General features: G+C 50.6%; 1 protein-coding gene across 2 annotated transcripts; it reads left to right on the top strand.

The window, feature by feature from the left end:
* The first annotated feature begins 47,758 nt into the window (after window positions 1-47,758).
* On the top strand, window positions 47,759-125,863 carry EPHB2 (EPH receptor B2). Of its 2 annotated transcripts, none has more exons than XM_032201462.1 (15): window positions 47,759-47,821; window positions 51,830-52,514; window positions 88,006-88,161; window positions 88,787-89,122; window positions 106,689-106,813; window positions 111,602-111,764; window positions 112,436-112,544; window positions 112,771-112,835; window positions 115,114-115,236; window positions 115,632-115,879; window positions 116,893-117,108; window positions 118,690-118,839; window positions 121,854-122,047; window positions 122,718-122,873; window positions 125,517-125,863. In XM_032201462.1, exons 1-15 carry the CDS (start codon window positions 47,765-47,767, stop codon window positions 125,623-125,625), a joined length of 2,892 nt encoding a protein of 963 aa, XP_032057353.1. In that variant the 5' UTR covers window positions 47,759-47,764; the 3' UTR covers window positions 125,626-125,863. The 2 variants fall into 2 exon arrangements, with proteins under 2 accessions (XP_032057353.1, XP_032057352.1); XM_032201461.1 differs by having other exon boundaries at window positions 112,768-112,835.
* Window positions 125,864-141,656: the final 15,793 nt, after the last annotated feature.

Genomic DNA, 141,656 nt, shown 5'->3' with positions numbered 1-141,656 from the left:
GCCTGCTGAGTAATGTATTCAACACAGAGCCAGCCCAACACACCCCAAGTTTGGAGGACTCTGCTATCACTCTGCCTCCAGGGGATGGAGCAGCCTCCTGCCCCTGCCCCTGCTTCTGCTCCTTTGCTCCAGCACCCTGCACTCGCTGTCCTCTTGAAGCCCACAGCCTGGCACCTATGCAGCAGCTCTGGCTCTTGGTACCCACAGCTCTCCAGACAAAATGCAAAGTACCTCAAGAAAGCAAAAAAGCAAAGAGCTTTTTTAATTAAAACCAAATTAAAGACCTATCTGATAGCAGCCTGGAGATGAGTAATGGGATGCAGCAGCCTTTGTCTCATGAGCTGAGCTCGGAGCAAATGGGGCCAGCAGCCAGGCAGCGGGGACGTGCTGGAAGTCCCCATCCACCCGCTGGTGCCTCCTGGTGCCAGGGAACGTCTGCTGCTGATCAGCCTGGAGGCTGGGGTCATCTGGTGCAAACCTGCTGCATCCACAGCTTCTCCAGGGCCCAGGAAGGGTTTTAATCACAGAAAGGAGACAAATTGGGGCTATATGAACCCTGAGAGACTTGTATTGAGGACTTCCCAACTCTTCGTTTCCATGGGCTTCCCGGTGTGTTATATATACCCGGATCCCTGTTTCAAGAACTTGCCCCATCTCCACTTGAATCCCTTTGAATTTCTTGTGTCCACAGCATCCTCTGCAAAGCAGTTCCACAGTTCATCTCCCACCCAGGTGGAGAGTTACCTCCCTCTGAGCACCAGCCTTTTCTAATCTGACCCTGAGCCTCGTACAGGTTTCATTTGGCAACCTTGGCTTCTTTACACGAAGACAGAGAGCAGCCAGCTTGTTGCTGTGCGTGTGAGGTTGTCGTTGTTGTCCCTATGTGCATTGTTTATCCTTTGTCACCTCTCTATTTGTCCCTGTTCCTGTCACTTTGGGCCTGTTGAAAAGTATGGGTCCCAGTCCAGACCCTGCAGGACTTCCCCACTTGCATCCCCTACTGCTTGCTCCAACTCCCTGCTGCTCTCTCTTAACCAGTTAAAAAGACAAGGAGCTTTCGTTGTACTGCTTGGTTGCTTATTTTCCTTAAAAATACCTTTGGCAAGAGACTTAATGGAAAGACTTTGGGAACTCCAGCAGCTGACCTGCACACCAATCTGCATGTGCTTGGCCTCTGTAAACCACTCCAAGGGGCTGTGAAGCAGGACTCCCCTTTGCAGAAGCCCTGTAGTGTTTCCCCTAGCAGTTAGCTCTTAACCAAGCATCTTTACCTCTGTCCATTATTACAACCCCTGTCTTGTACAAGCTTCAGGCTGCAATTCTCTAGTTCTTTGTGCTTTCCCAGGACTTCTCACAAAGGCTGGCATCATGCTAGCCACCACAGCATCCCTCAAGACACCTGTTCCTCACACTTTCCTTGGGTGAAGCAGGGGTCAGCATCCCCTTGTGCTCACAACAGGCCCCTGAGGGCACATTCAAGCAGCAGAAGTTTCTCAGAGACCAGCCAGGATACTGATGCCAACTGGCCAAGGGGGTCTCAGCAGTTCCAGGCCCAGTGTCGAAAAAAAGCAACGTGCCTCCTCCATCAGCAACGTTGAAGGGCTCAGTGAGAGGATGGAGAGCGTGCCATGGCCCTCCTGAGCATCGCAGCCCACCGGGTGTGTGGCAGGGACCCATGCAGCAGCCTCTTGACCAGCTCTGCTCCATCCCAGTGGAGCCGTGGCAGCGTGTCAAGGGGAGGGGAGTCCCCCGAGTGCTATTTTGCTGGTGGATCCCTCGTGTCGCCAGGGCAGCAGCCCAAAGAGCAGATGGATGGGCTGTTCCAGGGGCAGCCGTGCTCCATCCGTCTTTGCTAATTGGGCAGCGTTTCCTCTTGCTCCTTGCCAGATCCATCTCCTGTTGGCGGACAAACGCAGAGCAGGTATCTGTTTCTGCACCGGGGCCAGTGCTTCTTGAGTCTGCCGGGATGCCTCCTCTCACTCTGCCCTGAATGGACCCTGAAATTTCTGAATTTTCAATGTGAGCCCCTGCCTCTCCTTCCTTGAGGATGTGCTCTGCCTCCCCACCGCATCCACTGTGCTGGCCCAACACGAACATTGCGCTGCTCTCCTGTGCTGTGAGCTTCGCCTCACCTTCATCTCCCAGGGCCAGAGCTGTCCCCGAGCAGGAGTGGATTAACTCATCACTAGAGCTTATTCCTCTGATGAGTCTTACAAGAAAAAAAAAAAAAAAAAAAGAGTAAGCAAGTTAAGTGTTAGAATGAAAAGCGTGCACATAAATTTGCCAGGGAATAGGGGCACCCAGCAGCTCTCTCGCTTGCAGGACTTGCTCCAGCTCCGTCACATTTCAGCCAAAACCTTACGGAGTGGATATTCCTGCAGCCAAAGAGAAAATGTGAAATGCCTGTTATACAACATGCGGCGCTGCTCCTCCTCGTGCCTGACCTTTTGTCTGCAGACCTTGGAGGGCTTTTGTCTGCACACCACACCGCTTGTTCCATGCTGCTGCCTCACCGTTAGCTTGCTCCTCCTTGGAAAGACCCAGGCAACCCGTTTCTTTTCCATCTTCCTGCTGTGAAAGATGTGGCTGCCTCCTTCAGGTCTGTGCTTTTATAGTAAGCACCTCTTAGGAGAAAAGAGCCATTTCACAACACGCCGGTGTCTTTGATCCTATATGTGCTTTTTCGTCAACCTACGATGTCTCAGGGCACCGGAGAATTTTGCTCATGAGAGCCTTGAGCATAACACATAATATTGCATTTTTTTTTTCCATAGTGTTCGTAAGCATTTGCAAAACTCCTATTTTTAACACCGACAATGACAAAAAACAGGTAGTTTTCTCCCCAGTTTCCTATTAAATGCCATTTCAGCATTTTCAATTTCAAGGATGCCACCCTGTAATTTTATAGTATTAAACAGAGACCCGAGTTTGACTTTCCAGCTTTTCTAGTTTCCTTCAAACAACTCCAAAACTATTTTCCAGAAGAATTCTGGATTGTGGTTGCCCTGCCACAGAATAGCATGGGTTACATCCTTTACTTTTACAAATCTCTAAAAATTACAGCAATTAAATGTTGCGTCCTTTTATGTCATTTCCTCTGCCAATATGCAAGGCCTGGCAGTTTTGTTATCAGAGATTAACTACTGGGCAGTTTTGTTCACTAACATAGCTCTTTCTGGTTAACTGTAAAATAATCAAGGGTTGAAAAGAAAATATTTTCCAGAATACAAAAACTACCTTCTGCCAATCATGACTCATGGTTGTAAAATCTTCTGGATTAGATTTACATACATAACATTATATTCTGGTGATGGCTCCACCCGTTCTTTGCTGTGTATCTCAATCCCTTTTTTATTTATGTATTTTTAAAAACTTAAAGTAATAACTTATAATCTTGATCACTGAATTTCTCTACATTCTGGGAAATTAGGGGTTCCTTGTTAATTCTATGCTTTTATTTAATTTGGCCTTCTTCTATCTAAGTTTTTTTCTTCCTACCTCTGTAAAATCCTACTCATTTATGATGCCCACTTTTCCAAGAAGACTCGACATATTTGTAACCCTAAAGGAGCTTTATTCTTCCAAAAGTTTCTTTTAACTCTGCAGCCAGTTAACATGCAACCACAATCAGATCATTTCTACAATATCTAACCTGAGCTTTGCCTGCCCATGTTTGTCTCTGGCTGTCATAATTTGGTGTCAAATTAGCTGTTGAACAAAATATCCAATTTTTCTGCCCAATTCTAGATTTCTAAATCTGTTTTAAATGCTTCAAAAGTGCCTCTTCTCTTTAATTTGTTCCCATGGATACCATTCAAAAGTTACATTCATTTTCGGAGTGCAATGCTCTTCAAATCTTTAGAGCAATCTACCAGTTGACTTTTGCTTCCTAATTTAGCTGAAGGCTCTGAAAATCTAAGACTTCAGATATTGCAACGGCAACAAAAATAAAGCTACCTTTCACTCCTCGCTCCTCTCTGCAGCCACACTTGTCTCCCTGTAGAGATAAAATCCTTGCCTGAAGCTTTTCTAGGGCTCTGCAGCATTCCTGGGGGTCCTGGCACAGGGTGATGTTTGCATGACCCGTGCCATCCACTTGCCTTCCTCCTTGCTGCTTCTCTGTCTCAGCCCCGCTCCTGGCTCCAGGTAGCATCAAAGTGCACGGCAGGCAGGAATCTTTCATTTACCAGCGGAGGAGCTCAGAAATGCTGGAGGAAAGAGCTGGAGGGGAGAGGGAGCTGCTGCTCCCTCCGTTAGGACCCTGTAACAAGCTGAACGGGTCGAGCAAGGAAGGCTCCGAGTGTCACATTTCAGCACGAGCCACCCAGGGCCAGGTATCTATCTGCACAAAGCGTAAGGGGATGCAAAAAAGCCTTATCTTGATGCAGCTCTGCAGAGAGAAACCTCCCTCCCCACAGCCCCAGCGGGGCGGGGGTGGCTGCGCTTGGCAGCCTGGCCACCTCCTTTGGTTTGGCGGCCGTAGCCTGGTAAATCTGGGGAAAAATGTGGCCTGCTCTGGGGGAAGAATGGAGAAGGAAGGGGGTCTGAGCACCCTGAATAATGCCCCTTTCCCATATGGATTGGGAAGTGGGGATCTTCCTCCCAGAGGTGCTGGGTAGCCCTGGGGCAACCCTATTGCTCCCCGACCTCCTCCCCAGGGACTCCGCGTGGTTCTCCAGCAGCTTTTAGGGCACTGGGGCGAGGAGAAAAGGCAGGGAAGGACAGAGAAGGGGCTCTGCTCAGGGTCTTGTGTCAGGCTACAGCCACGTCCCGCTGTGGGGTCTCTTGCTGGTCACACGCCCTTGACTGAGGCTAGGAAAAAATGCTATTGGGAACAGTTCCTGCATCCCTGCTGAGCTGGGGAACATTAAGTAGGTGATAATAAGTGGCCCCTGAGCAGGAGGGCCTGCTCTCCTTTGGATAGTGCTGCCCAAGACAATTTATCATTCAGACAAAGTATTCGGGGAAAAAGGGTTAAACACTGCCCAGCCTCCCCAACCAGCAGTGACTTGGGTTATCTGCAGCATGGCTGCAGGGCTACATGGTGCCTGTACATGTTCGGGGATCAAGAGTTAAGTGTTTAAATGATAAGTGATATCTTAAAAACATAAGTTTAGCAACGAGTCTTTGCCGACAATACTACACTATTAGTTAATAGGCAGAATTAACTTACTGGCCTGGGGCCAAGCCCGTCACAGCCAGAGCCAGAACAGCTGAAGCTGCTTTTCACTTGGGTTTTGCTTTTATGGGATTTGCTGCTGCAGGGAGACTCCAATTTCTGTAAAAATATGCTAGTGTTTTCCTCCTCCCAACCTGCCCCTGGAAGCTCAAGGCTCCACAGAGCCCGAGGGACTCAGCCGGGAGCTGGAAAGCTTTCCTTACACATGCAGGGACATGAGCAAGGGTGCTGATTTCCCGCAGGGCGCCTTGCCACAGGCCCCGACCAGCCGCCTGCCTGCGCTCCGTGGGTCCTCACAGGCAGATTTACTGCTCCAAGTGCCACCAGGGGACTCGTTCCCCATCCTCGCCACCCAAATGAACATCTCTCTTCCTCTTTTGGGGGCCTGCGCGCGATTAAGTAGCTCTGGGAGAAAGGGTTTCCCTGGGCTGTGAGAGGAAGCTTCTCCTGGGTCCTCGTGGTGGCCAGGACTCCTTGGTAGGTGCCACCTCTGGCTCTGGCACGGCCCCACTGAGCTTAGAGCCCACGCACGACAGCTCCACAACACCCACTGCACAGAGCAAGGAGCAGGTTTGCTCCCACCAAGCTGGCAGAGCAGAGGTGGATCCCTCCCTCCCGTAGCAGCCACATCAGTCACTGCAGCCACGAGGCCCTGCACAGTGCCCCGAAGAGCCCGCAGGACCTGCGATCGCCCTACCAGCAGGACACAGAGGGCTTCGCCTGCCCCATCACCTCCCACAGCATCTCCCTCAGCTCCTGTCGGTCTCCTGCTGCTGCGCCTCTTTAACCTCGCAGGGAGAGACACCAAGCCACTTCCTCCAGGTGTGATGAGCCAAGGGCTTCATGTGCAAATACAACCTGTTCTTCCTGCACCAGGAGCTGCGGTGAGTCACCATCAAACCCGTTTTAATGTCCTCTAGATGCCATCTCTTATGGCTCTGCCTGGGAACCAGCGCGCAGTCGAAGCTGTCCCATTTCTGTCACCCCAGCGCTGCTGCTTTCCCAGACCAGGCTTCACCTAGCGCTCCTTGCAGCGGGGTTTAAGGATCCCTGGGCGGTGCTGCACAGGCATTAGTGCCCCCTGTTCTGTGTCCTTCATTTATGGAGGCCGCCGAAATGGACTTGGGGTGGAATGAGAGGAAAGGACACTGGGGGAGGTCTGGTGTCCATCCCCATGGGGTGGCATTTCACGGCACTTGCGAGACCACTGGGAGCTGCTGGCTTGCTCGTGGGTTGCAGGACAGAGGGTGGAGGCTGGTGGCACCCCTTGTGCAGACTGCAAACTCCTGAGAGGCCTTGAGAGGCCATTCCTTGAACGCCACAGGGATATGACAGTCACTGAAGGCCCTTCCTGGGAGCAGACAGAAGCCATGAGACGGGACCAGAGCTCAGCAGTTTGTGACTGACTCTGAAGAGCATTTTCAGGGGACTAAAGAGACTCCAAAGAGTACATGTGAGCTTCAAAGTCACTGCAGTAGTCAGACAATAAATCTGTTTGCTCCAAAATCCAGTCTCTAGGAGTCTAAGGGGATGCTCAGAGAAGGAGCTGAAGAAGACAGAAGGTCTCCAGAAGACAGAAGGCTCCTCTGGGACAAAATCCCCACCACCCCTGACAGCGCAGGCCTGGAGAGCTGTAAGAAAATCCTGAGGGTCTCGGACTCCAGGCTTGTGGGATCAACTCCGGAGATCTGTGGTGGATCCTCAGGGACATACCTGAGGGCATCGCACTGCGCAACAGCCCTGGGACCAGGAGAGGTTGAGGGTATGGTCTGAAGAGTTTGGAAATGAACAGACCATTTCCTACCCGACAGGAAATGTTGGGTGCTCCGGAGCCACGGGGAGCGAGGGGTGCACCACAGAGCCTGGGAGCAGACAACACGTGAGGAAACCCGGACAAGTCCCTGAGTCCACAGAATCCTCAGAAGGCTGCTGCATTGAGCTTGGTGCCAACCTCCAGCTGTAGGATCTCCCAAAGGGGACTGCCCTTGGTCATGCTGAGTTAGGGGAGGTCATCTGGCTGACGCACATGCCTTTGGCTGCCACCACCAGGGAGCCTTGACCTTCTCCAAACACAGCTGCAGCTGGCAGGAAACGAGTTACCTGGAACCGGTCAGGGAATTCAAGAGGTTCCAGCTTAGACATTTTGGTGGCTTTGACTCACGAGGTCCCTAATGGGCAGATTCGGCTTCCAGGCACATGGGGAAGTTGAGGATGTCGCGTGTCGCGACGGAGACACGGAGCTGGGCCTCAGCTCACAGGTTTAAGGAAAATCTCACTTGCCCCAACCCTCTACGAGGGCTTGTGACCAGCTCCCAACCCCCCCAGCCTCGAAATGGGGGAATCCCTGCTCACGCCCCAGCGGGGTCGCTGACCCCTGAGGGTCTCCGGGTCAAAGCCAGGCTGAGCCAGCCGGTAACGAGGCGCTGCTTTGGGGCCGGCTCCGTTTCCACGTCCCTCCAGACGCTTTCCTTTGGCTGCCCGGGGGTGCAGGGGCCCGGCCCCACGGCGTGGGGGGGGGGGCTCGGGGCGGGGATGCCTCCCCCGGCAGCACCTCGGCGGAGCCCCGTGCGGCGCCCAGAGCGGAGCAGAGCGCATCTGTGCGGAGGGGGGGACGGACGGACAGACAGACCTCGCCCCCCCACCCCCCTTTCCACTTTCTCAAGCGCTCGGTCAACCCCGCCGGGAAGATTTGGGCTGAAATCACGGCTTTCTCTGCATGATCGACAGCTCCGGGACAAACCATCGGCGGCCGGGGGGGAGCCTCCTCCCTCCTCCTCCGCTCCTCCACCATCTCCCGCACCTCCTCCGCTCCCCGCCGCCCCCATCCCCGCCGCCCCCTCCCCAAAATCTCCGCCGCCCGCCGCCCGCCGCCCCCCGCCGGCTGCGCGGAGCCCGGGGCCGGGGCGGGGGGCGCTGGGGGGCTCTCCCCGGAGAACGCCGGCGGTGGGCTCGGCCCGGCCGCGACGGCGGGGGCCGGCGGTGCGCTCCGTGCCCGCGGCCGTGCCCGCGCCGGCGGCGGCCCCAGCGAGGGGCTCGGCTCGGAGCTGGGCTCGGAGCTCCGCCGCCGCCGCCGCTCCCCGGCTTCCATGGAGCGCCGGCAGCGCCGCGTCTGATGCCCGGCCCGGCGCGCACCATGGGGCCGCTGTGGCTCTGCTGCCTGCCCCTCGCCTTGCTGCCCCTGCTCGCCGCCGTGGAAGGTAAAGGCGTGTGTGTGTCTGTGTCTGGTATATCGCGAGCTCCCCTCGCCCCTTTATTTCATTTTTTTTTTATTTTTTTTTTTTTAATTATTTTTTTTTAATATTTTTTTTCGGGAGGTGGCACTTCGCCCTCCCTCCCCCCTCTCTCTCTTCTCTTCTCTTCTCTCCCGCCGCACCCCTTCCGTGCCGCCGGAGGGGAGGCGAAGTTTCGGGGAAGTGCTGCCCCAGGTGGAGGTGCCGCATCCGGAGCCCTTCGGTTTTGGGGTGGGTGGTGGGGTGTGGGGGCTACCCGGACCCTCCCGGTGGCTGCGTGGCTTTCTCCTGCCCCTTTTCTCCGCCGTCCCTTGTTGCCCAGGTTTGGGCATCCCTCGCCGGCACCTCCCCGGGTGCTCGCTGGGCACGGCGGAGCCTCTCCCCCCAGGGATGCCCGGCTGGCAGCTCCGCCGCACCGTGCCCGCTGCCGGGGCGCACACAGCCAGGCCTTGCCGGCATCCCGGAGCTGGGAGCCAGCTCCCCGCAGGCGTGCGCGGCTTTCCCGGCCTCCCCAAGAGGAGCCGGGCTCCCCACCGACTTCCCCAATTTCCCCCGTGCCGAGACAAAGCAGAGGCAGGCGGCAGGTGCGGGCAGAGTGCGGGGTGGGTGCGTGGAGAAGGCGCCGGTCATGAGCTCCCATCTCCCCAAAGGGGGGTTTTGGGGGTCCTGTGCCCGAGCCCATCTCAGCAGCGCCTTGGGTACACCCCAGGAAGGACCACGCCAGGCTGGGGGTGAGCTCCAGACGCCGGGCTGAAGGCTGGGCAGGCCCAACGCGTGGCTGCCCTGCATGGGAGAGCTGCGGGGAAGCCAGCGAGGGGGCTGCGGAGGACCCCCGAGGTTCGCCGGGTGCTCGCTGCTGGCCCTGGGCGTGGAGGCGCCGGGCGGTGGGAGCTGCGCGGCCGGTGTTTGTCTGGAACATGGATGAGGCACCATTTATTAAGTTGGAGTTTTGGGAGATGACTCATGGGTTGGCCAGCTATACGTCGTGATATTTACAATATGGGAGCTTGGCATAAATAGGACTATTTACGTTGCATTGGAGAGCGCTAGCCAGCTCTGCTATTCAAATGAGCCTTGTATGGTTTTAATTATGGGGGGGGGTTGGTGGTGGTGGTGGTGATGAGCATGTTTGTGGGAACATATGTGTCCACATGGGATGCATGGCCTGATCAGCCGGCAGCATTGCCACTTACCACGGCGTTTGCTCAGCCAGCCGGGCCCGGGAGGGATCGGCCACGCCAAGGTGGTGCCGCTGACTATGGACAGGGAGGGATGCGGGTGGCCGTGCAGGGATGGGGTGACACGACGGGGTGATGCCGGGCGGTGTGGGGCTCATTCCTGGCCCTGGGGCTGCTGTGTGCTTGCTTGAAGACGTGAGGAGCACGGGTGGCCTTCCCACCGCCGTGGCAGGAGCTGGGTGCACGAATGCTGGTTCCAAGGGATGGGCAGTAGGCACCTGGGGCAAGGGGACAGTGAGCGCTGGGGGGAGGTTGAGCCCACCCTGGAGATGATCGCTGTGAGATGTGTTCCTGCAGAGGTGGGGATGCTCTGGAGAGAGGGCTGCTTCTGCGCTGGGCTCCAGCAGCCATCCCCATCCAGGGCTGAACGCCTCATCTAAGGTTTGGGGGGTTCCCCTCAGTGCCCTTGCTGTTACCTTTGTCCACGTTGTGTGTATTCTAGGGTTGTGGTTGCTTGCAGCACTGGTGTGGGCAACCAGCTACCATGTCCTGGCCTTTTTCACCTTGCAAAGCCTTCCGGAGAGCTGATGAGGCAAAAGAGCATGGGATGCAGCCCCCGTGGTGCACCTCTGCTCCTTCCTTCCCTCTGGGAGCTGCTGTTTCAGGCAGTGGCTCATCCCGATGTTCCGTGCCATGCATGGGCATGGTGTCTATCTGCATTTCCTGATGCTCTGGGCCCTGTTGGTGCATGCAGACTGACCCGATGGTGCCCGATGACCAAGGAGATGGTGGCTGGACCCTGCTGGGCACCTCCGCAGTGGCGATGCCCCCTGCGTGGCTGTCACTGGCTCTGGCACATTCCCCAGTGTGTCCAGGGCCAAAATGGGGAGAGCAGGGCACATTCAGGGAAAAATGAGTTCTGGTTATTTGCCCAGGGATCCTGCCTCCTGAGTCCTGTTTTCAGCTCTGCTACAGAGCTTTTCTGTAATGCCGGTAATTTCACTTGTCTCCTCTGTGCCTCAGTTTTCCTAATTACAAGGCGTAAAATAATACAAGCGTCTCTCCCAAGGGAGCTGCGATGTTTTGTTAATGAACATGACAAAGTGCTTTGGGATCCGTGGTTGAAAGTGCACTGAGAATACAGTCTTAGTCAGTGTGTGTGTGTGTGTGGTGTTTATTTATCTACATGCTTTATATTTCTCTGTACACTATATATTCACTTGCATTTAACAAACCTTAATTAGAAACAAAGCCGATAGGGAAGGAAATATAAACAGGAGTGTGCATGAAAATTGGAAGTTGATTACTCACTGGCCAGCAGAATGCATGTCTCAGGCTTAGGAGGAAAGGCTGTTTGGTTAAAGAAGGCTCTGTTAAAAGGAAATGTGAAAAGAACGTAAAACATAAATCAATATGGAAAACAGGGAGGTGGATGACAATGTACATAAAGCAGAGGTTAAGAATTGCATACAGTTGTTAAGGCAATTGCAAGGTAACGTATCTGTGGCTGAGAAAGTTCAGGCTTATAAAAGGAAAGCTTTTTTTTTGTGTGTGTGTGTGTGTTTTTAAAGAAAGTCAAGAACAAAGGAGTCCTGGAAGGGTCTGGATCCCACACCAGTTGGTAACAGTACTGCTATCACTAACGGCTTCTCTTTGTATTCCTGCTCACATATGCTGCTTGCATGGTGTGGCATATCTGGAGTAGTGATACTTCCAAGGTATTTGGGGGGGGGGAGCCGAGGATGGGAGTTACGGATTTCAAAATCAACAGCCTGGCTAACTCACATGCAAGAGAAAAAAAATGAAGGCACTCTTCACCCCTTTGGAGTTAACTTTTCATAAACCTTGCAGCGCTGGCAAGTTTCCCGAGGGCTGGAGGAAAGCCAACTGTGTACCAAAAAATGTGAAAGGAGAAACGAGATGGTCCTAATATCTACGAGGGCACAGCTAACCTGGGAGCTGCACAGAGGCCCCGGCAGCTGGGCCCACAGCAGGTTGGACCCATGCGGGCTCTGCAGGATGGGCAGCGGCAGAGTCTGGAGCGGGCGAGGGGACTTTCTGCTGCTGCTGCTGCACCCCGTAGGGCTGCTGAGCATCCTCCCGCTCCTCTGCAGGGCTGTCGCTGCTACAAGCCTGGTATCAAGCAGCAGGAGGCTGGTGCAGGAGGGCTGTATCCTCTCCTGGAGGCATACTTGGGGTGCACCGTGGCCAAGGGGCTGGGGAGAGCTGCACCTACACCCAGCTGCACGCTCCTGCGCCCGTCCTTTGAGCAAGCTGGAGATGGGACCTGCTTGTTTGTGTTTAATTTAATAACGTGTTGTAATGTACATAACATGCATTATGTATTTATTGCATTGCATACATGTGCATAATACACGGCATGTTGTGTTTTATGTATGCGGTGGAATAAGGTGTTAAAATATGGTCCTCTCTTGCACCCGCGTGGCCCAGGGGTGACTTGGTCGTGACCTGCTGCCGAGCACTCCTACCGCCTCCCCCAGGCCCAGAGGCGGTGCAGGGAGATGCCAATTAACGCAGCACTCAGCCTGTGCTTCAATCTATCTGGTGCTGTCTCTTCTTCTGCTTCCCGGTCTCAGTCAAGAAAGGCTTTGCCCACCTCTCCATGGCTACGGGCTGTGCCGGGGAAGTTGCTATGCCCCAGTGCCCCAGGGTAGGGACATCTGCCCGGGCTGTGATGTGACCGCAGGAGCTGTGCCATGGTCCCGGTGATCCCACCTTCTTTTGGCTGCACTGGGGCAACCTGGAGCAGCAGGTCCTGCCGTTCAAATGTGGGACCTGCTAGGCACACACATGCGCCTCTCCCCAGGTGGGAAGCCCATGAGGAAAACCTGGGAGCTGTCACAGAACTGATCCAGATGACCTGTTCAAACATGTGCTGTAAATGCTGTCCTGAGACTGGGCTGATACCAAATGTTTGAAAAGTTGGGCTGGGGTGCAGAGCAGAGACCTTGGTTTTGGGTCAGTCCTCTGCTGTGGCACAAACCCCTCATGCTGCCTCCCTCTGGTTCAATTTCCTGGGTTAATTTTTGACGAGATTTACTTCTTGGGCACAACTGCCCTGCCCGTTGTTGGGGCAGCTAGGGCGAGAACTTCTTTTGGAGACCAAATAATTTGGTGCCCAATTTACTATCCACGTAGTTGTAGCTGCAGTCTCAGCACCTAGCACATCTGCTCCTCTGCTTCTTGCAAGTGGGAACATTTGCTCCCAGTCCCTGCTGTATTTCTAGATTCTCTGGCTGATACAAACCCAGGGAGTTGGTGCTGTAGGGAGATGCCATGGGGACAGTGCACCATCAGCTCCTGGGGACACCCCAGGGAGGGACCTGGGGGGCAAAGGGGATAAGGCTGTGCCTTGGAGAAGCGTCCGAGGGGTGTCGGTGCTGCCACACCGCGGCTTCCCCCCCGAGCTGGGAGCAGAGGTCTGCTTCGCTGATGTGCAGACGGGCAAAGGATCTGTCTGCACTAGTCGGTGGGCGGTTGCCGTTTGTGTACACATACCTGAACTGGCTGAAAAGAGGGGTGGGCACCAGCATAGCTGGGAAACCTGCCTGAGAAGCTGGGTAAATACTTGATGCTGAGATACATCCCGGGCTCTCTGGTGAGTGAGGCTAAGCTCGAGTGCTTTTGTGCAAGTGCAGCCAGAGCAGTGATAGATGAGAGGCTGAGTCCGCTGCTCCTGCCCTAACATGTGGCCGGCTGTGCTGCATGCGTGTCTGAATGGGACCGTGGAGGTGGGACATGTGCATGCACCTGTCTGGGAGTGGGTACGTGGTTCCCTTCTTGGAGAAAGTTGATTTTTACCAAGAAAGACCCAGTGAGGTCCCATCCACTGGTTCCTGGTTTGCCGAGACACGAGAGCAAAGCACGACTGCCCGTTCCCTGTGTGAAAAACCCAGCGTGAAGGAAAGGGGGTAGGTAGGAGGGAGATCCTCGAAGGCAAAAGTTCAGCAGTTAGATAAGGGGGTAAAGATGGGGCCTCCCGTGATAACAGGCTGGCGAGCGCCCAGCGGCATGTGCAGGCGGGACCAGCAGCATCCCAGTGCTGTGCTGGGGGGGGTCAGCGGGGAGGGCCGAGCCTCCTGGCACTCAGAGCAGGGAGCTGCAGGGATGCGGCCTTTCTGGAGCCGGGAGGCAGCAGAGCCCCTGCCACAAGTGTGTGAGAAAGGAGGGGTGCCCCAGCGGCTTGCAGAGATACGTCAGGGGTATTTTATATTGATACCGTGGGTCTTGGAAATGTGCCGGACAGGAGGTTTGTGCCAAGGTGTAGGCACCTGGCACCCGAGCTGAGCAGCGTGAAGGTGAACGAGTAAGCTAGTATCATGCTGTGCCACGAGCCCCTCTCTGGATTTCCGTGCTCGAAGATGAAGGGAGCAGCATTAGATCTCTGTTACCCATCTGACCTGAGTTGTGGCACTGATTGCCAAACGTTAAGGGAGGTTAAACAGGCTGCAAGGGCAGAAAACACAGCTATAATTGCAGATGGTACTTGCCTCGGTGTAAACTGGGTAAATGTCACAAAGGGGCGTTATTCAGAAATTACAGTTTTAGTGACTGTGAATAATTGCAGCTCTTCAGAGAGCCCATGAGAGGAGGATCTCTTGATTTAGTCCCGAGCAGCACTCACGGTGCCGTGCAAGGCATGAGGCCGGCTCCATGGGAGCAGCTGTACTGTAGCTCGGTTCAGTCTCCAGGTGGGAAGGAAAAAGGGCTCGTGAGCTCCAAAAGTTTGTGAAGCTTTATCAGTTGGTCCCATAAATTATGTTCTTTTCACTTCAAGCCTGCACATCCATAAAATCACCAGCACTTGAAAATGCTATACAGTAACATTTTAAGTCAAGCAAGGGGAACGACATAAAAATGAAGCTAGCTGAGGGAAGCAGCTGAACTTGAAAAATACTTGCATGTCGTGTGGGAAACTCAGAATGTGCATGGCTGTTTAAAGTATGGGTTGAAAAAGACAAAAAATAGCCATCTTGATTAAACATCAGATTGAAGGAGGTCACCAGTGGTAAAAAGATGTTCTTTAGAAAACGGAAATGATGTCTAAAAGAGGAAAATAGGAAAAAAAAATTATAAACTATGACACTGTGAATGTAAACCCATATATGGCAGGCTGAGAGGAGTTTGAAGAATAGTTTGTGAAAAGAAATGAACCCTGCACCAAATAAAACAAACAAACAAAAAACACACACAGAATCAGGAAATCAGAGAGTGCAAGGTTAAAAATAATCAGAAAGGAACACCTTGGGGAGATGAAGTCAGATTTAAATGTGTCTCCCCCAGAACGGCCATGGTCGGGGGCTCTTGTGGAGGAACTGAGACTGCCCTGCAGTGAAGTGTTAGCTTAGGAGGTCACTTTTTATACAGTAAATCAGGAAAATAGATATTGGGGCTGGAGCAAATGGGACACACGTGCTTTAAGAAGAGCTTCCTGGGTGATCTCAGCAACTCCATGCTAGTAATTTTAGAGGAATTCTTACGGTTTAAAATCTGCTCAAAGGAGGGGAAACAGCCATTTTTCCCAATGGATGGGATTCGGCATGAAGCTTGTGCTGTGCAACATATCTATAAATGCGCAAGAAAGGGGTGGGAACTCTTAAGTTTGGAGATTATACAAAATTATTCAGGATGATAAAAACAACAGTTGTCTTTAAAATATTGTAAAAGGATCTCATGACACTGGATAACCAGACTATAAAATAGCAGATTAAACGTAGTCAGTGATGAATGAAAAGGGATTCACATGGAAAAAAATTACCCTAAACCCATGCATGCACAGTGGCAGTCTTTAAATTACTTATTAGCATTTTACGAAAGAGATCTTAAAGTCATTGTGGATGGCTCTTTGAAAGCATCAACTCAGAACTGGGAAAGGCTGGGAAAGGAGGACGAAGATGGTTGTGCAGGAGAGGTAGATGAACCCAGGGGAGGGTCTTTGTGAAAGATGCAGCTTGTGGAGAAGGAGAGGTGTGCCAGACGCAGGAGGTGTGAGGAAGGTGGTGATGAAGCGGTGACGATTCTTTATGTCATTTTTTTTTTTTTCACTTGGCCTTGTGTTCTCAAGGGACGGGTTTAAAATGAACAGAACCAAACGGGTTTAAAACAAGAGGCAGTGCAGGGTGGGGGCAGAAGATCAGTATGAAGCCCACCACTGTGTGTCCCGAGTCCAAAAGGATATTGGGAAGCCCTGAGTGCTCGCCTGCAGAAAGCATCCTCCTCCCTGAGCATCTATCTGCTGATTCCCTGCTGGAGGTGGCAGGGAAACCGGGAGGCCCTTTGGCTCAGCCTCGTGTGATAGATGTGGTGGCCAGGGAGAGGGCAGGGCCGGGCAAGGCTCCTTGTCCCCGCTCTGCTGGGGGATGCCTGTGCACAGCAAGGCCCTGTTGCTCTCCGCTCTCAGCTTGGCTCTCAGGACTGCCTGCAGCCACCGAAGGCTTCACGTCGCTCCGTTTTGGCCGTTGCTCTGACTGTAATCGTGGACTCTTGTGGCCCTCCGTGTCTTCAAGCCTTATGCAGGGCTTGTCCCTGCTCTTTGGATCTCACTCTCTTTTCTGGGGAGCCTGGATGGGGCTTTGGCAGATTTGTGTCGGGTTTTTCCAGATTAACCTGGCACCGAGGCACTGGGGGGGGGGTTCCCTTGGGTGCCAGGCTTTGGATGCCCTGCTCGGCACCGAGTGCCACCTGCCAGTCCCGAGACCAGCCCAGGGTGTGCCACCAAAGCCGTTAATTCCAGTAGAGCACCTGGGCAAGGCCAAGGTCCTCCGGGCGAGCAGCCGTTAGCGCTCACCTTTGCCCAGCTCGGCGTTTCAGAGGGTGAAGACGCCTGGGGATGCTCACACCCTACCAGGGCCGTTGGGGCCGTGAGGGTGGGAGGCGTTAAGCCCTGCCTGGGGCCTGCTGGGGAGCACAGGCTGGGTTTAGGCCAGCTGCAGGAGAAGGGGGGGAAGCCCGGTGGTGGCGGGGCCGGGCTCCCTGCTGCAGGAGGAGCCAGGCCGCAATAGGGTTGCTCCCATCCTCAGAGCCCCTCTGTGGGGGCCATGCTCGTGGGAGCCCCCCCGGCAGGGTCAGGGCTTGGCCCCAGGGGTGACGAGGGCGGCCGGGCGTGTGAACGTGCCCGAGGTGGAGGGGATGCCTCGAGCCACGCGGGCTCGTGCTCCCAAGGCCAGACAAAGGGAACAATGGGCTCAGCGGCCGGGCTCCTGGGCCCGCTGCTTGTGGCTGGCTGCCGAGGCTGTGGGGTTGGGAGGGGAGGGGGCAGCTGGCGGGTAGGCTGCGAATGGCTTGGCCTCCCTCTGCTCCCACACAGGCTTTGAGGGTCACAGGGCACCCGGCCTTCAGGAGAAACCGTGTCCCAGGGGACCTTCACGGTTATCCCACACTGAGTGGCTTTGCTGCCTGCATCCAGCCCAAAATGAGCCCATGCGAGGTGCCACCCCAGCTACAGGTGGCTGCCGTGAGACAGGAGGCTTTGCAGCAATAACCCAGGACTGATCACAGCTTGGACAGGATGGGAATTCACCTCTCGGGCTGCACAGCCTTGCTGTGGCTTGCAGGGACCCCTGCTCTGATGCTGCTGCATGCAGTGAGACAAAGGAAGAGCCGGGGGGAAAAAGGGGTGAGGAGGCTGGAGCAGGGGCTGGACTCTTTGGATCACTTGTCCAGAACCTCTGTGAGTTTGAACAACTTCAGCAGAGGGATGCAGGAGGGAGAAGACATCTCCATTCTCCACAGCACTGATGATGCATGGCGGTTATAGGAGGCCTGCTGTGGATGCGAAGCCTCACATGTATCATCATGTGGCAGTGCGTGTTCTTCTTAGCCCAGAGTCTCCTGGGGCAAGGGAAGACTGATTGTAGCACTCTGCCATGAAGCTGGGTGGTCTTTGGTCTGTAGAGAAGATCCTGCTTTTGTGTATCTGCCCCCCCTCTGCCTTTTTGAGCCTCTTAGGAGGCCACTCATTTGCACAGGGTGGCCACAGAACTGATCTCTTTAGGCTTTGGCTTGCTCGCTGAGACTAGTGTTGAGTGTGATGTCTCTGAGGACAAACCAGGCAGGAATGCCTCAGATTTCAGATGCCTCCAGATTTGTGGTTTGTTTTGTCTAAGATGCATGCATCCAGGCCCATATCTACCTGGATCTACTCTTACCTGCTCCCTCCAGGTGTGGGCCAGTGGCTGGTGCTCCTAGGAAGGAGATGGCAGCATCCTTCACTGCTCTTGGCTCCCATGACTCTGTAGCTCACCCTCCCTGTGTATGGATAAGGTGCTGCCTCTGGGAATTTAGCTTCAAGCCTTTATCACACAAGATGCAGCTCGTTCTTGCAAGCTCAGCTTTTGGGGTAACAGAGCTTGTACACGCTGCAGCAGCTTTTTTGGGGTATGCTAGTGAAAAGTCCCTGGTGTTTGTGTCCAGTGTTTGAGTCCTGTGGTGGGCTGTGTTGGGTGAGGGTGATGTGAATCACCAGTCTGACCGAGACAGATGTCTCGATCCAAGAGACATGCCTGAGGATCACACAACACCCCATATCTGCTGTCTATTCTGAGAATGGATCCAAAGAAGTTGTTTATGGTCTTGAATATGAGCTAGGAGTGCTCTCGATTGACAAATGCTGGTTTGCATTTTGGTGCACAGAGCAGCAAGCATGGTAGAAAGTCACAGCCTCCCCCAGGCCAGGATTGGGCCACCTACACGAGGTGGTTGCAGTGGAGGGGTGCTTGAAGCAGGAGGCATGAAGGAGGCATGTGCCCCGGTGCACACGTGAGAGGTTTGTGCGGTGGTGTGAGCCTGCAAGTGGGCTGGCCGGCCTTCCTGGCCTGTGCACACCACATGGCTGGGTGTGAGATAGGCTGGGACACGTGAGGGGTCACATCTCGCTGTGTAGAGGTTATAGTCGCGTTTTATGATTTGCTTTGCTTGTAATCCTGTTTCCAGGCTCCACAACTGTAACTCGGAAACCTTTACCGTGAGCCTCACTTAATAAATCTTTGCCTTGTTTTGCTTTTAAGCCTATCTGGTATCAGGGGACAAAGCAAGCAGGAGAAATGCGTGAACTGGGGGCAGTGCGGATGAAATAAAACAAGGTGTACGAGCTGGCTGGAGCACGCTGCCTGCAGAGAGAGGGGGCTGGCCAGGCTGCAGAGAGTTAATTGTGGTATGCCAGCTTTGGGGAAAGCATTTCCTGCGGCGTGTCTCTCCTGCAGGATCCTGCTGTCTCCGAGGTTGCTTGTGGAGCGCCCTGTGAGCTGTGCGCAGAATGCAGGTGGCTGAGCACTACTTTTGTGCCTGTTTCCAGCCTTTGTATGCACGGCCCAGCCTGCGAGCTGCAGGCGTGCACACCAAGATAGCACCTGCATGCTGAGTGTGGGCAGACACATGGCTTGCTCAGCTCCAGGAGGAAAAGCAAGCTGGTGATTTTTTTGATTTTTATTTTTTCTTGTGGAAGGGGAGCAGAGAGTGGCAAGTAGTCCCTCTGGGAGTGGGGCTGGCCTCGGGGTGCGTGCTCCTGGCACGACATGGTGCTATGGCAGCAAGGGGCAGCTCAGGGCAGGCGGAGCAGAGCAGCCCCACCACCAGTCCAAGGGGCATTTTGCAGCCAGGCTGAGCAGTGTGGCAGGACAGGCGAAGCTTGGAGTTGCCCCATCCTTGCAGACATTCGGACAAAGCCTCACTCCTCTTCCCTAACTCATGGTGTGCTTAGATAGCCCCAGTGTAACTGGGACCCTCCCGGGCTTTTCCTGTCCTTGGCACATGTTAGCACTGCTTTGGAGGCTTGGAAAGGATAAACACAAAAGTGTGCTTGATGCCGCGTGGAAATCCCTTGACAGCAGACACATAGCAGAGCAGCAGGGCCACTGGTGTGGGTTGCAGGAGCAGGCTGTGCCAGCTGCTCTGAAGGGGAAGGGGAGCCCAGCACCTCTACGACTTGCTGTGCCTGTCTGCTCTACCCTCAGAGAACCTCAGAGAGTCCTGCACCGCGTCCTCGGACAGACGCAGAGCAGCCGGGAGCAGGGTGGGCACAGGGAAGGCGCTAATTAGGACGTTGGCAGCATTAGTAGGGGTTAGTGTCTGGCTAGTGGGAAGTGCTGACTGGGCAGTGCAGGGTCTGCTCTGTGTCGCTCTCGGCGTCAATCTCCAGGCAGCAGCAGCTAGCAAGTCTGCGGGTGGGACAAGGCCAGCTCGTGTGTGTGATGGAGCCGTGCAGGGGCAGCTGGGTGACAGTGATGTGGCACTGGTGGCCAGATCTGCTCTGAGCATCCCCTTTTCTCCTCCTCCTGGCTCCTCACCGTTCTTTTACCAAGGCTGTAGAAGAGATGGAGAGCAGCAGAGGGGAGTGCCTCCCTGGCAGAGAAGTTGCTAACGATGCTTTTTTTTTTTTTTTCTTTTTCTTTCTTTTTTTTTTTGGTCTGATGTCAAAGTCTGTGCCTTCAGATTGAATAGCTGCCATGAGATTTTGCTGTGACTGACACCTGTTCTGGCTGGAGAGCGACAGCTTTTGATAAACACAGATCCTCTGGAAACGCTGAATTTGCTGGCAGCTGCTCCCATTTGTCGTCTGGGTCTCTGTGCCTGGGTCTGGCTGATGCAGCCTTTGCGCCGTGCCGGGAGGTTGCCGATGCTCCTTCTTGCGTGGCTGGGAAGGTTTTGTGGGCTCTCCTGGTTTAAGCTGTGGCCAGGTGCAAGTAAAGCTTTGCTGGGGAGGGAGTCCAAGGTGGTTCCTTCCACCTGGCTGAGCACTGGGGCTGAGCAAGTGGCTGTCTCCATCCTGGTGGGATGCGGCTCATGGGTGCCGGGTGTGTGCACAGGGGGCAAATGGGCATGGGCCAAAAGATTCTCCTTCCAGCTCGTCCCCACTGTTTGCTTTCATCACTCAGCATTGCAGAAGCCCATCCCTGTGTAGCTGTGGGGCTGAGCGTGGTGGGAAGGAGAAGGAAAGCTGTTTTGGGCTTGGCCCCGTGGTGCTGCTTTGCTGCTCCCTGCTGCTTTGGGTCTCTGTGGCACTGTCTGAATAAGAGGCAGGGGCGTGTGGGTGGCTTCACATTTTGGACTGCACGCCTGGAAAGCAAGGGGTGTATGGGGGATGCTGCCAGGGGCTGCAAGAGGTTTGGGAGAGGTGCTTTTGAGGAATAACTGGCGACAAAGAGGGACCGGCAGAGCCTGTGCTCCCCTGTGGTGTGCCAGGAGGGGTGGCGGGGACTGCCCGTATCGTGTGGTGCCAGAGGAAGTGAAGCAGGTCACCCTCCAGTAGAAGCCTTGCCCTGTAATTTGGCTGGCCTAAATATGACCTGAGCTCCTGTCTGTGGGTGCTGAGCCCTTGGAAAGCTGACCTGGCATTTCACCATGTGTTTGGGAGGTCCTCGGTGTGTGGGCTATGCAAGGAAAAAAAATTAAAAAAAAAATAAAAAAAATGGGATTTACTTGGCGGCTTGGGTCTCCTGCCGATGTCAGCCCTGGGTGTGTCCTCCATGGGCCCTGTACTGCTGGGTGGCTGGGGGTGCTGAGAGGGGCTGGGCACTGCTGTGGGTCTCCTGGGCCAGCAGGGATCACGGAGCCTGGCCTGTCCCCATCCCGTCCCCCAGCAGTGTCCCTGCTCCCCGGTCCCCTCCCTTGTGCTCTCCTGGGTGTCTGGGTGGTGCCCCGTCTCCCTTGGCCACATCTGGCTTTGGGTGTGCAGCCCCAGATGTCTGAGGGTTCTCCCTCCTGCTGCTGCCTTTCCCCTCCTGTCTTTCCCCATCAGAGGACGCCTCCGCCTCCTCCACCAGCGCGTCTGACAGCACCCAGCTGCAGGCTCCTGCCAGGGCTGTGTCCTCCCCAGCACTGCGTGGGGCTTCGCAGCTGACGGGTTGTCCCTTGTCATCTCTCATCCTCGTCCAGGACGCACTGGATGGATTTCCATCAGAGCTCCCGTCTCCCCGCACGCTGCATAGCTGGGGGTCCAGCCCGAGTGCATTGCTGGAGGGAGAAACCACGCAGATGCTAATGGCATCAGGTGATAGCATCGGAGAGCACTCCCCAGCCTCCTCCCTTTGGCTATAGGAATGTGCTGCAGGCTTGCGCCGGGCTAAAATAAAACTGCTGGCAAAGTCCCATCCCACATAAAGAGACCGGCTGTACGCTGAAGGACGCGTTCCTCTTTCGGCTGCTACGGGTGGGGATGTTCGAGGCAGGGTTTCTGAGGTGACCGTGTCTTTCATTTGGCTATGGTCATGCAGGAAAAGGGTTGGAAATCAGCGTGATGGTAGTGTTTAGTGCTTGGTGTGGTCTGGAGTTGTAAGTCTGAACGCCCACCTTCCACGGCCAGGGGTCAGCGGGAGATTCGGGAGCCCACCTGGTGAGCAGCGGGTGGTCCTGAGGGAGATGCCACATCATGCAAGGGAGCCGTAGCTGGGTATCATGAGGGCAACCAAACCGACGTATGAGTCAATACAGCAAAAAAAAAAGAAGTCTTTGTTCTCTTCCTTATCTATAACAATAAAACAAAACAAACATTGTGTTCAAATCGCCTAAAGACGCTGGTGCAGTGCCTGCTGGATCTTGTAGGTTCCATCTACCAGCCGCGCTGCGTTAGACCCCCCCTTGTCTGATGTCAAGCAGTCCTGCTCCCCATAACCCACAGGAGCGTGGAAAGCTCAGACCATGCACAATACATGATGGCAGAGGGGAGTGAGGTGAGGGGTCTGCCTTGGATTCCTACCCCTTTTCGTCTTTCCTTCTAAGCTGAGCTTAGCACAGAAGCAGAGCTTAGCACAGAAATGTTTCTGCATCGCTCACTGGTGCCCTGTGCTGAGCCTGGGCACGCTGCTGAATGGGAGGTGCCTGCTTCTCCAGTCTCTCCCCTCTGATTTTTATTTCCTTCTCAGGTGGCCAGATCAGAGCATCTTGGGGTTGGTTTGTCCCTGCTCTGGCAGAGGCACTGGGTGGCACCCGTGGGTGCCAGGACCCTGCCTGTCCCTGATGCTGTCCCTGCCTGTGCGGGACAGCAGGGACACAGCTCAGATCATCTCACCTTCGTGTGAGATTGGCCCAAAAGGCAGCTTTCTAACCTCTGAAAACATTTTGCTGTTGGATTTAGGTGGTGTCTTAGGAGGGTGACAGAGGGCCCTTTGCTGGACCTGGGGCTGCTTCTGGGAGAGGACACTGGGACACTTCTGAGTGCCTGTTTTATGCAAGAGCAGCTGCATCTCCTGTATCCAGCCTCTGGGACCCAAAAGGAGTCCTTGGGGGTGCTCATCCATTGACTCTGGACTGCAGCAGGGATAACTGTCTGCTTGAGATCAGCATGGTCACTGCCATGTAGCTTTTATTTTGGTCTCTGAGGATAGGGAAGCCTGCTGGAGGTGCGAGTGGCGATGGCCTGCGGCAGGGTTTGCAGGAGCAGCCGTGTCACTGATACGGCAGCAGGGCCCAGCGGGCTTTAATGCTTGGAATAGTTTTGCTGCTTGCATTTGCAGGGCTCCGACAGGGATGAGACTTGCTGGTCTCCATGGTTTTATGTGCCATGGGACTGTGCCAACAGTTTAATCACAGCTGAACCCTCATAGAGCAGCATAAAAAATGTTGTAGTTGGGATTAGGTTACCCATCCTTCCTATAAAAGACTCTATAAACAGTCCATCAAGCCCAAGAATTCCTCTGTTGGCTGTGAGGTCCTTTGCTCTTAATGGGTCTGGCATTTGCTTTGACTAAGTCTTTTGGCGGGGGGGAGGAGGCACGGCTTTCAAGCAGCCCCCAAAGCACGGCTTTTCTGCTTGCATTAGTGGGGGAACCCAACTGGGCTGCCTTGGCAGAGGCGGTGTTGGATGTCAGTAGGTCTGGCTGAGGAGGCAGGGGGTAAGAGGCAGTGGTGACAAGCCCAGAAGGCACTGACAGCAGCAGCTGCTCTCTCCCTATTGCTACGGGATTTTTTTCGGGATGGATTTGCCATTTGCTGGGGCACTGGGGAGTGCTGCCTATCCTTGGGGTGGGCGAGGGCCTGAGAATTTCCTTTTCACATTTTCCAGAACACCTCCAACCTGTCTTGTCCCTGCTGTAGTTTGAGCGAGTTCCCCACAGCTCCCGAAAACCCTAAAATTCAGGCTGGACACCGAGCGGTCTCTTTTTAGCTGTAGGTGCCCTGCCACTATCACCTCCACACGTGACGCCTGCCGTTGAAGAGCCCCCAGGTTAACAGCACCTCTGAGACTTTCTTGGTGCACTGGGCACTCCTGTTCACCACTTCCAGAGCCACGGGAAGGTGATGGATGAATGCACGTGGTGCCAAGGCTGGTTCCTGTCCCAGCTGCAGCATCCCCTTTCTAAAACCATGCTCATACTCCTCCTCTCAGAGCAATGGAAAGGAAGAGAGAAATCCTGGGCATCTCCTGAGTACAGCTGACAAACAGGCTGGGTTGTCAGCTGTGGTCTGCTCTTTGTCCACTTTTCCAGGTAGATGAACAGGGGGAGCCCCAGAGATAAACCCCAGGTGTTAAAGAAGACAGTGCTCGTTTGCACACCCGGATTTAGGGCTAATCCCTCACACTCCCAAGGAGGGCCCTGGCTGTGTCGGCAGGTCCTGTTGCGGACACCTGCCTGCTTGGACGAAGACCGAGGCCGTCCTGTTGTTTCATGCCCAGCGAACGTCTGTCGGGTGGGAACAGCTTCTGTCCCGCTGTGCCAGAGCTGGGCAGGGGGTGGAGGCATGCAGGGAGGCGCTGAGCTCCCGGGTTCCCCCAGTTCACTGTCACGGAGTCACTTGGGCCATCTGGAGCTTTTCCTGGCTGGTGCCTGCATCTGCTGACCCACACCAGCAGCCCCGTCAGGGCTGTTTGCTGGAGGAGCCCAGGCTTTCCAAGGCCTTTTCCAACATAGTTTGAGTTATCATCAAGGATTGTTCCCCCGGCCCTGCCCCAACTTTCCTTAGAGGATGGTTTGATCACTAGAACAGTAATGGGTTTTCTACAGTAAGCTGTTAGCAAGAGCCTCTCGCACAGTATCCTGCGGAGAGCAATTCAGCTCACCTGGCTAGGATGGCAATTGTAGATCTTTTGGCTTGTCTTCAGAGGCCCATCTCTCTCTGTCGTTACTATCTGTAGAAAATTAACGACTACATTAAAGTCGAAGCATTATTTTTCCATATGGCTAATGCCAGGCGAGGTGAATCCCCCAGCCTTCACCTGAGGATGCTCTGCGGGTCTGGGAGACCATTAGATATTCCAGCGTCTGTTTCCTTCATCCCTCTCCAGCAAGCTGAGCGTAAGGCAAAAAGCAACCTGGGGCCGGCTCCTGCCGAGCCCACTGAGGTCTGTGGGGGCTGGCAGCGCTGGGAATTGTTACTTGAAACCTGCCTGCTAATCAGCTCTTAATCCCTTTAGCGTGTTTTCGGCGATACGGAGCAGTGCTGCTTTGTACACCCGGGCAACAGCTCGCCTGTGGCTGGCAGCGCTGGCTCTGCCTCGCTGTGCTGCCGTCACGCCTTCTGGCTTCAGCAGCCTCCTGCATGGGCACGGTTACTCTCACCAATCAAACTTGTAATCTCAGTGAAGAATGAAATCAGATTTGTTTGACAAGACGTGTTTCCCGTAGAAGTATGTTGACTGGTGCTAATTATGCTCCTGTTCTTTAATTCTTTATGATTTGAATTGCATCAGCATTTTCATTATTTTCCCAGAAGTGATTTCAGGCTAAGCGAGACCTTGAATGCCTACAGTTTTACTGCATTATAATCATAGTGCATCTACTAAACTTGATCCTTCTTGTGCACCGAGATGCTTCTGTACTATTGTCTTTAAGGACTTAGCAGCTTTCCTTAACTCTTCTTCTCCTGGGCATCCTCTCATAGAGTCTTACTTGCTGATTCTTGAAGCCTGTTGAGTCTTTGCCTGTGAAGGGATACTGTTTGATTTTTTATTTTTATTTTTAATATTTTTATAAGTTCTCCCTCTCCTGGTTCCAGACCCTGAACTATTATGAGCTCAGTCAGAAGTTGTCTCCTGCCTTGTGTTCCCCACTGACTGGTGGGGCTCACGGTCGGCACCATCTTATCCTCACCCTCCTGTTGCAAGTGGCCAAGATCTTTCAGAAGTCTGTTCCTGCCTTCCAGAGTGCTTCTGGGCTCATCTCTCCTCCCTTTGGCAGAGGAGACAGGGATGCTGTCTGGAAGCATGGGACTGGAATTTGCTGTGTAGGTTTGCTCCACTGTCCAGTTATTCATGCTAGTACTAGAGCCAGTCTTTGGAGCTTTCTTGTGGTTTTATTTCAGTTTGATGTTCATGGCTGGTCCCAGAATTTGATTTTTCAACCTCTTGTGGAGGTGTCTTACAGGAATTTCACGTGGCCATGGTTCCTTGGGCTTGTTTATGAAAGTGTCAGATCGGAAATGCCCAGAAACGAAAATAAACGATGGCAGTGGCTTCTCATAGCTGCACAGGGCACCTTGTCCATGTAGAAATGAGCTGAGTTGCTTGATCACCATGTGGTCTTGATGCATTTAGTCAGGTTGTGGCCAAAGGCTTAGTTATTTTCTAGGTGCTTGCAAATGGTGTGTGTGATTTTTAAGAGAATTACAGTCAAAGAGTCCCTAGGTCATTACTTATGTATGAGCTAAGGAATCCTTCTGCTAACAGGAGGCAGCAGTCCTGTCCTCCAGGGCCCCATGGAAATAAAATCCTACTTTCCTAATAAACACACGGACTGTGGTCATCTTTTACAAACCTTTAGAAAGAACTACAGCAGGGGAAGATCTGATTTCATGTAGAGCAAAACCAAACCAAAGCAAAGCAAAACACCCTGAAGGTGGTGCAGCACTGAAGGGTGGCAGAATCTCCATCCATGGGCATTTTCAATACCCATCCAGACAAGGCTCTGAGTAACCTTGTCTGCCATGGAAATTAGCCCAGCTGAGAGTAGAAAAATGAACTAAACATTCCCCAAACAACTTTTCTTCTCTGTTTCTACAAATTCTGAAATTTTTACTTGGCATTTTGCCTTTGTGCTTACAAAAACAACACATCTTTTTCTTCATTCAGCCATGCCAGATACAGGTTTTTCAGGGGTTTTCCTTAGGAACTTGTTTCATTTCATTCCAGTCACAATAAAATAAGGGTTGCCTGATAATTCTTCTTCCGTTTTTTGTATGTCGCCTTTGTATGTGCGGTTTTCACCGGAGTTTTGTTACTTTTAGGTTGGTTCTGGTTGAAGTTGCTTTCTTCATGGATTGTCAAACAGCAGCCTTAAAAATAGAAAAGGTAGTATAAGCTCTCTTTGAAAACCCCTCTGATTTTCATTTGTGCTTTTTTTGTTCCTGCTACTGGTTGACTCTGCCTGGAAATATTCTCAGATCTGGTAAATTAGTACATTCAGAGCATCTGGCCAATTTTGGGTTTGGCCTGTCCTCCCTTTCCCCAGTGCAGGCTGCGATCACCAGCGCTGGGGCAATTACTTGCTTCCAGTCCAGCGATTCAGATCTCTTTCTGTGTCATTAGGAGGTACAAAATTGTAGACCTCGGGGTCTTTAATGGACTTTGTGCATTAAAATTATGTAACAAGCCTGTCCTCACCGATCGCAGGGCACGCTATGGTGTAATGATGACAGATATTGACAGGTACTGAAGGCAGCAGAGTTTCAAGGCAGTGTGAGAAGCAGAAACCTGATGGTGAGAGCTGGGTTGCTGGGTCTGTGTCCATCACACGTTGGCTTTCCATCATGTGTTGTTGCTCCATTTAAAACCCTGAGCATGTTTGTGATTTATACTGGTGCGATGTTGGCTCAGCTGAACCAGTGCAAATTGAGATGTCTTCTCTGCCATCCTTTTCTGGATTAACTGCCCTGTGATGAATTTGCAGTGTAGACCAGTCCTGGTCCTAGCTCTGTCTGATTGGCACGTATACTGGTTTCATACTGGTGGCTGGCTAAACTCTCTCACTACCCCTCCTCAAAGGAACAAGAGGAGAAAATATGATAAAAAGGGCTCCTGAGTTGAGATAAGAACAGAGATCACTCTCCAATTACTGTCATGGGGAAAACAGACTCAGCACAGGCAGTTTAATACAATTTATTGTCTATTGATAACAGACCAGAGCAGTAAGAACTAAAAGCAAATAAAAACACCCTATTTCCCTTTGTTCTCCCTTGGTGTTGTGCATGCAGGGGTTAGGCATCCTCTAGGTATGCAAGTGTCTCAAATGAACAAGAGGCGGGAGTTTCAGTGCAGAGATTGTTTGGCAGCTGGTGTTTTGGGGTCAGGTCTTTATGTTTCATCTGTGCCAGCCTTAGGCTTGATGAGGTTGCCACATCTCAGCTCAGAGTCATCTATGTCTCCTGAGAGCCCCCCTCTCCCCAGGGCATCTGCGAGCATGGAGAGGAGAGTCTGAGACTCCCCCAGCTTCAGGAAAGGCAAAGGATTAGGAGAAGTGAATGGGATGCTTTGGGACTGAAAAAAGACCACTGGTGGCTGGACTCGAGAAGACATGCAGTGGTAACCTCTACTTTGTGACCAAGAGGTAACCTTTGTTACCCTATTTTGCTGATGGGGAAGGAAGGACCATCAGCAAAAAACAGCCAAAACCAGCTTTCAGACGAGGAGTCCTGCCTAGATATTTGGTGGTGTCTCACCAGGGAGAGTCTGTTGGTTTTGGGCTGTGAGAGTTCAGTTGTCTTGATGTACTGCTGCTGGTTAAGGAAAATGAGTAACTTTGGCATCTGCTGAAAGGTGGGCGAGCCTCTGAATTTGCAAGACAGATGCCAAGGCACAGAGACTCACACTCATAGCCGTGAGCCTGTTGTTAGGCTAGGAGACCCTGTGTTATTCATGCCTCGCTGACTTTGTGCATCTACTGGATTTTTGCTTTCACAACACAATAAAGAGAAAGCAATTTTTTTTTTCCCCCACTAAGTTGTAATACTAAACAGATGGCCACTGTGGAGTAGGCAGAAAGGATTGTGTTGTCAGTGGGATGGGGTGGCTCCTACATCCTTGGATGGTTAAAGTGGAGATAGGTCTTGATGACATAGGAGAGTGTTTCCCAGACCATATTTCCAGCCAAAAATTCAAAATTGTACATTGTAGCTCAGCTTGTCAGAAAAAAAAGGAGATTGGGGTGGCATACTGGGCTCTGGATGAGACAGTGGCGTGCATCATTATGTGGGGAGACATTGTACTGGGGAAGTGATTGGAAATTACATTTGCTTACCTTCTAGGAGACCGAAGTTTTTCAATGCCATCAGTAAAACAGGGCATTTCTGACTTTGATCAGCGTAGGAAATGTTTTCCAGCTGCAGTGAACCCAGTTCCTGAGGGTTTCAGTTTATTTTTTTCCAGTTTTCTGACTGGGGACCCCTGCCCCATTCAAAACAGCGATCAGGATGCCTGTGGATTTGCCCAGTCAAGTCCTGAAAACCTCTAGTGCTGAAGATCTGCCACCTCTTTGGTGGCCTGCCTCAGGTCTGTACTGCCCTCCTGAGGAAGCGATATCCTAAATAATCCTTTAATATGCAACCTGCACCTCCCAAGTCACAATTTATATTTTGAAAAGATCTCTCAGGGGTCAAAGATGCTCCTGCTGGTGTCACCTGCTGTTCTCATTTTACGGGATGACATTAATCACTGTTCTCACTTTATGATATCATATACCTTCAGTGTAGCAGGGGATCTGTGAAAACTGTGTTTTCCCTTCTTTCCTTTCTCCCTGTTCTTCAGTAAACCGGATCTGTCCAGGAACAGACAGGTTTGTGGTTTAAACCATGTCTTTGTATGTTCTTCTGTTACTCTGCCCCACATGATGATGGTACATAAAGTGTATTGACCAATGGATTTGGCCATGATCTTCAGGGCCCTGGGGACCCTGTGCTGGGTGTCTGAGAAATGAAGCTCCTAGGAGGTGGGAGAGGAGCTAGCCCATGAGTAACTGTCTGTAAGGCATGGTACAACACTCCTGCTGTGCACGAACTATAAAAGTCTTCAGACATCTATGAGACTTTGTAGGAGTGGTGCTGAACTAAATACCAACTGTGTTTCAGAGTTTCTCTTTCCTTTTAGGAATAATTTGCAATCATACCAGAGCTTCAAAAAGCATCTGAGTCAGATATGGGTGAATTATTTGCAGACAGCAGAGCTGTTTTCTCCTGCACAGCAACAGCTTGAATAGTCTGGAGAGGGAGGTTTTGCTTCTTGCAAGTGGAGGATGCAGCACCATGCTCCAGAAAAGGGCTGCTGGCTGTCTTGGTGAGACACCCAGATGTGCCCAAGCCCTACCCGAGCAAGCACAGCTGGACCTGAAGGGTCCTGAAGAAATGCTCCCCCCATCCCTGTTCCCACCTAGCACGCTGGCCCCTTCCCATCAGCCACAGTGGCTTTTTAATAGCCGTTTCCCTGTGAAATCGGAAGGATTGCTGGCTGTGAAATACAAACGGTATGTACTAAATGCTGTGTAATGGATTCCTCTTGAATCATTTCGTGCCTGCGTGTTTCTAATAAAAGGTTTCGGGAGCGGGGTGGTTTTGCTGGCTGCCAACAAGGCTGAGCAGTGAGGAGGCTGGGTCCTGCTGTAGGGGCAGCAAGTGGACGACCCAGCCCCTGGATGAGCACTGGATGTCTGCAAGCCAGCCAGCTCTGAAATGCTGTGGGGGCGATGCCCTTTGATGGGGGCCGTCAGTACTCTGCTTTGCTAGGGAAAGAGTGCTCTTTGAGGGAAAAGGGCAGCAACAGGACTTGCTTTTCATTATTGTGGCACACAAAGCTACCCATGAGGACGTACCCCATCTCCTTTTGCTCAGGCTGGCAGTAACAATGCAGAGATCATGGGGATGTGCGGCACGGTCCTTTAGTGTGGAGGAAAGTACGTGGGCAGCACACGGTGCTTTCAAACTGAGGGGCAGATGAGTCACCCTAAGAGTTTTTACAGAGGTAAATGGGGTTTTCAAGCCATTTATGTGTAATTCAGCATCATTATGTGTATGGGGGGAGGTTCCCATGGTATTACAGCAAAAAAAGGATTTTATAGGCCTTAGTGCAGCATTTGCTGAAGGGGCTTAAAGCTGGCTGGTCAGAGGAAAATACCATAAGTGGGTCATCAGCACTTTTTGGGCAGCACTTCTAATGAGATCCCTGTCTGCAGCAAGTACCAATGTTGCAAGAGTAGTAAAGATTGGAGAGGATAGATTAGTTACACCCAAGGCAGTTTGGTGCGTCATGGGAACAGAAATGTGTCTGAATCCATCCGAGCCCCACTGTGTGCCTGGGAGCAGAAAGTACAGCCCTTGTCTGTGGGGTAGAAGATGCTAACTGGGATGTCTCAGGCTCTGGAAGGACTTCTGAAAAGTGTTTTCTTGGTCTGAAAGAGCTGATCAGATACTTGCTTGATAATGCAGGACATATCAGGGAGTGCTTTCTTTGTGAAATGGAGGCTAGACCTGGGTCTGTTTCTGGTATTTGTGTTCAAAGGAGAATCCAAATGAAAACAAAACAAAACAAAATACCTGCAGTCATGACTCAAGGACTCAAGGTGTGGAAAGCCTGCCCATCATTTGCTTTATCCATCAGATTCAGGAGTGTCTTCTGCCTTGTCTGCTGGTCCCGGCCTGGAGGAACGGTTGTTAATAGTGAAGGTCTGCGTAATTTAGCAGGGCAGGACTCTGTGGCTTGGAAGCTGGACTAATTCAGATGAGTAGAGGAGCATGTTTTTAATAACGTGCCTAATTAACTGTGCAGCAGTTCACCCAGGGATGTAGTCGATTCGCTATTGCTGGTAATCTGTAGATCAAAGGTGACTGATTTCTCATAAACAGTCTTTGACCCCCATGGCTCTTCCCTCTGGCTAATACCTCTCTGTCTCCAGTGTCCTCAGGCATGTGCTGGGCCGGATGGCCATGCAGACAGCCTGACCAGTCCTTTTTCTGTCTTTGAAATGTGTAAGCCTATGTTCAGGGGCAGCAAAAGCCCCTTCCTTTTGTTAAAGCTCCTCTGGAACTGTTCAATGGAGGTGTGTGCTGCGTTGCCTCTGCTCACCCCAGCCTGTTGGGTGCTGCACGGAGGGGAGTGGGGCCACAGGGAGCAAACATTTCCCTGATAATATGTACCCTACAGCAGATTCAGTCTGCAGGGATTCGGTAATAAAAACAAAGATGGCTGGACGCAAACCTAGAGAGCTGCTAACAGCCTTCGGTCAGGGTTACCCTGCCGTGTGACAGCTCAGAAGGCCAAGGGGGGACATCTCCTGTGTGCCGTGGCCTTGTTCCTTCATGGGAAGAGCTCCCTGATAGCCCAAAGGGAGCCCACAGGACACAGTGTGGTGCTGTCCGTGGCTGTGGATTTCCAGATGGGGCCCAAAATGAGCTCCTGCACTGCCTGCGGTTCTGTGCCTTGCTGCCCTCGTTCCCCTCAGCGGATGCCCACAGCCAGGCTCTGTGCAGGGCCTCCAGCAGTGCCTGGGTGCCTGAGGCGGGTGGCACAGGTCTCTGGCCACATCCACAGCCCCGTCACGAAGCAGGCCGGGGACGGCTTTCCGAGCGGGGAACCTTTTAAAAACACTATCGGGTGCTTCTTCCTGAAAGGCTCATCCTTGTCTAGATAAATGCGGGGAAGTCCTTCGGCCCACGCTGGGCAGTGTTGGACCAGATGTTCGTGCTTCACCCAGCTGACCTCTGGATCGATGGAGCCGGGAACTCTTCTTTGTTTGCCTGCCGCCACGCTTGGACGCCTGCTGCCATGTCTGTGACGGCTGGCTTGGCCTCAGACAGCCACCGGCCCGCAGGGCTGGCTTGGGGGCCCTTCTGCCCCCAGGGATTGGGATTTTTAGTGTGTGGCAGGGTGTTCCTCGCTCAGCCCTCCCCAAAAAAGGAGTCGAAGCATTAATTGCGGGCATTCGGTGTTGTGTTTTCCAGGGCCGGATGTTCCCTTGCTGTATGCAGAGCAGAAACAGCATTTCTTTTAGGGGGACAGCCAAAGCAGGAGCTGCCCCCATGCATTACGTGTCTGTTTGCAAGGACTGTGCCATTCCTGTAGTGAGCACAGCCGTGCTGTGCTCCCCAGCATGTCACTGAGCGCTCTGCCCTGTCCCTGGTGCCATCTCAGAGAAGCTGAAGGTGCCACGTGTTTGGTGGTGGCTGAGTGGTGTAGGTGCTCTGCTGTCACCCGCTCCTTGCAGTGTAAAACCTGGCTGTCCCTGAGGCCTTTGCTGAGCTGGGCACACTGGGCAGCTCATTTCACAAGGTAGGGATTGTTTCAGCACTGAGCAATTGGAGGGCTTTTTCACGTGAGTAACCCCATCAAGCAAATTTGTGATATTTGAAGAAAGAAAAGTTATCAGAGGGAATCCCAGAACTGTAGGGGTTGGAAGGGACCTCCAGGGATCATCAGGTCCAGCCCCCCTGCCAAAGCAGGTTCCCTAGAGCAGGTTGCCCAGGTCCAGATGGGACTTGAATATCTCCAGAGAAGGAGACCCCACAGCCTCCCTGGGCAGCCTGTCCCAGTGCTCCGTCACCCTCACCGTGAAGAAATTATTTTGTATGTTGGTGCGGAACTGCCTGGGCTCCATTTTGTGGCCGTTGCCCCTTGTCCTGTCCTCACAGCCCACTGAAAAGAGGTTGTCCAAATCCCTCTGTCTCCCACATTTCAGGTATTTATAAATAATAAAACACCAGGTTTAAGGACAGCTTTACCAAGTTCTTCAAATCCATGTACCGTGAGCCAGAACTGCATCAAGAGTTAATTATTTTCTCTGAGAGGAGTAAACAAAAGGTCAGCCAACAGATTTTTATTCATCTATAAATCTCCGGCAGTGTGAGCAGATAGAGGGGGTGAGCAGCCCTGTGCATCCGCCAACGTCCATGCAGCAGCCCCGGGGCCTCTGCTCTCCAGGCAGGATACATCAGGAAATGACAGAGGAGCATTGTGTCCTTCCCTGGTGGGAGGCAAGGGAAGGTATTCCCTTGTGAATCAAGGTATTTTTCTCTCGAATGAGACATTTTTCACTCCAGAGCTGGCCACTTCTCTTAGCTCCTGGCTCCTGTGTGCACTGGGGTTTGCTCACACACAAGAGCACAGGTACTGGTGTGAGCTGCAGCTGCCCACACATGCACAGGTCTCCTTGTGTATGTGCACGTGTGAGCTTGTGTCTGCATGTGTGAGTGTGTGCTGCACTGGGTGCTGGGCCCTGGGCATGCTCCTGCAGAGCTGGCACCATCTTACCCCAATTGCTGCCCTCCAGGACACAGGGACAGATCCTGGGCCACTTGTCTCACACGTTGATTTCCCACTGGGAGGGCAGCGTCCGGGCTGCAGATGTTGATGATGAACAGCCAGGTACGTGCCATGACAAGAAGGAGCTTACTGGAGCAGGCAGCATCTGGCTGTGGATGCAAGGGAGATCTGGAGAAGGGTTTCCAGCAGGGTGGGAAGAGCAGAGAGCCCTGTGAGGCTGCCCACGGTGGCAGGCTGACCGTGGGTGCTGTGCTGCCCTGCAGCTCTGCTGTGCTGGGGATAGCAGGAGCCTGGCAGTCACCTGAGCTTGAAGACCTGCAGCCAGGGCTCTCTGCTCCGTGGGAGGATGTCAGGAGCTCTGCTGCAGCTTGCTGCCCCTTTCCCTCTTGCTGGCAGCTCTGCCTCTCTCACTCCATGTCCTGCATGGGGGGAGAAAACCGAGCTACCTGATCCCTCTAGGTGATGAGGGGATAGAGGGAGCTGCAAAGCCCCGGCTGGTGCTCCAAAGCACTGCCAGGGAATGACTCAAGGTGAGATGGGCCTGAGATGGGTGAGATGCGGTGGCTCAGCAGCCTCCAGGCTCCCCATGGCACTGGTAGCTGGAGGTAGCTGGGAGCAGCCTCCCTGGTGTGCAGCAGCATGCTGAGGCACGCCGGGGTCCCAGGTGCTCCCGAGGAGATGCTCTGGCCATGCACAGAGCTATGTGTGCGAGCTCACGCTCTGTCTCACAGGCAAGTCTGGTCTTGAGGGTATCTGAGGCTGCTTTGGGCCCAGACTGCACATGTGCCCACTGAAACATGCTGTGTGTTGTAACTTCCCTGCATGTCCCAGTCCAGCCCAATCTCCTCCACTGTCAGCGAGGGGATGGCAGCAAGACCTGGTAGGTTGCGGTGGTTGCAGCTCCTGAAAGGGCTTTGCAGGTGGGTGAGGCGATGGGGATGACAGAGGAATGAGTACAGTGTTGGGAAGAGGGAAAAGAGCAGAGTCCTCTTCATGTTGTGCTCTTGTGGGTCTGGTGCATCCCTCAGCAGGAGATGGGACTCAGGCCCTCCAGGGATCCCTTCCCATCACACTTGTGGGATTCAAGGATCATCTGCAGTGCAACAGCAAGGGGAGGATGAACTTGCTGCTCCCTCATGTGTCTTCCTGCTGCAGACATTGATTTATAAAGTCTGCTTTGTGCTGAGTTCGGGGAATTCAGGGGATGGTGCATTCTCTGCACAACACTTTTCGCCTGATTTCCCGTGTCAAGGCTGAGGAGGCTGTCAGGTAACGCCTCGGTCACTCTGTACACTAAATTTCGGAATTGTGTTGCTTTTAGGAGGCTCAGGCAGCAAGTGGTAAGCTCTGCGAGTCTGTGTGTTTTGGCTGGAAAGTGCCACGGGTACGGCCCTGAGAACACTGCTTCCTCACTTCATTGTCATGTGGAGGTCCAGAGGTGTCGATCAGTGTCAGGCTAAAACCAACCTCTAAATTCTCCAGGCACTGCTGCTCCCACCATACCGTCCGTCCTGCTGCTCTCCTGGCCCCTCAACGTTTTTTTCTGTGCTGTGCCTCCCTCAAGCGTGATCACCCAGTGAGCTCAGGTGTTTTAAGGGGCCAAGGTGCTCGATGCTCACTGATTTTCTCTGAACCAGCCCTCTCCTGGGGCAAGTGGTGGGGAGGGCTCCCTGCTTCCAGCCGTAGGAGAGGAGCAATATCTCATCCTGGTGCAGGAGCTCTGGGGGAGCTGAGCAGTGCTGCGAGGTGTGTGTGTGAGGAAGGGGAGTGAAACAGAGATCTTCCCTGCTGGAGATCCTGGGGCTGCACTTCTGGGATGAAGCAGTGTGTGCTGCTTCAGAGGCACAGCTCCAGGATGTCTCGGGCACAGCTCCGGGATGTCTGTCCTTCAGGGATGTTTGTCCTTCCCCACCCCAACTCCTGCCCATGGGGTGGTCCATGTGGCTTGTGCTGTCCCATCCTGCTGTATACAGTGGCTGCACACTGGCTGTGTCCTGCTCAGTGCACTGTGAGTTTCCAGGCTGGATTTGACACTTAGGTAATGCTTGTGAATACCTGTGCCGATAACTCTTTTTTTTCTTTTATCCTCAAAGCTTTTTGGGGACAGGGGTCCCATTGCTGCACCCACTTTACAAGGCATCTGAGACATAGAACAAGTGGAGAGCACCGGGCTGAGCTGCTGGGCTCCTTCTTTTTGGTCTGCAGAGCTCTCAGCCCCCCCGTCCTCTCCCTCCCTGATGCTTGCCGTATTGTCCTACTTCCCGGCTGCTCAGCTGATGCCTCGGGCGTCTCTCTGGCGTGCTGCTGCGAGGCCGCTTTGGTTTGACTCGTCTCATGCCAGGTCCCTGTATTACTTTACAGACCTCACCCCTGCAGGTCTCCCTGGCTCAGCTCAGCAAAGCCCTTGTGGCCCCGGTCTCGTGTTGGGGCTGAGGTTGGACCAACAGCCCAGGCTTCCTTTCAATAAGCCCCGTGGGATGCTATGACAATTTTCCCAGATCTTGGACTGCTCTGTCCCTGCTTGATGCCTGGCTTCGTTATAGCAAAAGATGTCAAAGGAGAGAGGAGTGCTCTCGGTGCTGGGGGCCGTCCTCTCCCCACAGGTCTGCAGGGGATGTGCTGATGACACGAGGGGCTCCTTGAGAGCAAACATTTGCCCTGTGCACCGTGGCGCTGCCAAGAACCTCCTCCAAACTTGCTAACACAGCCCTGACACCATCACTCCTGGTTGGGGCAGGGTCACAGCGACCTTGGAGCAGCATTTAGGGCAGCAGGGAAATCCCACAGCACAGGAGCTGGGTCCCCCGCTGCCCCCCCGGGCACAGGCAGTGGGGTGTGCCAGGAGCTGGTGCCTTTCCTGCAGGAGTTCACACTCGGGTGTCTCTGTGAACTTCCTTCTCCGTAGCTCTGATATCGTTTGCTTTTGATGTATTTGAAAATTCCCCTTTCTCTCCTTTACCTTCGCCGACAGTGTATTTTTCACTGATACGTTAACTTCCTCTAGCAACCGTCTGCATTTTATAGCTGCTAATTTACTGCTGCCAACTTCCCCCTTTTTTATTTATACAATATGTTTATTTTTACTGCATTTTTTTCTTTTATTCAAAGCCAAGACAATTTTTAACTAAGGACGCCTTCTTTTATAATTGCAGATTTACGAGATTTTGGCCAAGCCTTCTTAAGCTAGCTGTAATTACTCTTCATTGTTTATGTTTACGTTTTCTCCCTAATCAATTTTTGCTAATAATCCCTTTCAACTTTTGGAAATTGCCCCTTTTCCACCTCCAAGTGTGTTTCTTATTGGTGGGTGCAAAAATCTGTTCCCGCATATGTGTGATCAGATTCTGTTTGCCTGTACCTAGGCAACTGCTCATCTTTGGTTCATTGATCTGCTCGTCTTCAGCTGTCAAAATGAGGTCTGCGTTGTGATTGCCCACATTGATTGTGGGTTTTCTGTGTGTTGGAAAGGAGCCTCTTTAAGCGGTAGTCTCCAGGAAGGGGAGGGAAGCCTTGTGGGACGTGAGCACAGCCCCTGGTGCCAGGAGGCTGCTTGGAGCAGCCCAGGCAGAGGCCAGCGCCTGGGGGCAGCGGGGACCCAAGCAGGACAGAGAGAGGCCGAGGAGGAGGATGGAGGAGGAGGACGGAGGCACTGGATGGGGCTAGCAAGGACCTGAGGGTGAGCTCCTGGGTGTCATCTATGCTGTCCCTGTGATTCAGACATGCTGGACTGAATCAACGTGCTCTTTTCCTGGGCAGGTAGAAGACGATGCTCTGCCCGCTCATCCACAGGTGCTGCTGCTGGCCGAGAGCATCCAGGGAGCACTGTGCTCAGAGAGAAGTGGCTCAGAGAGAGAAAAGGAGTGCTGGTGAAGCGAGGACGAGGCTTTTCTAGGAACGGTGTCCATGCTCCCCATCCCGTTTGCTCTGCTGTCTCCTGCCCGTGCAGGACCAGCACCAGCCTCGTGCCATCCGCTGGCGGGGTGGCCCCTTGGTTCAACGCGCTGACAAGGGAGGTTAGACGAGTGTGTAATGAATTACCCGTGCATGAAAGAGGAATCCCTCTCCGTGGTGAGGTATTGAAGATAGAGTTTTCCCCGCGGAGGAAACATTTGCAGCTCACTAAAAATACCCACTGTTAACAGCTGCCGTCTCCATCGCAGCTTTATCTGTGGTGTGGGGCCTGCGGAGATGCGGGGTTCACATTTCTGGTGTGGCTGTGCGCTAGCCCCCAGGGACACCAGGGGGGCTGCAGAGAGATGCTGCCTTATTCTCTAGCCTCAGGACCCGCTAGAAGGAGCTCAGACGGAGCGCTGTGCCAACCCCTTGCCAAGGATTTTGGAAGCTCCTGCGTCTGTCCTGGGGAGAGGCTCCCCGTGGTTTGGGAGCCCAGCCCGGAGGCCCCTGCTGTCGCAGCCAGCTGGGGGGCACGGCGCACCCCTCTGCAGCTTGGCACAGACGAGCCTGCAGCTGGCCATGTGGTTCCTCTTAAGCTGTTCCCACTTGGGGCTGCCAACCAGAAGCAAATTTACAGCCTGTCAGTAAAAACAGTGAAAAGCAGGAATGCTTGGCTGGCAGGTAGGCGCACGGCGCCAAACATGCGTCGGAGAGCATCCCCGCTCAGCTGCATGCCCTGTGCTTCGGCTGGCTGGGGCTGGGAAAAGGCCCGGGACCCCCTCACCACCCAGGCTTTTGGGCTCTGTGCGGATGGCCCTGGCAGTGCGGGAGGAGCGGGAGCGCCCGCAGGTGCCAGTTTTTGGGTGCTCAGGCACAAGTCAGGTGCCTTTGGGTGTTCCTTCTTTGCTGGGGGGCTCTCCAGCCCTGCTATCCGTGCTGCTGTCCCGGGCAGAAGCAAGAAGAGGTGCATGTGTTGTGGGCATTGCACTGCAGCTCTGCTGGACCCCTTGCTCCTAGCTGCTGCTGCCAGGATGTGGGGAGCATGACAGGTTTCTCCTTTCCAGGCTGTTGGGAGCAGCTCCTCGCTGCAACTGGGCTCATCCTGCCCGCTGTAGGTGGCTGGTGGGGGTCCGTGGGTGCTAAGAGCCAGCTGGACCCCTCAGACAGGGGCTGGCTGTGCTGTGATGGGACCACCAACGCATCCCCACCAGCTCCGGGCAGCAGCACTGCAAGGAGAGGATTGCTGTGGGCACCCCCTGACATCATTTGGCAGGATCTGGTTGGGAAAGAAGCTAACCAGGTTAATGTGCTGGCACTGCCAGGCTTGCTGGGACACACCAGGGTCCAGGCTTGGTCTTCAGCTCTCACTCACTGGGTCCTGGTCTCCTTTCCCCACTTTCCTTGCCCCCGGCGTGCCTGTGCTCAGTGTGGCCCTGCCTTTACAAGCCAGGCACGGGGCTGTGCAGCTGCGTGTCACTGTGTGCTGCTGGGGCTCTTGCTGGAGCTTTGGCTGTCTTTGGAGATGATATCTTTTCTCCTGTAAATGTTATTACCCTGTATATGTTCGGGTGGGGGGGAGGAGGGGTGACCATCTGTGTTTTCCAATAAAAGCAAATTAAAATTGAAGCCCATTAAGGACAGCTCAATCGGGATGCTGAGCAGGGCTCCGCAGCCTGCTGGGAAGGAGCTGCTTCCAGCCTGCACCACCTTTTGTCATCCTGGGTGGGTGACAAAACCTCGTTTAGTGCCAGGGGTGCTGGGAGGTGGGATGGGGATCACCGCACGCACCTGAGCCATGCGCTCCCCCCGCTCTGGGTAGGGCGGTCGGGGCACAGCCCCACGGGGACGAGGAGCCAGAGCTATCCAAAACCCACGCCCCGTGCTCATGCTGCTCCTCCTGGTCCTGTCAACACTCGTTGAATCAGATGATGAACGAGGTTGGTGAGGAAAAGGGATGGATGTTGTGCAAAGGCCCAGCATGTGCTGCGTAGCTGGTGATACCACTCAGCCTCTGGGCTTTTTGCTTCATCCCAGATGTCCTAAGGTCCCCTCACCCCTGTGCCCAGGCACAAATGCTTGCCTGGGACGGAGGATCCTGTGGGGCCTGGGAGTCAAGGAGCAACCTGGGCAACCTGCTGCAGGGAACCTGCATTGGCAGGGGGGCTGGACCTGATGATCTCTCGAGGTCCCTTCCAACCCCACAGTTCTGTGATTCTGTGATGATGGTGGGAGCAGGTTATGATCTTGTAAAGCTTCCTCTAGGGCCGAGCTGCAGGAGCAGCTCATGGGCACCAGGCCTCCAGCCCCAGGGCTCTGTGGCTGCTGGTGAGGAAGAGGAGCCCAGCGCTGCTGTGGGGACATGGCCAGGCTGTGAGACCCCCAGAGGGGTCTCAGTGTCTGCTGGATCCATCTTGGCAGGGTGGATAAGGCTGGGTGCGGGTAAGGATGAGGCTTTTTTAACCCCTGGGCCTCCCTCCCGCAAGGTGTCCCGCAGACAATGGGGTTTGTGTGACTGCAGAGACTGAGTCATTAGTGCTGACAGTAGCAATGGCTGTTAAATGTCTGCATCTGTGTCTTCTCTGTGTGGCTACTGCATTCCCGGGAGCAGCAGGAGGGCCCCTGCTCGCTGGCATTTAGCATCTGCATTGTCTCTGCTCGGCAGCCTGCCCTCGGCTGAACTCAGACCACCTACAAACCCCGGCTCCTCTCGGGGCAGGCGCTGCCAGCCGGGGCTGCATTCCCTGGTGCTGCTGGGGCAGCTTTCTGGGGTCCCCCGGTGGGGTTATCGGGTTTCTGCTGACCTCTGGGGCAGCCAAAGTCGGGAAACGGAGTGGCCGGGACGCATGTGCAGTGAAAGCCCGGGGCAGCGACAGCCAGGCCTAGCGTAATCCCTTCTCTCAGCCAGCCTAAACTGCATCTTCAGCAGAGTCCCAAGCCTGGAAGATCACAAAATCGGAATTCTTTGTGGAGCCCCAGCCCCTCTCAGTCCTCCTAGGGGCTGGGGCTGGGCTGTTTCCCTCCTGTAAGGTGGATGGGGCAGGCAGTGCGCTCTGCCTGGCAGCGTTACTGCGTGTGGACGGGCTGATGGTCGGCTGGGTGGCTAGAAAGGAAGACACGTGCCTGGGAGACTTGCAAGACCTAGAGCTGGGTTTGACCCCTCTTTGTGCTGGTTTTAAGTATCCCGGCAGTGCCTGTGATGGCTGATGGCTCCCAAACCAGGAGAAGCAGGGCTGAGCTCACAGGCCCTGCTGCCATCCCTGAAGGAGCCCCTTGCAGGCACTCTTCAGCCTCTTGCGTGGGGCTGAAGAGCTGGCTGCGTTCATGCTTCGATGCTGGGGAAGGAGCACAAATGATCATCGAGCAGGACAGGAGGCAGGGTCCTCGTCCCTTGCACCTCCCTGCCCGCTCCTCCCCGGGGTGACATCCAACCTAGGGGGGTCCCAGAGCTGGTCCCAGTTTGCTTTGGATGCCTGAGGCTCGAGCTCCAGTTCTCCATTAGAGCTGGGTTTTTTGTCCTCCCTCCAGTACCAGAGGGACGCAGAGGGAGCTTGCTGTGGGGCTCCTGGGTTGCGGTGTGACCTTTCCCTTGCCAGAGCTATGTAATTTCTCTGGGGTTGGGCCTCCCCCTTCTTGCCTTGTTCGCCCCCAGGAGATCAGATGTGCTCTGGAGGGTGAAGATGCTGGACGTTGCCCCTGTTTGTAGGTCTCTCAATCTGTCTGGACCCTATTTTCCAGGCCAAGGGGTTGAACAACCAGGTACCTGTCTCCACCTGGTTTCTCACCGTGCTGGGCCTGCCGGCACAGACCGCTCCTGCAGCACGGGGTGGCCTTGGGGGCTTGGGGCTTTGGGCAGGATGCGGGCAGTTCCCATCCCAGCCCAGTCGTTGCTTCTCCTCACTCCCTATCAATCACTCTCCCTCTTGGAGTTTAAGTGGATCCCTGAGTGAAGTATCCAAAATATCCTGTAGCCGCCGGCTCACAATGCAGCGTGCTGTTACCGCGCCAGCGGGTCGGCCGGGGGGGGATTGGGTTTCAGTTTGTTCCGCTGGCCACCGGCCAGGCAAAGCAAAACTCAGTGCTGCAGGGAAAGGCCACTGGGTTTGCTCAGCCCCTCTTAGCTCTTGCTGGCAAAAATATTATAATAAGGCTCCAGTAAAGCACGGGAGGCAGAGAGGAGCCTTTCAACTGCTGGAAGGATAAATAGATCTGCAGCGAGGGCTCTGTGGGGCGGGGGACAGACGGGTTTCTCATTAACTGCCCCTCCTGCGTGGGGATGTGGTGGCTGCACCTGAGGCCGGGCTGGAAACGCCGTTCCACGAGCACGTGTGCCCGTGCAGAGCCGTTGGATGTTTTGCTGGGCTCCAGTACGGAGTCTCGCTCAGCGCCAGGGTCTTCCCTCCCTTCAGTGTCACTCCAGCGTGGATTAATCTGATGAGGTGCATTTGCTGGGCTTCCAGGCCCTCCTCTGGTAATGATGCACAGCCTAACCTGTGTCTGCCTTGGCTGACTCGGGGTGACTTTGCTCCATCATTGAGGTCTGGGTAACTTCTTGCCTGCACATCCAGCCTTGGCCACAATCATTTTAATTCTGGGTCAGCCTAGGAGCTTGTACCTTGCGTTAGTAATGTTGTACCGGGGTTAAAACACTGGCAAGTGCCCTACTCTGAGAGAGGAGCTGACATGCGAAGTGAAAGGTGAAGGGAAAAAGCTGTGGGTGGAAAAATGAGGGTGGAGGCCTCAGCTATCTGTGGGGCTATTTATTTGTCCAGCTGTTTCTTTATCTGGATGAGTTTGGAGCCTGCAAACGTCAAGGATTTGCCAGGACTTCTGAGAAACCCAGGTCCAGATGTTCTAAATTGGTCTGAATTGGCAAAACTCCATGGAAGTTATTTTTCCGGACATGGAGAAGTGTGTCTGCAGAGCGCACAGATCCCCTGCTAATCCCTTGCCCCTCCAGCCTCTCTGCCACTGTCTCCTGGTCCTGTCACTCTCCATCCCCAGCCCTGGGCATCCCGTGGTGAAGGGCCCGACCCCAACCAGCACCCACCGTGATCCTTGTCCTCTCCTCCCAGCTCCCAGGTCTCGGTCCTGACCTTCCCAGATGGACCGAGCTGGTGCAGCCGAGACCCCCACACTCGTTTCACCTGTGGCTGAGCAGCAAGGAGGTGAGGCAGGAACGTAGGAGCCCCTCTCCCAGGTGATTGCTGTGAGCGTGGGGGCCGTGGCGTGGTGGCAGTGATAAATTTCTGCATGCCAAGGGCTCGAGCTGGGATCCAGCGTGGGGCAGAGGCCGCAGACCCCGACGTGCTCCTGTAGCAAGCTGCAGTGCCTCCCCTGGTAGGCCGTGACAGCAACGGGCCCCGGCGCTGGCAGAAAGTTGCTTATTGAAAGCATCTTCAAAGTGAAAAGGACAGGCACTTATCTCCTAACCGTCCCGCAGGGAGCAGTGCGGTTTCTGGTGGGAAGCAGGCCAGAGTTGCGTCTGCTAGTTTCGAGCAGCTGCAGGTTTATTTATAATGCTGTGGGTAGCATGTGAATCTGCAGATAAACACGCGGGAGGGAATAACACAAACAACAATATTGAGAAAATACTGCTCCGACAAGAGCATTTCACGGCGCTGCAGCTATCGCCAGCCACCAGAGATGGGCCAGACACCCACCCGTGCTGATCCTGGGGGGGTTTGCTCTGCATCGACACTGTTGTTGGTGCTGGGTCGCTCTGTGTAGGGTGCTGGGGGTCCCGGAGTGCCTGGACCTGCTGCGGCATCTTCCTGCAAGCAGCCCCCAGCTCTTGGTGTCATCCGAGCTGCCAAACCAGGAGGATGGTGTTGGGGAAGTGTCAGCGGCGGCAGCAAGCAAAGCTGCTAAATCTGCTAGCCGAAGCAGGCAACTTCCCCCCTCCATGCTTTGCAGGGCACTAGGGGTTGTTTTTGGGGCTGCCCATCCAGAAATTGGTCCGTCCATGTAGTCTGCAGGATGCTGGTGCAGGAGCTGGTCCTGCTGGGTGGCTGGAGCAGGGTGTGGGCATAGGGACAGCCTTTGGGACCAGAAGAGCTGCTGGGTTGCCTTGCCAACACACCGTGGGTCACAACGGGTGCCAGGGGCTGAGCACGCTGTGGGCTGAGCCCCGCTGGGACTGCTGCGTGTGGAGGACTTGCTTCTGGAGGATGGTAGGCTCCTGCTCTTTGGGGTGTATCACACCTTGTAGGAGTCTTTCACCTGCAGCAGGCCTGTGCACAGCTGACATCTTGGGACCTGAAGGTGAGTCACTGATCCGCTCAGAGATGTCTGTGCTGCCAGCATGAGCATCTCCCAGGTTATCACACCTTGATGGGCCAGGAGGAACCACGGTGGCCTCCTGCCCAGCTCCTGCTCCTGCAGCACGTGCTTGCCCAGATTCTGCCTCACCCGGGATGGGGAAGGACCCAAATGGTACTAGGACTGCATCTCTTGATGATTGGTTTTCAGAGGTGAATGCCTTCTCTGCTAGAACAGAATATTGTTTTCCATCTGCTTTACTGGGCTCAGCTCCCAGGCAAAGCGGTAGCTGCAATTTCCCTCATGGGCTAAGGAGCTCTGCGTGCTGCTGCTTTCTTCCAGTGTAGATCCTTACAGACCACAGTCACCTTCCAAACTCCTCTTTGATGATCTCCCACAGACCTGCAATGGCAGAATCCCACCTAGCTGAAGGAGAAGTAAGCCCTGGCAGCACCACAGCCTTTTTCTTGAGCAGCTGAGCTGGACAGCAAGGCCTCATCTCTCCATGTTAAGCCTTCCTGGTTTATTGATCGTTAGCTCACACTCAGTGCCAGCGTTTTCGGGATGAGATGACAGAGCACGGCTTGGCTGCATCTTCCCAGGGCCTTTGACCCCCCAGAGCAGTTTCTTGCCATGGAGATTTGAAGTGCTCTGAGTCTGGGAGAGAGGCAGAGAGAAGCCACTGCAGATGGGGAACACACTGGGTTATTGGACACTGCTCCTGATTTAGTTGGCTGGAGAAAAAAACTAATGTGCCTAGAAATAAGCAGCTTCTGAAGGATGAGACAGTGAGCTTCCATGGAGGATTGTACAGCCTCTCCGAGCTCAGGTGGGGAGTGTGAGGAGCTTTTGTCCAGGTATACAGGTGAGATAACTTGGTGGCAGGCCATCGGTAGTGTGTTTTGAGGTCAGCCAGCAATGGGTGGTGGATCTAGCCCACCACCACCCTTGAAATCCAGCCTGGCTTCACATGCACGCTTGCTGTCAGTGCAGCTAATGAGGTTTGCTCGAATTTGTGGGGACCAGTTATTTGTAATTTTATGGAATTCAGGCAACTACTGCCAAATGCTGACGTGTCAACTGATCCCATAATGCTTTCTGGACATTAGCCAGGGAGACAATTTGCTGGAAGAGATGTGTAAAAAGGGGCACAAAGAGATGTTACAGCTGTGTGCAGTGGGGACTACGGTCCTGGGGTCCACCCTAAATGAAGGTTGATAAAGAGAAGCCTCAAAGAAAAGGAGCTGTGTTAGAGTGAGAGAATAAGGGCGCTCGGTTAATCTAGTTATCTTCAGGAAGGCTGAGAGATGATTCATTTGGCACTGGTAAGCAGCACAGGAGGGAAAGGAGGTTTTGGGTAACAGAGTCTTTGTGAAAGTAAAAGGAAATCTAATAACTGGCAGCGTAAGTTCAGACTAGAAGTAATGGAAGATAGATTGTTTTAGGAGAAGATAATTGACCTTTGGAAAAACCTGCTTGAAACCTGCAGTTTTCTACTCCGTGTTAGCTTGTGTTGGACGTGGTGCTTAGGGACGTGGTTTGGGGGTGACGTTGGTGGTAGAGGGATGGTTGGACCAGATAATCTTGGAGATCTTTTCCAACCTTAATGATTTATGAAGATGAATGTCCTTGGGCCAGCTTGGGCAGATGCATGTCCCAGAGGAGATGGGAAACTCTTCGGCTGTGGGTTAGGGGCAAGGGTGAGGGCTTTGGACAATGCTCTGCATTAATGTGCTGGGCACATTTCCACCGCACCAAGTTTTCATAAAAGAAAAGGCTTTTAAAAATGCCAAATATTTCAGAATATTGTTTTTATTTGGGGAATTGCTTTTACTGTTTTAGAGCGTATCTTCTCTTACATGAGTCACTGCTATTAATATATTTACTACGCATCATTGTCATTGATAGTTACAATAAATTAACAAATACGGTTTTTTATTTTTATTTTTTTAAGTAATGCAGATTCTAGCTAGCACTGAGTGAAAAATGCTGTTTTCCTTCTAGATCAAAGTGCCACTGGTGTTTTAATGAAAAAGCCAGATACTTTGATAAAATAAACACTATTATTAAACTATGTAAACAAATACCCAGTTTAAAAAGAAATTTCATAAATCTGAATGACAACATTTCTATGCTAGCTATTTTCCAGAACTTTTCTGAGTGGGAAAAGGACTATTTTTGCTTTCCACTTTTGGAATAAAACCAAATTTTGAAATGCTGGTTTCCTGTGAACTGGAAACCGCTGGCTCTAACCAGGAGTAACGAACAACCCACAGCCTGAAAATGATTTACTGCTAGAAGTAGGTGCAAGTAGCATATCTATGCTGAGGCACTTTTTAGCTCACTTATGGGAAAAGAGAACTTACATGGACTGCTCAGCAGGCTGAATAACAACCATTTTGCCATTTCTGCATCCAGCTTTGTCTGTTCAGATGATGGATTTGCACAAGGTCGGTCTTTTCTTCCTTTGTGTTCAGTGAAAGTGGAAAAGGTGGAGATGCTTGGTGGGAATCTGTGGCAGGATGCTTGTGGTTTTTGGTGGCCAGGAGCAGCAGCAGGACACGGTTGCAGCCAGAAACTCTCCAGCCCTCCTTCTGCTGGGGAACAGGCACCATCTTTTGGGTCTGTAGGCTGGTGACTGGAGATCCCTACTAATAGGGGCTGTCCCGTTGGAGCGCTCTCAGCGAGCAGGCTGTGGCTGGGCGGGTGTACACCTGGCACATAAAGGGCTTTTTCTTGAGAGCCAGAGAACCCTAAAACTTCAGCGTTTCCTTGCCTGCTCCACAGTAATTGGGAGAGCAGGGGAAGGGAAGCTGCAGGCTGTATTTCATGTTTGTGTCTTGATTGTGCATGCAGTGGATGCTTTCCAGCATCCGTGCAAATGTAGTTGGCATCCCGAGCGCGTGCACTCAAATCAAGAGCTGGTTCATGTTCTCCATGCAGAGCAGAGAGAGATGGTTTCTTCCGTGGCCATCACCTGGGGCTTAGCCACAGAAGCACTGGCTGGCCTCTGTCTTGTACAGTCTCTCCTGCAAGCTTTACGCTTTCCCCTGGCTGGGGAACATTCCCACACTTTACCCAAAGTATTGGCAGGGCATAACCCAAGCATCCCTTCTCTTGCCATCAGCCTGGTGTAATTATGCCAGCCAATAGCTAATTAGGATGAAAAAACCATCAGTGCAGGAGATACGACAAGTTTTAGGAAGGACGAGGAGCGTTGTCCAGAAAGTTCTCTGCCTGCGTGGCTTAGGAAGCCACCCTCTGCCTCTGTTCAGTGCTGATCAGCTGTAGCAGCATCTGCCTTACTTCTGCCCAAATTGCCTGGAAAAATGGCTTTAATATTGGTTTAATTTTTATGTATGGCAAGTCCTTGAAATGCTGTTCCTTCCTGTCGGCTACTGCAAGGCCAAGGATTCTGCCTGCCATGCACAGTGCTGAGAAAAAACATCTCACTTTTGCAAATGGGAATGAAAGGGGATGGAAAGAACCTGTCCGGGCCAGGGCTCCTCCTCAGCCACCACTGCAGAGCTGCTCCCAGGCTGTGATTTTGGATTTTGAGGAGGAAACTCCAGCTGGACACTGCAGGGAATGAGGGAGCCAGGTCCCTGCAGAGCAGGGAGGCACAGTGCTCCGGTCCCTGCTGCCTGCTCGCTGCCTGCACCTACCTGAGCACAGGCAGAGGGGGAAAAGCAATGAAAGGGCTGGAGCAGGGGGGTGGAGGGAGGGTGAGGAGCAAGCCCTGGAAGACCTCCTTTCCTCCTCCTGCCCCTTCACCATCCTCAAGCCCCAGACCAACACTGACTCCTTGTTTTTCCTTCCTCCTGCAGAGACGCTGATGGACTCCACAACGGCCACAGCAGAGCTGGGCTGGACGGTGCATCCTCCCTCGGGGGTAAGTCATCCTCCTGCTGTACGGGAGCTGCGCGCCAGGGCTGTGGTCTCTGGGCTGCAGGTGGGGTTGCTCAGTGAAAGGCACCTGCTGAAGTGCTTTGGCACTTATAAAAAAGTATAAAAAATATAAAAGAGTATAAAAACATGAAGACAATTTTAGTTTCTTGTAGCTTTCTTTCTACTTCCCCAGACTATCCCATGTTCAAGAAGGGCAGTTCTCACCTTACAGCATCAGGCTCACGTGATGTTGGAGGACTTACACTCGCTGTGAAGCTGCCCTGTAGTCAGTTAAAGAGGAGGGAGAAGGAGGAATGAAACGCGAAGGCCACCATCATTTGTCCCCAGAATCTCACGTGTTATCTTATTGCTCATCACCTGCTGCAGGACAGGATCAGGGCATTGGCCTGAGAGGTTGCACACTTAGCAATATGGCCCTGGGGTAACATGGACCCAGACAAGGCTGTTAAGAACACCCGGCAACTCACGGCAGGACCTTTGCTAGCTTGGTGTTGATTCTCTCCACTTTACTGTCACCAGGAGTCCCCTGGGCCCCATCCCAAGGCCACCCAGGACAAGCTCCTTCAAACCAGAGCTTGGCCAAGACTACATGTCTTTGGAAGAGGCCCCGGCCACCTCTGTCTCTCAGAGGGTTTGTGTGGGGCACTGAGATGCTTGGAGCATCCCTCCCCTCTCTGCCTGCAGTGGCTGGGAGCAGCTTGGGGCCATGGTGCCCGACACCCCCTGGCTGGGGTGAAGGTGAGGCTGGCAAGGGACCCTCGCAGTACCCCGAGCCAAGCTGTGCCCCCTCATGCAGCATTGTGCTCACCCTTGGGTCTGGCAGCTGAAGCCGAATTCCCTTCCCCACGCATGCTGAAGGCTCAGCACCCAGCCCCGGCCAGGGCCAGATGAAGACATTCCTTTGGGCCTCACCCCGGGGCTGACAGTCCTCTCCCGGAGCCAGCTTGGCAGAAGAAAAGAAACGGATGAGAAAAGCCTCTGTGGAGGAGATTAAACCCTGCGAGAGCGGCCTCCTCGGTCTGCCTGGCCGACCTGCGGTGCCGGGGCGTGGGGGGCTTTCGGCACCGGTCCCCCATCACCATGATAAAGCCCCGCACCCGCCTGCCAGCCCGACCGCCCCACCAGCTCCAGCCCGGCCGCCGAGGGGGGATGACGGGCACACAATGGGCAGGAGCAGAGGTCAAGTCTTTTTCTCTCCTCGCCCAGCCTTTCTTGTTTGCGGTTTTTCCATATGTAAAGCACGCCTTGCTTCCAGCTCGCCAGCCCCGCGGTAATGAGGCCTGGGCCTGCTGGAAGCCGTCTCTCCGTATTATTGTGCTGCCTTCTTCTTTTGAGTTCCCGGCATGTTAATTAGAGAGCGAGGAGAAAGGGAGAAGCTTCTAATTAAGCGATGAGGGGCTGATGCACAGGGGTGACTTTCTCTCCCAGCTGGGAGAAGGGAGCTCGGGAACGGGGCGTTGCGGGATCGGCTCGGCCAGCGGTGCCAGCGGCCCCACACAGCCCCTGCTCGCCGTGCTGGGCACCTTGAGCTGGCCCTGGGCATCCTGCTCGGTTCCTCATCCCTTCTGGGAGCCTCTTAGGAAGAAGGCTTTCGGGAAGCCCAGCACGGTGCTGGTGCTGCTGGTGGGGTCGCCTCCTGTCCCCACAGATGATGCAGCTTCATTAAGATCGGGTGCAACCGGGGTCACCTGGAAGAAGCCCCTGATTGCTGCTCTGTTTAGTATTTTATTTCTGATTATTAGTAGGCTAAAAGTAGGGTTTTATTATTATTATTATTATTATTAGTTTTTTTTCCCTTGCTGTGGAGCTCCTGTGCTGCTCGTAGCTCTCCCTTTGCCCTGCCTCCACCATCCACCGTGAGCCTCAGGCTGCAGAGACTCCTTCCACCACCTGCTCCTCCTGCCTCCCGTGCTGAGCTCTTCAGGCTGTGTCCTGAGCCCTCCCTGGGGCCATGCAGGAAGGGATGAGGGGCAGGTCAGGTGCTGGGCATCCCTGTGCCCAGGTACTGTCATCCCTGGTGGCTGACGTGCTGGTTTGGAGTGGTCCAGGCAAGGGAGAGCCAAGTCAGAGGCAGGGCAGGGGAAGTAATTGCTTTCTTATGTCTTGCCCTTGGTCCTTTCACCCCAGCAGTGCCCTAAAAAGCAGAGAGAGCCTGCATTTTTCCGCTAGCATGCCAAATTTGTTTCTGGAAAACAAAGCAAAGGCTCCCCCTGCATTTTGAGAGGATGCTCTCCTCCCCTCCCTCCCCACAACGGGAGCAGATTTGCAGCCATGGCCAATCAGCAATGGTTGGAGCTGTTTAGGGATCTTCCCTGACAGCCTTCTGTTCAGCTGTTAGCCTTGATGTGCAAAAAGCAATCTGTCTCTCATCTCGGGAGCCTCTCTCTGCAGTCCTGAGTGCCCTTGTGAAGCTGTTTGCTGGCCACAGGGCGGGGATATGGGGACGGCTCTGCTCCCGCAGGGCTTTTACTGCAGCCCTTGGTCCTGGCACAGATGCTGGATCCGAGCACCAGGAGCATCGACTGTGTGCTGCTGTCCTGCCCTGGGTGCTGCAGTGCTGCCAGGGCAGGGCTGTGCCATGCACGGTGAATTTCGGTGGGAAACAGCTCGGTTTCCACCTGAGCAGGTTTACGGACAAGTTCACAGAGAGCTGCTCCAGCTGGCTGGGGTTGTGTCACTCTAGCTGGACCCCAATCCCTATGGTGGTTGGGCCCTTGCTCACCCTTGCTGCCATGGAGCCTTGCCAAACCCGAGACAGAAAGGGATTTTCCTCCTCCCTTCTCCTTCCCTGGGTCACCTCTCTGGTGCAATCTGCCCAGGGCGTTCAGCAGCACGGTTTGGTGGGGTCCTCAGTGACAGGAATCCTGCTGGATCCCAGCGGGTAAATCCCATCTCTGACCCGCTCTGAAGTGTCTCCCCATCCTACAAAGGATGGAGACAGCAACAAGCCCTGAAGGACTGGACAAAAGGGCAGAGACCTGGACATGGCCAGCCAGGAGTGGGTGCAGGTAAGGGTGGTGGTGTAGCTGCCCTGAGCAGAGCTGGTTGCTGCTGTTAGTCAGCTGGGATGAGCTGGGATGACCTTCCCATGGGGAAACCCAAGATTATTTGCAGGGAAAATACACTGACTGTGAGCTGTGTTGCTGGGAAGGATGCTACTGCAGGGCCACAAGCCGTGGGACATGCCACAGGCTCACCTTTAAGACAGAGAGCACTCCGGCTTGGGGCTGACCCCTGTGTCACACCAAAAAAAGTTGGTCCTTGTAGGATGAGGGCCACCAGAGGGATCGAGGCCAGCACGTCCCCCGTTCTGGATACGTGGCGAGGTCAGGCAGGCTCCCGTAAACCTTCCCACTGGCTGCTGGCCAGTCTCTTCCTGCACATCCTGAACCGTGGGCTTGGTCGAGGAGGCAGGGTGGGATCCCACGGATGGTGAAGCGCTGGAGGGGGCCCTGAGCTGCCCTTTCCATCCCCAGTCCCTGGGGGGGATGCTGAGGGGTTTTGCCAGCCCGCTGGCTGCCTGCACCTTGCGCCGTGCTCCAGCTGCAGCCTGGAGGAGGTTTTGCAGTCACGTTGTGAACTCCTGAGAAAGCAGAGTCTGTCTGCCACGTTTGTAACCGTAGCGGCACCGGGGGGAATACATCTGCTAAAGGCATCGTGTTACTTTGCTGGGAGGCTCTGCAGTTGTGAGGCCTCTGCAGCGCCGCGCAGCCGCTCGGGGGGAGCCCCTGCTAAAGCCATTACCGCTGCCGGCGCGCTGCGTGGCCCCACCATGCCCCGACGCACCCAGGCCACGTGTGGGGACGTTTTACCCAAAATGGTTGGGATTGGGATTGACACTGGCATGGGCACGGTGTGGCACAGCTCGTATGGGGCCAGTGTGCCCGCTCAGCGTGCGAGGGGACTGGGAAGAGGCAAAGCAGGCGGGAGCCCCATTTAATGCCGTGTCTTTCGGTTCCGTGCAGCCCGCTGACTTTCTTTCTGTCCGCAGTGGGAAGAGGTGAGTGGATACGACGAGAACATGAACACAATCCGCACCTACCAGGTGTGCAACGTCTTTGAGTCCAGCCAGAACAACTGGCTCCGGACCAAGTACATCCGGAGGCGAGGAGCACACCGCATCCACGTGGAGATGAAATTTTCCGTCCGGGACTGCAGCAGCATCCCTAACGTCCCAGGCTCCTGTAAGGAGACTTTTAATCTCTACTACTACGAATCAGACTTTGACTCTGCCACCAAGACTTTTCCCAACTGGATGGAAAACCCTTGGATGAAGGTAGATACAATTGCTGCCGACGAGAGCTTCTCGCAGGTGGACTTAGGTGGGCGGGTGATGAAGATCAACACCGAGGTGCGCAGCTTTGGGCCCGTCTCCAAAAATGGTTTCTACCTGGCCTTCCAGGACTATGGAGGCTGCATGTCTTTGATCGCAGTCCGCGTCTTCTACCGCAAGTGTCCCCGTGTGATCCAGAACGGGGCTGTCTTCCAAGAAACTCTTTCAGGAGCTGAGAGCACCTCCCTGGTGGCGGCTCGGGGCACGTGCATCACCAACGCGGAGGAGGTGGATGTGCCCATCAAGCTGTACTGCAACGGGGACGGCGAGTGGCTGGTGCCCATCGGCCGCTGCATGTGCAGGGCAGGCTACGAGTCGGTGGAAAACGGGACCGTCTGCAGAGGTAACTGCTTCTGTTCTTGCTTCAGGTGCTCATTTTGCTGCCGCGGTGGGCTCTGCTGATGTTGGTGCTTGGGATTTGCAGCCACGGTCTGCAGGGAGTGGGACTCATCCATCCCTTGCAGAGGCTCTGCCTTACCTCTGGGTCCTCTGAGCCTCCGAGTCCAGGGGTGCCATCAAGTCCCTGGTGCCTTTCGTGCTCCCCAGGCCTTGGAGAGGTGTGTGTTCAGCTATGGTGCATGTGCCACTGAGCTGTGCCTCTGGTCTGCAGCCGCCAAAATTCTGGGGCTAGAATGGAAGAGGGAGCAAGAGGAGGTGTTGAGGGTCTGGAGAAGAGGGAGATTCCTCCCTGGTTGCACAGAAACAGGTACGGGGCCTTGCAGGAGGAACTGCTTGAGTTTCAGTTTATATCCTGTGGCTCGGTGTGGACTGAAATGCTCCTGGGGTAAGGGGAGCAGGGCTCCAGGCATCCAAACATCGCGCAGTGTGAAGGACCCAGCTGCCTGCAGCATTCTGCTGGGGAGGTGCATACGGCCTAGGACTGGATGTGTTCATGGGATGCTGGTGGCCAGGCTCGCCTCTGCAGGCTGAACATCGCCAAACCTGGCCCCCGAGCTCCCTCTGTAGCCAGAAGATTCCTGCCTGAAGGTCAATGTCCAAGCAGATTTGGGGAGCATCTGCTTCTCCCGTGGGGCTCAGATGCATCCCACAGTGCAGAGAGCCCCAGGCAGGTGCGATGGGGCTGCTCAGGGCTGGGTGGGAGAGGAAACACCCCGCACAGTCCCAGCCACTCAATCCTGCTGGCAGCTGATCTGTCCTATCTCAGTGATTATCTCTGTAGGGGTAGGGATTGGGGTGATCCTTTCCCCACTTTCTCCACCGCCTTTTCTGCACCTCCTGGGAAGGGGTGCAGGACATCCACCGTGTCCTTCGAAGTGGAGGGCTCTGCTTTGATGGAAATTGGGTCATGGGCACCGAGGATGGGTGAGGAGAAAGTAGCCAAAATGATGTGCTTAGCAGTGTGCTGGGTGGGTGTGCTCCGAGCTGCTGGAGTTAGGAAGACGGGGAAGTGGGAGAGCTGCAGAAAAGGAGCAAGAAAGCAAAGCAGAGCAAACCGTGGCGTTTGGCAAACCGATTCTTTCTTCCCTGTCCCAGCCAAACATCAAAATCCCATTACAGTTTTGATAGCATCGGCACACTGAGCAGAGCTGGAATTTCTCTGAGATCAATTATAGATACGTCAGCAGGCGGTGCAGAGCCTCAGGTGCTGTGCAGGGAAGGAGCTGCTTCCCCTCCCTGCTTGCTGCAGGAAGGGACGGGTTGCAGCTCCAAGCAAGCACGGGGAAGGTGCTGATAGTGGGGAGATGGCCACGCCAGAGAAGGGGGAGAGTCTCTGGCAGCATTTGGCTGGGCCTGCAGGCTGAATAGTCACCGGTCCCTCTGCCATAGGACTAAAGGTGGAGTCTGGGGAGGGCGTGAGGAGAAATTCAAAAATCTGGAAGTGATTTAGCAGTAGTTACTTGTTGAGGCCAAAGGTTCAGAAGTGAAGCCCTTCACGGACATCTTCATTTTGCTACGTGGCTTCTCCTAGGAATGCTCACCTGGAGGATAGAGCACCTCCACTGCTGGCCTGCTCGTGTCAAGCTACAGGTCCTGACGTGCTGGGGCATCCTTTAATTTCCTTGCTTTAAACCCCTGTCACGGGGGCACTGAGCAGCTATTCCCACCAAGCTAAGAGGAGATCAGGTGCCCTCCAGCTGTAGCAGGGACGGTGCTGGGGACGGGGAGCAGTGCTGCAATGCAATGTGAAAAGGGAGCCTCGATAATCCCAGCCTCAGGGGGAGGCTGGATGCTTTGCTGTGCCCAAGGGAAGCACTCACAGCAACAAAAGAAAGCCAAAATGATTCACGTGAGCTTTTCCATCTCAGCCCTTTTTTATTATCATTATTTTTTGCCCAAGCAGCCCCAGCCCTGCGCAACGCTTTGCTCCGATGCAGTTTCAGTTTCTGAGCTTGTGCTGCTCCTTCAAAGCAGCTCCCCAGCCGTGGAGCCAGCCCAGCCACGGGGCTGTCCCTCTGAAGGCAGCAGGGTGCCCGGCTCCTCCGTCGCAGCGTCCCCTTCTGCAGCTTGGTGCAGCAGCTGGGGGCCGAGCTGGAGGGAGCGAGCAGGAGAAAAGCCGGGTTCTCTGCTTTGTCTGTGCAGCAGCAGCAGGATTTTGGGAGGTCCGGTACCTCGGCAGCTGTTTCTCCAGCCGGTGCTGGCGTGCGCGTGGCCCCACGCTCCCCACTGTCATTAATCACCTGGTGGCCGGCAGCCTGCCCTCGCCGTGGGGCAGCTGCCTGTGGGGCTGCGAGCGGGGCTGGAGGGGGCCCTGGGGGTCCTGTGGGATCGGAGCATTTCCTACAATTCCCCCACCAGCCCCAGACAGAAAAGCTGGGGTGAGCGGGGGGCAGGAGCGGAGCCGTCCCACAGAAGTGGTGGGACACAGCCATAGCATTCCTGTCTTCTTCCAGATCCTGGTGAGGCAGTGAGCAGACTGGGGAGGGGGCTGATGACCCCAGCTGGGTCAATAGGGCTGTCCTGCCCTGCTCCATGGGGTGAGGACCCACGGGGCTGCAGCCCTGTGACCCTGCCCTGCTCCCATCACATCCCGGTGCCAGCACCCACAGTGTGAGCCGTCTGGCTCGGGGGGAGCCCGCTGATACATGTGGCCGGCAGGTTTCCTCGTGTTTTCAGGGGCGGGAGGGAATCTGGGCCCTTTTCCAGCAGCAAAACAAAAGCAAATCCGAGCTGGCTTTCGGCGCGAAGTGCTCTCACACGGCTCGGTAGCCCGAGCGGGACGTGGCAAGGAGCCTTGGGGATGAAGCCCACTCGTGCTGCCTTTGGGTCTTGGTGGAAAAGGGCGCCCCGAGCAGCGGGCAGCCTGTCCCCGTGCAGCTGCAAGGGGCTGGAAGGAGCTGCTCATTTTCTCCGCCGGGCTTTTCATCCGGCCAACGCAGCGCAAGCCGGCTCACAGCAGCAGCAGCAGCAGCAGCAGCGGCGTACACGAGGGATATTTATGGGGGAAGTTCATGCATCTAACAGCTTAAGCTCCTTTAAGCTCGCAGCCCCAGCACAAAAGGATTTGGGGGCAGTTAACAATTCGGCGTGGTTAAGAGATTTTCATTTCGCTGGGCCTTGCTCGCCGATCCCGCAGGGCCCTGCCGGGGCTGCCTGGCCCTGCCGAGCATCGCCCCAGCTCCGTCCCACGGTGTGGGGCTTGTGCATGCTCCTGCCCTCACCACCCCCATGCCCATCCCTGCATGTTCAGCCCCATCCTCCTGCCTCCCTGCTTCACCTTCCCCTGCTCTCCGCCTGCCTTTTTTTTCCTCCATCTCCCTGTTCTTTGTCTGGCGGCCTCCCCCCTCCTCCCCCGCCTGTCCCTCCCAAGCAGCATATTAAGCGCATTTCTGTCTCTGCCTCCCTTATTCATTGGCTCTGCTCTGCAACAGAGGAGGCAGAGCCATTGTGCTCCCTGCTCTCTCTCCTCGGGCTGGACGGCAGCTGAACGCTCCCCGTGACGGTCTCTGCCTGCTCAGGGATGGCAGCCACAGGCTGGTCCTGGCCCTTGAGCCCTGCTGCCATCTCCAGCCTCTCTTCTCCTCCAGCTTCCACTTTCACGTGCCCGGTGAAGTGGGCAGCCTCTTCTTTGTTGCATTTGTGTAGTATTGAGTGTGGGGAGCCCGAGCCTTGCCGTGGTGACGGGGTGGTTTTGGCCTGCAGGAGCTGGAGGTGGTGCTCTCATGTTGTGAGGCGCACGGCATCGCCCCTTAGGGCCACGGGCATTGCCCAGGAGAGGAGCTCAGGGCAATAGTGAGGTGGGGAGACTGGTGACGTGCTGAGGAGAGGAGAAACCTGGTCACTTAGGTGGTCTGTAGAAGATCCAGGTTGCCATCTGCCTTCTCCAGCTCAAGGTTGAGCAGCGGGCTTGGTCCCGCCGTGCTGCGTTGGGTTTTGGTGTGGGGCCAGGCCTGTGCTGATGGTTTGGAGTAGAGTGCTCGGAGGGGCAGCGTCTTCCTGACGTGCCGAGGAAGGGTATGTTCTTGCTGTCTTGTGATCACGTCCCATATGTACGTGATGTTTTGAAGATATGGGGCTATTTATGGCTCCGTGCCTGTTTTGGTTCTGGGCCTCAACTGATAATGCTGGACCCAGCCAATAAATTGCAAGGCCCTAGGGGTAATTAAGTTCTTACAGGAAGCATTCCTGGTTGAGCTAGAGCAGATACAGCCAATTGTGATGTAAATGTTTCCAGAGAAGGAGAATTACCCGTTAAATGCTTCCAGTGGTTGTTCCTGCTTCCCCCCCTTTACCCATCCCTCCCCCCTTACCAGTGCCCCCCAGTCCTGACTGTGCCTGGCCCCAGGACCCCAGGTCACACATTCCCACAACTCTGCCTCCATCCCTCTAAGAGCAATCCTCCACCCCCGAATGCCAGAGAGGATGGCACCTCCCTCCCTGCAATTTCCCTGTCCCTATTACCCCAGGTTTGCTTTAACCCTCGTGGCAATGACTCTGCAGTGGGGTGTTCTGGCAGGATCCTCGTCCGTCGTGGCAGGACCCCCAGCAGAGGAGCGGGGTGCCCTCGGTACTGAAATGCACACTGCTTGCTTGTGCCCAGCTCACCGAGGCACACGTGCATCAGTAACCCACCACCTTCACTACTTACCGCACCGCAACTCCCATGTCATCGGCTAACTTTATTAGGAACACTTTGGGCTTTCTCCTGGGTCATTGATAAAAATGCTAAATAGCCCAGAGCCACGAATCAAATCTGCTGGCTCTAGTAGAAACAGACCTGCTCTCCGCGCATTCCCTGCTTAGATCTCAGACCGTAGCAGTATCAGCTAGCCAAGTTTTAATGCATTGAATATGTCCCACGGTGTCTGCAGACCCTCTAATTTCTGAATCAAAATATCGCATGTTGCCGAGGGAAACGCTCTTCAGAAGTTTGGGTGCGTTGTGCTAACGCTGTTACCTCTCCAACCAATCTTGTAATTGCATCAAAAAACATACAAGGCTAATTTGCCTTAATCTGTTTCCCATATATGTTCATAGATTGGCACTGCTCTCGCTACCTTCCTTTAATCCTTCACCGACCAAATCCCCCAGCTGGCACATCCTTATTTGACTGGTCCTGATGTTGCGGTGGCAGTCCTAAAATAGCCACGAGTGCCTCATTTAACAAATGGCTTTTTCCTACCTCTCTGAAGCATTGCACTATTTCACGGCATGTGGAAAGTGAACATTAGCTGTCAACTGGTTCATCAGCCAACTCTTTAAAAACTCTTAGGTAGATGCTATCCTGACACACTGATTTAACAATGTTTAACTTTAGTAGCTGCTATTTAACATCTTGAGTTACTGCTGGAATGGAAAGTATTTCACCATCATCCTATAAGATGATTACATCACCTGGCTTCTTCACAAGTACAAAACAGGAATTTGTCTGCCTTCTCTACAGGGCTGTTGACAATTTAAATGCTCCCAGCCTGCAGTGGCTCCATGTCATTGTGGATGCTGCTCTTTGGGCTTCTCCCTCTCCTCCCTTTCAGTCTGGGGAGCAGGAACCCAGCCCCTTCCACCTCTTTGATTCCTCTCCCTCCTTCTTGCTGACCCCCCCCATGTTGTGAATCCAATTAGGGCTGTGGTGGGGCTCGCAGCTGCTCTGCATTAAATACACCGAGCCTGTTTGGTGCACCGTGGAGCCAGATGAGATGCCAGCCTGTTCTCTGTAAATTCCTGGCTTGTGTTTAGGTTTCTGGAGGTTGGAGCAGAACAAGAGGGTGTGAGATGAGGGGGCTGAGGCTTTTTTTTTTTCCCTGGTGGTCCCAAACTCCAGGAAATGCTGACCTGGCAGGGAGGAGCACAGGTGGCCCAGGACAGGGGAAAGACAATGCTGCTGAAGGAAGCAGGTAGGCAACTCACTTGGAATAGGAAAAGCTGCTTCTGAGGGACTAGATTTCACCAGCCAGCAGCACGTAAAGGAAGTCTGAGGGAAGAAGAGGTGGGCTGAGACCTTCCACAAGAGGTCTTACTGCTCAGGGAAGGGGAACAGACTCGGTTTTCCAGCATATGAGCGTGAGCTTTGAAGGTCGGGATTGTTTCAGAGCACTCCTAGCCCTGTTGTGAAGAGGTATGAAAAGCCCCACGCTGAGCCCCAGGACCAGAAGGTTGGCTGCAGAGGCTGGAGCCCCGGCGTAACACGGGGGCTTCCGTGGCGCTCACATCTGTGCAGATAACAAAACTCCCCCCGATTTATTTTTACACATGAAGCAGCGTTTTGGATCTAATACCACATTCCTCTTCTTGCTACACCCATGTGAGCTGGGAATAGCTGTGCTCACTCCTCTGGAAGGACCCAGGGGGAGAGCCTGATTTCTTCCTGCTTTCCCTCTCTCACCCTCATAGACCTCAGATTTTTATTTTATTTCATTTTATTATTTTTTTTTTTCTGGGAATAGTGGTAAACATTAATAGGAACTGGAATAAACAGCTGGGATCCCAGCCCAGGCCTCCAGGATTTTAACTCATTACTAGCATAAAGTGAAGGTGTTTTTACTGGTAGCCATTAGGTTTTAGTTTGGATCGAGGTGCTGAGAGATGTGGGAGGCAAGGAGGGCGTTTTCCTGAATTTAGAAGAGTGCTGATTCTTCATTGTATGTAATCTGAGGAAAACTGGAAAAAAATGCTGCTTTTAAGGATGGTGTTCTTCATTTGAAAATTTTCTGAGTTGGGCCGAAACCAAGGGATTATTTTGAACGTTTAATTTTGGGAAATGCCTTCAGACATTCTCCCTGGAGAGAGCTGCCAATTTAAAGTCAGTGCGATGTCAGATGATCATTCTATAAGATCACGGTTATTTTATTTAATTTTAGCAATGCAAGGTAAAAAACTTACAGAAAATTTAATCTAGAAGCCATGATTAGCTTAATTAGCTCCAGGGAAACACTTTATTGTTCCCCATATGCCTTAGAAACATAGTATATCACTGGAAAGTATGCATAAAAGTCCCCATAAAGGTTAGGAAATGGAATCAAAGCGTTTCACAGCTAACACGATGGCTGTGTTTTTGTAGAACAAACAACATGTAATTAGTTTGGGCCAAAGTACACATTTTTGCACGCTGTACTTTCGGAAGGAGACCTGAGGCACGGTGACACCGACCAGCAATATGCAGACCTTGTTTGAGCGGGGGTGTGATTTCAGCACCGTGGGGAGAAGGGGCGCAAAGGACACGGTGCAAATGCCCTCATTTTTCGACATGTAAGGAATGAGTGTCAAAGAAAAGAAGAAGGAAAAAAAAAAAAAAAAAAAGGCAAGCAAAAAAACACTATAATGTTTGAAAGGTGTTATAAAGTGAACGAACAGGGAGGAAGGGCTGCAGGACCTGGCCACCAGGTGCTGTGGGGCAGGAGCCCAGAGTGCTGCCATGTGCTCTGGGTGAGCTGTGACTGCACTGCAAGCACATTTGTGAGCAGAAGAGTCTCTGAACCAGCACCTCAGACCGCTTCCATGCTGGAAAGCATCAGCAGAAGTCCTTCCCCAAGCACAGGGAAGCTGCAGTGCCTGCATGGCTTGGGTACTTTTCAAATCCCAGCTTTGTTCCCAATGGTGCCCACAAGAGTATGTGGCGCTGCAGGTCAGCACCCCACAGGCTTTAGCATTGTTCTGTAAGGAGTTTGTGTTTAGGATGCTGTGGAAGATCCCGCATTAAGCAGTGGGAGTCATGGGTCAAACACTCTTCACCCCATTCTGTTTTTCCTGACATCCTGATCTCGGCCATCAGGACTGCACGGGGGCTGGCAGAGTGCTTGTGTCTGCCCCCAGAAATGGGGAAACTGCCCTTAGTATGCAAAAAGAAAAGGTAATTTATAGTCTTACAACTGGAAAAGGAGGAAAGGGTATTGTGTGAGCAGGAAACTGTAAGGCACAAGGTCTTTGAAAGCAGGGTGTGAAGGAGAGAGAACCCTACAGAGACCAGGAGCTGCCAGCTCAGTGCACTGTCCTCCTGCATCCAGAGAGCTTGTCCTTAGAAAGGTACCCGACGTGGGGCCCTGGTGAACACCACATGTTCTGCAGGTAGGTGACTCCTGCAAAACCTTTCCATATCTCCGAAACGAGGTCTTCAAAGACAGAGAGCTCTTCCTTGATTTGGTGGGTTGAAACGACACCTGCCAAGCTTCAGGTTACCATCATCCTGGGGTCCTTGGCAGTAAATTGGATTTTTGGACTTTGGAGAGTTTACGTCTAATTTACCTTGAAGGTAAACTGGCGTGTTAGCTCTGCCCCTGGTGTCAAAAAGCCCATGCTCATGGCTCCAACAGGCCAACAGAGCTCTGACCCTTGCAGCCTTTGCAGAGCAGAAAGCAGCTCTGAAGTTTTGTTTGCACCAAGTCAGTGCAACGAAATTTGTGCACTGCAGGGAGCCGTGGGGCTGCCGGGCAGTGAGGGATGCCCTCACGCTGCACCAGGCCCTACCAGCTGCAGGTGTCCGGGGCTTTATTCAGAAGCACGTGATCCTGTGTCCAAGCACACCTCATTTTTCTGACAGCTGGAATAAATTTTCAGATGACTGCAGTGCTTCGTCCAGGGCCAGAGGTGCAGGGCTGGGGAAGAACACGAGGTGTGCGATACAACCGATGCTGTGAGATGCAACCGATGCTGTGGTCGGAGACAGATTGCTGGTGATTAATTAATGGTGCTGGGGGGTGGCTGGCATCCCCTGGCTGCAGTCACATCCAGCAGAGCCCACTCACCCCTCCAAGGGGTTCTGCAGAGGCAGCCAGGGGTCGGTGGGGAGGAGGTGGGCCTGGAGGGAGCATGCAGGGCAAATCCAGAATGCCCTTTGAGGCAGGGTCTGGTTCTTCATTAGATGGGCACTGATGGTTTTCAGGGATGACAAGCTCACGCTTGCAAAGTCTTTTTTTTTTTTCACTTCGAGGCTATTGTCACATTCAGAGCTCATGGAGACCCTGTGGTCAAGAAGACAGTTTTCAAGTCTGAAACCAAAGCTAGCAATTTCTTTTCAAAACATTGTGATCCCAGAAGCACCGTGGTTGTTACACCCGCAGCTGTGACAGGAGACAGGAGTAGTGAAAATATATGGACACATGATAAAGGCTTTATTCATCTCAAACTATCAAAATGCCCAAACCCTCAAGATTATTGAGAATTAAAGTGCAGCCTGAAGTGGAGCCCATAAAATAGAGTAACATGGATGCTTTTCTCCCAATGGCAGTTCTTCCAATCTGGATGGCATTTCAAAAGACCGTAGTGACTTCTGAAGAGGCTGTAGCAACAGATAATATTCGTCAAACAGCAAACAGCACCATCTATTAAATGCACTATATCTGCCTTTTTATGGCATCATCTCTCCAGGAGGCTTTCTGCAGAGACATGGAAATGGTCTGTGCAGCAACGCAGGCTTTTAGACACCAGCCAGTGGTTTCCATCACGCTGTTCCACCTCTCTCCCGGTCCTCATGGGAGAAAATTGTGTCTTTTCTGTCCTGAACTGTGCAGAGCTCACAGATTCAGGCTGTGGGCACGTGCAGTGGCCCAAAGTACCCACAGAATGAGCCACAGAATGAGCTTTCCTCTGTCCCCTTCTCTCTTCTCCTTTCCTTGTCCCTCCAGTCTTGAGCACAAGTGACCATTCTCCAGACACGTATCACTGGGACCATGATCAAGAGCATTGCTTGGGCACATAACCTGCCTGTTTCTTCTAGTGCTGAAGCGTGCTGTCTTCCAAATGGCTCAGGAGCCTCCGGCACAGAGTTTGGTTTGCAGGGAGGTGCGATGAGGGAGGAGGTTACGCCTCAGGCTGAGCAGCCAGAGAGATGCTGGAGCTGCTCTCTTCTGCCAGCCATCACCTGGAGGATTCCTGGAGCAGAAGGCACGAAGGTTTCCTGTAGGGAAAGCACTAAAGCTTTAGGCCCTTCCTGGTAATACTTTGTGGGGCAAGTAAAATTAATTCTGACCCTGTTGGTGTGTGTGTGCATCCCTAGTTAACAAGCCAGAAGCAGAAGATGTGGGGAAAACAGGAACAAGAGAAACACTTGGGGAACGGCTCACACCCGGATAAGCTTCTCGTTCACCTTTACCTGCTGTGCACCCCAATTATGGACTAAAAAATGCCTTCATTTACCACTGCATCACCTTTGCAGAGCTACCTGCAGTCCACAGCACGCCCTTCATGGTGCGTGGTGCCTCACCACCCTTCCTCTTGTTCAGAGGAGGTGACTGATGCCCTTGCTGTAATTTTCAGTCACCTTCACCAGCACAGTGGTTATGCCATTACTGTCGCCTCTGTCAGCTCAGACGTTGAGCCGTGCAGTAATGTTAGTGTTTTACTCTCAATTTACACCCTGGGAGTGGACCTGTGGCATTGACTGAGGAATAAGAGATGCGGTGGCTGTTGTAACAAAAATGTCTCTGGACTTTCTCAAACATGATCTTCCATCTGTGGCTATGTGAATCCCAGCCTTCGGGCCTGCAAAAGGTCTGGAAGTGGCACTGGAAGTGGCAGGGCAGGCCACTTTGCCCTCTCTTATTCCTTACAACGTTTCTTCTCATTTCTAAAGAGGATTAGGAGGCTGGAAGAGGAACTTTGTCATGCCACTGCTTAATCACGTTGCCACCATGAGTATGGTTAATTTGCAAATAGAGTGAGAAACCTAAGTGTATGTATCTACAGGATAGCCTATAATTAGAAATGGTCTTTTTTTTTTTTTTTTTGCTTCTGGAAAGGTTTCTGCTGTCTGGCTCAGATGGAACCGATCCCAGTTTGTTTTTGTTTCTCTTGAATTAGAGCACGGCTGCTCTTTCCAGGATTTCCCAGGCGAAAATATATGCATGAGGACCGCGCATGGTTCTTCATCGCGGATATGTCAAGCCGAATACACAGGCACTTCACACGCAGTCCGTGCACACTTTGATGACTTTGGGGTTCACTTGGCCCTCCAGACCTTATCAGGAGCCCTGGCAGGGATTTGCCCGTGCTGCTCATATGTTCCTATGGAAACCAGAACCAGGATCTCCTGCGCGCTGCAGTGCTGGAGGGGCAAAAGCAAACATGGGTGGGAGGGAAGAAACCAGCGGGGTCGTGGGCAACGTGTGCCCTCCCTTGGCACCCTCAGCGGTGTGCTGAAGCTCCCTGAGAGTGGGAGAGAGGGAAGGAGGCAATTTCAATAGCCTGAGCTTGCCTGCAGCATCCCCGCAGCTCAGAGCAGCCAGGAGCAAGGTGGCAGCTCAACAGGCATGCACAGCCGGCAGCTTGTGGGTGTGAGGTCTGCTTAGCCCAAGGTGAGCTAGCAGGGTGCCGGATACAGCACAGCAATAGCACTGCCCACCTGTGTAGCTCGCTAACGAGCAGGTTTAATTACCCTGGGAGGAGCTGTAGTGGTATCCTTGTGCTTGGTCCGTAGCCTCTGCCGCACCGCCCTGCACATCGCAGCTTCCCCGAGGAGGGGGCTCCTTCAGGCAGCTGCTGGCTCCTGACACAGCCACGGATCTCAGATGTCCTACACCATTCAGGAGCTGTGATCCCAGAGATTTCGCCCTTTTGTGCCCGGTGGGTTTGTGGCACTGCCCTGGCCGCATGCTGGCACCAGCACATCCGCACCCTTTGGTCGGCGTGCCCACGTCCCCGCTGTCCCGCGCCGCATTTCAACCTGCGGGCCCGGTGGTGGCTGCAGCAATGATGAGTGCTGGAGCTGCTAGCAGGCTGGGAACGTCTTTTGTCAAAGCTTGAGATGCCTCCAACCTCCTTTAATTAAAGACAATTACTGCTTTCAGCCCCTCTTCACAGCTCAGCTGGGTTGTTTGCAAACACACAGCTGCGGGAGGCTTTGTGCCCCTCTCCGAGTCCCGCTTCCCTGGAGACGCGCGGAGGTTTCCTTATTATCGGCATTACGGCTAGAGCAGCTGAAGAGGGGGGGCACCCCAGGCTCCCAGGCATCCAGGGTGTGTGGAGGTGCCTGCTGAAAAGCTTGCACGGCCTCCGCAGGGCAGCCTGGAGCAGCGCTGCCTGTCCACGTCCAGCCTTTCCTGCAAAACCTCCCGCGGGGTAAAGCGGCACGCGGCGCCGTGGTTCGCAGCGAGTGGCTTCTGCCAGAGGTGTGAAGAGAAACGAAGGTGAATGACAGACGGTGGAGGCATTGGAGCTGCAGTGAAGGTGGCTTTTGCTCCAGCTTCAGAGACAGGGCTGGTGGGACCACGGCTGTGAGCTCTGAGTATCTGCTTTTACACAGCGCTCTGCTAAGTTAGCCGCGACTCTGCAGCCTCATCTCAAGAGGCTGCTTTGCCTCCCTGCAGGAACCGCACCAGGCGGGCCAGATTTGTGCTTTCTTGACTGAACTGTGCTCAGAAAAAAAAAAATCCGAAACCTCCTGCAACCAATAACCCCTGTTTCTGTGCTTGAATAACTCAGAGGCAGCCAAGTGGAGCTTAACCAAACTTTCCAAAACAGTCAGGGCTGGCTCAAGAACAAGCAGCATCCACTGCAGTCCTCGGGGATGCTGTTTCCAAAAATATGAGCCTCAGCACAGTGGCTGTGCGTGAAGCTGTCTCGTAGCCCTGGCTCTCCTATGGCTCTAGCATTGCTCTGCAGAGAAGCATCCAACCCCAGATGCCGCGGCCAAGGCCACGGCTTCTCCGTTTTCAGGTGCTAATGGTCTCCTCTGGGAGGAATCGGAGCAGGAGTTCCTAGCAGGCAGGCCACTGCACGCCTTTGAAGCATTTCGTTGTTAAATCCATCGCTGGGGCCTGAATGGTAAGTGCTCAGCATTCAGGCTCAGGGGAGCCAAGATCCTTTTTGAGCTACTAACAGCCTGACACTGCTCTGTCTTCTCGGATTCATTTTGCAGCTCTGATTCCCTGGTGAGCACTAATCACTGGGCTGAGCATGAAGGGAAACATACCCCACAAATGGGAAGCCCAGAAGCTATTTCCCCTTAAACAGCCTCTCTGTGTACATCTTTGATCTGTTTTGGGGTGGTTTCTTATTCAATAGAAGGCTCTTGAAAGCCAGCAGGAGAAATGGTGCTGAAGAGGTAGAGCAGCCTCCTAGAACAGGTTTAATGCACATGCGGGCCCCGTGCTGTGGATTTAGGATGGATGGGGGGAGATGTACGGAGTCAGACGCCTGTTGCACGTCCAAAGGTCAGGGCTTCAGAGCCAGCCTGGACTTTGTTACACACCTGTAGCTGCCGCATTCACGTCTGCGAGGTGATGGAGTTGCAGGTTCACAATCCATGGGTCCGTAGTGCTACACCGTGCCGTGGTTCCTCCTGCTGGCATGGGAGACTGTGGCTGTCCTTAGCCCACGGTCTGTGGCTCAGCAGAGCCAGGCACCTCATTTGGCAGCGCCTCTACTTTCTATTCCAGCTGCTAATGTTGTTTAACTTGGTTAAAAAATGATATTTTTGGGGGTAGCAGAGCTGGAGGCCGTGCTGGATGGTGGTCTAGAGGTGGGCATCCTTCAGGCTGCGTCCCCTGGGTCTGCACATCCAGGAGGGTGGTGCGAGGGGTGCTGTGTGCTCAGCTGTGTGGTGAGCAGAGCTTTCCAGAAATGTCCTGGTGTTTATCAGTCTGTCAGCATCTGCACAGCTCTGATGGTAAGAGAAGCAAGGTGTGGACGGAGGGCTGCTGCCTCCCAGCTTCTGGCATGCTGGTGGTATTGTCGGTGCCGGTGGTGTCTCGTGGTAGTAAGTTATGCAATTTAATTATGCACCGTGTTAAAAAATACATCCTTTGTTTTATGCATGAGGGATTTTCTTTTTTTTTTTTTTTTTTTGGACTCTGCATTCTTATATTTTAAAAAATTGAAAGCAATCATTTCTCATTCATGTCTGCTATATTACTGATGGCTTTGTGTGCCTCCCCGAGTCGGCTCTTTTCAAACGGAAGGTCCTGATTTGATAGACTCACCATATGGAAGCTGCTCTGTATCCCTAATCATTTTTATCATCTACCTCATGACCTTGTCTAAGGGTGACCACCACTGCAAACGCTGTTCAAAATGTGGCTCCATGCAGCAGCTTAATAGCATTCCTGTTTTGTGCTGGGTTCCTTTCTTAATAATTCCTTACATTTTCTCTTTTTTTTTTTTTTTTTTTTCTCTTTTTGATGATGGATGAGCTTTGAACTGGTGTTTTCAGAGAATTATCTCTGGTGCTGCCGAGATCTCCTCCCTGCATGTTAATAGCTAATTTAGTGCCCATCATTGTGTTTGTATAATTAGGGCTCTTTTTTACCCAAGTGCATTAGTTTCCTTTTGTCACCACTGAATTTCAATTGCCATATTATTGCCCAGTCACTCAGCACCCACCCTTGGAGGGTGGTAAACCTGGCTCTTTTGGGGATGTCAGAGGACAGTGCTGCTCCCTGCTGCAGCCTGCAGGTGGGTGTCCTGCACAGGGTGCTGGGAGGGGGCTCTTTGTCCTGCCACCCCAGTGAGCAACATCCTCAGCATCTGTGTTCCTGCCCAATGCTGAGGATATGTGTGCTGGGGGGGACATTATCCATTCATTAAGCAGTGGCTGATCACCCTTGGCTGGAGCTTGGCACAAGGAGACTTCAGTGAGGTGGAAGGAGTGGGAAGGATCTAATTGCAGCTATAGCTCTTTGCAGGACAATTAAAAGAAGATGGAGCCAAGGCCCCGTTAGTGGTGCCAGATGTATGAGAAGGAACAAGCACCACAAGCTGTAGCTTGAGAGGCTCGGGGTGGACTTTGGGAAAAGCGAAGAGAGTTCCCAAGAGAGGTTGAAGGTCACCATCCATGGGGACTTGCAGGACTTGGCTGCGCACAGCCACAGCTGCCCTGGTTTATGTTTGGGCATAGCCCTTGGGTGAGCCCGAGGCTGACCCAGAGACCTCGGAGGTCTCTTCCCACCAGCCCTGCCAAGACACCCTGAAAAATCCTTCCTCGTGACGTGCAGCACTGCCACTGCACACCAGCTGCAGCCTGCTGCCAGCTCGCCCCAGCAACACCCTGTGACAGCTGGGTCTGCTCTCCGTGGCTCAAGGGGGAGATGAGAAATAAACCTGCACAGAAACGCAAACAGGGTCCTGAGAGCCCTGAAAAATGCCCTTCCACCAGAGACTTGAAAGAGCTCAATATGCTCAGCTTCTCAGAAAGAAAATGAAGAGGGGAGATGATTACCAAAAGGAAATACCAGACTCTAAAGTGCTTTTTAATCTAGCAGGGAAAGGTATAACAAGAATTGGTAGGGTTAAACTGGAGCTAGACAAATTAAAAAATTAGGCATGTGTTTCTAAGTGATTAACCACTAGAGCAAGCTAATGAGAAAAGAGGGACTTCTCCGTGTTTTGGAGGATGTAAAACAAGATGGTTCATTTTCTGGGCACTTGGCCTTAGCCAAAGACAAGCGAACAGGTTCAGCAAAGCACAGCTAGATGAAGCTCGGGAGCTCAGCTGGGCAGAGCTTATGGTCCTCAGGATGCAGAGCCCCCAGATTTGAGCCAACCCATGGAAATATCAGTCGGTGCATGGGTTTGAGAAGGCCCACCACGTGTCTGTGTCCATGAGAGCTGCAGCAGTTTCACCTCAGCAGGGGGACCGGCGTGCAGGCACTGCCCGGAGCCGTTCCTGCACCTCCTGTCCACTGCCAGCGCCGTGGGTGCTGGACTCGTGAGCTCCCAGTAGGAGAGCTGTTCCCTTAGACTGCATGAGCCACAGGGCTCCTTTGGATGTGTTGTCCATTGTGTTTTCCCCCAAGCCAAGCCCACAGCATCTGCCAGAGCACCTCTGAGGGTTTGCAGCCTCACCACAGTGGCAGAGAGGCTCTTACCATGGCAGGGACCCCTGCAAACCCCCCTGCAAACCCCCTGCTGCTGCTGCATCATGATCGCTCCCGTTGAGCTCTGCTCCTGCTGCCCTGCAGTCCCCAAAACAATTTTCCTCCTGCAGGTGAGGCCCAGGGCCACGGCTCCATGGGGTGTGATGAACCTGGCTGATCACCTCCTGGATGAGCTCAGGGGCAGAGACCAACAGCTCCCGATGAGCCCCAGGCTCAGCCTCACACGCCTTGCACGCTCGAGCTCCCGGTGAGCCACCAACCCGCGGCGGAGGAGCGCGGCTCGTCGAGGCTGAGCTGCTTTCATTAACTAGATTAGCTGCTTTAATCTGCTGAAAGTGAGAAGCAGTCGGTCCTGCTTGAGGAGGCCACGGAGGGGTTTTTTTGGTGAGAGGTAAGGGCAAGCTGCAGGGCCGCGGTGGAGGCAGCTGGGAGCCAGCTGGCTGCAGAGGGACTGGCTCCCGCTGGCCTCCGCTGCCCTTCCTGCGTGCCCTTTGTGTGTGCAGATTTACCCCCTTCTCCTCCCACCTGTTCTCCACCCCTTTTCTTTGTACGGATGGAAGAGTGTGCAAGGGATTAGGCTGTTTCTGTGCCGGCCCCGAATCGATCGCCCCGTTGCAGATGCACGTGACCGTGCATACACACTTAGCCCGGACGTGTTTGCATACACGCACAGCCACCCTCCGTTTTTTTGCACTGAACAAAGAAACGTGGCAGCAAAGGAGTTTGCAGTCCTGAAAAGGAGGCTGTGGGAACGAGCCTGGCCTCCTGGCCCTCGCCAGCAGTGCAACGACCCTTCTGCAGTGCTGTGGGATAGCCAGCGCCCATCCCTGACCCCGTAGCTCTGGGGTCTGTCAGGCATCACCACTCCTGCTCTCCAGCGTCCCAGCAGCCTGGCTGGCTCAGCCCCCCTGATGTCCCCCTCCCAGCTCTGTTCTGCCCAGCAAAGCCAGGAGACCTTCCCTTCCAGGGCTCCTCACTGAGCCAGAGCACGGGGAGAGGTCTCCAGGCCTGGTTTAAACAGCTCAAGTGACAGAATCTCTCCCTCGCTGGATTAATTCTTTCAACCCCTCTGCCAGAAAAAAAAAAAAAAAAAAAAAAAAAAATGCTTTCTCATCTGGCTGCATTTGTCCAGCTCCAGCAAGTGACTGTGCCACCATCCTCTGTGCACACACGCAGCTGCTGTCCCCTGGCCATGCAGGACTCTTCCAGGAGCGATGTTTTTGTGCCTTGACTGTCCCAAACTTTATACCACATATACCATAAGACAGGATACTTGAGGCTGGTGGACCAAGTATGCTCCATCACAAAGGATGAAAGCTCCTCGCTACATTTCTCTCCAGCTACATATAAAAAATCATCTTTCCTACGTTTCTTTGCTTTTTGTGCCCTGCTGTTACCCCTGCGCAGAGCAGGGGGTGACTCGCCCAAGGACACAAAGAGTCAGGGGCAAAGTTGGGACGCCGAAGTTGAAATCCCAGCCCTGGGTTTTAGCCACTCCACCTGCTGTCTCCACTCTGCATCAGTGCTTTTTATTTCTTGGTGCACTCCGGCTTTTTGCCCAAGGAGAAAAGGATCATGCAAATGATTTGCCCCAAAGGATTTGTGGAAGCTGTTTAAGCCGGCAAATGCTGCCTTCTCCCCAGCTGTGCCATGCAACTCAGTATGCTCATGAATTTTCCCCTCCCCTAAGTGCAGGAAGGGGCTGACAGATGTTAACACACGATCAGGGTCTCAGGAGAGAGGAATTAAAGCCACACTGGACCCTTCGAAGACACACATTAGTGTCAGAAATTTCTAATCAATCAGCTCAGAGCCTCCTGGGGTCAGAAGCCTCTTTGAAACTCAAATGGGGAATGGCTCCTAATGGGTTTTATTTTCATTGCTATAAATTGATTAGCGTTAAGATAAACAAGTTTTGTTTCCTTCTGAAAGCTCTAAATATGCTCTGGGGGAGGAGAACCAGCGACGTCTGATTGCTTCCCATTAGGACGTCTTCACTTAGCTCCTACCCCAGCACCAGTTCGCACCAGACACGAGACCCTTTTTTTCTGCAGAGCTGGCTAAAGGTGATGAATGCATCACACAAAGAGGCTTCGGCATTGCTGGAGCAGGATGCAGGGTAACGTAGAAGGCGGGAGCACCCTCGTTGTTTCTTCCAGGTTGAGATGTGAAACACAACTTGACCCTGGAGGGAACGTATTTGCGTGGTGGAAAGTGTTGCTGTGTTTGGGGAGCTTGGAGGCTGGATGGCTGCATGTTTTCGGAGCTGCCTGGCAGCTGCGATGCATTCGGGAGACACTTTGTGTGGATCAATGCTCTGCTGTCACAGAGTTTACCCTGCAGGGTAGACGAAGCCATCTGCAGTTGTGCTGAGGAGCTGGGGAACGAAGGGGGGTCGGGTGCTCAGGGCTGAATTGTGCAGGACCTGGGTGCCCAGCTCCTTGGCGGGCACAGTGAATAAGACTGCTTTGCAGGAGTGGTTCCCCTGAGTGGCTGCTCAGCACTCTGCTGAGTTAACTGTGTGCTCTCTGTGGCTTTTGTGCTCACCCTACAACCCACCTGTGCTCCCTGTGGCACTCTGTGTTCCCTATAGCTCAGTGTGTGCTGTGCACAAACAATTGTGTGCCCCCTGCAGCCCTGTGTGTGCTCCCTGCAGCCTGTACAGCCCATTTGTGCTCCCTGCTGCTCCCAGTGTATGTTCCCTATAGCCCAGCACGCTGTCTAGAGATTGCTGTGTGCTCCCTACAGTCCCACGTGGCTCTGTACACCATGATATATGCTTACTGTAGCCTTCATGCTTGCTGTCTCACAGCCTTTGCTCCCCACAGCCTGTTGGTGCTCCCTACAGCCCCGCTTGTGTTTCCTACAGCTTGTTCATGCTTCCTACAGCCTGTTTGTGCTCCCTGCAGCCTGAGCATGTTTCCTACAGCCCATTTGTGCTCTCCACAGCCCACACATGCTTCCTACAGCCTGCTTGTGCTCCCTACAGCCCCAAGGGGTGCCCCCTTCAGCTCTACCTGCGCTCCCCAAAACCTGGTCTTTGCTTCCTGTAGCCTGTGTGCTCACCCTACAGCCCTGCTGAGCTCCCTTCAGCACTGCATGCGTGCTCCCTACAGCCCAGGAGTGTGCTCCTTATGCCCCACGTTTCCTTCTGCAAAACCTGTGTGCTCCCTGCAGCCCTTGTGTGTGTGCTCCTGGCCCCTTGGGGAGCAGCTCTTTGCTCCTGCCATGCCCAGCTCCCTCACACAGAGCAAACATCACACCAAGCTGCCTCATTAGTTGTCTTGGCTTTGCTCACATGTCTTCAGTCCTGGTTCTTTCTCCCAACCAAAGGTGCAATGGTGAAATATGGGCAGAGCCATCAACGTTGTAGTGGTTTTGTGATGGTGATATAAAGCCAGGATGGTCCTGCCCATCCCCTGCCGAGTTATGGATGTGGAAGACACTGGGTGCCAGTCTCAGTGGTAAAAATGGATGTTGTCCACCGCTGGGCTCCCTGGCAGTGGCAGGGGGGACGATGGCCAGTGATGAGGGACATGGCAGATGCTCCCAGGCGGTGCTGGGGTTTGGGGCTGCTTGCGGTGGCAGCGTCTGCGTGCTGGGTGGTGATGGCTGGCGGTGGTGGTGCTGGTGACACAGGATGGTGACAGCACTTTGCTGTCAGTGGTGATGATGTCTCTGTTCTGGTTCCTGGCAAGGGTCTCGCTGGGGTGATGTGGACACTGGGCATTCCTCTCCTCCGAGGCGACCAAGCGGTGCTCGGCTGTGCGGTGAAGCCCAGGAGATAGGCAGTTCATATTTCTGTACTGAACAGGGAGCTGACATTAATGAACAGCTAATTAACAACACAGGGCTTGATGGTTGCAGTGTCAGCGTCCCTAATTAGTCTCACACTAATCTGCTTTAATTAACTGTCCCTGTCGCAGTTTTAATTTAATTTTCAGCTCTAGACCAGAGATAGCAGTCTTGTGAGTGGGTTCCAGCACCACAGCACTGTCTGTAGTGGGGCAGACTGGCAGGTCACTGGTGGCCAGCAGAGGGGAGAAGCAAGGTGGTTGTGCACCACCTGCTGATGCTCTCCCAGGGATGTGCACACCACTGCACAACCCCATCAATCCTGGTCCCCGGGCATGCTGCTGCCACCAAGAGCCTGTGTTTTTTGGGCTACAGGTAAGCCAAAATCATCAGCAGTTCCCCCCATGTTTTTTTATACTGCTGCTTTGCCTGGATCACCCTCATTTTATGGTGCAGTGAACTGCCAGCCCTGCTCTGTTCTGGAGCAGGGGGGACTTGGTGTTGCCCACAATGCCTGTGCCTGCTGTTGTGTTATTCATTGCTCATTGGGGTCTGTCACCAGAGATCACAGAATTGAAAGGGTTGGAAGGGACCTCGAGAGACCATCGGGTCCAACCCCCCTGCCAGAGCAGGTTCCTTAGAGCAGGTTGCCCAGGTGGGCGTCCAGATGGGAGATATTCAAGAATAATTTGTTTTGGAAGCAACCTTCAAAGTGAACTAGTCCAACCCTCTACTCAGAGCAAACCCAGTTGCATCAAGATGCTCGGATCTTTGTCTGGTTGAGTTTTCATTATCTCAAAAGCTGCAGATTATGTTGGCAACCAGTTCCAGAGTCTGATCACCTTCACGGTGAAAATGTTTTTCCTTAAATATGTAGTATCATATATGGGAGTTAAATAACAGAGGAAGTTTTGTTACAGAAATTTGTCTGTAAATTGGCAAGTGAATCATTTCCTGCACAGCACTGAAGTCTGGATCATTCAAATTCCTGAGAAACCATAAGACACCAGGTCTTAAAACCTCTCTCAGGTAAAAGCAGTGCTGCATTGTGTGAGATCTCGAGACAAGGACACAAGAAGGGACTCGGGGCAGCTGGAGGACAAACTCCCTGCCACCACCTCAGGGAGACACTGCTCTTTCCTTGGCCGATAGGTTTGGAGCACCTAGGCCTGGTACCTTTTTGTTTGGCTTCAGTCTTTTCTCCACCCTTACTAGTCACTGAACACTTTCTGCCTTGTCACTTTTGTGGATTATCCCCGAAATGAGTGCTGGGCAGCAGAGCCAGCAGGAGGGTGCTGGGGACCAGCATGGGGGGGAACAGGCTCCATGCCTCCCTCTGACAAGTGCAAGTGTTGCTGAGATCCTTGTGTGTGACGGTGGGTCAGGGAGGGGAGCAAGCTGGGTAGACGCTTCGTTATGGCTTCTCCTGGGAGCTGATGAAATTACAGGAACAAATTAAAGGTGAGAGAGAGCAGAAGTCTCTGGGCAGCAGGAGAGAGCTGCCTCAGCGGCCTAGAGGTGCTGCGAGGAGCCTGCAGCCAGTCGTGGCAGGACTGCCCTTTGTACAACAGAGTCCTTGCCCATGCTGTGACGTTTTCCATGGTTTTCCATGGGAAGGACCAGCAGCCCCAATGCTCCCAGGCAGTTTATTGCCCAGGGAGCTGGAGAGTGGGAGAGGGGAGAAGGCAGAGGCCTCATCCCGAGGAGCACAACAGCTCGAGTCCTGCTCACGTGGGCCCATAAGAGCAATTCCTTGGCACCGTACAGCACGCACCCTGCTGGGATGAAGGACCCAACATCACACAGCATTAGTGAGGGCTGCACCAGGAGTGGGCTGGGAATTGCACCCTGTGCGGTGACCCAACTCTGCTTTCCATCTCAGGTTGGCCTCCTTCATCAGGCAGGGCATGAATCTTACCGAATGCTAACCGGTCCCCACGGGACCTTCTCAGGGGCCACATTAACCAGTAAGAGCAGTAGGGCCTTTAAAGTAAGAGTTCATGCTTGGCAGCATCCCAGAGAGCTATGCACTTGTGGGTTTGGTTTGCCCGTGTAGATTAATGGGGCTCTGCCATCTGTCCTGCACGTAGGCCTGCCTGGAATTGCTCCAGATGCCTTGAGCTTTGAAGAAAACCCTTCTCCTGCCACAGCCCCTGCTCTGAATAACCCAGCTGCTTCCCACCTAGGCAGATGTGTTTTTTTTCCCCCTTCTCTGCAGGCAATGGAAATCCTATCAGCCATAGCCATAGCCACGCTGTGGGCTTCGACAGTGGCTTAACATTGGGGAAAATGCAGTGAAGGTCTTGCAGGAGAACTTTCAGGACCCCTCACAACCAAATGAGCCCTGGGCTCAGGCATTCTGCTGGCTAAGAAACCTGTATCTATCTACATGTATATTTTTATATCCTGCTGGGGCACGAGGAACCACCAGGTGGTCCTGTGCAGCTCTCACATCCCATCCGAGTCTGACCCAACGTGCTGGGTGCTCTCCAACTCCTTCCCCTGAGGACCTTCCTGATCATCTGCTGCAGCTTCCAGCTGGGATGTCGCACTCAGCCCATTCTCAGCAGCAGCCCCATGCTTTTTGGCCTGTTTGCTTCAGTGTGGCACTGCAAACTAAAGGCCACTTTTTGCAGGACGCACCCGGGAGGATGGTCGCTGAGCATCTCTGATCCCCCTCTGCAAAGTGATTGGTAAACCAAGTTCCTGTAAACGAAACCCTTTAATACAAAGAAAATATTTCAGGGGACTTTCTTTAGTATCGTTTCCTCCACTGACTGCCCCTGTCAGCGGTGGTGTTGTCTCGACCAAGGTCAGTGTGAAGCTAAGCATCTCTTACCCTTGAAAATCATATGCCACGATATTATTAGTTTGGCTGGTCCCCTGAAACATTCTCTCTGGGACTGGTTTAATAAACATCAGTACTCACATCACAGTTTTCCTTGGCTGACTCTTAAAGCTCTTGGGTACTTAAAGCTCTTGGGTACAATTTATCTAATCCTGCCTAGCACTGGGAGCTGATCATTGATATTCTTCCTACTTTAGGGGAGAATGGAAAGTTTTAAGGAAGTGTCAATTTCGAAAAGATCCTTCTCTTTCTCTGTACACTGATGTTCATTATATATCACTTCCTTTATGTGTAACAATTCACGTCTTCAATGTACTTTGGGGGCAGGACATACCTTTTACTATGGCTTCATTTTTCTTGCCTTCTTGGTTTCCACCTTCTTTCTGTTAATCTTGCCCTGTTCTTTTCACTGCCATCTTAGCTACATTATCAGCCACTTATATTTTCTGTGTGCTAACTTAAAGCCAGTGCTGCCAGTTCATATTTTTAAAATACATTTTTACTCCTTCACTCTTATTTCTTGGCCAGAATTAATTTTTGCTGACAAATCCGTCTTTGCATTAGGAAATTGCATTTTCCTGGGGGCAACAACATACTTGAGGCTATCTTGGTTATCGTTCTTGGTGTGTTGTTTGTCCTTCCAGGCCTTGGTGGCTTTGCTGACAGCAAAACAGAGAGGTGGGGAAGACTCGTGATTTATTGACAGCTACTGTTAACTGCACGGAGGCAGGAACTGAGTTCAGCTTTCATACAGCTGAAACCATCCAGCACGCTCCCGAGCTTGTGTTTGAGCAACCTCACAATTTTCCATCTCACGTTGCTTGCAATTTCTTTTCAAGGTCTCTTCGTTTTGCAGTAAGAGTACGAAATCTGGCGGAGAAAAGCTTTCAGGCGTGGAAGGTGCATTTTGATGGATGCAGTTAAAACCCTCCCAAATAAGGGGAATTACAAGCTGTTGAAAATTACCTCTTCCTAATCTGTGTTTTCTCCACAAATTACAAACATTCTGTGATCTTGGCCTCAGGTCCTGCCATGCAACACTGCTCCTGATGGATATAGACAGATAATTATTTGGTGCTGCTTTTCCCTCATCAGAGCATCCTTACAGAGAAAGTTATCAGTGCAAGGGAAACCAGGGAACCTAGGGTTCAACCTTCTCCTTCTAAAGACTGATGTTGATCCCTTGCACCCCTCAGTACTGCACAAAAACTCCTAACAAATGGATACATTCAATGTAGAGACAATGCCAGCAGTGGAAATTTCTCCTGGGTATTTATTCAGTTACAGGACACATTTTCATTACAGCTGTGCAAAACAAGGAGGTTTTCAAAAGGATTTTGTAGAAAATGATACGTAAGAGCCCTGCCAAGGGGATTCCTTTGCACTTCATGAAAGCAAGCACGTCAGGATAATGCTGGAGCGAGGTTGCTCAAACTGCTTTAACTCTCCTTGCATGCGGCGCTGTGCCATGTGGTGATCTTGGCATGGCCGTGCTGCTTTTTCTCAGCATCTTGCTCCATCCAGAGTACAGGATAGTCAGGGCTGTTGTCTGGAGAGACGTGGAGAGCCTCACCCGCTGGGGCCCACATTTTCCCAGTGGTTTGTCCTAAACATCTGGCAGACAACAACAACCAATGCAGAGGAGCCAGCTCTGTTATTTTTCTTCTACAGGAGGAGACAAGGAGGCTGGAAATTAGAAAGGAACATTAACTGTGGGTGAAGTGAAGCTGTAGCAGATTCACATTAAGCTCGTGCTGTCTCCTGGGTTGTGTGATGACACAAGACATGTTGACCTCACATGTGTCTGTGAACACACAGCAGTCTGGGTATCCCTATCAGGCCCCAGAGCTTCCCAGGCATCTGGGGACCCTGAAGCTGGTGGCAATGCCAGCAGAGGATAATCATACCACACAGCCATCCATATTGTGCAAAACATCTATCAAATGCAGGGAAAGAGCTCTCCTAGTCAGGTTTTGCTTGCCTTGCTCTTCTCTCTCTTCCTGCTTCCCTCTCTTGTGCTCATTGATATCCCACGTGCACGCAGCTGCCTGTTCCTGCAGAAGCCAGTGTGCTCCCTCCCATGCCCTGTCTGTCCTCTGCACGTGGGGAAGAAATGGCACGTGATTGTGTGCTGCAGATGCCTTGGTGACGCACACACACGAGAGGGCTTGGGGGCTGGGGAGGGCCAGGAGGGGGTGTTTGAATTGCTTTAATCCTGCTATTTCCAAACATTCCAGCACTCAAGGCTGCGCGCTTTAAAAATTGTCTCTCCCCGTCGTGAATCTTCCTGATTAGAATACTTCATGTGCTTTATTTCACCTGCAGTGCTCAGATAGCAAGCTGACTGCTCCTAAATAATGCTTCAGCCCTACAGACAGTCCATATAAACACAGATGGATGCAGTGACAGACACCGGGGTTCCAGCCATGCCCTCTCTAGGGGAGGAGCCGTGACTCACAATCAGCCTTGCTTTCCCAACACTCATCTTTCCTCCTCCAACCCCTGGCTCAAAGCTGATAATGCTGCTGTAGGGAGAGACTTTTCAGAGGCTGTCTGTAGGATTTCCTCTACTTTGGAGCATGAGGTTTCAACTGAGGAGGCTGAGGGGTGACCTTACTAACGTTTGTAAATATGTAAAGGGTGAGTGTCAGGAGCATGGAGCCAGGCTCTTCTCAGTGACATCTGATGCTAAGACAAGGGGCAATGGGTGCGAGCTGGAACAAAGGAGGTTCTGCTTAAATAGGAGATGAAACTTTTTCACGGTGAGGGTGACAGAACAAGGAACAGGCTGCCTGGAGGGTTGTGGAGTCTCCTTCTCTGGAGACTTTCAAAACCCACATGGATGCATTCCTGTGTGACCTGATCCAGTTGTTCCTAGGGATTGGACTAGATGATCTTTCAAGGTCCCTTCCAATCCCTAAAATCTGTGATTCTGGGATTCCAGGCTGGCACCGTGGTCCACGAGGTGAGTGTGTGTTCCAAGGGACTTTGCTGTGGAAAAGGGGACTGTCATTTTCAAGTGTGATTGATTTAGCAAAGCCTGTGACTTTAAGGAAAGTGAAGATGCAAGTTTGTTCCCTGCATTTCTACAAATGACTGTTTAACCTTTGCGCTCTGGTTATAAATGGCTGGTTTTGCCTCCAGGCCACCAGCGTGTTTGCATAATCCCACTCACTGTGCATGTATCCCTACAGCCAGGAAGTGGTGGTCCATTGAGCAGGGGACAGAATGAGTTTTGTGATTATTCTCACAAGTGCCAGAGTGAGGGAATCCACTGCTGCATCATTTTATCAGGGTTGCTGCTGATAATCCACCCACGTTGCTGAAGGACAGAGGAGCTTTAGGATCTTAAGTCTAGTCTCATGTCCTCTGTCTTGTTTCCTTATTCTAAAACTTGGCAATGTTTCTGATTTTCCCAGAGGAGCACACCCAGTTTTCACGTCTGAGCTGTGAGCCTGTGTTTTTCTGGTCTCGTAAATGAGAAATTGCCACAAGGAAGATCGCTGGGTGCTCGCAGGCTTCATTTTCTTGGGCCGTGTTGGGTTGAACTGCAGGAGGACAGGGGCACTGGGGCAGTTCCAGCTCCTGGGAACATGTTTTGGGGGAAGGCTGGTTCTCCTCAGGTTTCATACTTCATAAAAAAGCAGACTATAAGGTGTTTTTGGAAAGCAGAGGTGGATGGCGTGCAGCTGCCCTGGGTGGTGTGTGACCTCCCTCCCCATGTGGTGCTGCCTGCCTTCAGCTTCTCTGCTCACTGCAGACTGCAAAGTTACTGTGCAACTACATCCCCCGTGATTTAAACCACCATAACTAACCATTTTTAATCAGCCCTTATGCCAGCTCCACTCAGCACCTAGTGCTGACAAAGAACAATGTTGTCATCTGGAAAGTGGCTCCTGGCACTTCACCAGCTGGCTGTATTTTAAGCTTGTCTAAACTGGGTGCTAAGCGGCGTTAAAACGTAATGATTAAATGTGCCCACTCCAGGTTTTCCTGGCCACTCCCGTCTCCACCTGGAAAAGCTTCTTGTGCCCTGGAAAGGCTCCTTTGGGAACTGCACCTAGGCAGGGTCTGCAGAGTGCCAGCTGGAGGTGGAGAGGAGAGCACAGGGATGGGGGGCACTGCCCTGCCCCTCTTGCCATGGAGAGTGAAGGCAGATCCATTTGGAAACGGTGCTGCCAAAAATTCTGAATGCTGGCTGTGAGGGATTGAGTCAGGTAGAGATGCCCCTAAAAGCCCTTGTTTTAGGCAAAGTCTCAGGCTTTGCACCCCTGACCCTGAAACAGATTTCCTTCCTGCTCCTTCAATATCCTTAATAAGGGAGATGGGTAGGGACAGGCTGCTCACAGCACAGATATCGAACAGCCACAGATGCACTTGGAGCCTCGGGAGCTGGAGGCACACGTCGGGGGCCTGATCCTGTCTCTGCTCACATCTGGAGATGTGGAGTGACTCCGAACTGGGACCAGGCAGCACCCGCAGAGCTTGGCCAGGACCTCCACAGACCTGTCTGAGGATGCATCTCGTGGAAAGGGCTCCGGGGGGAAGATCAGCCTGGCAGGCTCCGTGCGGGCTCTCCCGGGCTCAGGCTGCTCCCCAGCGGGGTGGGCAGAGGGTCCACTTGAAGGGCTCTCGTCCAGGAAAAGCTCCCTTTTTACTTTCATGTTTCCTTTAGGATTAAAGTCATTCTTCTTGAGCTCTAAACATGGAATGTTTGTCAAGTTTACGAGAGCTTTTAGAGAGGCTTTTAGAGAGTACATCCTATCCCTTCTTTTATAGGGCTGAGATAAGATTATCTTTGTTTTAACACCAATTAAAGCAGGAAGGGTTTATAGGATTAGGGGTTTTCCATCAGTGCAACTTTGATGTCACCACTTGCTTGCTCAGTTTGCTTCTTCCCTATGTTAAAAGGCTGGGAGCTGTTCCTGTTAACATACCACCCTCCGGAGGCAGAGCTCTCCCGGCAGAAGCTTTGGGAAACATTTAAACAAGACCAAACAAAGGAACAAAATGTGAAAGTCTTAAATTCTTCTGGAGACCACTTGGAGAAAACTGGCTTACTGCTTAAGCAACCACTCTGCCAGTGTGTAGCACTGCAGTGTTTACATTTATTGAAAAAGGTCATGCTTTCTGCCCTGAAAAACATTTATTTTTTTTAAATATCAAAATAAATTGCCATAGTTTAAGGAATCTACAGTAAAACCAAAACAACCCCACAGTTTTCCAGTCAGAGGCTACAATACATGCCAGTGCATTCTCTGCAGCGCGTGAAAACCGGAGGATGAATAAGGAGAACACGACATTTTGTACATCTCCGAGCATGTATCTGCACAGAAATAACTCTGTGGCTCAGTACCTCGTCTGGCCCAGGCTGGCATCACTCCATGCAAATAATCCCTCGACTCCTGGTGCAATGCTGTTTTCTACCTCAAGCTCCGGGTAGTTTGGCGCATGCCAAGCTGCTGAGACAAGGTTTTGGGGTTAAAACTGAATTACCCGGTATGACAAGGCTGGGAGCACTCCTAGACCAGCATTGTCCAATGTTCCTGCCCTGGTGGACTTCCAAGAGGCATTTGGACAATGCCCTCAATAATATGCTTTAACTTTTGGTTAGCCCTGAGGTGGTCAGGCAGGTGGACTCCGACCTCTGTAGGTCCCTTCCAACTGCACTGTTCTAAATACTCCAGCTCTGGGCAGGAGAGCACCACTAGCTGCTGAGCTCTGTCTTGCAAATATGGATTTGAATGCTCTTCACACATCTTCAGGAGCAAGGAGGCACAAAGCACTTCTGAATTTTCAACCCTCTGCTTGATTTCAGTTTCATGCGGGAAAGCTCGCCTCTGCAAGTGAGCTGTGAATTGTCTTTGGGGCTAGCCCTTGGTATTCAGTGCCCTGCAGAGCATACAGATCCTGAAAGGTTTAGGGCTCAAGCATGTCCTCTGCGTAGAGGAGGCTTCTCTCGGGTGTCTGCTGAACAGCTCTAGCAGGATTCATGCTCAATTATGGTCCCTGCCATCTGTAATCTGAGGATGCTGGGAACACCCCGGTCTCTTTGTGCTCAGGCAGGGATGGAAAGCTTTCCCTTTCTCTTTAAGATCCCCCGTGACAGGTCAGGGAGGCTGAACCACCATCAGGTAAGAAATTCCAATCATTTCTCACTGACAGCTGAATCCCCTCACGACTGATGGATGCGCCTCGGCTCGCAGGTGTGCATGCCCACAGGTGCGGTGGTCTAGCCAGATGCTTGAACTTCTGCACAGTGCTAGCAGGGAGATGACCTTGTGAACCCTGCAGAGGCAGAGGACTCCAGCTACAGGAGGGATTTGCTGGCAGGCACCTCCATGAACCCTGTCCGAGGCAAGGGCTTGGCCGTGTTGCTAGTGTGTGGGCACCGGGACAGAGCTGCTAGGGTTTGGATGAGGGTGCCTTTGGATGATTTGTCCGTCGCAGGGCATTCCAGTGTGCTTCTTTGGAAAGCCTCCCAAACAGGGAATCACTCTACCCTGGCTGGGCCTCTCCATACCTCTGTGAAAGCCCAGTCCTAAGGTCCCATCACACTCCCACAGCGACTCAGTGCTGCCTTCTGCACGTGTCCACAGAGCCAGGGTGTCCCACTTCCACTCTTGCACACTGTGCACACCCAGCACTGGCCCTCTGCATCTCACAGCGCCCCGGTTCTGTCCCTGGAGTGGCTGTGAAGAGGGCTGAGAGATCAGAGACAAAGGGGTGGTCCACATTCCTGTTTGTTTTGTTTGTTTGTTTGTTTGTTTTTGGCTGAATGTGTGAGGATAAGAAGTGACCTCTTGAACTGTGCACCCAGTGGTGAGCTGCAAGCATGCAGGGTGCAGCATGATGGAAGTCCTTGCTGGAGACATCCCCAAGGGAGTTGTCTGATGGTGCCCTGGGCTGAAGCTGGGAGGCAGATGAGGTTCTCAGGGGAAATTCTGGGGAATAGTATTGTGGAGGATGTGGGTTTTGGAGTGTTGGCACCTTTGCTTGGGAGGCAGGAACAGGAGTACTTTGGGGAGATGATGTGGTCCATCGTGATCTCCTTGAGGTGCAGGATGCCGTTCAATAACAGCATGGTGAGTTATCTAAAAGCTGTTAGCAGTGGGAAGATACTTTTGCAGGCTTGTGCTGTCAGCTTCTATTTCTGTCCTATGGAGAATGACTGGATTAAACTGGAACATTTGCATTGTGGATTCTTCCTTTATTGACAACTCTTTAATCCACATCACAGAGGTCGGCTGGGCTCCACGTTCCTCTTCAGCTAATCTCATTTAACCCCGTTTTCCTTTTTGCATTTCTATCCTCTGCTCTCCAAGTGCTGTCACTGTCATTGCCAGTGACAGCACCTGGCAATGGTATTAATTGCTTATCTCGAGTATGAGGTAGCAGTGTGGGCTGCTAATTACATTTATCAGGAAGGAAATGGTAGGACCTGTGCAGTACGTGGAGGAAGGCTGTCCCAGGAAGGGTGAGTGTCGAGAGCTGGCACCTAGAGGCTCAGGATCCTGTCGTTTTCAGAGCCAGCAGCCAATGCAAGGGGGTAGGTGTTGCTGCCTGCCTCCTGCTCTGCAAGGCAGAATTGAATTCTTTTCCCTATGGCAGTAAGATTTCCAGGAAAAAACAGGTAGATCCAAAGGCAACATTGCTCTTTTGGTTTGTTTAGAGGCCATCATTTCATTAAGGTGACAAACACTGTGAAGGCCTGAGGACAGGAACAAGCAGAGACTGGGCAACTTTTGCAGGTGAGGCAAAGTGTTTTTGTGTAGTTTGGTCCCAAGGTACAGACCCAGCTAGGGGAATGTGCATTTAGAGCTAATACACCTCTGAGGGGAACTGGGAGACCTTTGATCATGGCTCAGTGCTTTGAGCACCAAGCAGCGCATGAGAGGGCAGGAGGAAGGATGTGGCAGAGGGGACCAGCACAGTCTCTCTGGGCCACGAAGTGCATCATCCCTATGGGGTCCTGTAGGTCGGGTGCTACAGAATCACAGGACTGTGGGGTTGGAAGGGACCTCCAGTGATCATTGGGTCCAACCCCCCTGCCAAAGCAGGTTCCCTAGAGCAGGTTGCCAACGTAGGTGTCCAGACAGGCCTTGAATATCTCTGGAGAAGGAGACCCCACAGCCTCCCTGGGCAGCCTGTCCCAGTGCTCCGTCACCCTCACCTTGAAGAAATTATTTTGCATGTTGGTGTGGAACTGCCTGGGCTCCATTTTGTGGCCATGGCCCCTTGTCCTGTCCCCACAGCCCACTGAAAAGAGGTTGGCCAAATCCCTCTGTCTCCCACCCTCAGGTATTTATACACATTGCTGAGATCCCCTCTCAGTCCTCTCTTCTCCAGGCTGAACAGCCCCAGGTCTCTCAGCCTGTCCTCACAGGGGAGATGCTCCAGGCCCCGTATCATCTTTGTGGCCCTTCGCTGGCCTCTTTCCAAGAGATCCCTGTCTGTTTTGTGCCAGGGAGCCCAGAACTGGGCACAGTGCTCCAGGAGAGCCCTGGCCAAGGCAATAGACCAGGCAGAGGCCTGCCTATCCTCCACCCCCAGCCCTGGAGGGGGACGAGAGGCAGCTGGGAGATAAGGCTGGGGATTTAAGACTCCTCAGATCCTAACTGACAGAGCCCGGGCTGCTGCTTTCCATCAGCTGTTAAAAAAGCCTTGCTTGAGTGGAAGAAGGCTGCCAGGAGAAAAAAGGCCAGGCAAAGAGAGCTGAGGAAGGCCACTCCTCGGAACCATTAGCATGGATTTAAGGTGCCATTTTGGAAACTTCTATTATAAGAGAGACGTGCTCGTGCTGAGCTGTTTGCAGAAGTGGTCTATGCAATGCTATGATGGACTCTAAAGTCCAGGGCAGTTTTCATGCAGAGGTACCTATGTGGAGCGTTCAGCGCACACTGAATTAGTTAAAAAGGAGGTTAGAGAGAGGCAGTGGGACTCGGGGCTTGCAGACAGGGATCCCCTCTGTGGCCTGACCTGCACATTAGTCTGAAGGCTTTTTCTTCTACCCTGGCTGGGTAGGAAATGAGAACACTGGGCACTGCAAAGGTCTTTGTGCTCTTAAGAGAGCTGCAGCCCCTGTTCTTAGCAAACCTGCTGCTGTCTCATAGCCATACTCCAGAGAGGCAAACATCCATGCCGGTGTGCAGCAGACAGGCAATTAAAGGTCCATATATTTGCCATGAACCCCTATTATCAGTCCTCCGGTTGGTGCTAGAGGTGGAGGAGCTCACCACGTGGTAAACTGCAAAGCACTCCTGCTTCAGTGATGGGCACTGTCAAGCTAATAGCACTCCAGGGATAAAGGATGTTCTGATAAATAAAGCAGTTCTGCCATAGGAATCTCTATGCTTTTCACAGTTTCTGCTCCTCTCTCCAAGCAGGAGTTTCTAGAGAGGCTCTGCCCCCAGCTCCCATTGCAAGCAGAAGGGAAAGCAGCAAATTCCACAGCTTCTGTCACTACCCAGGGCAGAAAATGGGTGTCCTGACGTATTCCAGCAAGTTAGGAGAACATCCGTTCTGTCCTAGTGGAATTCGTTTTAGCCCCTGTGTGAAGACTTGTGTTTGGATTTGCTATTTACTTCGGAAACAGGGAATTGGGTGGATTCCAAATTAAAAGCTGTTTTCTCACTCAGGAAGACCTGGAGGGAACAAAACAGTTTTGAACAAAATAATTAAATTACTTTTGGAAGGTGTCATTACTTGGCCAAAAAAAAAAAAAAAAAAGAAAAAGGAAAAAAAAAAGAAGCTTTGCATCAAATTTCAGTGATTTTGCTGTCTTTCAGCACGATTTCAGAACATTTCAAACAAGCCATACCAAAATGCTCTCATTTTGCAGGATTATTATGTCCCAAGTATGTAGGGAACACTTCCTGGAGAGGAAGATAGGTGCCAAAAGCAGTAACCGTGTTTTTAGGGCACATGAAAGGAATTTTAGCAGTCTACTTTGGTATGTTCTGTTGAACAATTGTTCACTCCCTGAGTTTTGCCCCACTCCGGGAGCAGCATGTGCAGAAGTGCTGACGGTAGCTGGTGGGGAGAAGCGAGGCACTCGCTTAGACCATGCAGTGTGCAGCCAGCCCTGCTGGGACCCCCAGCCTTTCACCCTATGCCAGTCCAAACCTTGGGAATGTTTTTACCTTTGTCCCTTGGGTCATTTAATCACAGCAGTGTAGGTGTCATTTTGAGGTATCCCTATCCTGATACAAAAGAAGTTGTACAGAAAAGTTGGTATGTTTAAAATAAGCCTTGGGAAGGTGAAAGAGGCCCATGTCTTAACACTTCTTTGGTCAAATGACCCTATAATTCACCCTGAATGTCAGGCTGGAGTAATTATATGTGCTGTTTTTATCATGTTTCAAAAATTGGTATTAGTACAGGGGCCATGTTATCATTTCAGCCACAGAGCCACCATCACTTCTCTGTAACAGAGAACTGGCATGTGCAGTCCAAATGGTCTGGTCTTGTTCAACATCTTCATCAATGACCTTGATGAGGGAATAGTGTCTGCCCTCAGCAAGTACGCCGATGACACAAAGCTGGGAGCAGTGGCTGACACACCAGAAGGCTGTGCTGCCATTCAGCGAGACCTGGACGGGCTGGAGAGATGGACAGGAAGAAACCAAATGAGGTTTAATAACAGTAGGTGTAGAGTCCTGCACCTGGGAAGGGACAAGCACACACATCAGTACAGGCTGGGGGATGACCTGCTGGAGAGGAGCTCTGCGGAGAAGGACCTGGGGGTCCTGGTGGACGACAGGTTGGCCGTGAGGCAGCAGTGTGCCCTGGTGGCCAAGAAGGCCAACAGGATCCTGGTGGGCATTAACAGGAGCGTGGCCAGCAGGTCAAGGGAGGGGATCCTCCCCCTCTGCTCTGCCCTGGCCAGGCCTCACCTGGAGCACTGTGTCCGGTTCTGTTGGTGATCTAATTGAAAACTCAAGATGATTTTGGAGGAGGGAAGATGAAAATTGGCAAGCCTTTTTTATGTTGTTTTCAAAGGAAAAAAAAAAAAAAAAAGTACTTCTCTGTACTAACTCTTACTTACAGAAACCCCAAGTATATGTTTTTCCCAGGCTGTTTTTCTGATCTACCTCATTCCTGACAAACTTGGCAGTGAATTGAAGTAGAAGTTGGTTTAACTTGTTTCAGTGCAGAAGCCACCTGCCACCCCCCAGGCTCTTCGTTCTGCACAAGAAATTAGCAGTGGCGGAAAGCTGCAACCAAGAGTAATCACCGAGAGCCATGATGATAAATAGGTACAGCCAAGCTTTTGCATTGGCATTGGTGATCCTTTGAGTTGGAAAGGATCTTCTGGTGGTCTTTGCAGTGATATTTTTAGCTGTATGTACTGTATCTGTTAATACTGTATTTCACATTGTGGTCCAGCCTTCAGCAGCCATCTGTTGCAGGCACCACACACTCCCTGAGCCACCCTCATCCGTCATGCCTTGCTCAACACAATTTTTTGGGGCTGTTGCTAATGGTGCATCTTCTTCAACAGTGGGCAGCTTAGAGGTCAGAGCCCCAGCAGGGCTAGACCCCATCATGCTGCTGCTTGTGTGGCAGAGACCTCTAAGCAGTGTGATGGCATGATTAGCAATGGCATTGCTAATTGCAAAAACAAGAGGAAAATGAAGAAGAGCAGAAATGGTGGGCACTAGCATGAATGTAAAATTCTTCGGAAGAGTGGAAGAGTCAGCACTGCTTTGTACAGGTCAGTTCTGCCTCCTCTAAAAGGAGGACACCACCCTCTCCCCCCCAAAGGCTGTAGAAGAAAGTCATTAGGCAGAATCCCACACTGAGAGTGAAGATGCTCTTGTGGCAGAAAGGACTGGTTGAGAAATGGTAGCAGAGGGTAGGAGTAAGTGGCCAGTTCTGGCAGCAGAAGGAGGTCTCTGGTCCATTCTGCAGGGTTTGTTCTGAGATTCATTCTCCTGAGTGTATGTGCAGAAGTGACTAAACCAAAAGTAAAGAGACAAGGACTGACTGTGGAGAGCTGTAAAAGTTGCATGCCATTATGAGATGGCTTGACTGGGGAATGAGAGAACAATTGTCATCCAATTCACGTGAAGTAATATCAGTGGGAGAAAACTACTCCAACTACACATACACACACACTTTGACAAGTTGTGAGTTGATCTCTAAGAAATAAGACCTTGGGACTATGACGAGTAGTCTGGGTGGTACACTGGTGGTTAAAAACAACTCAGAAATTGCTAATTTTGAGAAAAGAGTAGAGAATAAAATAGTGAATATCATGCTTCTAGCACTGGACATGACAGAGGTTTGTACAATCCTAAGGGGAGGAGGTGGATGACCACTGAGTGTGCATTGCCAATGCAAGTGTGAGTTTACATCAAACAACTCGGCAGCTTTGAAGCAGAGGACAGCAGTTCTTCACAGCACATTACTCCACGGAGCTCCTTGCTTCTACATGTAATGGGTGCAAAAAAAAAAAAAAAAATTACATGGAATAAAAAAGTGACTGGGTAATTTAGTGAAAGAATGCAAAGAGCCTGCCTCTTAGGATGTCCCTAAACTATGACCTGTTGGAAGGTGGGAAGGTATTCTGGGCAATGCATGTGCCCAGCCTGTGCCATCTTCCTTGGGAGGCTGCTGCTTCAGGGAGGACTGTGGTGGCTGAAAGACACCACTCTGAATATCCTACACGACTGTGGATTAAAATCCCCTTTGTAGTGCTGAGACTCATTGAGAAGACCCCATTCTGCGCTTGCGGTTGGGAACACAGTGGGAGGGACATCTGCATGGGAACCCCATCTCTGTAGGCGGTACGAGCAGCAGTGCCTGCCTTTTCAGGGCCTTTGGACCAGCTGCTCTTTCTCCAGTTTGTTTATTTCAACTAGTCAAGTTTTGGCTTTGGACACTGCAAAGCCCCAGGGGTATTTTCTGGCAGTGTTGCCAAGCTCTGGGCATCCCCGTCAGCCCTCCTTCCTCGCTGCTCACTGTTGCTCTTGGTTTCCTTCCAGGCTGCCCATCAGGGACTTTCAAGGCCAGCCAAGGGGATGAAGGATGCATCCACTGCCCGATTAACAGCCGGACAACTTCGGAAGGGGCCACCAACTGCGTTTGCCGAAATGGATATTACCGGGCAGATGCTGACCCTGTCGACATGCCTTGCACCAGTATGTGGGCTCTGGGCAACTGGGGAGGGTGGCACACAGCTGGGAAAGGAGACATCAGTCAAAGCACAAAGGTCTCTGTCTCAGTGGGATTTCGGAGGAGATTTCCAGCCGGCCACTGTCTGAAAGGTCAGGGTGCTCAGAGCCCCTCCTCTGGAGTGCCCTTACAGTGGGGGCTTTTTCTTACCACGGGCCAGTTCGTGCTTGTGAACATTGCACAGGCATACAGAACAGAAATTTGGGCTGCCCTGTGCTGCTCTAGTCTGTGGGATGTCTTCAGTGTAGGGCTGCACCTGAATGCAAAGACCTGTGTGTAGGCACTCAGGAGTTCAGTGCAAAGGCTCGGAGCCAGAAACTACAAGAAATAACTGGTGAATTTTGTCACGGGCACTGTGCGGTCATACCAGCAGGGGCTGGCCTGGGTTAAGTAGGCAGGTTTTGTTCCCACTCCTGCTTTTGGCTGTTCAGCTTGCTGCACACACCTCTGACACTGAGAGAAGCAGCAAGCTGCATCTTGTCTGGGTCTGGGGAAGAGGAGGTGGTGCAGGACAGACTGCGATGGCACAGGTCCTGTAGCAACGAGCAGGGTTCCGGCTCTCACACCTCTTTCTGTCTGTTCCCTTCACAGCCATCCCGTCTGCCCCCCAGGCCGTCATCTCCAGCGTGAACGAAACCTCGCTGATGCTGGAGTGGACCCCGCCGCGGGACTTGGGGGGCCGGGAGGACCTGGTGTACAACATCATCTGCAAGAGCTGCGGCGCCGGCCGCGGGGCGTGCACGCGCTGCGGGGACAACGTGCAGTTCGCCCCGCGCCAGCTGGGCTTGACGGAGCCTCGCATCTACATCAGCGACCTGCTGGCCCACACGCAGTACACCTTCGAGATCCAGGCGGTGAACGGCGTCACCGACCAGAGCCCCTTCTCCCCGCAGTTTGCCTCAGTGAACATCACCACCAACCAGGCTGGTAAGAAGCGAACCCCTGTCACCCAGCGGGACCCTCCAGGCTGAGACCCTGGGGAAGGGAAGTGGGAGGCGGAGGATGATCCCCTGGGTAAGAGGTGCTGGGTGAAAGCCTGTGTGGTGAGCAGGACTTGATGGGGAGGGAAGATGTGGCATGGTGTCTCTTGCTCTTTAAAAAATGATGATAAAAGAACACGGGCAGCTGCAGTGTCCTGGCAAATCCTGGATGAATCCCAAGTCTCAGATAAGAAAAATACCCCTTATTTCAGTGAAAAGCTGGAATGTGCTCCACGACAAAGCTGCCATCCCAGCTACCACAGCAGACCACCTCATGTCACAGTCCTCTGGTGTCTCAGCATTTCCTTCTGGCATCGGACACGTAACCGCTTCTGAGGTGGTTTCTTTGGTGCCAGCAGGTGCACACACCGTAGGTGCCTTTAATCCTGGCTGCTGGCAGCACTGCAGACACAGCAGCAGCTTTCACAGCTCCTGGCAGGCCCTGTTGGTGTTCCTGCTTCCCGAGGAGAGAAGGTAAGATCAGCTCCAGTGTTTTGACACAAGCTGCAATCTCTGCTCAGAGAAAGCACAGCCCACAGCCCAAATGCCAGCACAGGTCCTGAAAAGCAGAGGGAGGCTGTAGAGATGAGGAGCGGGGAGCCAGGTATACAGGATAACTGCCTGGAAAGCTTCTCCAGGTCCTGTGCTGCTGCAAGCCACTTGCCAGTGCTCACAGGCCCCTCTCCACTGCTCGTGGTGAAGAAGACCAAGTGGCAGAGCTGGAGAGGTTTCACTCAGGGCCACCAGCTTCTGTGCTGGCCCAGGAGGCTGCTCTCCCCTGGTTTTGCTCTGGAAGGAGTGCATTTGGGTTGCTGGCAGTGCGGCATCCTAGGAGAGCCACAGGTGGCAGCTGTGCTGATGGCAGAGCGCCCCACAGGGCTGCTGGTCAGGGGCTGCTCTCCCCATCCCTCCTGGAAGCCATCTGGAGTTGGAGCACCTCTTGGGGCTGGGTCCGTGCTTAATCCAATTGCACAGTGGAAGTGCACCAATATGGTACGAGCGTGTGAGGGAATAAGGAAGTTTCTGTGTCCTGTCTGGATGCTGCAGTCTGTGTGCAGGGACTGTGACCGTGCCCCAGGCTGCCCTGGGCACTGCATCGCCTTCAAGACTGTTTGGGCTGATGTAGAGCAGCAGTGGTACAGGTGGGAATCTCTCAGTTAGACACGCGGAGTGCTGAGCCAGAGAAACCAATTTTCAATATGGAATATTCAGAATACCTGAAAGCAGAATTAGCATGGCTCCAAACCATGGTTTGACTGTGAGCAGGAACAAACGCTCGTGACACAGACGGAGGAACTGGTCTGGGACTGTGACTTATCACAGCATCCTTCTCAGAGCTGTGCCTGGTGGAGATGGGGTGGGACGCAATGCGAAGTGGCTAGGAGGGGTCTCTGCACTCCCCAGCACAGACCCACCCCGCCGAGGAGTTATTTAGCACTTTCATTTCACACTTTGCAATTATGTGGTGTACTTGTTACCTCAATGTATGTATAGCCTGTGACTTCTTCCAAATTGGCACAACTGAGAGTTGAGTTGAAGGCAAATCCTCCTGCAATCCCCTGATCCTTGATCCTCCTCCTCGTGTTTTTCTTGTTTGATTCTCCTTTATTATCAGGACTCACACTTCTCAGCCTGTGTGATGTCTCTTTTAATATATCTATTCATTAGCACTAAACAGTAACTGCTTGCTAATTCCTCTGTAATTAGAGGCTCTGAATTCTTCAGCTTACACTGCCTGGCAGCCTCCATGTAGATCATTAGCAGTTGGTAACATAAGCTGCAGACACAAAGGCAGAGCTGGGACAGGAGAATGGAGGGTGTTGTACCCGTGAGAGGAGGATTTGCAGAGGGAGGGGAGGGATGAGCCTGGGAATTGTGGCTCTTTGCACGGGGAGGCTCTGGCTTGGGCAGCCAGCTGGGGCAGAGGACTGAGCAGGCGATAGGGTTTTGCTCCTGTGGCAGCCAGGTGATGCCCACCACCATCACAAGAAGTGATTTGGGGTGGGGTGGCTGTGCATGGACAGCACGTGCAAGCCGGCAACAACAAGTGAGTGAGAAGGTTGTATATTGAAAGCTGGCCTTAGAAAGCAAAGCAAAACCACCCTGGTTCACCCAGGGATAAATGGGTGACTGCTAGGGGACAGGTGCAGTACCTGGGTTTGGTGCTTTTGGGTGTGAGCAGAGATGACATAGCAGCAGCAGCATCTTTAACCTTCAGATACCGTAAATTCTTCAGCATCCCAGGGAAAAGCTGACGTGGTGGGAAAACAACCCCTGTAGAATGGCCAGGGCACAAACACTGAGTGGGACTGGAGGAGTGAAGCTGGTGGATGTGATGGCGTGGTGACAGCTGACCCTAAAGAGAAACTTAAGATCAAAGAAGGTGACACACCATTCACCTTCCTGTTCTCCCAGAGAGAGACAGCAGCAATCATCGCTGTTATTTCGCTCCCCAATGATTAATTGCTGCCATCATTTAAAACATGTACTTTGTTTCTGGTCTGGATTTCACTGACTTTACATCAACCGAACTTATTTTGCAGTTGTCTTGTAGGACATTTCTCTTCCTGCAGACACAGACTGCGAGTAGCTTCTCTCAAGGAAAAATAAGCAATGATACCAAGATCAATCATCCTGTCTTACTGTGAGGTGGCTTTCCAGAATGTGACTTTTCCTTTAGCTCTTTGTGGACACTTTCATATTCTCAATCATACATTTTTTAAAAATTACATATTGTACCTAGTAGCAGCACTACTACAAATAATCTACTTCCCTTTCTCCACTCATTGTTTACTTTCCACATTCAAGGACTGTGCTGTCTCACTCAGCTGTGTGATGAGCTTCTACCTCCCTGGTAGTCTCTTTGACAACATCTTGGTCCCTTCAGATGCTGCTTCCTTGGATAAAACACCCCATTCTGCAAGCAGCATCTACATTTGGGTTTCCAGACCCAAACATAACCTTATAATGGTTTTCTTGGGCTCAGCCATCAAGTTATGACCATTGCTCTGTAAAGAAGTTGTCCCCAGTGCTGGCATTTTGAACACTTTATGAGTGGTTTACCAGCAAAGCTGTCACATTGTCCCCTAGATCTCTGACAGTTTAATGGAGAGTGCTGCCTGCACTCTGCTGGACACAGTGTGAGACCCCACAGAGTGACAGTCTTCCTACAATAACCTCAATTTCGTGTGTTATAAGTGATGCTGATGCTGAGCCTAGTGTCTCACATGTTTTAATTCCACCTAATCTGCTGAACTCCTGAGTTCATGAAAAAAATCAGGACAGTCTGACAAGAGTCATGCTTCAACAAAGTCATGCTGCCGTTCTTGATTTGGTCCATAGCCCAGCAAGGCTTGTGGAAGGGACATCTCAGATCTCATGATTCACCCACCATCCTGTTTGCAGCAGGATTATCACCAACAGCAGACTGGTTTTCTTGAGTTATAAAGAACTCCACCTCTCTGGTGAACTCTCAAGGCCAACATCACCCTCCTGGAACAGATGCTTTTCATAATTTCTACCCTGTCTCTGTGGCTTATGCCCCTTGTTGCATCCTCTATCCCTGCTGACAAGAGTTGATTCCACCCTTTTTTAGCTGCTCTCCAAGCAGTTGTAACCAAGATTAAATTCACCCTTACCATCTTCATTAGCTGGGGTTTGTAAGCCCTCTGCTCCAGGCTGCTGGCTGCCTTGGTCACACTTTGCTGGATCCTCTGCAGTTCCTCCTGGTCCATGGCCTTGTGTCCCATGTTGGCTGGTGTTGATATTGTGTTAGCTGGCCTTAGATTACCCAGGTTTGCCCTTTACATAGCATTATTGTCTTTTCAGTCCCATCAACAAAGGGGCAGAGCAGAGGGGAGCCTTGAGGGTGAAGCCACCTCTTCTTATGAGAAGGTTGGTCGAAAGAGAGCATGTGAGAAGGCCAACATCAGCCTGTGCTGGGAGGTGGCTTACTGCATCTTTCTCTTGCATGAGTGGCTTAAAAAGATCAAAGGTATTTAACCTGCAGAAAGGCAGGTTTTGTTAGAACAGAAAGTACAATACTTCCCTTTTTAAAATGGAGAAAATTATGAAGGGCCAAAATCAGCACAAGAGAAATAAAGAGGGCTTGGAAGAAATGTTCCCTTTCCACCACTCCTTGCTCCCTGGTCTGTTACCCAGTTCACTGGATTTACCCATTCCAGCAAACTCTGCGTGATCCCCATATTCTGTCCCCTTTGAGGCCAGGTTGTGTTTTCTCTTTGCTCTTCTCAGCAAGCTTCTTCAGGACCCCTAAGCTCCACGCTGCATTTTTGCCACAGACTGCTCCATTTCCCTGCCTGTTGCACCCTGCGGCCAGATGGTACCTCGCCCACAAAGCCCAGCAGCTCTCCAAGGAGGGAGGTCCAGGACTTTCCATCTGGCACATCCACTCCTGTCCTAAAGGACCGTGATGTGCAAAAGAAAACAAACACACCGTGTTTCAGATACGTGGTGCCACAAAAAAAAACCCTTTTCTCAGTCATTCCAGAGCAAGAGATCTGTGCCAAGAGGGTGGCTGAGAGGAGAGCTGAGAGCCATGCCAGCATCCTAGTAGTGAAGGAGCAGGAGGGAAGCCAGGGGTCAAGGAGCTGAGCATGGCCCAGCGCTTGGGATAATGACACTTGACTAATTGAGGACCATGCTGTGTGTCAACCCTCTCACTTGTGGTAACACACAGCCTCTGCTTGCTAATTTGTGGCTATTCTTTTGGGAGGTCTTAGGAGGGGGAAAATCTTGGTGCTGGGAGGATTTTGGTATCCATTCATGCTGTGGACAAGCTGAGTGCCCTGGGAAACTCACAGAGGGAAAGGGCTCCTTGGGCAGGGATGTCTTAAGCACATGGGAAGGGCTGCTCTCAGTATCAGGCTGTGGCTTGTGCTTGTTGAGAAGGGAGGAGAAAGCGCTGATCTCCAGATCATACAGACAAATTCAAGACCTCCCAGTGCCTGGGGGAACAAGAACATCCAGAGTTTTGAGAACGTGTCCCTTTTGTAAGGGACTCTTTTATCATGCAGGATAAGAAGGGATGATTAATTCCAGTGTCAGAGGCTCCTGGCTGCAAACAGAACCCAAATGAGCTGCAATAAAGCTCTGGGACAAGTACCACACTGTGAGTACCAGCTAGCGTTTGACATCAGAAACAGATTTTTGTTCCTAATAAACTGATCTGGAGAAGCATCCACAGCAGGCAGCAGAGTTCAGTGGCCCATTCTCTCCGTTGTCGTGTGGATACAGATAACTTGTTCTGTTTATTTGCATTATTATTATGGTTAGATCAGTATGTTGTGACATGGGGCCTTTGGCTAGGGAGATGTACAGCTTGTACCAGTGCACTAGATTCATGTCAGACGTTGTTAGGGTTTAGATTTCTGCATCATGGTACATATCACTGCCCGAATGCTTGCATCCCAGCCAGATATTGTCTATAGAACCAGGATGTCCCGTGGTGCCTGTGAGCTCGTGAAAAAGTATCAAATGCAAGACTGGACTGTACACAGCAAGGTAGGGACACCAGCTGTCATGAAATCTCACTGACATTTCAAAAATCAGGGTGAAACTTCAGATGGTCATTACATATACACCTGGGTACCCATGTTCAAGAGAGCTGAACTGTGCTGGTAGCAGGTACAGAGAAAGGCCGATAAGGTGAGTGGGACACAGGAGAACTCATGTTACGGAGGAGACCAACAAGGTATTTTGTCTTTAGTCTTGGTGAAGGAGATTTAATTGCTGCCTGTAAGGATACGGTAGGCTGGAGGGACACCATAAAGGCAAAAGAACTGTTAAATCAGAAGGACAAGCAGATGGTACAAAGTGCTTGGTGATACTGTTTAGGTAGAAAAGCAGAAATTTCCTGAGCTGTGGAGCCATCTCCCATGTAGAGGAGCCAGGGTAGAAGCTTGTTTGCCTGTGTGACACGGCAAGCAGGAGTTTTTAGGGTTATTCCTGAGGTCCCTTTCTTCTTTGGGAGGCTTCACTGTATGTGCTTCTCTGACAGCTTGGCCTGCTCCCCAAACCCAAAACCACCTGAAAGCTTGGCCATCCCCATGGCTACTTCCCTTATCTGACATAAACAGCCAGATCTTATGTTCCGTATGGAACCAAGTAGCCATCTATGCTAGCCAGGCCTAAACCCTTAGCAAGAACAGGTCCTCACAATGCTCTACACCTCAAGCAGTGAGTTGGCCTGTTTGCATATACCTTGTCTTCCGTTTCTTTTGTCTTTCCCCTTGGCACAAACAGCAATTGAACCTTCTTGTCTGTGGACACTGCCTACACAGGAATGTCTCAGTGAAAGCAAAGTTCAACCACAGCTTGTGTTGTGGCAGCAGGACCACACCACAGCCCTGCAGCCTGCTGTCTTGGCTCTCCAGTCCTTCTCCCACTGCCCTTTACTACAGGATGGCATGTCCCATACCCTCCTCTTCATCCCCAACTCCCACCTTCACCCTGGCTGTCTCAGACACGGGGCCATTGCCACTAAAATCTGATTTGGCTTGACATTTGCTGCCCACCTCTGCCACTGGAGACTGCCTGGAGCCAGGGCTCCCAGATGGTAGGAATTTTGCCAGCTACTGGCTCTTCAGGACTCCTCTTTCTGCCTCTGTGGTGGACAGTTGGAGGGTTGCTGGCAAAGCAGGGCATAAGCTGCATGGCTAGTGCTGTCCTAGCAGATGCTCTCCTCCTCCCACTAGCAGCTCTGTGGGCTCCTCTACTTGCTGACTCCCAGGTTTCCCTGTTGCATAAATTACTTTGTGAGTTTGAGGATCATTTTTTTTTTGCACACCTACCTGGGGCTTCAGAAACCTGTTCCATAGCATCTGGATCTGACTTTGTGCAGGAAACAAAAGCTCATCCGTGATGGATGGGGGTGGAAAGTCCTCTCTGATGAATCAGTGCTTCCCTCTTCTGCAACGTGCTGCCATCCCTGCCGTGTGTGAGTGCTGGGAGCCAACAGAGAGTGGCTCAGGTGCTCACCTTTTGCTTATGTGTTCAAGGGGTGATTTATCTTTACTGCTCCACTTGGCATACAATCTTCAGTGCTAATTGCTTGCTTGCGCACAAGGCACTCAGTGCCAGCACTCATGCAGGTAGAGATACCAGAGGCAGGTATGTGAGGCTGCAGACACAGGCCAGACCCAGGAGAGGTGCCACTAGCAAATATTTCAGGATCATGGTGTTTGAACAGCTGAGCATACGCTTGGGGGCAATACTGAGCAGTGGTGCATTTATGTTGACCATAATAGATGGTTGTATCAAATTGGGTTAACGTAGCCACCTGGCTGTTTGTTCCTTGGCCCATCTCGGAGTCCCTGCGATGTAGGAGTCCCCTCTGTCTGTGTGCAAGATGGTAAGTCACTGCCTGACTCAGTTCAGGCAGGAATGTCCTCACTGTGCCTGTCCCACCACTGCTTGGTCCACGGTCATCACTGCCACTGGCAAGAGTAGGGGAGGCTGCTGCATTGGTAGGGCTGGGCAGGAAATGCTCTTTCCAGAAAAAAAAAACAGCCTGGCATTTCCAGAATTTCCCAGCACATAGAGGGAACCCAACCTGGCAGTCAGCTGTGGAAGAGAGCAACGGAACAAGTTCAGTCTCAAATTAGCAAGGCTCAGTATGTCCTAAGGGATGCACTGCTGCAGGCATCATTCTTTCAAGCTTTTATCAGGAAATATTTCTCAGGTCTGTTTTCTAGTTTTGAAATTTCAGAATTAGTAAGTTCCTAATAACAGTTTAGGCTGCATTTAGGCGCTTTCTAAGAAAATGACATTTTACTGAAGGTTGGAGGGGCGGCTTCTTCCAGCTTGCTTGCTTTCTGCCAGCCTTGCACTGATGCCATTGCCTTGATCTGGAACAGATGATGTTTCCACACGAGGAGTGGGCCAGGGAGGTGGGGACAACCTTGGCAGTGAGTGACCCCAAACCCACTCGCTCAGGCTGCCTGACTGGATGCTGGGTCCCCTGGAGTGCCGGTGGAGTATCTCCTCCCAGAGCTGAGAGCAAAGCCCAGCCCTCCTCCATGGGCAGGTTGGCAGCATGCAGATGAAGGCTACAAACTCAGTTAAACAAAGGCCATAAAGACAGCCAAAAGCCTTCTTCTGCCTGAGCCAAGTTACTGGGCTTGTGGTATTAGGAACTGCTTTAAAGGCTATAATTCACACCAAAGGCTTTGTTGATCCAGATGGGGCCTGAGCCAGGACCCAGCTTTGCCCTGCCTTGCTGTGTGTTTAAGATTTTCCAGCGTTCACAGTTACAAACTTGTGAGGCTGAGAATTGGGCTTGTGGGGACATTTTTCAGGCACTCCACACACAGACAACGTAGGTATCAGCCTGGTAGGGCTACCTTGCCAGCAACAGGCCAGGAACCTCCGAAATCAGAATCTAGCAAGCTGTGAAATACTGACCATGTTGCTTTCAGTGCTCGTGTCAGAGGAAGGCATCTCAAACCCAGGTCTATGCTTCAGGAGGTCTCACAGGACCCTGTTTTGGTACTCAGAGCAGACAATGTGAAAGCTTGTGGTGTTTAAATGTCAGGAGAGAGCAGTGAAAAATGGGGAAAGTTTTGAGTTTTAGGTTTAAGAAGGCAGTCACCTGCTGGGAACCACGTAGGCCTGGCATATCTCGGAGCAAGGAGGGACAGCCAATTTGGATTATATTCCCCTTGGGTGATACTGGTGCAAGACACTCAGGTCTGTGGGGAAGCACCAAGTGAGTTCTTTGGGCTTTTCACTCTGTCCTGCTTAAGAAGTATGGGTCCCCGAAACTCTCAGAAGGGAGCTGAGTTAGAATGAGGGTGAGTGAGCCCTAGGTCTTCTTGGCCTCCTGCGTGCTTCTGTTGCAATCCCAGGACAGCTGTCTTTTACAGTAATTGCAGAAAGATCATCCTTCAGACTTCACCTAAGCCCTATGGGGAGGTAGGCATGCATACATATTTTACCTGCCTGCAGCCTTGCATGGCAGCATTGTGTCTTTCTGTCATTTCAAACCTTTTTGAGTGCCGCTGGAGCCTGGATCTCAGCCTAGATGTCACCAGGCCCTGTGGCTTCACGGTTGGAGCAACCCGTGCTCCATGACTGATCACAGCACCGTCCTTGTTGCTGCATGGCATCGCCCTTTAGTCTCACCAGAGTGAGCTGCTCAAGTTGTGCAGGGCACGGAGTGAAGAAACAGATGAGGCTTCTGGGCATCCCGGGAGCCCTGTCCTGGGGAACATGCTGCTGTGGTACTACAGGGGATCCCACTCCCCACGTCAGAGGGTCTGTTGGCTGTGTTGGAGCTACCTGGGTCACCCAGTAAAGTTGCAGCCCTGGGTAAATGCACTAAAAGAGAAGCTATCCCACTTTTCCCAGTAGATTTTCCAAGTGTCTGCTTTTGTCGCATTTGCAGGGCAGTTGCAGTAGTTCAGGCAACTGCTGCCAGATGCTCTGTCAGCAGCCTTCTCCCCGTCTCCCCGTTTACTGCTCCGTCCCTTGGCCTCTGGACTAGCTGGTGCCTTGCAGCATCATGGTGCATTTCCCTGCCACTCTGTCTTCAGCTGAAGGTCATGCAGTTAATCCTGACCCCAGATCACAGCCGCTTCTGCAGGCGGGTAATTGAAAATGCCAGAATTCCCTGCTGACCCTCTAATAATAAAAGCAGTTCCCTGTCCAGTAACCTGACACTTCAGGGACCAAGATCTGTCAGAAGGGCTCCAAAGAGATGCTGGAAAACTCCCAGCTGTTCACCTCTTCTCTCCCCTGGGTAATTTCAAAGTGTTGCTGGGGAGAGGCCATGGGCTGGGTTGGCTTTGCTCTCTCTCTGTCATGAGTGTTTTCCAGAGCAAATGTTGACTCTGTCTGACATAACATGGGTTAGTGGTATTAAAGTGATCAGAGATAGCGGTTTTGCTGCCTGTAACCTGACTCTTCCTGCTAATCCAGAAGAGGAATGGAGACACTTTGATTACACCGTGGTCTCAACAGCGCTGACCCACAAACAGGCAAGGAGTGGAAGGCTGAGCCTGCAGGCCTGGCGAGCGGAAGAGGTTTGGGGCTAGCTGCAAAATGGGTGGCAGATCACAACGGGCAGCATTTTAAATAGATATACAGATCACGAGGGAGAAAATGTGGAAAGATCCTGATGTTCCCCGCCATTCCAGAGGCTGGAGCCACACAGTCATACCAAACTCCCCCATCAAAAAGCCACAAAATGCTGCCTGAGGAGTCCGAGCCTGTAGGCAGCTCCCTGTAGCCTTGCTGTGGCTGGTGGTAGTGTCCCATCCAGTTTTATTCCCTTTACAGCAGCAACCTCCCAGCCTGCACAGTGTGACTTTCTGTGGCTTTACAGCAGTGCTGAGGCTCTGCAGGCTCTGAAGTGATGCTGATTTGCTGTGGACTTCATCAGCTTTGTAGCTGGCTTTTTACGCAGTGTCACATCACTGGGAGTCAGGCCTACTAAAAACCAGTGGCGACTAGGGAAGCTGTGGGCCCTCTCCAGAAGGAAACAGGAGACCAAGTCACCTGGGGTATGGAGGAGGCTGAGGTACTTGATGACTTTTTTGCCTCAGTCTTCACCAACAAGAGCTCCAGCCACAAGGCCCTGGGTCCCAGAAGGCGAAGGCAGGGACTGGAGGAGTGATGAACTGCCCCATGTAGGAGAAGATCAGGTTCGAGACCATCTCAGGAGCCTGAAGGTGCACAAGTCCATGGGACCCGAGAAGATACATCTGCGGGTCCTGAGGGAACTGGTGGATGTAGCTGCTAAGCCACTGTCCGTCGTATTTGAGAAGTCATGGCACTCTGGTGAAGTTTCTACTGACTGGGAGAGGGGAAACATAAGCCCACATTTAAAAAGGAAAAAAAGGGAGGCCGGGGCAACTACAGTCTTACCTCTGTGGCTTGCAAAATGATGGAGCAGATCCTCCTGGGAACCATGTGAAGGCACATGGGAAATAAAGAGATGATTGGTGACAGCCACCATGGCTTCACTAAGGGCAGATCATGCCTGACAAACCTGGTGGCATTCTGTGATGGGGTTACAGCAGTGGTGATAGGGGAAGAGCAACTGATATCATCTACCTGGAGTTGTGCAAGGCATTTGGCACTGTCCCTCATGATGTCCTATCCGCCTGATCTAGTGGAAGGTGTTGGAATTAGATGGTTGTTAAGGTCCTCCCAACCCAAACCATTCTATGATTCTATGCTGTCTGTAGCTAAGAGAGACAATTAGTGGCTACTGAGATCAGTTTTGAGGTTTAGATTTGAAAAGGAGTTTAACAAAATATTGGAATAGTTTCAGAAAAGAGTTATCAGATTGATATGTAAGTAGATAAATCTGTGAAGCACTCACCAAACTCTATCTACTTAGGGAATAGAAAAGAAGATGAAAATGTTTTAATGATCCTTCAATTCAATGTCATGGTGACAAACCTAGCACAAGAAGAAAAGATCCAGCAGTTGGAAGCTGAAATCCACACATTTCAACTTGAAAATAAAATATACATTTTAGAACATGGCAAGTAACCATGAGGAGAACCTCCCAAGAGGCACAGTGGACTTACCATTTTCAACAACAAGCAGATGTCTCACCCTTCAGCCTTCACAGCTCCACTCTGCTAGGTGAGGAGGCACCTGGTTCCTCTGTCTCCTCAATAAGGTCCCTTGAGCTTCAGCTATACACAAATAAGGCATGATAACATAGGCTAGAAACACTGCCCGGGGAGGTACCAAGCACCATGATGCCAGGTTTATTTCTTTCTCATTGGCAAACTTATTCCACAGCACAGCTATGGTACAAAACACAGAGGAAAGGAGGCCTTTCCTCACCCATTTCTCTTTTTCTGAGTTGGAGTGCTTATGCAAGATGTCTTTCAGACCCACCTTGACACTGGTGGGTCTAAGTCACAAAGACTAACCTTTGCATGTGTGTGAAGCATTGCCTTCTGTATTATTGAAGCTGCTCCACTGCTCATGTAAATGTTAAATACTCATTGGACTGAACAGCCTTGTGGTTCTGGTGCTTCTGTTGACAAATCAAGTCATGACTTGATGTTTCCGCCCCAGCAGGCGTTTGACTTTTCTTTGGAGATGGTCAGTCAAGCAGGACATATGATCCCAATCCTTCCATGAAGGCTCCTAAGTATGCCAGTGCAGTTGTCCTGATATGCTGTGCGGTGAGAGCTCTTTGTTTGGGCTACAGTCCAGCCCGCTGCTGACGAGGAATCCAGTTCAGATCCTCCATCCAGACTTTGACTCCAGTCTCAGGTATCTCCAGCCAGTAAAGTTGGAAGTGAGGGGGGCAGAGCAGTGAGGGAAGGATGTCCTGGCTTCAAGATACACTTCACCATGGGACTGCAAGGGGCATTGCTCAAGGCAGGAGGAGCTCAGTGGTCCAGGCATGCTCTTGGAGCATTAGACCAGGGTAGCTGGTGAGTACAAGGTCTGTTTAGCTGTCATTACAATGTTGGCAAAATTCAGTGGTTATACCTCTCCTTCGGGGAGGTTACAGGTATGTGGCTCTGCTGTCAAGACCTGAGAGTGAAATATGTCTTGAACCCTGTCCTTCTCATTAGTTTCCTGCCTGAACTCAGGCAGCTGCTTGCACTGTGTGTGGGCCATAAAAAACAAACAAACAAACAAAAACAACAAAACAACAACAACCAAAAAAAAGAAAAAAAAAAAAAAACACCAAAAAAAGACCTCTGTAGATTTATTCAGGCTCTTTTACAGGCAGAGCTGCCCCTGAGCCAGGGAAGCCAGTTCAGAGCCTATTGGATTAATTGCAAAAGCTCCAAGCCCCAGCCAAGACAAGGATCTGGCTGTGCTCGGTGTTGTGTGGCAGTGCAGATGCTTGGGGTGAAGTCTGTAGAAGTATCCCTAACATTCCTCCATGCTTCTGCACCAGGGAGGTTATAACGTGAGAGGTGCTTGCTGCTTCCCCTCACAATGCACTGCAGGTTTCATTACAGCAGGGGACAGGTCATCTGCCTTTTTACATCAGTGGATTTTCATTAAGCGTGTTTTACACTCCAGCAGTGGTTTTGGCACGGTTTATTTCTCCAGCCACGGGGCTCTGCTAAGAGGCATCCAAAGAATCTGAGGCCGTACCAGATAACGATGATGTAGGAAAGTGCCTTTCAGGGACTTGAATTATTCATTTTGCCTCACAGTGATGTGGGGTCCAAGGGTTTCAATCGAGCAAAGAAAGGTTCCCTCTCCTGTAGAATTGCAGCTCTGTTTATATTTTGGATTGTTGCTGTATGCATACACCTGGAGACACCTTCAGGATAAACCTGCCCCTGCTTACAAACTGATGGTGGCTCTGAGACCTGGGACGCTCCAAATTTTATCTGCTTTATGTGTCACAGGGCAGGTCCCTTCTGCAGCATCCACATGGTTTCATACCCCTCCCATGAGTAAGGGAGAACCTTACAATGGTTAAGGGAGTGTCTGGCACCGGGCAAAGCTTGCACCTGGAAGTGGTCACTCTGTTGTCACAAGGCAACAAAGAGAAGTCACTGTTTGTGGAACAAGGTGATGGATCCCTCCGTGACAGGTTAAGTGCTGCCATTGAATCTTTGGCATTAGCAGCTTAGCTGTGCTCTGGGCAACACTTTGGCACAAAGTAGGCTTTGGCACAAAGCAGGCTGAAAGAACAAAAACTTTTTTTCTTTTTGTCCTTCTCCTTTTTACAGTTTGTTTTATCGTCCCTTTGAAACACTCAGAAACCCAATGGAAGTAACCTGTGTGCAGCTGATTCAGAAACAACAGTTCAGGAAAGTCAGCTTAGATATTTTAAGTCTTTTGCCATCTTTGCTCAACCTCATAAAAAAGATCAGGAGGGACTCTGCTCAGTCAGATAATGACAGGACAAGGGGGAATGGTTTTAAACTAAATGAGGGGAGATTTAGATTAGAGGTTAGAAGGAAATTCTTCACTCAGAGGGTGGTGAGACACTGTCACAGGTTGCCCAGAGAGGTCGTGGATGCCCCATCCCTGGAGGTGTTCAAGATGAGCTTGGACGAGGCCTTGGACAACCAGATCTAGTGGGTGGCATCCTGCCCATGGCAGGGAGGTTGGAGCTGGATGATCTTTGAGGTGCCTTCCAACCTAAGATGTCCTATGATTCTATGATACTCACCACCCATTTGGACTAGAAACCTCCAGAGGTCACTCCTGACCTAAATATTTCTGTGATTTTATTATCGGGCATTTTCCTGATGTCTCTGAGAACAAGAACAGTTACTGAGAAGATGCAATGGTGGAGGAACAATCCTGCTTATCCTGAGATGCCTTCACCCAAGGTGTAGGAAAAGAGCTGAAGTTGCTGTAGCCATTCATCTCACCTGCCTCCACCCTAAGATGTTGTGTATTTGCCTCATTAAGGCTTAATTCATGGCATCCTGCTGTTGGGTACAGTTTTTCTGTTCTTGGGTGTACTCCCATATATGCAGGAGGCCAGCACAGGGACTATGCATTGCTGTTCCCAAAACAGAGATGAGTTAAATTTCAGGGGTGCTTTTGACGCTGTATTTAAGCTTTGATTCCCCATTTGCAGCACCCTCTATCACAAGCTCCCGGGGCATTGTGTGAAGCGTCTCAAGGTGTGACAGCATTTGTGGTGCCCTTTTAGAAGTGGCTTTAAATGTCTCTTAACTGGATTAGGCAAGCACTGAGCCCCACCGTTTAACTCTGTGAGCCAGGCTAGGTGTCCTGGTTTCAACTGGGACAGAGTTAATTGTCCTCCTAGTAGCTGGCATGGTGCTGTGTTTTGGATTTGGGATGAGAACAGTGTTGGTAACACGCTGATGTTTTAGTTGTTGCTGAGCAGTGCTTACTCTAAGTGAAAGACTTTTGGTTTCCCATACCAGCCTGCCAGCAGGGGTGCTGGGGGTGCATGAGGAGCTGGGAGGGAACACAGCCAGGACAGCTGGCCCAAACTGGCCGAAGGGATGCCCCACACCATGTGGCAGCATGCTGAGCAATAAATGGGGGAAGTTGGCTGGGGGAGTGCTGCTGCTGCTTGGGGTCTGGCTGGGCATTGATCAGCAGGTGGTGAGCAATTGCCTTGTGCATCACTTGTTTTGTACATTCTATTATTTATCATTATTATTATTATTATTATTATTATCCTTTCATTTTCTGTCCTATTAAGCAGTCTTTATCTCAACCCATTAGTTTTACATTTTTCCCCCCATTTCTCTCCCCCATCCCACTACAGGGGGAGTGAGCAAGCAGCCGTGTGATGCTGAGCTGCCTGCCGGGTTAAACCACAACACTAGCACATGTTCACCAAGTACTCAGGCATCTGGGCCACGGGTGGTCACAAATGATTTACACACATGCTGCTCTAGCTGTTATTGTTTTTAGTGTCCTCAGCATTGCCTGGAGAAGCAGGAGCAGCATTGCAAGAGCCATGCCTCTCCATGTTGGCAGGGAGTGCATGGAAGTAGAAGAGCGCACCTTCCCCAGTTGCGAGGTCAACTGTTGAACCTGTGTCTGATTCCTGGGGCATGGTCACCTCCTGGTTTTGTGGTGGGACAGCTCTGGGTACACATGGCTTCTGTCCTGGAAAAGCGTGTACGACTGTGGGATCAGTCCACAGAGCACGTGCAGTTCAGATGTATGAGAGCCCACGGGCTGTGTACCCATCCCCATCAAAACCCAGTTCCTGCTGTGGGGCAATCTGTAGCTTGGTCACATCTTTCCAAAGCCTTTCTCCAGCAAGAGAAGTGCTTTTCTTGGAGGTTGCAGATATCCTATGAAATCTGTGTTGTTGTGAAAAATAAGAAGTTCTGGCAACAGCTGGCAGGCCCCAGAAACGCTACCTGTGTTTTATCTGAGCACCAGCATGAGAAACTAATCCCAGGAGTCTGTAAATGTGGGCCTTGAAGAAGGAGTGGGACTGGGGCAATAAGGAGGGAAGAAAGATGAGTATATCAGGAGAAGGACAAGGTGTAAGATGATACAGAGAGTATCATCTCTGAGATGCATCACTAGAGACTGGTGAGCAATGAGTTTGTGTCTCAAAAGGCTTGGCTTGACCAGAAAAGGATCGAGGGGTTGGAGTTTGGAAGGTGATGCTGTGCAAGAAATGTGCTGTAGCCAAGCTGGTCGAAGCAGCGCAGTCCTACTATTGCTGTGAATGCACATCCTCAGCTGGCATGGTTTCGGTCACTGCTCATGATGCCAAGGAAAACCAGGCTGGAGGTGGGTGAGCTTTACTTTCTGTGTCTCTCCTCCAAGCTGTTTCTCAGAGTGGGTGTCAAGTGGGTCATTCTTCCGTGAAATATTGAAAGGTTTGGACCAGGTAAAAGCACTTCTGAGTGCAAGCCTCTCTGCATCCATTTGTAACAGGCCGGGAATGTGAGTGATGGGGAAGTTTTCTCACTTCCACTTTCTAGTCCTCTCCCACCCCTGAGGCTTCCTCTCTGCCCTCAAGCTGCTGATGCAGTGAGTCTGCTCTGTCAGGCTTGCCAGGGCTGACACTGTGCTGGAAGTATCACTCTCCAAGTCCAGGTTTGCTGCATTTTGAGGTCTGGAGTAGCCTCCAGTCTAACATCAGTGGAGGCTGTGTTGGAAGTGCCACCAGCAGTCTGGGTGCACGGTGGGCAAGGACGCTCAGCTCACCAGTGTCAGCCACAGAAGAGGAGTCAGCACAGGCAGAGAGCTGTAGGCTGGTACCTGCAATGCCGCGGCATTTCTGCAATCGACACTCGAGCTAAACAGATCTGAAGCAGTCCTGGCTGCTTGTTCACCTGCCCTGGTCCACAGCAAACAGGATCAGAATGGCTCAAATGTTCCTACCTGGCCGTGTGTGCCTGCCTGCCTCATGGGCAGTGCAGGGGTGGACAGCTGGCTGGATTGTCTGAGGAGCTGCTGGAAGGTCCCATTGTGCTTGGTGGGAAAAGTCTCTGGGTGTACTATTTCCAGGGCATTCTGACGGGGAAGAGAACTTACCATTGTCAGCATGTCAGGTCAGGTTTATGTTGCATGCTCAGGCTGCTGTGTGCACCTCCCTTGATTGGCATGTTCAACTTGCAGACCCAGCATACCAACGAGGAGAGAAGCTGCTTGCTTCCTGCATCTGTCTGTGCCTTATAAACCTTCTCTGTGCAAATTTCAAAGTATAAAACCTCCTACTGCTCCATAGCAAGCAGGGAGGATTGCATATTGCTGGGCTTGTAGAACTTTTCTAGGGAAATAAGGCTCTGTTTGCTCCAAACCTAGGCTCATTTTGCCTGGGAGTTGTCTCTCTCCAGTTTTGCTGTTAGAGATGCTCCACTACATGGTTTCTAATTATGATTTTTTAGTGATCGGTGGAAACCCTAACTGCTCCCTTTAAGCAGCAGAATTCAGGATCTGCTGACCCTTGGAGAGCCCTGCCACTGCTGGAAGAAAATTCAGTAGCTCCAAATGGCAATAACACGCCTGCCTGCATCCAGTGAAGGGATATGGGTCATATCCAGACCAGCATCTGACTGAGGCCTCTCTCTCTCTCTCTCTCTCTCTTCCAGCTCCTTCAGCTGTGTCTATCATGCACCAGGTCAGCCGCACCGTGGACAGCATTACCCTCTCGTGGTCTCAGCCTGACCAACCCAATGGAGTCATCCTGGATTACGAGCTGCAATATTATGAGAAGGTACTGAGGGACCTCGGCAGGGTTCAGCTGCAGGGTTTGGGGAGAGGAGGTGGTGCAAAGGGCATACCCTGGCTGCTGCATTTGCCTAACCACTACTGAGGAGGTTATTTCTCTCACTGCAGCTGGCCAGGTGGGTGGCACTGACTGTCAACCTTTTGGAGCCCAGTGTGGTTCCAGGGGACTCTGCCTGATGCTTAGGCACTGCGTGTATGGAACATATTGCACTGCTGATTTGATTCAGTGGGAGGCTGATGTGTAGGGTGTGTAGGGATCACACAGCTCTGAATCTTTCCTCCCTGAGGAGCATGTCCCTTCCACCTCCTCCCTATGGAGGAGTGGGTCTGGAGCTGTGTGGCTGCTGAGGGACCTGAAGACCATGATGATGTTGGTCCCAGGACCTGCCAAGCTCTGCATGGCTGGTGAACTTCATCTGTGATACCCAGGGGAAGTGGGGACTGGTAACCAGGAGATTTCTCCTTCCAGGAGTCTGCCCCCTTGCACAAGAGCTTATAAACTATATGTTAAAAATGCAAACTAACTAATTAAAAAGCTTTATGATTAAATGGAACTGATTTTTTTCCCAGCAGTTGCTGGAAGAAATGATTAATCCCCCCTACTGCCTGCCTGTGACCTATTTTCTCATCACCAAGAGCCAGAGGGAGAATGGGGAGGTGGGGGAGCTTCTTCGTAGGCTGTTAAATAGGTCCTGACCTATATTGCATAAATCACAGCCTTTTATTTGACCCTTGGAAATGATCCCAGAATATGTGGCAAGATGGATGAGGAAGTAACAAGACAGATCTGGAAAGCAAGAGGGGTCCTTTCCCTGGGGACATGCAGAATGATCTCAAGGAGTTCTTTCTCCCAATCTTACTTTCTCTTAATCTCATCCTCTTTCTTTCTTCCCCTTCCCCTTGGTTTTCTGGGAGAGGCTGTAAACAGAGGGAGTTTTTGACTAAAGGGGAAGCTGCTGTTCGTAGCCTCTCTTGGCAGCCAACCACAAGGTAATCGTGTATAAGGTAATCCCCCTGTTGTCAGAGATTTGGACACAGTTTGTCCCTGATCACAAGGACAAGCAGCCCGAGCCACACTTGTGCAATGGTTTTCTTGGCACTTGATTCCTGGGAGGGTGCTGGCACTGGCAGAGAGGACAGCACCAGCTGCCCCACATACTGTTGCTGCAGCTCTCTCTGTCCTGGTATTTGAACATCTTGGTATATTTTATTTTTTTTTTGCCAGTGCTTTGGTTGAAGAACAAAAGTGTGTCTTTATCTCCACAAAGTTGTATGTCATTCTCAGAAGGCATGTCCCTAAACTACTCTTTGTTAGCCTTTACTCTGAAGTCCCAGTTGCACACACAAGGTTTGATCTGCTAGCAGTCAGCAGCAGCCAATGTATTCAAACGCTTCAGCTGATCAGTGCTTTGGATTCAGGATGTTTTACTACGGATCAGTTCTGGATTCACTAACTCTCCTCCTCCTTTGCCATCCCATAGTGTCCTGAGTGTTGAAGAGACAGCTTCTTTAGAGCGACAACCTCTCTGCTAACACCCAGACTGCTGCTGTCCATACAGACACTCCTTTCTCACCCCAGAAGAACCTGGGAGCTATGTGCCCCATGGATCCATCCCCAGAGTGGCCAGCAGGGCCCTCCTACCACCTCTGAGCATCCTTTCTAATAGGGCTGAAATTCAGACGTGTTATTAGTTGGTATCCTAGCTATGGGCTAGCTTTGTATGTGTGGCACTGTTTGCTTCAGGAACCACAGCAGATTGCTGCTGTTGACACGCACAGAGCAGCTGTCTGCCAGATTAAGCTGGTTGACATTTTATTTTTCTTTGCTTTCTTTTTTTTTTTTTTTTTCTTGGCTGATAAAACATGAAGCCACTTCTGCAAATTCTTTGGGCATTTCACAGACTACGTGCGTTTCAAGAAACTCTTTGTAGATCAGCCTTGGGTTTCGGCTTAGATTTGGCTTAGAGGAAGGGGAATCAGATGAGGACTCAAGATCAAATCTATCAGGAAGTTAGAAGTATGTTATTTTGTATTAGGATTTCCAAGCTCAAACCAAAATCAGCAGGAAAAGCCTTGCAAAAGCAAGGTAGGAGAAACAGCCAAGGGGCTTAGCCTTTAAACCACTTGGGATGTCCTGGACATGCCAGAGAAGCTCAGAAGGGTTAAAGAGCAGTGTCTGAAGTGAACAAGCAGGTTGCTGAAGTGATGATGTCTGAGCAATATGCTGAAGGGAAAGAGTAGGTTTGATAAGAGATTTGGCAAGCCATTCTAAAGTTTTACCCAGCTAGGCTTCATGGAAGGTGCTAGGGAGGTTTGAGGAGAGTGATTATACTGGAGTTACGCTCACCCTGGTTCCAGCTATGGGACTGTGGAGACACATAAATGCTGTTTCCTTGCAAGAGGTGGATTGAAAGAGAGCACAGGCATGAACACAGCTTCCTGAGACAGACAGATGTCAGTTTCCTAGCCTATAAATCATCCTAAGCGTGCCTATGGCATTCAATTTAAAGTCCTCCAGTATGAGGGTCTGTGGGGATGAGGTTTCGTCGAACAGTTGGACAAAAGATTTTAAAACAACCACGTTAACGCCATCCAAAGGCCTGGGAGGTTTCATCCAAGCCCTTGGGCACTATAACTGTAAACACTTGCTGACCTATTTCTCTCCTCACCTCCCTGGGAAAAGGTCCAAGGGAGTGTTGAGGCCTGCTCAGGCAAACAAGGCAGTAAGTTTTCTGTGAGAAGATCTTTTTATCTAAGTACCTGTACTGGAGCTTTTCACTGTCATTAGTCTTAAGTACCAATCACCCCAGTGATACCCAAGCAGCTTCAGTGCCAGGTCTACATGGATAAAACTGTTCCTGAACACTGTAAATGGTGGAGTCTCAGGCATTTGCAGAGCTGCTGTGTGTTATGCCATAGTGATATGCCATCAGCAGTGCCAAGCCTCCAAGTTTGACTGCACACTTGGAGAAATCCATTCCTGCCAGACCACTCTCTTACCAGCTACCCACACCAGAGCACTGCTGAATCAAAAACTTAATACAAGAAGAAGTAAACTCCCTGAATGTTCTCTTTGTCTGCTTTCCAGCTATAGTCTGCACAAACCAAGGTCATGAGTGTAATCTATCTCGCAAATACCAGTGCACTTGCAATTCTACTCCAGCATGAGCCACCAGACTCACCAATGAACGTGAAGAGGATACTGGTGCAGCAGACTGCTGTATGCAGCACCACAGGGAATGACTGTTCTTTGTGAGCCTCTAATGCTGCTCATACCCCAGCATCTGGCTGCAGAGCATCCTCTGGAACAGCTTGTGAGTGAGGGCACCAGATCTGTTCTCAGAAGTGGCTGAACGTGAAAACAAAGTCAACAGTGTGCAGAGAGGAAAAGAAAGGAGATCAGCTGCCCTAAAGGCAAGCTCCATCATTCAGTGGTGGCTGAGACAATCTCTGACTCATCCTGTGCTCCAGCAGCTGAGAGGGCTAAGACAAGAGCATGACACAGCCCCTTCCAGGCAAGGAGCAAACAAAGCTGAGTGGCTCTACATTGACTTTTGCTTCATCAAAAGCAAAGGCAGCCAAAGCAGTATGAGAGCAACAGAGTGCACAAGTTGCACCACAGTGTGAGGAAATCTCAAACACAAGAGGGCTTGTGCCTGATTGCCTATTTAATACCTTCTGTCCTTTGAGAGTCCATTGCTGAAGACACTGGTGAGGAGGAATGGATGTGTTTCTCACTTTCCTTGCTGAGAGTCTCACTTTGATCTCATAGTAGCATGAAGAAATTCCTCCCTGTCACCCCAGTGGAGTTTCATAGCTGAGAGAAGTCCCTCAATCACAGGTCCCACTTGATGGGGTTGTGCAGACCCTGTCTGTGTGACTTCTTTGTCAGTCCCTGCCTGCTTGCTCATGAGAAGTGAGGTTATCTCACCTCGCTGGCAAGCCTGTGCTGTGTGGGATTTGTTGGGCTTACCAAGCCCTTTGCAGTGACTTGAAGTTAGTAGTTCTCAGTAACTCCCTTGTGAACTTGCCAGCGCAGATTTTGAGCTGTCAGCTACTGATCTGTTGCAACCAGTGATCCTGCCAAGGCAACCTGACCTGCCAGATTGGAGGTGTTACCGGAAGGGATAAGCACTTTCAACATAGCTACAGAAATGTCATTTAGAAATCGGTGTCTGTGCATGTGTGTCCTTTTGTGGGGGAATCACACTCACAGCTCGTCTTCGGTTCCTTGGGTTTGAAATCTTAACCATGGTTACTGGTGAAGCAGGCCTTGTGCGGAGGGGTGGTCGCAGTACTTCTCCTGAGGTCCCAAACCCTTTGTTCAGGTGGGCTTTACCTCCAGCATAGGCCAAAGAAAGTGGGGAAGATCAAATAGACAGGGTGCTGGGGCTGGATCAGACACAGGACAGGGTGAGGAATGGTGCTAACAGAAGGTGGGTGCAGAAAAGGGGAGCAATTCTTATTCCCATTGAGCTCAAAACTTGGAGACCTGGTGTTTGAGGCTGACACCTTTATCAGAGCATTTCCTGAGATGTGGCATTTAGCCAAGTGATGTCATTACTCACATTCCTTCTTCTGTAGTTCCCTGCTGGCAGATGGAGTTGGAGAAATGAATGTTTTGCTAAGGTCTGTGGTTTCCCCAGTCACTGCACCTGTGCCACCCATTCTGTCTCATTCTGTGTTTCCTTCTAAACATGCCATGCCTGATTCTGGAGCAGGGTCTAGAGCCTGGGCTCTCCCTTCTGATGACATGTGTGTATTTTCTTGGCAGGATCTTAGTGAGTTAAATTCAACAACAGTGAAGAGCCCCACCAACACTGTGACAGTGCAAAACCTCAAAGCTGGCACCATCTACGTCTTCCAAGTGCGGGCACGTACTGTGGCTGGGTATGGCCGGTATAGTGGCAAGATGTATTTCCAGACCATGACTGAAGGTAAGTCTTCAGCTGTCACTGCATAAATGTGAAATAAGGCCTACAGAGACTTGAACGAGATGGAGATACACGGGTAGTGGTGCTGCTCCCCTTCCTGGTAGTCCCATCAAGGGTGCATTGACAAGTCACATGCATTTATTCAATCTGGCAAGAACTGGTGAGGGACATGGGTGCTTGGTGGTCCATGCAGGGAATCACACAGTCTAGGCCAATTTCTGCCGTGCTTTTCTGGCATGACGACCTGTCCATTCAGTTGGATTTAGAGGGAACAAAATTTATGATGTTCATCTGCAGAGATGTTGATGACAAATACAGCTTTGGGTCTCTACTTGCCAAATTTGTGCAGCTACAGAAGACAAGTCAAGCCAGTTTTCTGGCCCTGAGGCCAAGTAGCAAGGCACAGCATGCTTCCACGGGACTGACTTTCCCACCCAAAAAGGATAGCTCCATCCAGCCTTCCTGCTGGGGAGCATCCCCCTCACAGCCAACTTGAGTCACGCTTGGGACAGGGCTAGCTAGCACAGAAAAAATCCATGCCAAGAAACATGTTAGCAATAACCATGCAAATACAGGCCATTGCTCAGGCCTGGGCTCTGGCCCTGATGAATGTATCAGTGTCTACCCACCCTGTAACCAGTGCAGTAACGCATTCTTTCTTCCTTGCATGTCAGCTGAGTACCAGACCAGTGTCCAGGAGAAGCTGCCACTCATCATCGGCTCCTCTGCAGCAGGACTGGTGTTCCTCATTGCTGTAGTCATCATCATTATTGTGTGCAATAGGTAGGTCAGTCTGAGTGCAATGCCTGAGCTCGCATGAGCCTCAGGGCTGGGTACCAAGAGGCTCGCTGTGCTGGGGTTGTGTGAGGGGACAGCAATTAGAGAGGAAGGGTGGCAGGGGTAGAAGTGGGGATGATGGAAACAGGAAGGGAAAAGATGCCCCCACAGCACATTTCTCAGCCTCAATCAGTCTGTGCACAGTGCTTAGGAATGCCTTTCTTTCCAGAAGACGGGGCTTTGAACGTGCCGACTCCGAGTACACTGACAAGCTGCAGCACTATACCAGTGGCCACAGTACGTACCGTGGTCCCCCACCAGGCCTGGGGGTCCGCTCTCTCTTGGGTTTGTGTTCCTGTTCACTCATTCCTTGTGTTGTGCGGGAAGGGCTCAGGGTCTCTAGCCAGGCACGTGTGTGCATGTGAAAACAAGAGGACCTTTGTGCTGGCCAGGGCTCCAAGAAACATGGCCAGATCATTTCTTTGATCCTTGCCCTAAGAAAGCTTCTGCCCTTGGGGTCTAACAAGGTGGAGCTTCTTCAGGAAGCCACTGGAAAGATTTGGACTGCATTATGTGCCTTTGGCTTATGTCCACTTACCCTCCTTTCTTCTCCTCATTTCAGTATGCATCTACTGAATACTGCCTCTGCTTCCCTATGCCCTTCCTAGACACGTTCTGTAGCATGCTGTGTGCATCTCTGAACCAGCATATTGCATCCCCCAGAATGACATTCATAGCTCAGAGTGACATTCATAGCTTGGATCCCCACTTGCATCATCTAGATCTCCTCACCTGTTCCCTGTGCTCTAGGTCTCTGCCCTGCTTAGTAAAGCTCATGCTCTCCAGACCTGTGTGCTTTTGGGTGCTGACCATGAAGTGGGAACCCGTGCATGTTCTACAGACCTCTGCAACATCAAACACAAACCCTTCTGTGTGCCCCCAAAACCTCATTCTCTTCTGCTGTGCAGCCCCTCCCAACACACCCTATCTTGCTGCTCGGATTCCTGAGCTTTTCCCAGTTTGTGGGCAGCAGAGAGACCCCTTCCCCAGCTTGCCTACATCCTGTGGACCACTGTCCTTCATGGTGCCTTTGCCACAGCCCATCCCAGTGTTTCCAGGATCCTAGTAGATATGATTTATCCATCTATATTTTTACATATATATATGCCATGTTATGCATTGTATCTGTCTATATAATAGACATTTTTATATCTGTAATGTTATATATCTGTATCTGTAATAGATACAATACAAAACATGCCCTTTCTTGCAGCCTGCCTCTTCTGATATACCCATGCACTGCAAGACACTCCTCACACCCAGCATTCCTGCTTTCAACCTCTCTGTGCAGCCTGCCTCACCCTCGTTCTCCTCATCAACCCCTGGCGGCATGCCCTCTCCAATGTCTTTTTCCTCCCTCACTAGAGATTACTGAAATTCTGCTTTGTCCATATCTCTGTTATCATTTACATTATAGTATACTTGCAGCTTGAGGATTTCTGTCCTTTTTATAGCTTGTTCCAGTACAGACCTGGGCCTTATTCAGAAAATGGTTGTGCATGTAGTAAATGAGTAATGTTTCTGCACAGGACTCACTGCTGTTTCTGCATTTACCTTGGAAAAGTATTCTGAAAGGCAGGGTACTGAACTGCAACTCTGTGCCTGAACAGCAGTGTTCTGGCTGCATTGCTATAACTTACCAGTAAAAATGACACTCTTCAAGAAAGATTATGTAAATGCAACTCTCAGTTGTTTGTCAGTCCTTGCTGCATGTGTAAACATACATTCACACTTTCTCCCAGGGTCTGGTGTGTAACATGACAGCTTCAGGCTGGGATGGCATTAATAGCTGTGCCTTCACAACTGTTGGAATAGGCTAGATGCCACCAGATGAACTGTTAACAGGCCTGGGGTGCATTTTAGCCATATCGTCATTCAAGACACCGATACAAGGCATAGTCCCTCCTCAGATTCCCAGCAGTGACTGCTGCAGAAAGGCTACAGCTTTTGGTTAGCAGATTGCCAAGGCACAGGGAGTCTGTAAGCCTTTACATTGCAGCAGCTTGCCTGAATGGGTCTGACCAGCATCCTACACGTGGACCTGGGAGCTGTGCCTCTGGTTCTGTGCTGGGCTCCTTATTTAGTGAGTTGTGGTCTCTTCTCTACAGGACTCCCAATTTGGGGGCTGGCCAGAGCCCAGAAAAGTGAGTACAGAAACGCCAATAGCTCCCTGCTGTGCGCCAACTGTGGGCCCAATGTTTATTAGAAGCCAGGCCTGTGCAAATCTGGCTCTGCATGTTCTTTCTCAAACTTCTTTGCTGTGTCTGCTTCACACCCTTGATTATGCAACTTCCTGAGGTTAAAAAAAAAAGACCCTCATCATCAACAGCATTTTGGTCCACTTCGTGGACACGCATCTTTGTGCACAGAAACACACACACACAAACCTGCCCACACATGCACGAGTGTGCACACAACCCCATGTACACAAACAAATAGGTTTCTCTTGTCCTTGATGCCAGCCGTTTGTCCATTTGTGCCTGTCTGTCTGACTCTCTCCCTCACCTTTATGCAGTGACTCCAGGGATGAAGATTTATATTGATCCGTTTACCTACGAAGATCCCAATGAGGCTGTCAGGGAATTTGCAAAAGAAATCGATATCTCGTGTGTGAAAATTGAGCAAGTGATTGGGGCAGGTAGGTAAACTGTGCATGTCTGGCTGCCCCTCAGCAGCACAGTCTCCTTTGTGGTCTCAGACTTTGGTGAGGATTTAGCCTTACATTTAGTGGGAAAACTACTGTAAGTAAGGTCTTATACTTAGCCTGCCTGGACTAGCAGCAACATGGTGGTCTCCGGAGGACACCCAGTGCTGGAGACAAGGAATTCCTGTGTGTGCACAGTGTCCAACACTCCTCACCAAAGGATGGGTTTGCCTGGAAGGAGGCCTTTGCTGTGGCACGAAGGAGGAAATCCAAAGCAGTGGTCGGCTCAGGGGTGTTCCTCACGGGGTCCCTTAGGAATGGGGTCCCTCAGGGAGGAAGGCAGAGATCCAAAAAGCCAACAAGCCCTACCTCTTTCTCTCTGTTCACAGGGGAGTTTGGTGAGGTGTGCAGTGGGCATCTCAAGCTTCCCGGCAAGAGAGAGATCTTCGTGGCCATCAAGACGCTGAAGTCTGGCTACACAGAGAAGCAGAGACGGGATTTTCTGAGCGAGGCCAGCATCATGGGGCAGTTCGACCACCCCAACGTCATCCACCTGGAGGGGGTAGTAACCAAGAGTTCACCAGTCATGATCATTACTGAATTCATGGAGAATGGCTCGCTGGACTCCTTCTTGAGGGTATGAGATTGCAGGAGCACACAGGCCCAGAGAAGGGCCAGAGGAGACCTTGACTGGGGGGTCCTTCCCTGTGCCACTATAACTATGCCCAGAAACTCCTGGCACTGAGGCAGCTGCTGCATGCTGCAGAGGTCTGTGGTCTCAGGAAAAGAAGTGGCACAAGAGCTGTCATGTTACATGTGTTTATCCACTTGTACTAAAGAAGTGCCGCTCCGTTTCAGAGGGCTGTTACATAAATCCACATACAAAAGACATGTGGAGCATGTTGGAGCCTGGTGGCCCCTCTGCAGGCAATCTAGCCTTTCAGATCTTTCTGTGCATCTTACACAGCATCGCCCTAAGGAAAAAGCTGAGCACCCCGTTTTGTGATTGGTGAGGGGTGAGGTGTACCCAAATAAAAATGCATGCCCAAAGGCCTTTGTAACCAGGCCACAAAACAAGAATTACCCCAATTATCAATAAAAATGCATATTGTTCCCAGGGTGTGAATGTGGGTGGATCAGGTTATGTGTTACAGTATGACAAAATGCAGCACATTGGTAGATGTACGGCTGGGGATACAGCACATGCAGCTGTGCCTACATGTATGCATGCCCACAGATACATTTACAAACTCTGCCTCTGTGGGCATGGAGGTGAGTTCTGCCAGATCTTTTACACAGTAGAGCTTCAACTCCAGCTGCTTTGTCTAAATATTTACACGCCTGAGTCTGAGATGAATAAATCACTGTGTTGACTGGATGTTGAATTCACCTGATAGGAATAGATTGCCTCTTCTGTGCAAGGTGTGGCAGAGATCAGACAACAGCCGTTGGTAGTGATGCTTGTAGGACATGAGGGTGACTTCCAACCCCTGTGAGCTCTTGACGCTCCACACTCTTACTTTGAGAAGGAACTTAACGGTGCTTGTGGTATAGCTGAGCCATAATGGGGGGTAAACAAAGGCTACTGTCTGTTTGCCTGGCAGGCTGTGAATTGCTCCTCTCATGCAGATTCTTTCCTTTTCCCCTAAGCAAAACGATGGGCAGTTCACCGTGATCCAGCTGGTGGGCATGCTGCGGGGTATCGCAGCAGGCATGAAGTACCTGGCCGATATGAACTACGTGCACCGGGACCTGGCTGCCCGCAACATCCTGGTGAACAGCAACCTGGTCTGCAAGGTGTCTGACTTCGGCCTCTCCCGTTTTCTGGAGGATGACACTTCTGATCCCACCTACACCAGTGCACTGGTAAGGCTGCTTTTAGAGCGGGAGGGATGGGTGAGGAAGGAAAGAGTCAAGGAAAGAGAGAAAGGGGACATCTCCTGTTGACATTGAGAAGGCTTTTCTCAGGGTGCCAACAACAGGCATAATGTGCCAGATGGCAAAGATAAATTAAATTAACCAAGAAAGATTTTCTCTTGCCAGTTGTCATTCCAGTGGCTGTTGATGGGCTCTGTAGCCATGTCTATGGATAACTGAACCTTCTTCCAAACGTGTCTGCAAACACATCCATGTCTCTGATAAAGCCTTTAGATGTGGATAATGAAATATCCCGTTCCAGCATGGCCCAGCTTGGGGTCCTGCAAGATGCCACCCTGACAGATTTGTTGCTAGGGCAGCAAGTCTCTGTATTTTTACCATTACTGTCCAACTGTGCTGTCCTGCTGTCTGGGAAGCCATGATCGTTTTTCATGTCATGTCATGGGCTCAGCCCCAGAAATGACAGACTGAAGTGTGAATGCTTGCTGGGCAAAGCCATGCAGTACTAGACACTGATCTCACAGAAAATCTTTCTAAATTAGAGAGAGAAATAATTTCAAAAACAGCTTCACGATCACGTAACTGCTTCCCAGGAACACCACAACACCAGTGACACAAGTGCCACTGAGGACTCATGGCCTGTCTTGGAATACAAAATGTGTACCAGGACCAAGGACTTATTTGAAGACTTTCATGTTCGGTTAGATTGCAGCCAGTAGTTTTCCCACGTACCTTTTTTTTTTTTTTGCAAAGGCATAGAGCATCACTCCAGTGCAATGCCTATGATAGGACTTCTTGGAAATGAGTGTTGATATAGCTGGAGCAGGATCTGTAGGAAATCATCTCTCACCAGTCTTTTGAAGCTGCTAGTGGTGAGATGTCTGGCATAGCTCTTTTGAATTTTAACAGTGCTTGAATACCTAAAAGCTAAAGTTTTAATTCTTTTTATTCTGCTCCTGAGGTAGCTAGGTGACAGCAAAATGATGGAGGGAGATTCAAAGAGAAACAGTTTGAATTTTTCTAATTTCATAGTCATTCATTTTTCTACAAAAGACTCTACCAGCACAATAGGCATTTTGGCATGATGAAGATAACTGTACAGCAGTAGGCAGATGGAAGGAGCAGGGCTTATTTAATATAATGAAAAGGAGGCTGAATGGATGCCTAAAGGTGACCTGCAGTACTTGAAGAGCAGTTATGAAGAAGACAGAGTCAAACTCTTTGCAGTGCTACCAGATGATATCATATGGGGCAATAGACAAAAATGTAGCTTGGGATGTTCAAGTTGAATAATAGGAAAAGCTTCTTCCCTGAGAGGGTGGTACGGCCCTGCAACAGATCACCAGACAAACTGGGGGGGATCATCATCCTTGAAGGTTGCCAAGACCTGGTTAGACAAAGGCATGGCCATCCTGATTTAGTGTTTAGTCCTGAGGTCCCTTCCTTCTAGGATTTCACCAGTTGGATGAAAATATGTTGGACACATCTTTTTCAGTTGTTCTTTCTTTTTCTGCTACCATCCTCTCTGTCTTTTTTTTTTTCTTTTCTTTTTTTTTTTTTTTCCTGCAGGGTGGAAAGATCCCAATACGGTGGACAGCACCTGAGGCAATTCAATACCGAAAATTCACATCAGCTAGTGATGTGTGGAGCTATGGAATAGTCATGTGGGAGGTGATGTCGTATGGAGAGCGGCCTTACTGGGATATGACCAACCAAGATGTGAGTTACTAAGAAACAAGGAGCAGGAATACTGAAATCAGGAGCAGAATGCAAGGCCAAAGCATGGTTATATCTGGACTCAGCTGATGGCACGTCCAGAACCTTCCCTGTTATGGGAGATGTGTCCACCTTTGGAAGAAATAGTGGGATTTTCTTTGACCTTTGTTCTGGTCCCATTGTGCTGCTGTCGCAGAAGTTAGAGACTGTATAAACCCTACTGCAGTAGGATCAGATTAATGTGAACAATCTCAGTTATGGCAGACAGATACCTGGGAGGAAAGGGAGGAGACAGTTAAAAAAATAAAAGTTTCCACTGACATGACAGCTCCTGAAGCACCTCCAAGTCCATCCATCTGTGGACTCTTGAATTTGTAGGCTTCTCTGCCTTACAGGAAAAGAGAGTAAGACCCAAGCTCCCACCCAGTTTCACAACTCCTCCCACCTGAATGGCAAATTAGACATTTTGCAGGTCAATACAACTCCACCCACACCATGTCAGGTTTCTTCAGAGAAGGGCAAATTCCTCAATTTTGTGGTGCTCTAATTGCTCAAGTGAGTCCCTAATGCCTGAAGCAGATGATATTTTAGCACCTTTTGCTGTACATGGCCTTGTCCCAGCCCCTGGCATACTTGAAAAGTTTTTTGTATCAATTCTCTGGCCACAAAGAAGGGTGTTAGAAGTTATGCCCTTCTCCAAAATGCCAATTTCCTTCCCATTCACATTAGGGTTTTCATTACCACTTGCAGTTTCAAGCATTTACTGCAGACAAATGTTATTGCTCTTCTCCCTACCCTGGTATCCCTCTGTATGCTCGGCACTCTGCTGTCCCCTCCTGGAGGCCTCCCCAGCCTCTTCTCCCGCTGCTTGTGCCACAGAGCATCGTGCCCCAGAGGCTGTCACCACTTAATTGCTGCTGGTGCGCCCTGCACGTTAGCACATGGCACATACTCACTGTAGTTTAGCCTCCTGACCCTATGGTGTGAGTGCCTGGGGTGGCAGGATTGAGAATAGAGAGAGCAGCCTGTGCCCCCTTGCGGGATGTGTCTTCTGGCTGCAAGGCAGGAGGTTTCTTGGGAAATTATTCAGTCAATGTCAGAGCCAAGTGCTTGATGTCTGCATCTCCCCAGAGCTGCTCTCCCCTGCTCTCCCTCCCCTCCTGTCTCAGATGGATCCACCATCCAGAGAGAGAGCTGGGAGAGGGGACAGCTTGCACCTCTCAGGAGAGTCCCTGAATGGGAGCCAAGAGCTTCACAAACCACAGCAGTGATTTCTCAGGTTAGGCCTTCACAGGCCCAGTGGGTCACCTTCTTATCCAGCCAGCGCTGCCTCTTGGAGGAAGGAGAGGCAGAAGGACTCATTCCATCTGGCACATGTGGACAGCAGCAGTGCCAGCCCCAAGCTGTCTTGGATCAGCCTGCCCAGCATCCTGGCTAAGCACAATGTTTGGAGCACTCTACTACTCTATCCTCTTCCTGAAGCCACAATCCATCTTCAGCCCAATATACCCCACTTCTCACCCCAGACTGCCTGCTGTGGATCTTTCACTTACCCTCCCTTGGAGTGGCAGCTTTCTACTGCCACAGCACTCTCAGTATCACCCCTTCCCTGCTCCCATCTGCAGTATCCTCCACTTTCTCTATGCAGCCTTCCTGCTCAACAACATATTCATGCTGCTATATGGATATGACTGTCCTTCCATGGGGAGGCATTACAGCCTTGGGGTAGCTCACCAGGCAAGTAAGGAGATTTCTGTCCTTAGTAGTATGCAAGACATATCTGAACAAAGCTGTGGCTGCCCTGATCAAGTAGTGAGACTAGATAGAGACATCAAGGTCATTCTACCAGCCCTGTTGGGGTTCTTTCAGTTCTTTCCCCTTTTTTATCATCCCCATGGAGAGTTCGTCATTTCAAAGTGTTGTCCCTGATTTCAGTTACTGAAATATCCTCAGTTCTGCTTTTTATCCTTGCTTCTGTTTTTTGTTGCCATGAAAAAGCCTGTTTCTAATGTACAAAGTTTCTGCTCTTCTTTCAATGCCCATTCTGTGTGTATGACCATATGATGCATAAAGTCAGGAGGGAAGAGAGTTGCAGGCCTGTCACATTCCTCTGTCAAAAGATCATATGCCCCTGGAAGAAACCATGGACTTCTGTCTTCCTTGATCACCCAGGGGAGGTTTTGGGCTGTGCATGCAGAATAGGGAGCTGGGGTTCCTCTTGAAGAAGATCCTCTAATCTTGTGCATGTGCTATTTCCACTGAACATGGCAAGACCATGTATTTTCCCAGGTCCTGTAGGAAAGATCAGACAAGTGGCAGGCAAAATCTTCTTGTGTTGGCCCACAGAACTGTAGCTTGGCGTAGGCGAGATGTGCTCCAACCCTTCCCTGCATGCCATAGCAAAGTTCATCTGCATGTGGCTCTGCTGACCCAGGTGTCTGTCCTACTCACCTGTGTGGATGAAGCCGTGCTCCAGTCTGTTGCACAAAGGTCTGTAGAGAGATCCAGCTCTCATTGCTGGTTCAGTGCACTCTGCCCAGTGACATGACACTGCTGCGTGGAAAGGTTGGAGTGTATGCAGGAGCAGAAAGCAGCAGTGGAGGAAGGAAAATAGGAATGGCTTCCCTGGTCCTTAACTCACTTAAGAGCAGCCCCTTCCCTAGGTAGGGTTGTTCTCCCTGTGAGTTACAATGGTGTGCTGTGCTGTACCCTGGTATAAACATGGTGCTTGGCCACAGAGTGCCCACCCAGATGAGAACATGAACTCTGTCATGAGATGACATGAGGAAGGCTGGGAGTTAGAGGGTATTGTGTTGCTACAAGAGGAGTTTGCTGAAATAGGCTACAGTAAGTGTGTGCAGAGCAGCCCTGTTGCACTGTGGTTGGCCATGACAGTCACCCTCAGGAGCTGAGAAAAGGAACATTATGAATTAAATAAGTGCCTCTTTGGCCACCTCCTCCATTCAGGGATAAAGATGTTATTGCCACTGTATTGATCTCTTTTTCTCTTGTCACAGGTAATAAATGCAATTGAGCAGGACTATCGGCTGCCACCCCCCATGGATTGTCCAAATGCCCTGCATCAGCTAATGCTTGACTGTTGGCAGAAGGACCGAAACCACAGACCCAAATTTGGGCAAATTGTCAACACTTTAGATAAAATGATCCGAAATCCTAATAGCCTGAAAGCCATGGCACCTCTCTCCTCTGGGTATGCATCTTATCTTGTCTTTTGACTTCTATTTGCAGATCTACCGTCCTTTGTGGCCTGGTGGGCACTATCCCCGCATCTCTCTGAGCTAGCTATTGTAGAGGCTGCTTGACCTGTGTAGTTTGGACCTTTATGGGAGGATGTCAAAGTCACTCTTGTGTCTCTCTGGCCAGCTTAGATTTCTGGGAACACGGAGTTTAATTGGACAAGGTCCTCTGCACGGTTAGAGGAGCATCATGGTTTCATGTACATGTGATTGATGGATGGGTATGGATGCTCTGGTAGCCCAGTCTTGCATGCAGTGGAGGCAAGTAAGGCCTCATCAAACAGTATGATGTTTCCCAAGAACAGAGGTGAGGACTGCAGCAACTTATGGGAAGCACTGGTGCAATTCTGGGAGTGCATTTACCCCCTTGTGCAGCCACGATTTGAGAGTTGTATCCCATGGTCTTTGAAAGCTCCATACTTTCCTTTACACACTGATCCAGAAACAGACTTCGCTGGTGTTCTGCACAGTCCTTGCTTCAGCAGGATAGCATGGGTGGTACTGCTTACTGCAGTGCAGGCACTATGAATGGTGCTGGTCCGCATCCTTCTAGCTGATGGAGGGTAAAGAAATACACATGCTTATCATTGCTTGTTTTGATTGTTCTCTATTTCTGTGTTTCAGGATTAATCTCCCTCTACTTGACCGCACAATCCCAGATTATACCAGCTTCAACACTGTGGATGAGTGGCTGGATGCCATCAAGATGAGCCAGTACAAAGAGAGCTTTGCCAGTGCTGGCTTCACCACCTTTGACATAGTATCGCAGATGAGTGTAGAGTAAGTGCCCAGGCTTCAAGTCCCAAAGTACAAGGAAAAGTCTCAGTAGTTTAACAACAATTGGCCATTAATAGATTTTTTTATTATTATTATTATTTTTATATGATGTAGTTTTACTTTTATAGAATTTGTTACCCTGTGGACCCACTTTTCGTCTGTTCTGTTTCTGCAGAAATGTCTGTGTTCTACACACTGTCTTGTGTCCAGACTGTGTGTTGCTTTATATCTGCAGAATTCATTTCCACACTGCATGTCACCATTGTGAAAATGAAAACAGTAATGAGGGTCTGCAAAGCCCCCACGTGGGACAAATGGAGATTTCAGGCTGGCATCAGGCAGTTCTGCAACTACTGGAGAACCCTTTAAGACCCCAACATCCTCTTGCATGTTTGGCTTATTGGCAATGAAAACAAACACGCGGCAAACAAATTTCTCCTTAGGAAAGGCCTCTGAAATTTCATGTGGTTTCACTTTGGTCTAAATTGTCTTGTATCCACTCAAACTTTCCTCAGTGGCAAAATTTTAGCAAGTTCTTCAGAGGGAGCAGGCAATTGAAATCCAGTTGTGGTGGTTTTTGAAATCTCTTGGGATTAAGTGGGGCTTTTATGCCTCTGGGGAAGATTTGTAGTTGGTTGCAGTTAGATTTAGAAATCCTTCCTGAGAAAGCACCAAGCATTAAAGGCATCAGTAAGTGCTACGATGTCTCTGTGCATAGTAACTTGGAATGTTTATTGGATTTGGTGCCTATTTTCACACTTTAAAACTACCACTCGATCAGAATCCATTCACAGAAACAGCCAAACTGATCTTGTTTTGGCTTTCTGGTCTTATTTCCTGCCAGGAAATTCACACGGCAATTCTGGCTCTTTCAGTGTATCCGTGGTACAGCCCCAAGGCCCTGGGGATGGTTTTGGCACAGTATAGGCTGTGTTCATACAAGAGGAAGAGGGCCCACAAAATCTGAAGAACTTTGGTCAGACTAGGACATCACACCCACACCACAGCCCAACTCTGCTGAATCTTGTGGGTTCTATTTGTGATATTATCTGATAGACATATTGCAGGCAGCCCAGCTAATGAGGTCTGCATCCTTCATGGACATGATCAGTGTCCCTTAATGCTATTTCTCCCAGTACCTCACCGTGTCCTTCACAATATCTTCCAAGTCCGTACCATGTGCCTTCAACACAATCAAAAGAGGACCCTCAGCTCCTTCCCATGTCTCTTCCACGTTTGTCACCTGCTTGGATGGACATAATAATAGAGATGATTAGAGTTCAAGCTGTTCCACCTGGACTGTCACAAGTCCATGGGGCCAGATGGGATCCAGCTGAAGGTGCAGAGGGAGCTGGTGGATGTGATTTCTGGGCTGCTTTCCATCATCTATCCGTGGTCATGGTCATCCAGAGAGGTCCCTGATGACTGGAGACTTGCTAACGTGGTGCCCATCTATAGGAAGGGTCGTAAGGAGGATCCTGGGAACTACAGGCCTGTCAGACTGACCTCAGTGCCAGGAGAGGTGATGGAACAGGTCGTCTTGAATGCAATCACGCAATGTACATGGTACAATCAAGGGATCAGGCCCAGCCAACACGGGTTCAGGAAAGGCAAGTCCTGCCTGACCAACCTCATCTCCTCGGGTGACCTGCCTGGTGGATGAGGGAAAGGCTGTTGGTGTAGTCTGCCTAGGCTTCAGAAAAACCTTTGGACATAGTTTCCCAGAGTATTACAAACAGGGTTTCCCACAGGGTTACAAACTGGCTGGGCGGCCAGGCCCAGAGAGTGGTGATGAACGGAGTGAAATCCAGCTGGTCACCAGTGGTGTTCCCCAGGGGTCAGTGTTGGGGCCCATCCTCGTTAATATCTTTATTGATGACTTGGATGAGGGAATTGGGTGCACCCTCAGTAAGTTTGCAGTGACACCAAGCGGGGGGGACGTGTCGATGTGCCGGAGGGCAGGAAGGCCCTGCAGAGGGACCTGGGCAGGACAGGTCGATGGGCAGAGGCCATGGGATGAGGTTCAACATGGCCAACGGCCGGGTCCTGCGCTTGGGGCACAGCAACCCCATGCAGCGCTACAGGCTGGGGGCAGAGTGGCTGGAAAGCTGTCCCCCGTGCTCTGCTCTGGTCTTTGCAGAAGTAGCTCGTCAGGTAAATGGAGCTGCATTGCCATGAGACACTGTTTTCTTGAAATTTGGATGGCCAGCAAAGTTTAAATAGGTTTTAACTTCCTATCTCACAGAACAATAGAGAAAATCCAAGCATGCAAAGAAAGAAACAAAATGACACAAGGGCAGGAAAACCTAAGGGTTTTCAAAGACAAAAACACTTAAAAGGGCTGCACAGAGCATGCACTATTTGCTTCTACACTCTATATTGAGGCTTCCAGTACTCTAGGGGTGTTGCACTTATATAGAAAATGCAAAGATTGGGAGATTCACCCAGCAAGACTAAAGACAAAAGAACAGAGGTTTCGCCAGGTTTGCATATGTTCATTGCATTTGTAGAGTGTTACAGATGTAGGCTGGAGATTTCAGCTCCTAACACACCACACTCCAAGGGGGTGCTATACATGGGCTAGTTCTCATGTACTTTCTAGTTTGTTCTGATATTTATGCTGTGTCTGTTTCTTTCCTCCCAAAGGGACATTCTGCGAGTTGGGGTCACTTTAGCAGGACACCAGAAGAAAATTCTGAACAGTATCCAGGTGATGAGAGCACAGATGAACCAAATTCAATCTGTGGAGGTTTGATATCAACGTGTCCTCATGCTCCACTTCCTTGAAGCCCTGCTCCCCTTTGCCCCTGTATGTCTGAGCTCTAGTTCTTGAGTGTTCTGCATGGATCAGAGACAGGCAGCTGCTCTGAGGATCATGGCAACAGGAAGAAATGCCCTATCATCAACAATGAATAGTCTCCAAGAGCTTCTAGAATTTAAACAATGGAAAAAGGGAACAACAAAAAAAAAAAAAGACAACTATTTTGAAAACAGACAGACAGACAATTATTTTTAAATAATAATAAAGCAATTGCATTCTTGAAAAGGGCTCCAAGACCAGGAGTCTCCAAAGGAAGAGAATAGAGCAGCTTCATCTATTTCCTCTTGCACAAAGTTGCTGCAGCTGGGCCCAGACACCTCTGGAGCAATGAGACGTTTTCAAGAAGATGAATGCGAGGATAGATCCCGAGAAGCACTTCTCTTTCTCACATGGAGTGGCAGCTCTGGGGATGTCCTGCAGCAGCAGTACTTCCTGAAAGCCCCTGTTAGCAAATCAAAGAGGAAAGAGAGCAGAGCTGAAGCTCTCTGGTGCTGTGGAACCAAGTGCATCTCAGAAATTGTTGGACTTCTTCAGAAGCTGAAGACATTCTTTTTTTTTTTTTTTTTTTTTTTTTTAAACAAGTAAACTGAGACTAGAAGAGGCTGTTTCCGACAAATGAGAAGGAATCTGTAACACTTGGGTGGGGGTGGGGAATGGGGAAAACCAGTCCTTTTTACATCTCTTATTTTCTCTTGTCATGGAACAGTTTTGTGAGTGACAGTTTCCTAAGGGTCCGTCCATCCACCCTCCAATGGCATCATTGTTTCATACATATCATATGCACAAGACTTTTAGTGATGTCCTCACTCGATGCCAATGATCTTTTCCCAGAAGACTTCCCAAGTACAGTATGTAGTAGATTTTGATTACAAATGCTGACGTGTACCTTTATTTTTTGGTTGACATTGTTGGGAGAATTGTCCTTTTACATTGCTTTGTTAACACCAATTTGTGAGTTTGGGGTTGGATTTTATTTTTATTTTTTTTTTTATGAGAAGGAAATGACATTTCCAAGCATCATATCATTCAAGAACTTAAATCCTTTCCTTGTGGAAGGAAAAAAAAATGCAGCTTATTGACAATATGCCAGGAGAATAAGTTTTTTATATGCACATTTCCTCATGTTGCTTGTTTGTTATTTTGCAATTTGTCGCGGCCTGACAGATGTTTCTAACTGTTGGGTTTCCAGTTGTTCACCGATATGAAGTGACCACCTGCTCAATGCAAGGTTGCTGGTGCAATGATGAGCAGCATCACAGAAGGGTTTTTGTTTGTTTGTTTGTTTGTTTGTTTGTTTTTGTTTTACAGGGGGGAGGGAAAGATGGGGGAGGATAGATGTGTGGTGGGAGGGAATGGTGACTCCACAGCTGGCTGCCAGAGCCCCTTGGAGATGTCTGACTGCTTAGAAAAGTGTCAGAAGTGGGTCGGTGCATGTACCACAGAAAAGCAGGGTAAGCCTGGTCCTCTAAGAGGAGCTTAGCACACAGTTTCTCCGAGCCTGAATTGTATTAGCTGCTAGGTTGTGGATGCCTCACTACAGTAACCAAACTCTGTGGATGTGCTCTGTGCACTTTGGACACGCAGTCCCTTCGCTGGACAATGCACTGGGGGCTCTGAGACGTCTTCAGTCTCAGCCAGTTGCCTCTTGGAGAACCTGGGTGAGCAAAGGAAAAAACTCATCTAGTGGCCCAGGTCTCTGGAGGAAAATGCCACGGCTGAAGCTGAATGGCCAGTCAGCGGATTTATAAATAACTGAAATAAATACTTTAGTTACTCAACAGGTCTTTGGTATGTGTAAATACCACCAACCAAGTGCAGGGGAAATACAAATGAGAATAATTGGACTAGTTATCCCTGTTCAGCACCATCCCATATCTTCTGAAACATGCCTACCACCACCCACCTTCCCCTGGCCATTTGTGGCATACTTCCACACATCTCCTGGCCATATAACGTGAATTTACAAACTCTTGTCTGCCATTGCCATGTCATTCGTGGGGTTCTTCACTCAGTTTCAGCAGCATGGAGTGTTTGAAGGCATGTTCGTTGGGAGCTGGTTTGCTGTATTTTCCAGGAGCTGAATCCAAGAGGAAGTCTGTAGATGAAACTCCCAGGCTGTCTAGACCTCTGTGATCAGATATCATCTCCCTAGACTGCTTGCAATATGTGAGGCCATTTATAAAGTACTTATGATTTTCTTCTTTCAGACCAGATCAGATGATGAAGCACATATGAGTAGCAGGAGACCATTCCCTGCAAATGAGTTACTTCTCTGCTTAGCTTTTTCACTGGCCAAATGTTTGGTGCACAGCTTCATCAGCAGGGGCCTTAACTGAAGGAATTTTCCACCCAGCTCCTATTCGTGTTAGATCTGTACTGGTGGATTGCATTTTCTTTTGTATATTGTATTTCCCTGCTCTTGCACCCAAAAGTACATCTGTAGTCATCAGATGAACATGAGCAGCAGATGTGTGCCGGGGGCTTTGGGATGTGTTCTGCTCTCAGTAACTACATTGCATGCCCTCTGACAGCAATGTTATATCCTATTATCTGCTTTAGGGCAGAAGTGGAGAGAGTTCAGGGTGAGTGGGCAATAGGTGCGTTGTATGCAGGTGGTGCCTGGACATTTGGGCTGCCTGTCCTATAGCCAGTCTGCTTTAACGTGTGTATCTAGCTGAAGGGATGCTTCGAATGCCCTTGTGTTCAAAAACCGCTGCTCCTGACCAGGAAACAAACTCAGTTTTAAAGTGCAGCATGCAAAACATTGATAGTGCCAACTAAACTACAGTGTTGTCAGAGGGCACACAGAGAAAAAAAAAAAAAAATTCTTCTCCACATCCCCTGTCCCACAGAACTGCTCTCATGGTGTGCCTCTTCCACAGCATAGCTGCTCTGTTTTAACAATTAACAGCTGCCAGTTCCCCAAGGCATGTCTTTCCCCAAGGCATGTCTGAAGCTGTTTGGTGGCAGGCCAGGCTGAGGGAAGCGCGGTGCTGCGCCAAGCTGCCTGCCCACAGCCAGCCAGCTACTTTTTGTGCGAGGGAGCTCTGCAGTACAAGGAGAGCTGTCTGTCCAGAAAACTCACCAGCAAATTCCTGTGGGGCAGCCATGTGGAAGGAGTGCACGATCCCCTTCAGTTTTCTTTCCCAGACAGCTCCTGACTGCTCTGCTCCCTCTGTTACATGCCTGCATGCACCAAGGACAAGCAACGGCCAGGCAGGATCCCCCTTCAGAGCCAGCCACTATCAGACAGGGCTTGGAAGGACACTTCAGGTCATTTGAAGACGTTTTTTCTTAATGCACTGAATCTCCTCACTGGCTAGCATCATACACATCTACCTACCAGACCCAAGCCACTGTGAAGGATGGGACCACACAGCTCAGTGCCACAACGCACCAAAGCCATGGCAGCTGCCTGCAGGACAGAGAGCACATCTTTTATCTCGTCCTCTGACCAAAATCACATGTAACGAGTAACACATTCCATCTGATTACCAGGCACTGCTAGCATCATATCAGTCTGTATCTGATTGTGAAGGACTAATGGTGAATTGGACCTAAAATAGAAACGATCCATAAAATACTTCAGTTTTCTGCATCCTTCCAGCTTTCCGGAGAGGATGAGGAACCAAGCTCCTGTAAAGTGCTCTGGTTGTAAATGCTTCTGGTGGATGCTGCAGTTGGTGGCAGTCACCAAAATGACTTTAATGATTTTATTTCATGAGTATCAATTGTGCTGCTGGGAAATATGAGTCTAATGGCAAAATTCAACTTCATGTGGAGAACAAGTAACAAGGGGAAGACACATGACATTTACACTGTGAAATACTATGGTGCATGTGCATGTAACAAAAACCATCACAATGAGATTTTTTCAGGCATCTTGTTGCAGTTTTCACATTTTCCTTCCACCTTTCAAGCTAGCTTCAAGACCTACTCTTCTCCCCTGTTTTCTACTGCCATCTGTTGCTGAAGGTCACCCATGTCTTGTGCTGGCATCCAGCAGAAGAGCTGAGCAGGCCATTAAGATGAAAATACTGTATTAGTTGGCCAGTGATAAAATCAAATCATATAGAGCATCAGGGAGCAGAGTGAAGAAAGCAAAGCATATATGGATAATAGAAAGGTAAAAGAATCACCACAGTGCTATATTTTATGGGTCATTTTCAACAGTTGCCACCAGGCCTTTACCTGGAACTAGCAGCAAAGTTGTAAGCCAGGCAAAATGAAAAATGAGTTTTCAAGATAGAGCACTGCCAGGAGTCACGAGCTGTGGGGACACAGGCACAACACACTATGTACTGCACTGCCCCTCCACAAATTATCTTCTACCACCACCACCCCTAAAATCCCAGGTCTACCCTTCACAAACTTGATGGCAATTTGTGTCTTACAGCAGCTGAGGATCTGCTTGTTATGGTCTGGCTTCTCGTCTCCGTGGTATTCCCTTTACCAAGCAGTAGCTTCCACTGGCAGTAACCTTCTGTGTAATCTGTGTAAATGCTGCTGTCACAGGGTTTAGCAATTCTACAGTTATTACCTCAGTATTACGATTCAAATGTGAAGAGTTTTATCCCACAACTCCATGGCAGTCATAGTACAGCAGAGCCTTGTTTGTGCTGACATCATCCACCCGTGTTTCCATGTGCAGGGAGATATACACCGTCGTATCCTGTATAGGGCTAGGGAGAAAGCAGGGCTACACCTTCATGGAACTCTGGCTTCAAAAACCTCCCTTAAAGTGGCTGCTGTCCAGTGCAGAGATGGCTCCTGATCTGGCATTTCATGAGCTAAGGAGAGAGGTTTTGTAGTAGGTGCTGGCTACGCGAATAATTTTTTTTTTCCCCACACCCCTTGAAGTCATTCTTTGTATTGGTGTCCAAGGAAAGATTCTTCCCAATAATGGTCATGCTGCAGGTTAGCAGAGGCCTGTAGAGAAAACCTCTTGGTGCATTTGAGCAGCTTAGAAAACATCTTGGTAAATTTTCTAGGCTGATTTGTATGAAACCTGCAATCAGGGCTTGAATTCTGCTGCATCAGTTGTATCCTCTAACAATATAATAAATCTGTGGCTGTCTTGGATTTATGAATCCAAAGTGCCTGGAAGTAACACTGTTGTCCAGTTTATTTTAGTTGAGTCTATTTCTTTAATGCATTTCATCTTCTTTTCTGTGTGTCTAGCTTGAGACTGATTTAACATAGGTCTTTTCCATCTTGAAAAATTTTACAAGTTCTTCACATATAGTATTCATCATTTCCCCCTTCAATGTCTTAAGAACAACTAACATTGCACCAACTTCATTGTTACAGTCTGCTGGCAGTTATCCAATGTCATAAAAGACATCCTAAAATTTAATTTCTTTTCTGTGTTCCCCTCTTTCTATGCTGCGATCTCTTAGTGAAGCTAGTGCTTGACATGCCTTCAGCTCTAGGATCAACAATCCTTTATATCAGACAATTGAACTAAATTACATGTCATCAAAATTTCAGTCTGCTTTCTTTCCATGATTCTGCCCTGGATCTTTAGTCTGTGACTTGAGCACCAGTCCCACCTGCTTATGCTGTTGGTGCCACCGTGTTCACAATTCAATGCACTGATTTCATCTTGTCATTGCTGAGAACTACTGGAGTTCTCCTACTATGCAAAATATTTATTTTTTTTCTCGCTTCAGACTCATTTTGGCCTAATTTTTAGAATTCTCCAGGATGATTTTGCTTATTGCAGCTATTGAACCCTTCCCAAAGACACGACGCCACTTCTGTGTGTGTTTACTTTCATAATGTGATGCATTCCACAGTCCTAGAAAGCTCCCTGCATTTTGCAATTATTTTCTGAAATTTACTTTACTATTCTCTCTCTGTGTTAGTCCTACCCATTCTACTGTCTAATGTTAGTTGCAGAAATTTAGGGATAGAATCAAGAGGTCTTCTCTCCCCTCAAATCTGTGTTTGTCTTAATTTTCATTCCGTGCTGTCCTACAAATAATTCAGCAGTTTCTGTTGTTCTCCGTTCTGTAAGAATTTTGCACTTCTCTGCACTCGTGTGCTTTGTAGGAGAGCAGCAGCAGTCCCACTTAAGTAATATGGTTTGATCACTGAATCATTTTTAGTCTAGCCATGGACTGTTTTTGTAGTCCCCGACTGCCATTCAACAAGCCAGAGGACTTAACCTCATGTGCCTCATATTTTTCAGAAGCTCATTTTTTTTCTTGAAGAAAAAAAAAAAAAAAAAAAAAAAAAAAAAAAAAAAAAAAAGATTTGCTTGATCCTTTTCCCATTGTTTCATTCCAGAAAATTTCAGGAATTTATCAGTTGTCTTAACTGTAGCTTCTGCTTCTACCTCTAGGGCCAGTCTTGAGTTCCTGCACAGATAGCATACTGTGTCCTTTGATAACTCTATGAAGTCTAAGAGGTAAAGAAATAATCTTTAATGAGTCTTTAATAGCCAAACAGCTATGTTAGCAAAACTAATGGAAGGAGTTCAAGGAAGCATGTTATCCTAGCCTGGGGTTAAAAGAGACAGTCAAATCCCACTTTTCCCCCAAACTAATTCTTCTGCACTGCCCCCTTGTTGGCTCCAATCTGTGGTCTACAAGCTGGCTTAGGAGTTTGTAAAATAGAGGATGCCAAAAGCACCATACCCAACTGAAGAGGTCCTCATGCATTGTGGACACCACTCTGAGCCAGGTAGTGTGGCAAATCCAAACCCTTGCTTGGTCTTTTCTGAGAATGAATGCAAAGTCTCTGCTAACAGATATTAGCACCCGATGGTCTTCACATAAGGATGATGTTATGAGCCTGTACTGATGTACTTAATTCTCAAAGGGATACACAGAAACTAAGAAATATGCAAAGAAGGGCCACAGGAACTGCCAGAAGACTTTGGAAGTATGAGAGGGGACTAAATAGATTTTGATTCTAGGTGTGACAGAGGCAAACAGTGATATGAAATTTCATGCCATTAAATCAGGGAAGATGTGAGAAAGGTGAGTAAGAAGTAGTCACTATTTCTCACAATAAAAGAAGGGCCGCAGGTGAAGTGAAATATGCTGTGACAAAGCACAGTGATTGAATGCTGGAACTCACTGCTATAGGATGTTGATGCTAAGCATTAGATACTTTCAAAAGAGGATTCGGCAGATTTGTGAAAGTAAGATCTGTAGTAGCATCCTCAATGCAAAAATACCTCTTCTGTTTGTTTTTTTCTGGGTCATGGATGCCTGGGGGCATGGAGTGTGTGACACAACTCCTACTAGCACTTCTGTTATACCATCTTGTGACTGACACGTTATGGCTTTTTCTGGTGAAGGATTTCCACATGGGGCCAGAGGGGTACTCCCCTGTCAGGGGAAACCACTCAATTCCTCCTCCTGGTTCCCTGTGTAACGAAGCATCCCTGGGATTCACAACTGCAGTGTATCATCAGTGCTCCAAACAGCAGTAATGGCAAAAAAGGGAAGGTTTCTTGGTGGTCCATCATGCTGAATGTGGAAGCTCCCTGTGGAAGCATCCTTGTCTCAACTTTCTTTTCTGGTTCAGAGAACCTGAAGCGTGGAGACAGATGCTGGAGGAAGAAGTGTTCCCTTTCCTTCTAACATGGTCTGTTTTCTGACAGTGAGACTGTTGCACCTGCATTGGAGATTAGCTCAGCCTGCAGGAGCAGTCTCTGCTGGTTGCATGGATATGAGTCCAAATAAATACATGAGAGCTGCCTTAAGGATGAAAATTCAGGAAAGAAGCCTGGGACAAGCTTCTAAAATGGTCAAACATGTCTCAATGCAATTCAGAGCTGGGCTAGGAGCCTGCAGTGAAAGCCAAGAGGCATCCCAGAGCACAAACCAAGCGTTGGGGCCTCCAGGACAAGATACAGTCTGGTATTAAGTGCATGGTTCAGTTGTGAGTGCTGGCCCAGTTCTGAATTTGTTCTCTATGTCCTGGGGACAGGTTAGATCCAGACAAAACTTATGTTTCTTATGATACCTTGATAGCATAAATAAAAGCTATCTGATACAGGCAATGATTCATTTCCCTCTTCCAAGTAGCCCAGGAATGTGGCAGAAGATCCTGTCTGAGGCAGAAGGGACGCTGGCTGTGTAGTCCTAACACCCTGCCGACCTCTCTAAGCTATGGAAGATGAGGAAAGGGACACACTATTTGTATTTTCTTCTGATCTATCTTGTTTGGCCCCCTCTAAGTCTGATCTCCAGTATGACTCTCTGTTCTTTCCTCTGCTCTGGAAGGGAAAGAACCAGGGTACTTCTAGCTGATGGTTTTATAAGCTCTCTGATGTTGTTTTTTTTTCTTCTCTGAAAATCCCAGCTCCTGTGTTTATGGTCCTGGGAGCACTGGGGTCATATGAAAATCACAGCCTTTATTGTAAATGGGGTAGTCCAAGCCTCATATGAGGAAGCAAAGTTGTATGGCTGCAGCTTCCATGCTGGCAAGCCCTGCTTCTACAGAGCACTGTGTCTGTCCTACCTTACCTGAGTACCACACAGCCCGTAAAGCACACATCCTAGAGAGAAGCTAAGGCTTGCCACAGGACCGAGGTACAGAGAAATAAAGACTGACAGACACTGCAGAAGTCAAGGGTTTGTAGAGACATGAGCATGGACTGTCAGACAATTTAAGTGTCTTGGTTCCCAAACGTGCCCTTCTTGCAAAGAGAGCAGTCCATGGCACGCACAACTCTAGTATGCCAGTCTGTGCTCCTTCTAGAACCTCCAGATGCTGAGGTCATTGCTTCATTTCTCCCCTCTTCATCATGGCCTTCTTCAAACAAGACCATACATCTCATCACACCCCTTGTCCCAGTGCTGGAGCAGGGTTGGGACAAATCAGGGACTGGGGAGGTTGCATCTGCTCCTTCACTTGTGATCCAAAAGAGAGACCCAAAAGGATATGCTCTACTGGATCCCCTCCTTTTGTGACCTCATCCATTTTTCACACCGTGAACCTTACATCCCTTTTCTTTCTTATTGCTTGCCCCCTATCAGTTGCTGTCTCTTCTCTACATTGCTTTGTATATTCATTGTGCAGAATCATAACATCTGCTTGAGTTGGAAGGGACTTAATCCAACCCCCTGACATGGACAGGGACACGTCCCACTAGACCAGATTGCCCAAAACCCCATCCAGTCTGGTCTTGAACACTTCCAGGGATGAGGCATCCACAACTTCTCTGGACAACCTGTTCCAGTACCTCACAACCCTCACAGTGAGGAGTTTCTTCCAAATATCTACTCTAAATCTATCCTCCTTCAGTTTAAAACCACTGCCTATATGCCCTTGTAAAAAGTCTCTCTCCAGCTTTGTCCTCTGTCCCTCTCCCAGGACAGAATAACAGGATGGATTTGTCAGGTTTGGGCCATCTCCAGGTACTCTTTTCCTTGGAGCTGGCTCAGCACATCTCTGCAGCAAACCTATATTCAGTTACATTTCTTTTAACGAAACATCCCTCTCTGCCTGTCCTCCCTCAAAACATCAGCCACTTCACATCCCAGGTCTTTCTGAAGAAGGGTGAAGAAATTTATATGAAACTGGGGCAGGAGTGCCAGGATCCTTGGTCAATGTTCCCATGGAATAGTTCAAGGCAAAGGGTCCAACCCTACCCCTTACCAACAGGCAAATGAGCACAACCATCAGTCTGAGCTTCAGAGTTCTCTACCAGTCTTTCATAAAACACCCGTGCCCCCAACTTGTAATCCTGTAGGACTGAGATATCCATAAGGTCTCTGACAACGTAGTTATGTTGTGCCTCATCCTAGGGCAAAGGAAACCTTCAGATTGGTACTGGGCTGTGCAGCTGTAGGTTTGTTTTTCTTCTGTTTCCTCGTGAAGAGTTGGCTCAGCACAGAAACCCTGCTAAGTTTTGTGGGAGTGTTCAGTTGACTGAAGCCAGAGCCAAGCAGTAACAGGTCCTGCTGGAGAAACAATCATGGTGTTTCAAATTGCTGTCCTAAGTAATTTTGTGATGGTTGGACTTGATAATCTTAAGGGTCTTTTCCAACCTAAATGTTTTCATTCTACTCTGTGATCACCACTCACTTGGCCAAGCTATTCTCTGAGATGTGGTGGGTAGCAGGACACACGTGAGTTGTAATTAGGACCTCAAAGACCTCCATGCAAGCTGAGCTGGGAACAGATTGCCAAACTACCCTCTGCAGCCTCAGCTGTTGTGTATCAATAGGTTTCTGAGGAACTGAAGAGCCAACATAGCTGTCCATGTTTCTAAGACTTGCAGGAACAACCCGTCCCAGCTCAACAACTAGACCCCAGGTTAGCAAGGCAAGGGAGAAAAAAAGAGAGTCCTGTGGGGAAGGCTTACACTAAAGGCTGAAAGGTGATTTGGGGAGGTGGCAGTACTGTAGCAGGAAGGAGAGAGGTTGAGCATTGTGGCAAGAAGTCCACCTGCTTGTCAGGACCTTAGATTACTGTGGAGTGCTTGCATGGCTCCTCCAACACAAAGCGGGAAGCAATCAACCTCGAATGGAAGAGTTGTGGAGAAATTGACTGTATCGTAGGGAAGTTTATAGGGAAATTTTGCCAGGCTCTGAGCTCCTCACAGCTTTGGGCAGTGTAGGATGGGGGAATTTCATGGAACTTCAACTACCCCAAAACAAGCATTTCTAGTGAAATTCTCTTTTTATCACCATTGGTCCAAGGATCCATCAGCTGGGCTCCAGGAGTATCCCCAGCCTTAGTTTCCTACTGTTCCTCGTCCCATGTGTTGGTCATGGCCCTGTGGACAATGTAACATTTTTCATGACAACATTTGTATTTTTTTTTAATTGTGAATGGGGAGATAGTGTGCAGGTCCTTGTTACACAGGGATGTGTCTTCCATTCAGATCAGGGCTTCCCCTGGCTTTGTCAGATGTCTTTCAATGTTACTGAGAAAAATAAATAAAGAAAGAAATCAGATGTATTTATAAAGGAAACAGAAACCCGCTGCTCCAATGCCTTTGTAGGAGTATTTTTAACAAAACATTTTTTCAAAATAAATGTGAATTGTAAAGTTTAAAGTGTTTCCTTGTGGCTTTCTTTTCTAGGTGCTTTGTCTTTTACCCTTCCCAAGATTCCTGCTTGAGTGTAAATATTGTGTTAGACAAACATATGGGTTATTGATCTCTTAGAGGGAGGAAAACATGCTCAGAACCTGCTTAATGGGAAATGACTTCAAAATAAACACACATCACTCTTAGCTGGCTTACACGATTTAGTCTGAATAATTAATCAGCAAATAAAGTCATTTGCTCCACTTGTAAATTATCCAAAAGAACACTTTTTTTTTTTTTTTTGCATTAACTTGTGTTTTAGTTAAAAAGATACCACAAAATCATATGTGCACATATTAAGCATTTATGTAACTTCTTTGAACTCACAACTTCGGTGATGACTTTGCTTGGATGACATTTGTCAAGGAACAAGAGGTATGTTAGTCCAACAACATTTCAGCTGCCCAGTACAGTGACATGCATTTTTAAAGAGGATAAGGAGAGAAGGCAATTCATTATCTAAGCAATCACATTCCTGCTTAAACCCAACACTGAAGGTAAATCATAGCTGTTTTCATGAAACTCCTGCTCCCTTCACAGCCCTGCATGTTAAAATAAAGTAAATAAATAAAATCACCTACATAAATGATCACTGCAGTTCAGATTCTATGGAAATGAACTTGATGCTCTTAATATAATTACTACCCCTAAATTCTTCCCTGCAATAATACTTCAGCCCTTAAATTCACACACAATGGGAGAACTGGGTGTAGTTTAGATGACCAATATGAATAATATAGCAAATAGACTCTATAGAACATTAAATATTATAATCTGACATTCAGCAGCAATAAAGAGTTTGACTTGCAATAAGAACATCAATAATTTAGTTCACAATCACAGATCTGTGATGTCTGTTTCTGTCACCCTCCTACTTCCTTTCCTAAGGAAAAAGATATTTTTGCATGCATGTCTCAGGAGAACTGTAGGTTTGTTTGCTTGTAACTTTGAGGTAAATATTTCAGTAGTCATAAAACACTTCTGCATAGCTACATTTAAAAAGCAGGAGCTGGATGTACATCTAAATTTTTGGATCTGGACCTGAACCTGCCAGCTCCAGTCTCTGCACATGATCACTACATGACAGTTCTGAAATGACTTGTCAACCAGAAATACAAATGGAAAGCAACAGAACAAAACTGATGAACTAGGCAAGTCTTTCATTTAGGTATTACTCAGCATCATTACTTCTGGCAGGATAAATCTTGAAGTAGCCAAACAAGATGTAAGTTTGCTTCTTTCCATCGGGTCTTGGAAAGGCTCTAAAGGTGCTTGGGTCCAAAACATTTTTCCTGTGGTGACAATTGTTCTCAAGGCCCTGGAATTTATGAGCAGCTAGGGACAGAAGCCACTGGTTCAGTGTGTGTGTGGAGAAGGAGGACTGTAAAAATTGGGAACAAGGTAGTTCTGAGCCATCTGGAAGTGAGTACATCCAATGCTTGTCCATCCAGACACCAGCCCTCAGTCCATATGCAGAGCAATCACAGAGGAGGGTCTTGGCAAGACAAAAAAGGCATTGCTTGTCTTTCCTGTCATGAAAACTTATATCTCATCTCACTGGCCACTTCAGTTCACCAGGGAAGAGTGCTGTCTCCACCTAAAGCAAGACCCGATCTCTATTGGAAACCTATTGAATAAATGATAGGGTCAGCATTAGCTAACAAGGGCTTCTGGGGACAAACCTGAGGTTCTTCCCAACTAAGCCACATTTTCAGCAATATTGGTGTCAGGTTGGTGCATTAGTCTGGGCCTGTCTGCTCCTGACTCGCCCATGACCAAGTCTTTCTCCATGAACCCTCTCAGCACCCCATTTCTCCTCCAAGCATTACTTTCTGCATCAGGTCTCCCACTCTCCCAAAGTATCCTTGTAATATTGAGTGTTGCAAGACCCCAGTCACCTGGGTTCTTCCATGTGAACTGCATCTACAAAGCACATGCAGAAAATTAGTGGAAGGTCCTCACCCCACTTGACAAACATGAAACTGGTCTTACCTGGGCTGCTTCCAGTCTGCTTCCTTGCTTTCAGAGCAAACCATTAAAAAGGAATCTCAGTTGGATAGGTCTCATGTATTAACCTGATATACCCACCCTATAAGCTTTTCCTTTCCTGACCCAAGAAGGGAACTTTACAGGATAATGCTGTTTCTGTCCTCTGTCATCCATTCCCCAAGTAACTGATTGTTGCCTGGAGAGCCAGCTGGTAAGAAATTATCAGTGAAATATATAGCTCACATTCCCCTCTCCTTTCAACAAACAGCAGCACAAAATCTCCCTCAGAGCTTCTCCGCTACACTCCATGGAGACACCCTACTGCTTTCTGGGTGGTTTATATTTTTCTTCCATCACATTGATACAAATCATGCATAACTCAGTGAGCTTGAGTGGAAAAACACTTGATGAAAAACTGCTGCATAACCAGAATCTACCACGGGTGTCTAGGGTTCCAAAAATGATATTTACCTAAAGAATGACATTAGAGGGAGATCTGTCATTACATCTCAGCTCTCCCTGCAGATGCCACCTGGTTCAGACACACAAGTGAAGTCAGGCTCCAAAGGGCTAAATCATGATGTCTAAAACTGTGTGATTATTTAAGCACTTATATTTCTGCCCCAGGAGACATAGATAGCTCCAAGATTTTCTGGATTGAACAGGAGATGCTGCACAGCTCGAAATCTGTTTAATTGCCTCTCCCTCCTACATGTGTGTACTTCTGGGGGCAGAATGGCAGCTTACTTATTCATATGCTAAGTGTTTTTATACTCTTTTGATAGAGCAGAATTACAGGAGGCACAGCTGTAAATTCTTTCTTGTCTCAGGGAAGGCCTGACTTCAGTTTGTCAACCAAGTATGAAGCATGAAGGCCAGGGACCCATTTATGGAGTTGGATTTACACTTCATAGTCAAGTTCATCTTGAAGGAAACCTTTAAATCCTGAATGGTTTCCCTGTCCTCTCAAGAGAGTCTCTGTTCCCAGACATCAGGATTGAGGGATCTGTCTGCTTTCAACTACAGCACTAGCAATGAACCTTCGACATACCTTAATATTTGTGATAGTCTTAGGCGTGGTTCCCTGAAAAGACCACAGATATGGCCTGTTAAGTACTTACAGGATTTTTTAAGGACCTTCTTACATCTGCACAAAAACTGATGTGGTTGATGCTCTTCACAGTATTAATTTGTCAGGTTCAAGGTCTTAACAGCCTCATTCAGGATCATGCCATCATTGTGCAAAATAAAGTGTATAGGAGGTTGGTGGCTTCTGAAGCTTGCCATACACTGAAACTGCTAGCTCCAAAACTGCAACAATGTCTGCAGCAGGAATGCACAGACTGGGTTATCATAAAGGATTTCTCTTTAGCTCTCAGATGCATCACACTGTCTGCTCTGAATATTTTATGTTTGTTTGCCCATTTCTCTCCTATGAATTTTTTATGGATTATTTCTTTCTGATTTCATGTCATGATTCTTGTAATTTACTGCTGAAAGCAATGATTCCTGTGTTGTTGAGCTGATGAATATCCTTTCTGGTATAATGTTTGTTTCTGACACTGCCTTACAGCCTTCATGAAATTTTAATTTCTCTTTGCTTAGCTCTACGTTCGCTTTCTCCCTTGGTAAAATGCAGTGAAAGTCTTTGTACTTCTGCTTATTCACAGATGCCTTCATGTCTCTTTCCCATTCAGCTTCCTGTTTGTTTGTGTGCTTCTGCCCTTATCTGGAGCTAGTCAGCACTAGAAAAAAAAAAAAAAAAGAAAAAAAAAAAAAAAAAAAAAAAAAACCTCTACCATTTTGGAATATGTTAGTACCATAAATGTATAATACATGATATTTTAAGACACTGCTTGTATCCCAGGTATGATGTTTTGTTTCCTTGGCTTTTTCTGTTCAAACTTTCTTATAATGGTTGGTTTTACTATGATTACTAGATACAAATCTATTGTGAGATTCTTTGAAAGGCATTACATTCGTTGTCTGCACATCTATTTTGCATATTTATCTCCCCTCTTCTGTATTTCTTTATTTGCTTTTCACAGTTTTGAGACATTTTTGCTTCCTAGTTTTATGTTTTCTTTGCTTACCTCCAGGTATGCTTCACTTTGTTTATTCGTGCTTACCAGCTTTGTTCATACCTCTGCCACCAAGACAAGTAAGGGTGTGGGTCTTGGTTGTTCTCATCAAGGCTTTTTTTACCCCTTATCTCGTATGTGACTATTGTCAGGACATTTAGTAGCCAAACCAAATATAGTATATTTCTAACTTGTTCTTGGGACGGTTCCACTGAGAGCTCAACCTTTCTCACTGCTACATCTCTGCATTCATCTACTCAGGGACAGGAGCTACCACACAGTTGTATTAATTTTGTTTTTTAATGCACTGCAATAGCTTTAGGATTTGCAACTCCTTTCTAACACACTTTTTAGTAGCAGAACATGATAAAAAGTTTGACATTTCAGATCTTTTCAGAGACATCTGTAGTGAAGATTGCCATATGTTCCCAGGTATCATAGCATGATGAAAGTCTGGAACGGCATGGGGAGAACAAAGACTGAGCTGACGCTGGGCTCAGAGGAGTGGCAGGACATCAAGTACACTGCCAAGCAGTTCGGCTTTCCTGGAGTGTGCTACTGGGGGACCCTGGAAGGTCTAAAGGACCGTGGAAGTATAAAGATCTAAAAGGACCTTGGAAGTTTTTCTTTCTGTGCATACAGCAATGATGACACAACGCCAGAAAATGTGTCCTGCCATGCATCCATTTCTCAGGTTGCCCAGGGTTAAGGATTAGCAAAAGAAAGCTTCAGCAGAAAACCATCCAGAAAGCGAAGTGGATCTTTGCTCTGCTGTCCCCTCGTCTTCCACATCACCCTGTTATTTAGAGACTGGAGGGACTGGAGGGACTGGAGGGACT

This window comes from Aythya fuligula, chromosome 21 (genome assembly GCF_009819795.1).
Source record: "Aythya fuligula isolate bAytFul2 chromosome 21, bAytFul2.pri, whole genome shotgun sequence".
NCBI classification, from domain to species: domain Eukaryota; kingdom Metazoa; phylum Chordata; class Aves; order Anseriformes; family Anatidae; genus Aythya; species Aythya fuligula.
This window is presented reverse-complemented; position numbering and strand designations above follow the sequence as displayed.

What these genes read in the sequence shown, in the direction of transcription:
- EPHB2 (XM_032201461.1), top strand. Translation starts at nt 47,765, where the DNA reads ATGGACTCCACAACGGCCACAGCAGAGCTGGGCTGGACGGTGCATCCT. An exon ending in AAACGGGACCGTCTGCAGAG is followed by an intron (nt 52,515 to 88,005) that starts GTAACTGCTTCT and finishes GTTTCCTTCCAG; the next exon opens with GCTGCCCATCAGGGACTTTC. An exon ending in GTATCGCAGATGAGTGTAGA is followed by an intron (nt 122,874 to 125,516) that starts GTAAGTGCCCAG and finishes TTCCTCCCAAAG; the next exon opens with GGACATTCTGCGAGTTGGGG.